A 144,179-nucleotide genomic window follows, 5' to 3' on the forward strand; every position below is an offset into this window, starting at 1 on the left:
ACTGGAAGCCGGAAGGTTCCTCATCCCTGACATAGAGGCTCATGACGGATTTTGGATTCTACCCACATTGATGACGTTAACGAGGCTTCTCCATGTCCGTCCACTTTCCATTTTGATTGTGACTTATATGATACTTAGAGAGAAGCTCCTGACCCTGATTCCCCGGGTTCCTGTCTGGATGGTTCTGCGGCCTCGGCCACCAGCCCGGAGGAGACATTACATGACAGATTGTGTTCTCACACTGATATACTTAGCCCTGTTAGATGTGGACAGGCAGCGTTTCAAAGGAAGCCTTTGTGGGTTTTCTCCAGAATGAAGAATGTTTTCTGATATTTATCTGTTTTCCTGTTTTCCTCTATTTTTTTTTGTAGGTTAATACAACTGAAGTTATTTTTGAAGTTGTAGATGACCAGCAGCTAAATTCCTGGACTTCAGAAATCAAAGAGTGCATGAACTGCGGGTAGGCCATCCACTTTCTTCTATGGTGGGAGCTTTTTCTTTTTTTATTTTTAAATAAACACACACAAAAAAAAACCCCTCAGAATAACCAGACGAGGGATATAGCCGAATAACGGGACTGCGGGGATGTTATTAGAATGAGGAGGTCTCTGGGTTCTTCCCCTCTTCTTTCTGTGGAGACCACCAGAACATGCCAATGTTTTCTTCTGTCGTTGCTGTAGATGAATTCTTTGCTATAAACGGTCCTGCGGCCATTAATCGGTCTGTGTAAAAGTGACGGCGATCATCCTATCCGAGGACAGGGAAAGTGCCCCATCCTCAGCTGATCAGGTCTTTAGAACAAACTACTAAATTTATTATTGTCAGTGTAAACAGGGTTATGTGCAGCCAATAATTAGGTAAGAGAAACTGACAGCACAGATATGTATATATTGGGGTCGGGGCAGGGGCGTAGCTAGGGGTTCAGCCTAGGGGGGGCGAGTGAGTCTCAGTGGGCCCCCAACCGATTATGTTACCCATAGGGAATTAGTAGATGACGACGCTTTCCGAATAATAAAGGGTATTTTCTACTACATTATTCATAGTGACCAGGGACTGAGAACAGTGGAAAAGACTTTCTGCATTTCACATATATAACCATGTAAAAATTAAAGGGGCTATCCAGCATTACAAAAACATAGCTGCCTTTTTCCAGAAACAGTGCCACTCTCCCCCAAAGCTTGGATGTGGTAGTGCAGTGGGTAATAACAATAAATAGTCCCATGCAGTTCAAGGCAACCATACTAAATAACCTATACACAAAAAGCCAGACTACTGCAACATAACTAAATGGCATAATTACTTTATTAATCCATAGAAACAATACATGACAATACATGGAAAATGTAGGACAAATAAAAAAAAAAAAAAAAAAGGTAGTATCCTCCATGTAGGCATCCCCTCCAGCACCATCTCATGTAGGTGATCCCCCCAGTATGTATTCCCCATGTAGCCACCCCATCCCCCCCGCAGTAATCTCCCTGGTAATCCTGGTGGTTAGACCCCCACCACCACCACTGTGAGTAGACTGTACCTCCAAATTAAGTACCCCCTTTTCAGTTAGCCAGCACATCCCATACCCCAACCATCATAGATAACATCCTTCCCAGGAGTTAGCCCCACCCACATAGGTCTCCTTCTCTATAACTAAGGAAAAAAAGCCATACTTACCTGCTGTGTGGTTGCAGTACTGTAAACTTCTCATGTCAACTCTCTACCTGCATGAGTGACATCACTCATGTTCCACAGCTCTTAAGAGAGGGAACGGCCTCTTGTGGCCACAACAGTGATTGGCAAGGGGGGGAGGCAACGCTCTCCTCGCCTTGTCAATCATCCTGCTGCATTCAACTGTATGTTCTCCTTGCATACAATCGCATATGGCTAAATGGTCAGACACAACATTCAGTAGCCGTGTGGATCCCCCAGGAGCACTAGTTGCTGGCCAGGGGCCACCTACAGCCATTAGACATTTGTTAAGTCTGTGTGCAAAAGCAATAGCTTCTGCGGACAGCATTAACTGGCCAAATCTTCAGTGGGCCCAGGAGCGGCCGCCCCCTCTGCCCCCTCTAAATCACGCTGCTGGGTCTGAGATATGTATATATATTGGTAATATGAAAAAAAAAACAACAACTTAAGTTGCAGTCAGCACCTCCATCATATTTAAATTAGTCCCACCATTGTAGGGATAGCTCGAAGAGACTCCTTAGGACTCCAGGGGAATAAATATGATCAATGGATAAACTCCACAAATGCTCTTCAGCTTTTCATAAAATTCATAACTATTTTATTGTCCTCCTGTACTTTTCTCTTTGGAACAGATTAATCCACAGGGAAAAGAGCCATGATTAAGGACTTTGGGTCCGAAACGCTTCAGCTGTTTTAAAAAAAAGTTATGAATTTTATGAAAAGCTGAAGAGAATTTGTGGAGTTTATCCATTGATCATATATATATTAGTGTCTGGGATATGTATATATATGGGTGTCTGGGATATGTATATATATGGGTGTCTGGGATATGTATATATATGGGTGTCTGGGATATGTATATATATTGGGGTCTGGGATATGTATATATATTAGGGTCTGGGATATGTATATATATATATATTGAGGTCTGGGATATGTATATATTGGGGTCTGGGATATGTATATATATTGGGGTCTGGGATATGTGTGTGTGTGTGTGTATATATATATATATATATATATATATATATGTGTATATATATATATATATATATATATATATAAAATATATATTGTGTGTCTGGGATATTTATACATTACATTGGGGTCTAGGATATTTATACATTGGGGTCTAGGATATTTATATATTGGGGTCTGGGATATGTGTATATTGGGGTCTGGGATATGTGTATATTGGGGTCTGGGATATGTATATATTGGGGTCTGGGATATGTATATATTGGGGTCTGGAATATGTGTATATTGGGGTCTGGGATATGTGTATATTGGGGTCTGGGATATCTATATATTGGGGTCTGGGATAAGTATATATCTGTGCTGTCAGTTTCCAGATCACAAGCAGCAGTGTATACTTACCATCTGGGCTGCTTGTGATCCGGCATCTGGGTCTCCAGTCCTCTGGCTGCTTCTGTATCTTCAGGCTCATCCTCCTGAATGATTGACAGCCGAGTGGAAGCAAGGCCTGAAGATAAAGCTGGCAGCTTTAAGGACGAAGACCCAGATCACAAGCAGCATGGATGGTAAGTATACACTGTTGCTTGTGATCCAGAAACTGAGAGCACAGATATATACATATCCCAGAACCCAATATATACATAAATATCCCAGACCCCAATATATACATATCCCAGACCCCATAATATACATATCCCAGACCCCAATATATATACATATCCCAGACCCCAATATATACACATATCTCAGACCCCAATATATATATACATATCCCAGACCCCAATATATACACATATCTCAGACCCCAATATATATATACATATCCCAGACCCCAATATATATACATATCCCAGACCCCAATATATATATACATATCCCAGACCCCAATATATCTAAACATCCCAGACCCCATTATACATACATATCACAGACCGCAATATTTACATATTCCAGACCCCAATATATATATGTATATACATATCCCAGACCCCAATATATTCATATCCCAGACCCCAATATATATATGTATATACATATCCCAGACCCCAATATATTCATATCCCAGACCCCAATATATACACATATCCCAGACCCCAATATATACATATCCCAGACCCCAATATATACACATATCCCAGACCCCAATATATATACATATCCCAGACCCCAATATATACACATATCCCAGACCCCAATATATATATATATATACATATCCCAGACCTCAATATATACACATATCCCAGACCCCAATATAAATACATAGTGATTCTAGCACCTCGTCAGTAAGCTACTTTGTTATTGGGACCATTGTCTAGTTTAGTTGCACTATTCTTCTCCACTGAGCAGGTGTTAACCTTGAGTGTTGGAAGTCTACTGTTTGTCCGTTCTACAACATACATCTGTGCTGTCAGATTTCCGGGCTGCACAAACAATACAAAGATCATTCGGACAGCTCGGATGCCCGATTTGTTGTGCTGTGTAAAGGCTCTGCCAATGAGTGCCGACCATACTGACCAGCACTTGTCTGCAGCCTCCAGGCTGTTTTAGGAACAAGGCGAGCTGGCAGAGAGAGTGGTTCTGGGGAAGATGTCCTACAGGGAAGCCTTGGGCATTTATGTGGCTCTTTTAAAGCGAACCAATCACTAAGCCATTGGCCGTAATTGCAGCACAGATAATTGCATAGAAGTCAATGGGGGCGTCCGGAACTTTTACAGATGAAATATCCATAACGTCCACAAAAATACGAATGACTAATCAATTTAAACCATTCCCACTTGTTTAACTCTCACCTTCCTCTTCTTTGCTGGTCTGCAAAAAATACGGATTACGGACAGATTTTTTGCGGTTTACCATTCTACAAGATTAGTACTGCAATGTACTATACCCTCATGCTGTATTTTACGTAGATTTAGCCTATGGTCACACAATGTACGGACAATGGCCATTGTTTGGCATACAAAAACAACGGCCGTTGTATTGCGTGTAAAACAACGGCCGTTGTTGCATTGAAAATTGCATTGGAATTAATGCACAACGGTCGAAAATAATTGACATCTCTAATGTTTTTCAGTACATTGTGTGAACAATGGCCGTTGTTTGCATTGGCTTCAATGCAACACATATCACCATGAAAGGAAAGGACGTTGTTTCCATAAAATGTACGTTGTGTGAACATAGCTTAAATCTGAATATAAAGCTGGAAGCTTTCATGTGTTATTAAATCTTTGTAATTTCCCTGTTCTTTTTGAATACAGATTAGTTCTGAATGTTTGTATAGAATTCTTAGATGAAATCGCGCATAGACATCAGAAATAGGGTCAAGTTCACGTCCCAGCTGTCGTGCTTGGAGCTCAGTATTTGCCAGTGGCAGCTCAGACAAGCAGGGGTTAAAGCTGCTGTCGGTCAGTTGTACTGCATGAGGGGGTCACCTGCCAGCGGGGGGCGCTGCATGTGTGATGATGTGTGATGGTGATAATCGCCGTTTCTGAAGCAGGAAGCAGAGGAAGTGCATGTTGACCTGTAGGCTTTGCATATGGTTCGGCCTCCAGCGCTATGCTGAAAGGCTTTTCCTGTTATTGAAATACCAAGAACTCTGTTAGCAATTAATCATTGTGTGATTTCCAGAGCTCGTCCTCCTCCAGCTCTTGTTCTCCCTTCCTTGAATTTCCATGAATTAAAAAGTGGGTTTCCGGCACTTTTAGCGACTCGTATTCTTAGTCTGTCTGTCTTACAGGTGACTTCTTCAGACGCACAGGTGGAAAAGCAAATAGTTTAAAGGGGTACTCTTTTTCTTTCAAATCAGCTGGTTTCAGAAAGTTGAATAGATTTGTAATTTACTTCTATTTAAAAATCTCCAGTCTATCAGTACTTATCAGCTGATGTATGTCCTGCAGGAAGTGGTGTATTCTCTCCAGTCTGACACAGTGCTCTCTGCTGCCACCTCTGTCCATGTCAGGAACTGTCCAGAGCAGGAGAGGTTTTCTATGGGGATTTGCTGCTGCTCTGGACAGTTCCTGACATGGACAGAGGTGGCAGCAGAGAGCGCTGTGTCAGACTTGAAAGAATACACCACTTCCTGCAGGACAAACAGCAGCTGATATTGGAAGCATGATAAAGGTTCAAAGCGGCATTCCGTGTAAAGTCCTGCGGTGCAAGTGGAAAGGAGTAAAATCCCAGCAAATAGTTCAGTACAAAATCCCGGCACTCACCAATTTCATTATCTATAATCTTTATTTGGTATCCATAACCATACAAGTGTGAACATTCTGCTCAATGTATGCTTATGAGTGCCGGGATTTTGTACTGATAAGTATTGGAAGACTGGAGATTCTTAAATTACAAATCTAAATAACTTTCTGATTCTAGTTGATTTAAAAGAAAAACATTTTCGCTGGAGTACCCCTTTAAGGAAGCACACATCTATAGGTTTGATGCTTCTATGGTTAGTGCACATGTGGTTACACATAGAAGCAATTCTAAGAAATAAAACTTCCCCAATATATCTGCTTACATTCACAGCAGAATCCAGATGTCATGCATTGCAGTCAGACGTAAGTGTAGAGCCAAGTGCACAGGGGATGGGAACTTCTCTGAGCTGTAAGCTGGAGCCATGTTCACACACAGTAAAATAAAAGCTAAATACCACCGTAATTATGAGTGAAAATAAAACAATGCATGAACAGATGAAAAAAAATAAGATTTTCTATAGATGCTAAAATCCAATTTCTTTATTTTAGGGCAGAGGAGGTTGATGGAGAGATGCAGGTGTCTTCTCCTACAGATCCAGCATCACAGAATCCCAGTAGTGGCAGCACAGACTCCATCAACCAAGGTTTGTACTATGTGTCAGGACTATGTGTTGTTCAGCTTTGAAAGAGGGTTTTTTTATACTTACTGTGTCCCTGTCATTATAACTTTCAAAATCTAAATCAACACGCTGTAACACAAGCAGAAATCCAAGTCCAGTCTCCTGAAGGCAGCTATAGAACAGCTATACTTACTGTATCCAGGTCCAGTCTCCTGAAGGCTGCTATATAACAGCTATACTTACTGTATCCAGGTCCAGTCTCCTGAAGGCAGCTATATAACAGCTATACTTACTGTATCCAGGTCCAGTCTTCTGAAGGCTGCTATATAACAGCTATACTTACTGTATCCAGGTCCAGTCTCCTGAAGGCAGCTATAGAACAGCTATACTTACTGTATCCAGGTCCAGTCTCCTGAAGGCAGCTATAGAACAGCTATACTTACTGTATCCAGTTCCAGTCTCCTGAAGGCTGCTATATAACAGCTATACTTACTGTATCCAGGTCCAGTCTCCTGAAGGCAGCTATATAACAGCTATACTTACTGTATCCAGGTCCAGTCTCCTGAAGGCAGCTATAGAACAGCTATACTTACTGTATCCAGTTCCAGTCTCCTGAAGGCTGCTATATAACAGCTATACTTACTGTATCCAGGTCCAGTCTCCTGAAGGCAGCTATATAACAGCTATACTTACTGTATCCAGGTCCAGTCTCCTGAAGGCTGCTATATAACAGCTATACTTACTGTATCCAGGTCCAGTCTCCTGAAGGCAGCTATAGAACAGCTATACTTACTGTATCCAGGTCCAGTCTCCTGAAGGCTGCTATATAACAGCTATACTTACTGTATCCAGGTCCAGTCTCCTGAAGGCAGCTATATAACAGCTATACTTACTGTATCCAGGTCCAGTCTCCTGAAGGCTGCTTTATAACAGCTATACTTACTGTATACAGGTCCAGTCTCCTGAAGGCAGCTATATAACAGCTATACTTACTGTATCCAGGTCCAGTCTCCTGAAGGCTGCTATATAACAGCTATACTTACTGTATACAGGTCCAGTCTCCTGAAGGCAGCTATATAACAGCTATACTTACTGTATCCAGGTCCAGTCTCCTGAAGGCTGCTATATAACAGCTATACTTACTGTATACAGGTCCAGTCTCCTGAAGGCAGCTATATAACAGCTATACTTACTGTATCCTGGTCCAGTCTCCTGAAGGCAGCTATAGAACAGCTATACTTACTGTATCCTGGTCCAGTCTCCTGAAGGCAGCTATATAACAGCTATACTTACTGTATCCAGGACTAGTCTCCTGAAGGCAGATTTACTGGGGAAAAAGAAAAACAGACTAAACACAGGAATTCCGGCCAGTACAAAGAGTCATAGCTCAATATGTCCATCAATCATGCCTTCTCTCTGTGAGCGCTCAGATGGCCTGGGATACACAGGACTTCCTGTTTTCTCACTGTTTCCTGTTTTGTTTTTTGTTGTTTTTTTAGAAAACAACTGTCATAAAACAGAAACTGCTGTGTTTTCCATGATAACTAAAAAAATAAATAAATAAATGTAAATTGCAAACTTGCTTAATATCAAATTTACTGTTGATTTAGACTTTGAAAGTTATAACCACAGGGACACTTTATTCATCATTTGCAATCCTCCTAACATCTAAATAAGTCTTAATACAATTTCAACATCATTTCCCTTAAAGTGTCACTGTCGTGAAATTTTTTTTTGCAGAAATCAATAGTCCAGGCGATTTTAAGAAACTTTGTAATTGGGTTTATTATCCGAAAAATGCATTTTTATCATGAAAAAGCAGTTTGAAGCTCTCCCCCCTGTCTTCATTGTTCTCCTATGGAGAGAGCTAAAGAAAAGACCAAAACAGGACAACAAAGAGTTAATCTACAAATCCCTCACCCGTTATCTGTTCTGACCATCACCAGTGACCTGTCTGAGCTCAGATTACAGCTGTCACCCAGCTCCGTGCCTGTAATCCTCTGTTATCTGCTTTCTGCTGCCGGCTAACTCCCTCCTTCCTCCTCCCCCCTCCCCTCTCCATAGAGCAGACAGGGGACGTCTCCTGCAACAAGTCACAATTTTCAGATTTTTCAGAGTGGATGAAAAAGAGGAGGGAGGGGGGGACCTGGGAAAAGGCTTTTTACATGCAGATAATGGCAGATTTGGCTAATAAACCCAATTACAAAGTTTCTTAAAATCGCCTGGACTATTGATTTCTGCAAAAAAAAAAAAATACGACAGTGACTCTTTAACCTCTTAAGGACATAGGACGTACCGGTACGTCCTATGTCCTCATTAGCACTTCAAAGCGGGGCCGCGCGGCGGCCCCGCTTTGAAGTGCCGCGATCCCGGGTGCCGCGTGTAGCCCGGGACCGCCGCTATTAGCGGGCACGGTCCGATCGCCGTGCCCGCTAATTAGCTAATCGGAGGCAGCTGTCAAAGTTGACAGCTGCCTCCGATTACCGGAGGCAACGTTTCCCTGGTGTCTAGTGGGGGAGATCGCTCCTCCGGGACCTTGTCCCGGAGGAGCGATCTCCGTTACTGATGCCGGCCGGGGACGCGTCCAAAATGGCGCCGTCCTCGGCTCGGCACTCGTTTGTTTCCGGCTGCAGCAGCCGAAAGCAAACGAGTGCCGATCTCATGGATCTCTGCAGCATATCTATGCTGCAGAGATCTCTATGAGAGATCAAAGTGTATATACTAGAAGTCCCCCATGGGGGCTTCTAGTATATGTGTAAAAAAAAAAAAAAAAACGTGTTGTTAATAGTAAAAAGCCCCCTCCCCTAATAAAAGTCTGAATCACCCCCCTTTCCCCAGGTTTTAAATAAAAGTAAACAAATAAATAAATAAATAAACATGTTTGGTATCGCCGCGTGCGTAATCGCCCGAACTATTAATTAATCACATTCCTGATCTCGTACGGTAAACGGCGTCAGCGCAAAAAAATCCCAAAGTGCAAAATTGCGCATTTTTGGTCGCATCAAATCCAGAAAAAATGTAATAAAAAGCGATCAAAAAGTCGTATATGCGCAATCAAGGTACCGATAGAAAGATCACATCATGGCGCAAAAAATGACACCTCGCACAGCCCCATAGACCAAAGGATAAAAGCGCTATAAGCCTGGGAATGGAGCGATTTTAAGGAATGTATATTGGTTAACAACGGTTTGAATTTTTTACAGGCCATCAGATACAATATAAGTTATACATGTTACATATCGTTTTAATCGTAACGACTTGAGGAACATGCATAACAAGTCAGTTTTACCCCAGGGCGAATGGCGTAAAAACACATTTCCCCCAAATAAAAGAAATGCGTTTTTTTTTTCAATTTCACCACACTTTGAATTTTTTTCTGGTTTCGCAGTGTACTTTATGCAAAAATTCAGCCTGTAATTGCAAAGTACAATTAGTGACGCAAGAAATAAGGGGTCATGTGGGTTTCTAGGTGGAAAAATGCAAGTGCTATGACCTTTTAAACACAAGGAGGAAAAACCGAAAACGTAAAAACGAAAATGGGCCATGTCCTTAAAGGGTTAAACCTTCAATTTAAATGGAAAGCGTCATCAGAAAATTACCTATTTTTTTTAATAATTTTTATATTAAAGAAGTTGTCCAAGGAAAATTTTTATTAAAGTATTGTATTGCCCCCCAACAGTTATACAAATCACCAATAAACACTTATTACGGGAAATGAAGATAAAGTGCTTTTTTCCCTGCACTTACTGCATCAAGGCTTCACTTCCTGGATAACATGGTGATGTCACTTCCTGGATAACATGGTAATGTCACTTCCTGGATAACGTGGCGATGTCACTTCCTGGATAACGTGGCGATGTCACTTCCTGGATAACATGGTGATGTCACTTCCTGGATAACATGGTGATGTCACTTCTTAGATAAACATGGTGATGTCACTTCCTGGATAAACATGGTGATGTCACTTCCTGGATAACATGGTGATGTCACTTCCTGGATAACATGTTGATGTCACTTCCTGGATAAACATGGTGATGTCACTTCCTGGATAACGTGGTGATGTCACTTCCTGGATAACGTGGCGATGTCACTTCCTGGATAACATGGTGATGTCACTTCCTGGATAACATGGTGATGTCACTTCCTGGATAACATGGTGATGTCACTTCCTGGATAACATGTTGATGTCACTCCCCGACTCCCAGAGCTGTGCGGGCTGTGGCTGTTGGAGAGGATGATGGCAGGGGGATGCTCAGTGTCCCCCCAGTGCCCTGTGTCCCCCCTGCCATTATCCTCTCCAGCAGCCACAGCCCACACAGCTCTGGAAGTCGGGGAGTGACCTCACCATGTTATCCAGGGAGTGACATCACCATGTTATCCAGGAAGTGACATCACCATGTTTATCCAGGAAGTGACATCACCATGTTATCCAGGAAGTGACATCACCATGTTATCCAGGAAGTGGCATCACCATGTTATCCAGGAAGTGGCATCACCATGCATTTCCCGTAATAAGTGTATATTGGTGATTTGTATAACTTTTGGGGGGCAATACAATACTTTTCGCCAGACTTCTCCTTTAATCATATTTTAGGCATTTTTGGTGATGTTTACTTTATACTTTAAAATAATCCTTAAAACTTGCATTGTTTAGTCTAGCCACTAGGCCTAAAACTAAACTGAGACTGCTGGAAACTAAACTTTCAGGCAGTGTCATCACAGACAGTTCAGTGAAAGGTGACACCAGTACATAGATAAGACAGTAGATGAAGCTTGTCTCACCTTCTTTGTGGAATAACCACTGGTTAGGTCACAGAGCATGCCCAGAAACATTTCCCTTTTGTGTTGATAAGAAAGCTAAAATAGTTTGGGCAAAATAACTGTCGCCATAATGTGAAAAAAAAAATAAAACTATTACAATGAGATAGTAATAGAAACAGAAAAAAAGAACATGTCACAGTATCAGGCTGTAATTGGTATAAAAAAACAACAAACCTAAGCTACACATCTACATATACATATAACAGAACAACTAATCGCATACCTTAATCCATTGTTTGTGCTTCTCCTGGTTATTTCCATAGTTCTCTCTTAGGCATCATTCACATACAGTAAAATAAAAACTAAATATGACAGAAAAGTAGGTATAAAATGTTTAAAATACACACAGTGTATGACATTTTTCCATGCAGCTCATTATTAGGTCCACAATCTGCCCACATTTTATACCTATTTTACTGTTGTATTTTGCTTTCATTTTGCTGTGTGTGAACAATGCCTAAGAGAGAACTATGGAAATAACCAGGAGAAGTGATAAGAATGGTTAAAGGTATGCGACCAGTTATTCTGTATGTATCTGTATAGCCTAGCCTGTGGTTCGGGGGGTTTTTGTTTGTTTTTTTACAAATTACAGCCAGACATGCTCTTTTTTTTCCTGTTACTATTTTTTTCTCGTTGTAATAGTTTTATAATTTTTTCACACAAGATTATGGGGACAGTCCACACGTTACGTGAAAGCGGTCCGTGCACAGAACATGTGCAGCGCAACTTTTCAAATCATGTTGACAATGTACTGACACATCTGCGCGGCCGTGTCAGTATGGTACCTTAAACATTTAGGCTATATTCAAACAATTCTTTATTTTGCATAATAACGGCCAATAATTATTTTTTTTTCAAACAACAGCCGTTGTTTTTATTTACCAATGGTTCCCATTGAAGTTTATGCAAACAAAGGCCGTCTGTTCACACAATGGATAGAAAAACATCTGTCAAATTAGTGTTTATAACATTAATTTGTGGCTGTTATTTTGGGAACAACGGCTGCTATTTTTAGTTGTTCACACATAGTTTTATTCTCTGGCCGTCATTCCACCGTTTTTAATATAAAGTCGAGTTAAATTCTTAATAACCAAAAAGGGTGTTAAAAGGGACCGCCTTTAAACCTGAATAATGAACCAACGTCCGTTCTTGCTTTGACGTCTGCCAAAGTATGCTAAACAACGACCGTTACTGCTATGACGTTCACTAAAGTATGCTAAACAATGGCCGTTACTGCTATATGGGTCACCAAAGTATGCTAAACAACGGGCGTTACTGCTATGACGGTCACCAAAGTATGTCAAACAACGGCCGTTGCAAAACCTTGGGGGACATTTGTCAAGGACTTTGCGTCTATTTTAAGGTAAATAATTAGATTTTTTTTTTTGGTCTAAGTTCTATGTGTGAACCAGTATTCAATAAGCGAATATTTTTTTCGATGCAACTTTTTTTATTCTGCCTGTTTTGAGTATTTACCCAAAAATTCACATTATCTGAGATTTGCACAAAATTTATCATTTGTGTCTTTTTTTTTCTTTTAAGTTGCACAAACCTGGTGCAGGCCTACGTCTAGTCAGTACTGGGGGAATTTGTTCGTGAAATTTCTTGCAAATATTCTGAGAATATTTAATTCATTAAATTGATGAAACGTTTGTTACAGTAGTCCCATCCGGCTGGGTAAAAAAATAATAATTATACAATGTAGAAAAATTGCACAATTTAGACTCAATAGTAAATGTTCCCCATTGTGTGAACATAGCCTCAAACTGTTTTTGAGCTCCTACCACTCTCCATGTCACACAATTTTCCATCTATATTATAAAATAATCCTGAGATTATTTTAGACTTACCATTGTGTCTGTGGTGATAAGAGGAGGCTGCTGTAAAGTGATCTGTACAGCATTGCAGCGTCATGTGACACCAGTAGATAGAGGAGATAATAGTAGCTTCCTGTGGAATGACCTCTTCACAGGTCACAGAGCGTGCTCAGTAATGTCTCACATTCATCACAAGGGGACAGAGTCTGTCTATTGCCGTCTATGTCCATGAGTCTTGCTGTAAAGCAAGTCACCAATGATGTTAAGAATGGCTCAGGCAATAAGGGGTTTTCAAATTAAAACATACTTGTCTCCTATCTACAGGATAGAGGATGAGTAACAGAATGCGAGGAGTCCAAGTTGTGCCCCCCGGTGATCTCCATATCCCCCCCCCCCCTTGTTTTAGAAGCCGGAGGTCATTCTCTGTGGAGCCGATAGGGAGAGCCGAGTACTTTTTATCCAATGTTTCTGTGTAATTTATGACTTTTTAAGGTGCACTCACTGAGAATATTCTTCCCCCCCAGGTGCGGCCGTCTTTGTGCCTCCGGAGCCGTGCTGCCACAAAACCGACCATTTTTTGTCACCTTACCCGTGGTTTCATGGACCTATCTCTCGCGTCAAAGCAGCGCAGCTTGTCCAATCCCAGGGATTCGAGGGACATGGAGTCTTCCTTGTGAGACAAAGTGAAACCCGCAGAGGAGAGTACGTCCTCACATTTAATTTTCAAGGCAGAGCCAAGGTAAAGACACGTGCAAGACTTTATCCCGTGCGGACGTGGTTTATGTGTGCCAGATAAAAGTAACGCATGACTACAGATCCAAAGACGGAGAAATAGGAGTGCCTTTATTATAGCTTTAAAAACTTGTTTCCATGAAGCTACATAAAGAAAATCCATACATATTTAATGCTCATCAATTTGATTACTATTAAAGGAAAACTCTGGTAATATATATATTTCTTTTTTTTTTTTTTATATATATATATATATATATATATATATATATATATATATATATATATATAATAATTTTTTATATATAATTTTTTTTTCTAATTCAACTGCTGCTCTGAACAGTTCCTGACATGGACAGAGGTGGCAGCAGAGAGCACTGTGTCAGACTGAAGAAAATACACCACTTCCTGCAGGACATACAGCAGCTGATAAGTACTGGAAGACTTGACATTTTTTAATAGAACTCATTTACAAATATGTATAACTTTCTGGCAACAGTTGGTCTGAAAGAAAAAATTTTTGCCGGAGTACCCCTTTAATGAATTTAGAGAACCCTTTTAATACACAGATTTTAGTTTAGCAGGAATCACTTTAGGATAAAGTAACATACCTTAAGGCTGGGTTCACACTGCGTTTTTGCTATCCGTTTTTTGCAAAAAACGAATGCATTAGTGTGCATCCGTTTTGATCCATTTTTCCATTGACTTCCATTGTAAAAAAAAACGGATCAAAAAGGATGCACACTAATGCATCCGTTTTTTCCATCCGTTTTTCATCCGTTTTTTTTTGCAAAAAAGCAGTGTGAACCTAGCCTAAGTTAAACTAAAATAATGTGTTGTTTATCTATTTTCCAGCATCTGCGTCTCACGTTGACAGAACGAGGACAGTGCCGGGTCCAGCACCTCCGCTTCCTATCTGTAGTAGAAATGCTTCACTACTTCCGTTTGCATCCGATACCACTAGAGTGCGGAGCGGCCGGAGATGTGAAGTTGTCTAGTTACATCGTATCAGCTGTTCATTCACAAGGTAAAGGGGCACTCCAATTGCTCACTCATTAACATACTGTAGTAGATTAAATGGGAAGTAGGTGAGACAAATCCATCCTGCTGATATGTCCCGTTCCAGTGCAGTTAGTAGATTGCTTCACAGTTCGGTGAGACAGAAGCACTCTCTGCCCCCATAGCGCTGATCCAGCCCGCCCCCATAGCGCTGATCCAGCCCGCCCCCCATAGCGCTGATCCAGCCCTCCCCCATAGCGCTGATCCAGCCCTCCCCCATAGCGCTGATCCAATTATGTTTCTTAAAGTCATGTTTATAAAATAAAAGCAGCGCTGAGAGGTTGCGGGGGGCCACAAAGCTTTAATAAACCCTAACTGTACAGGACACATGGCTTCTATAATATTCAACATCATGCTGATGCTGATACTGTACTGATGCTAACGCTGTACTAATGCTGATGCTGGTACTCTACTGATGCTGCTACTGATACTGATGCTGTCGCTGTACTGATGCTGACACTGTGCTGATGCTGGTACTCTACTGATGCTGACACTGTACTGATGCTGAAAATGTACTGATGCTGACGCTGTACTGATGCTGACGCTGTACTGATGCTGAAAATGTACTGATGCTGAAAATGTACTGATGCTGAAAATGTACTGATGCTGAAAATGTACTGATGCTGAAAATGTACTGATGCTGCTACTGTTGCTGATACGGTTCTGATGCTGATGCTGATGCTGTACTGATGCTGATGCTGTACTGATGCTGATGCTGTACTGATGCTGATACTGTACTAATGCTGACAATGTGCTGATGCTGGTACTGTACTGTTGCTGCTACTGTACTGATGCTGATACGGTGCTGATACTGTACTAATGCTGACAATGTACTAATGCTGATGCTGGTACTCTACTGTTGCTGCTACTGTACTGATGCTGACGCTGTACTGATGCTGACGCTGTACTGATGCTGACGCTGTACTGATGCTGATACTGTACTGATGCTGATACTGTACTGATGCTGATACTGTACTGATGCTGACAATGTACTAATGCTGATGCTGGTACTCTACTGATGCTGCTACTGTTGCTGATACTGTACTGATGCTGACGCTGTACTGATGCTGACGCTGTACTGATGCTGACGCTGTACTGATGCTGACAATGTACTAATGCTGACAATGTACTAATGCTGATGCTGGTACTGTACTGATGCTGACGCTGTACTGATGCTGAGGCTGTACTGATGCTGATGCTGAGGCTGTACTGATGCTGATACTGTACTGATGCTGACAATGTACTGATGCTGACAATGTACTAATGCTGATGCTGGTACTCTACTGATGCTGATACTGTACTGATGCTGATACTGTACAGATGCTGACACTGTACTGATACTGACGCTGGTACTGATACTGACGCTGATTCTCTACTGGTGCTGATAGTGATTATGGTGATACTGTATTGATGCTGACAATGTACTAATGCTGATGCTGGTACTCTACTGATGCTGCTACTGTACTGATACTGTACTGATGCTGATACTGTACTGATGCTGATACTGTACAGATGCTGACACTGTACTGATACTGACGCTGGTACTGTACTGGTGCTGATTCTCTACTGGTGCTGATACTGATTATGGTGATACTGTACTGATGCTAATGCTGTACTGATGCTGATAGAGATAGTGATACTGTACTGATACTGTGGTTGATACTGTACTGATACTGATGCTGACACTGATGGTGATACTGTACTGATGCTGATACTGGTGCTGATACTGTACTGATACTGTGGTTGATACTGTACTGATGCTGACACTGATACTGATGCTGACACTGATGGTGATACTGTACGGATACTGATACTGTACTGATGCTGATGCTAATACTGTACTGATGCTGATACTGTACAGATGCTGACACTGTACTGATACTGACGCTGGTACTGTACTGGTGCTGATACTGTACTGGTGCTGATACTGTACTGGTGCTGATACTGTACTGGTGCTGATACTGTACTGGTGCTGATTCTCTACTGGTGCTGATACTGATTATGGTGATACTGTACTGATGCTAATGCTGTTCTGATACTGTACTGATGCTAATGCTGTACTGATGGTGATACTGTACTGATGCTGATACTGTACTGATGCTGATGCTGATACTGTACTGATACTGATACTGTACTGATACTGATACTGTACTGATGCTGTACTGATACTGATGCTAATACTGTACTGATGCTGATACTGTACAGATGCTGACTCTGTACTGATACTGACGCTGGTACTGTACAGATGCTGATACTGTACTGGTGCTGATACTCTACTGGTGCTGATACTGATTATGGTGATACTGTACTGATGCTAATGCTGTTCTGATACTGTACTGATGCTGATACTGTACTGATGGTGATACTGTACTGATGCTGACACTGATGGTGATACTGTACTGATACTGATGCTTATACTGTACTGATACTGATGCTGATTTTGATACTGATACTGATACTATACTGATACTGTACTGATACTGATGCTGACACTGATGGTGATACTGTACTGATGCTGATGCTGACACTGATGGTGATACTGTACTGATGCTGATGCTGACACTGATGGTGATACTGTACTGATGCTGATGCTGACACTGATGGTGATACTGTACTGATGCTGATACTATACTGATGCTAAAACTGTACTGATGCTGATACTGTACTGATACTGATTTTGATACTGATACTGACACTGATGGTGATACTGTACTGATGCTGTACTGATACTGATACTGACACTGATGGTGATACTGTACTGATGCTGTACTGATACTGATGCTGACACTGTACTGATACTGATGCTGATACTGTACTGATGCTGACACTGTACTGATACTGACGCTGGTACTGTACTGGTGCTGATTCTCTACTGGTGCTGATACTGATTATGGTGATACTGTACTGATGCTAATGCTTTACTGATGCTGATACTGTACTAATACTGTGGTTGATACTGTACTAATACCGATGCTGATACTGTACTGATACTGTGGTTGATACTGTACTGATACTGATGCTGATACTGTACTGATACTGACACTGTACTGATACTGATGCTGATACTGTACTGATGCTGACACTGTACTGATACTGATGCTGATACTGTACTGATGCTGTGTTGCTTTGAAAACAGATGAATTTATGTTTATTTGGAACGGTCAGTGTCTGAGAAATGGAAAAGTAGCCCAAAATGAAAGATCTCCTCTGTGTTATCTTAGTGGTAGTAGTGGTTGTGAGTGCTGCCCCTCATGTCCATGTGGTCACCTTGTAATCCCACAGGAGCAAGTGATGGAACCTGCAGCCCTCCAGCTGTTGCAAAACTACAATTCCCATCATGCCTGGACAGCTAAAGCTTTGGCTCACATCATCCAGGCATGACAGGAATTGTAGTTTTGCAACAGCTGGATGGTTCCCCATCCCTGTTATACTCCATGTAATTGGTGCGGCTCTTAGACTGCAGCAGTCATGTGTCTGTATCGCACCTCATTTCTGGCGGCATTGAGGAAGCGACCGCTGTTTTATGTTTTTATTATTGAACATTTGCCGCTCCTCTTTTTTCTTTTGGGACGTTCTTGTTTTTTTTTCCACCACACGTTCCGTCTGCGTCACAAAGTAGAAGGTTTTACAAAAAATTCCAAAGTATCCAGTATTTCTAATATTGTCTGCAGCGACCTAGAAAGCCGAGCGAGTCCTGGAGGTTTCCCCCACAATAAGAGTTTGTATGCGGCGTGCAGCTGGCGCTCGCTCAGGACTCCCTGTTCAAGTTTTCATTTCAGCACTGAATTGCTGCATTGATGGCCGCCTCAGATGTTTCTCAGGCAAACAAAGTTATCCATTGGGTTAAAGTGAAGGCCGAGCTCTCATTTCCATACACTGTGCACAATATATAGTGACCGGCAGTAAATGTAGGATCTGTCACATGGAAATGGATGGTAGGTTTGGCTGCGATCACTTCATTCTGAGGTCATTTATTACTCTATATTGCTGCTTGCAGTCTCGCTGCCACCAAGGGCAATATATAAGGGTATTATTAGGGTAATATGTTATTAGGGTATTATGTTATTATCTTTATTCTGAGATCCCATCACTGCCTGTTGCTGCTTTAGGGTATGTGCACACTGAGTAATTCAGACGGAAAGTCTGTCGCCTAATCCGTCGCTCACGGACAGCAGCGGGCGCTCGTCTCCACCTGTGTCATAGACTCCATTCTATGCACGGGCAGATTCCTTCCTCAGTCCAAAGAATGATCAAGTTCATGACACGGACGGAGACGCGCGCGCCTGCCTCTGTCTACAAGCGGGCGAGAGCGGCGGATTACGCAATGGACTTTCCATCTAAATTACTCAGTGTGCACATACCCTCACACCAGACCATTCAAATAGTTTGATCAGTATTTACCATTGTGCACTTACAGTGTTAAAAGATTTGAGGCCTTATCCACACCTCAGTATGTAAAATAAATAAATCTATTTTGTAAACTCATTATTTCTTATTTAGCTGGTAGTCTCAGAAATCTTTATTACTTTATAGTTGTTAAAAAATTGTTGTGCTCTCTGCTGAGGAGTATTCTTTCCAGTCTGACACAGCGCTCCCTGCTGCCACCTCTGTCCATGTCAGGAACTGTCCAGAGCAGGAGAGGTTTTCTATGGGGATTTGCTGCTGCTCTGGACAGTTCCTGACATGGACAGAGGTGGCAGCAGAGAGCACTGTGTCAGACTGGAGAGAATACACTACTTCCTGCAGGACATACAGCAGCTGATAAGTACTGGAAGACTGGAGATTTTGTAATAGAAGCAAATTTCTGGTACTTTCTGGCACCAGTTGATTTAGAAGAAAAAAATTGATGGGAAGGGGGCGGGGAAGGGGCGTGTAGGGGGCGGAACGGGGGCGCGGACTCATAGTCCGCGCGATTCATTATCTTTTTCTGTTAAAGTTACACCGAAAACCTACTCCAGTCATCAGGTGGCGTAGGCTTTCGGCTGTGCGCACCGGCGCGCACGGGGTTTATGTAGAGGCAGTCCGCTTCTACATAAATCTCCGTAGCGCCGAAGCTGCGGGGGCAGAAAACGCCGGACTTAATAAATGTCCCCCATACACTTTACACTTGTTGACCATCATGCTTTGCACGTCGTCCTCCATATATAGTTTTTAGTAAATTCAGTTTTTAACAATTAATGAGAAGACCTCTAACTCCTAATAACTTTTTGTCTCTACCCCACAGACCACGGCCCCACCGTCTGCCCGTTACTGTTCCCGCTGCCCATCCAGAGATCAAGTTTTGAGCGCAGCGTTTCCCACTTCCACCAACCAAACCTGCAGAGAAATCCCTATGCGGATGACATGCTTCCCGGCTCCTACTCCGAGCAGATCTTCCACTTAGTTCCCCCACCAGAAGAACTGGAACGGAACTTCCTACGGAGCGAGTCCGGGAGGGCACAGACAAGCGGTCAGAGGGAATCGGACTACGAGATGGACTCTGCCTCCAGGGGCCGTATACGAGCAATAGACAATCCTTACACGCCTCTATGACAGTGAGGTAGTGTGCTGTACATACTGAACTGACATGTTTACCGTCCTACAATCACAAAAGCCTTAACACATGCTGATCAAGCCAAGAATGTAATCTGTCTCTTTTTTTTATTGTGGATTATCTCTTTATATTGCAGGGATGAGTAACATTGTACATCCCCTTTGGGTGTTATTGTATTAGGCCTGTTAAAGGGCCCCCGCTTTCTCCTGCCTGGTATATCTGTGCCCCTGTAGGGTGCAGTGTAGGGTCAGGCCATGACCAACAACCTCTGTTTTGGCCAATTAACAGCTGTTATTTAAAGCAACGGCCTTGTGGAACTACGGCCGTTGTTTTCAAATACCAGTCGTTATTTGTCCGCCAAAAACAGACGTTGTGTGGTCTTGGCCTTAAAGTTGTAAGCAACTTATCAGTTAGTTTTGTGTTCCTGTTTACAAAAGGCAGCCATATAAAAGTGAACTCCAAGAGACGTGTGAAGTAGTTGTCCTTTCACCGAGTTGTTATTGACTAGGACTGTCCCACAGTATCCCTTTGCAGAGATTGACAAGCTAGTTTAAGGCAGCACTTAAAGGGGTATTCTAGATATTTTAGATTTTTTTTTAAATGGTGCATTTGCTGCTATTTAAAAAAAAAACTTACTTACCTACCTGGGTCCCCCACATCATCTGCTTTAATGTCCTGTGCTTCTCTGCTCACTGCTATGTCCAAGATGGACTTGTCTCAGCAGTGACAGCCCACCCACCCAATCAGTGGCCGCAATGGTGTCCACCCTCATTGATTAGCTGGGTGGGCCATCATCCCTCTCAGCTGATGAGTGAGGAACCATTGCAGGGGGAGGTGAGTATGTTGTTTTTTATTGTAGCCCCAGCATCATACCCCTTTGCCTGTGTTCACACTACGTAAAAATAATGGCCGTCTTTCATAAATATAAAAGACAATAACGGCCGTGATCATGAAAGACGGCCGTCCTTTTTACATAGAGTGCACATGGCCTGTAATGTTCAACCTGCAGTATTATGTAGAAGAGTTGGATGTATGCCAGCGTCCACTCTATTACTATTTAGGTGATAGAGCGACTAAATAGTCAATACTAAAGCCGTCCCATGTGCTAAGAAAATGGACAACAAAGTAGTTCCGTCTGTTCAGGACATAGAAGCCATGTTTTAGTGCCAGCACAGGGGTATGGCCGTCCAATCGGGGGGGGGGGGGGGGGGGGGGGGCGGTAAGAAGAGGAAATATTATATGTGACATATATACAATAAAGCGTAATCTTATACTCAGTGTAAGATAGAATAGTATATAGCCTATGTGCCTTAGGACGTCCCTGACATTAGTACAATGGTCAGACTAATGTAGGAGGACAATGAGAAGGCCTGCACTCTTATAGAAGTAAGGATGGTGTGACGTGTGCAAGATGCAGCTTGGATCATGAGATATTTACTTAAACAACGTCCACCCACACTTGAACAAACAACGTCCCTCCTACAAACATTGATTGCAACTGTTGTCATATAGTGGAATACTAAGTTAGGTCATCGCTTTCATGGTACCTGAACCACGGCCTATCGGGGCGATACCCGGTGGCTATTTCCCGCCCCGTCAGCCTTCATTGATAACTCTCATCCTGTCTGTGTCTGGAGGGAGAGAGAAGTCAAGGCTGTCTGGGCAGGAAAAAGCCACTTAGGACCAATCAGATGACTCCGTTTAGAGAGTATAAGGCCACGACCACACAAGGTCTTTTTTGGTCATTTTTTTTTTAGCCGGCCATCATTTTGAGCCCAAATAACAGCAGTTATTTCAAAACAAACGGACGTTATTTCTGGAATACGGGCCGTTGTTTTAAACCAGGGATGGGAAACCTTCAGCCCTCCAGCTGTTGCAAAATGATGGTTGGCCAAAAAAAACAACAATGTTGCACGTTCGTGCCCTAAAACTGATGACCAGTTCCCTTTTAAAGGGGTTGTTCACCAAAAATATTTTTTCTTCTAAATCAACTGGTGCCAGAAAGTACCAGAAATTTGCTTCTATCAAAAAAATCTCCCGTCTTCCAGTACTTATCAGCTGCTGTATGTCCTACAGGAAGTATTGTATTCTTCCCAGTCTGACACAGTGCTCTCTGCTGCCACCTCTGTCCATGTCAGGAACTGTCCAGAGCAGCAGCAAATCCACATAAAAAACCTCTCCTGCTCTGGACAGTTCCTGACATGGACAGAGGTGGCAGCAGAAAGCACTGTGTCAGACTGGAGAGAATGCACCACTTCCTGCAGGACATACAGCAGCTGATACAGCAGCTGATACGTAAGGGAAGACTGGAGATTTTTTTACTAAAGTAAATTACAAATCTCTGGCACTTTCTGACACCAGTTGATTAAAAAAAAAAAAAAAAATGAAATCTACATCAGCGCCTGCCTCCCCGATAGCAATCAGTATGGGTGACGTTTCCACAAGTGCCTTTTTAACCACAAAAGATGTAATATTATATATTATATATTATTTAATAATGGCGGCTTTATACTGCAGTCTGTCAGCATGGGGCGTCCACCTTCACCTATGAGACGATGATCTGGTCCTTTTCTTATGTTATTTATATCGCTCTCTTTCCTTGAACGTTACGTTGATCTGTGCGTCGTGGTCTTCTCCACTATGGGCTTCACACACACGTATTGTATTGCGAGCTGCATGTCTTCCCTGCGACCAGCACTTAATACCATCCAGCACTTTTACTTTAACAGTATCCCTGAATGCCTGGTGTTATATGGGGGGGGGGGGGGGGGGGGGGGCAGGGGGCTCCGCTGTATATTAGTGACAGGGGCATAATGTCTGTCTGCATTGTTCTAAATGCAGTATGGCAGAATACTATAGCACGCGGTTACTGACAGAGATCTCTGTAACAAGGGGTCTGATTGGAGCGTTTCCTGGGAGGGGCAGCCAGATGTCAGGGTATATAGGTGGGGCACCCAAACCATAGACTATAGCAATGCTTAAAGATTCCAACATCTAATGCCAATCGTACAAATCACTTCTGGAAGAAGACAACCTGTGTCTGTGCATGATCAGCTGTATACATCTCCGAGATAACCGATATATATGGAGCCGTTCCAGTTGCATCACGGATGTGAGGTGGTCGGCTCATAGACAAGTTGTGTATAAATGTATTTCTGCAGACATGTACGGCTATGCTCCCACAATGTCTGTTTTTGGTTGTTTTTTCAATGTTCGTTATTTTGGCAGCAAAACACGGCCAGTTTATTTAAAGTACGGCCGTAATATGCATAAAATGACAGCATTTTAGCGCAAAAATGACGGACGTCTGGAAAAAATGGCCAAAAGAAGATGTTATGGGAACATAGCCTAAGAGATAAAACCTCGCTAACCTTTCCTGCTCTTAGTTCAATGACAATTCTGCTTTGAGTTGCTAACACTGGTGATGTGAGACGGGTTAGTATAAATCCAGAGGCCGCCACCAAGACAGCTGTTTCTTCCAGACCTTCCATGCACGTGAATAGCGGGGTCACCTAACTGTTCATGTGTTCTGAATAGACAGAAGGGGGAGAGGAGGTGTAAACCGCCACCAGACACCCCTTCTGGCAGCTTATCCCCCTGAAGTAACAGGATATTGCAGATGAGATTCAACATTATCGTTTGCTGACAAGAAATCCTTCTGGTCTTTCAAAATCCGTCTGGTTCCGGGTGAGACCAGAAGTGTCTGTGCCCTAGGCCTGCGCTGCCTCTCTTCCTTTTTTCCTCCTCTCCTCCTTGGCTTTAGATACACCCCAAGCTGTAATTCTCCTATTTAGCTCTAGTTGAAATACGCCGTATGCGCTGAAGCGGCACAGGTGCACTGACGCGAAAAAACCTTTTGTTCTAGCACACCATGTCAGTGCGTCTGCGCCATCTTCACCAGGGTTCGGGATCTGTGATTTGTGCACCGTAAGTGATGTGAGATGTATGGGCTCCACTTTGCTGTCACTCTCACAGTGTTTATACCTCACAAATTGACAGATCCAAAACACTGGTGAAGATTAGAGATGATCAAACATCGTGAAAATCGTAGCTTTGATCGAACTCGAACCTGCCGCATTTGATTGCTGATGCCTTCCCGGTCCGTGCGGAAGGAGGAGCGTATCCGGGGACCGCCTAAAATTCCGGGATTCAACCTAGGTAATAGGCTGAATCCCGGAATTCCAGGCGATCCCCGGGCACGCTCCTCCTTCCCCACAGACCGGGAAGGCATCAGCAATCAAATGCGGCAGGTCCGAGAATGTTCGAGTTCAATCAAAACTACGATTTTCTGATGTTCGATCATCTCTAGTGAAGATGGTGCAGATGCATTGACATGGTCGCCCAGAGCAAGAAGCTTCAACGCGTCAGTGCGCCCACATTGCTTCCGGCCACCCCGGCACATGCGCAGTATTTCATCCAGAGATTAAATAGGAGAAATACAGCCTAGGGTGTGGGAGGAAGGAGGAGCAGGAGGAGAGGAACATTGTGAAACACCCGATCGGGAAGGATTTCTTACCACTACCAGAGGTTTTTGGGTATGAGGGTATTTAGAAATCACATATACGCTCAGCTCAAAGCTACATTGTCATTTTACTAACAGCCAAGAAGGGAAAAAATCAGCTTGACAGCCTGTTCAGCCATACTATTCCCTCTTTTAGCCTGCACATAGTAGGTGGAGAGCTTTTTTTTTTTTTTTTTTTCCTTAACCAAAGCTGACCATACACTAGAGATTTCCAAAGGCTGAAAAGACCAATCTTGACTATTTGCGGCCGACCACTGGCAGATGCCAAACAATGGCAGAAATCTGTTAAAAATCTGTTTTTTTGGGTCGTCATCAGACGCTTTTGTTCAGCTCTAAGGCCACATTCACACATCAGTATATCTTTAGAGATGAAATTCGTGATTTGCAAATGTTTATCCGCAATCCGCAAAAAAAATCATCTGAATTGCATCTGTAGTGTGCTTTGCAAATTAAAGGTGTAGTTCTAAAAAAAATGTAAAAATAAAAAATAGGAAGGCAAAAATGAGCTCTGTGATGTCACAAAAATGTGGATCCGCCATTGTGGATGGTTTTTTGCAGATTTGGCGATTTTGCAGATTACAATGTGCTCTTCGCTCCTTGTGTAATTTTGCACTTTTCCATAGACTTCTATCGGAGTGTCCATACTGCCATTGCGGACCGCATTACAACCTTTTTTTTGCATTGCGGTTTCGCAAATTTACAGGATGTTAGAATAGCACCATAGAGATTAATGGGTTGCAAAGGATTCAGTATTTTTCATCAGTATTTGTTGAGCATAAAATACTGCAGTGTGAATGAGGCCTAAATCCCATTACTGAAAGCCCAGACCGACCCACGGACGATGGCCGAGCCAGTCATTTAACATTTCCAGTGATGTCATCACCAACCTTCAAAGACCAAACTATGTACGAGTGATCAGCCGCATGAAATCCCTCGTGTAAGGCCGGCTATAGGCCTATACAGTGTAATATATTTATATACATGTAACATCTGTTCATGCTGAGATGCAGAAGCTACAGTCATGTCAATCACACCCAATGTTGTCTATGGCATTAAGTTTTATCATTCTGTAATTGTGACAGATCCAGAATAAATGCAAGCGTACCATGTGCCGCCGCCGTGTGGGCCGCAGCCCTGTTTCTTTTTTTTTTTTAAATAAGGAAAAAATGTATATTAAAGAAAATCTTACGGAAAAAGCTCATGTTCTGATGTCATGCATCATAGCCTGAATGTTTTGACATCATAGCCAGAATGTTCTGACATCATACATCATAGCCTGAATGTTCTGGGGACTTCCTGCAGAGGGGGAGGTATACAGTATGGGGGGGCAACTACAGAGGAGGAGGGATGTATACAGTATGGGGACTACCTGCAGAGGGGGAGGGAGGTATACAGTATGGGGGGGGCAACTACAGAGGGGATGTATACAGTATGGGGAACAACTACAGAGGGGAGAGGAATGTACAGTATAGGGGACTACCTGCAGAGGAGGAGGTATACAGTATGGGAGGTGACAACTACAGAGGGGGAGGTATACATTATGGGGGGAACAACTACAGAGGGGGAGGGGCGTATACAGCATGGGGGGAGGTATACAGTATGAGGGGGAACAACTACAGAGGGGGAGGGAGGTACACAGTATGGGGAACGACTACAGAGGTGGGGAAGGGAGGTATACAGTATGAGGGAACAACTACAGAGGGGGTGAGGGAGGTATACAGTATGGGGGGCCAACTACAGAGGGGGAGGGACGTATACAGTATGGGGGGCCAACTACAGAGGGGGAGGTATACAGTATGGGGGGCCAACTACAGAGGGGGGGAGGGAGGTATACAGTATGGGGGGCCAACTACAGAGGGGGGGAGGGAGGTATACAGTATGGGGGGGAAACAACTACAGAGGGGGAGGTATACAGTATGGGGGAACAACTACAGAGGAGGGAGGGAGGTACACAGTATGGGGGATCAACTACAGAGGAGGGGGGGGAGGTACACAGTATGGGGGATCAACTACAGAGGAGGGGGGGAGGTATACAGTATGGGGGAACAACTACAGAGGAGGGGGGGAGGTATACAGTATGGGGGATCAACTACAGAGGAGGGGGGGAGGTATACAGTATGGGGGAACAACTACAGAGGAGGGGGGGAGGTATACAGTATGGGGGAACAACTACAGAGGAGGGGGGGAGGTATACAGTATGGGGGAACAACTACAGAGGCGGGGGGAGGTATACAGTATGGGGGAACAACTACAGAGGGGGGAGGGAGGTATACAGTATGGGGGAACAACTACAGAGGAGGGAGGGAGGTATACAGTATGGGGGAACAACTACAGAGGAGGGGGGGGGGGGTATACAGTATGGGGGAACAACTACAGAGGAGGGGGGGAAGTATACAGTATGGGGGAACAACTACAGATGAGGGGGGGAGGTATACAGTATGGGGGAACAACTACCGAGGGGGGGGAGGTATACAGAATGGGGGAACAATTACAGAGGAGGGAGGGAGGTATACAGTATGGGGGGGGCAACTACAGAGGAGGGAGGTATACAGAATAGGGGTAACAACTACAGAGGAGGGAGGTATACATTATGGGGGGGGAACAACTACAGAGGGGGGAGGGAGATATACAGTATAGGGAACAACTACAGAGGGGGGAGGTATACAGAATAGGGGAACAACTACAGAGGGGGAGGGAGGTATACAGTATGGGGGGGACAACTACAGAGGGGGAGGGAGGTATACAGTATGGGGGAGGTATACAGTATGGGGGAACAACTACAGAGGAGGGAGGTATACAGTATGGGGGGGACAACTACAGAGGGGAGGAGGTATACAGTATGGGGGGAACAGCTACAGAGGGGGAGGGAGGTATACAGTATGAGGGGGAAAACTACACAGGAGGGAGGTATACAATATGTGGAAACAACTACAGAAGGGGGAGGGAGGTATATAGTATGGGGGAACAACTACAGAGGGGGAGGGAGGTATACAATATGTGGAAACAACTAAAGAAGGGGGGGAGGTATACAGTATGGGGGGAACAACTACAGAGGGGGGAGGTATACAGTATGGGGGGAACAACTACAGAGGGGGGAGGTATACAGTATGGGGGGAACAACTACAGAGGGGGAGGGAGGTATACAGTATGGGGGGAACAACTACAGAGGGGGAGGGAGGTATACAGTATGGGGGAACAACTACAGAGGGGGGAGGTATACAGTATAGAAGACTAACAGTAGGACATACAGTATGACGGCTAACCACCATATAGAGTGGCGCTACAGTGTATGGACATACTGTGTTTCTGCGGAAAATAAACCCTACCCCTTTTTTTCCAAGAAAAAAAAGTTATTGTTATTGTCGGAGATGCACGGTAGTAATAATAAAATCTGCATTTATACTGACCTGTAGGAATACAGTTAACTGAATGCACATTTTCCACAGTAAACAGTCGGATATTTTTTTATCGTTTTAGTTTTTTTTCATTCATTGATGCCCCCAACCCCCCCCCCCCCCCCCACACACACACACACACAAAAAAAAATATAACGTCTTATAAAAAAAACAAGCTCTCATATAGCTACTTTAATAGAAAAATGTGGCACAAATAGCGAATTATTACTGTTTGGATTTTTTCTTTTACATGAAAGCGGATCGTGGTGCGATTATTCATCCATGATCGCCGGCTTGGTCGGGCAGGAGGCAGCAGCAGCTATTGCTGATAGAATGTAAAAGTCATCAGTCTGCGCACATTTCACAAGACACCATGTCTTCTTGTCTTTAGTCACTTTTTTCATTTTGAATTCTTGTTGGTTTTGGCTGTAAAATTGTAATCGGAAGAGGAAGTAACCGCACACATTTCTGAGAGATTTTCTTGGCAGGCCGCAGTATAACATCCAGCTGTGCTAATGAAAATAGATCATTTCAAACACTAATAGTCAGTCATCTCACATACATGTTCAAGCAGCATTAAGTAGTCCAGGACGTTACCTCGAATTTCATTTTCTTAACCTTTTCAGCTCTGCAAATTCTCGGATCTTCTTACAATCCGGTGTTGTTTGAGTCAGTCGCTTTATAACTGCGGCATACTGACACTTTCCTGTATCAGAAATCTAGAACAGACTGTCTTCCCTACACAAATGACTGTGATAAACTAGTTATAAGCCAATAAATCCCTCTATCCTGCTAAAAGGGGAGAATCCCTCAGTAGCTTCAGCATGCCAGTTTTTCAGGAATTCAACAGGAGAAAAAAAAAAAAAAACCTCTGTAGGAATTTAGAGGCGTCCTTGAAGGGGTAATCTCATCTCAACTAACAAGCTTAAACTTGTGGAAAAGGTCAAGTTTAATATTTTTACAAAGATGCATAACTGGTATCCTATTCAGGTATAATCATCATAATAAGTATGCATCATGCTGCAGAGCAGGAGGAGCTACGCAGGTTGATATACTGTTCTGTGAGGAAAAAAATCTTTAAAATATTCTTTTAAAGTTTCCTTGTTCCCTAATTTCAAAATGTAATTCATCAAGAGATGTTACATTAATTATTATTTAGTTCCATGCTATATAACAGTTATACTTACTGTATCCAGGTCCAGTCTCCTGAAGGCAGCTATATAACAGTTATACTTACTGTATCCAGGTCCAGTCACCTGAAGGCAGCTATATAACAGCTATACTTACTGTATCCAGGTCCAGTCACCTGAAGGCTGCTATATAACAGTTATACTTACTGTATCCAGGTCCAGTCTCCTGAAGGCAGCTATATAACAGTTATACTTACTGTATCCAGGTCCAGTCTCCTGAAGGCAGCTATATAACAGTTATACTTACTGTATCCAGGTCCAGTCTCCTGAAGGCAGCTATATAACAGCTATACTTACTGTATCCAGGTCCAGTCTCCTGAAGGCAGCTATATAACAGCTATACTTACTGTATCCAGGTCCAGTCTCCTGAAGGCTGCTATATAACAGCTATACTTACTGTATCCAGGTCCAGTCTCCTGAAGGCAGCTATATAATAGCTATACTTACTGTATCCAGGTCTAGTCTCCTGAAGGCAGCTATATAACAGCTATACTTACTGTATCCAGGTCCAGTCTCCTGAAGGCTGCTATATAACAGCTATACTTACTGTATCCAGGTTGTCTCCTCAAGGCTGCTATATAACAGCTATACTTACTGTATCCAGGTCCAGTCTCCCGAAGGCTGCTATATAACAGCTATACTTACTGCATCCAGGTCCAGTCTCCTGAAGGCTGCTATATAACAGCTATACTTACTGTATCCAGGTCCAGTCTCCTGAAGGCAGCTATATAACAGCTATACTTACTGTATCCAGGTCCAGTCTCCTGAAGCTTTTTAGTCTTATGATGATCATTTGCACTCACAGAGAAGGCAGTCATGTGATTGATGGACACATTGAGCTGTGACTCCCTGTACTGGCCAGAATTCCTGCATTTAGTCGTTTTTTTTTCAACCAGCACAAGACTAAAAAGCTTCAGGAGACTGGACCTGGATACAGTAAGTATAGCTGTTATATAGCTGCCTTCAGGAGACTGGACCTGGATATGGTAAATATAGCTGTTATTTAGCCGCTTCAGGAGACTGGACCTGGATACAGTAAGTATAGCTGTTATATAGCTACTTTCAGGAGACTGAACCTGGATACAGTAAGTATAGCTGTTATATAGCTACTTTCAGGAGACTGGACCTGGATACAGTAAGTATAGCTGTTATATAGCAGCCTTCAGGAGACTGGACCTGGATACAGTAAGTATAGCTGTTATATAGCAAACATAAAGAGAACCCGTCACCCCAAGCAGCCCCACCGAACCCACCCCACCCCTGGACAGGGCCCATGTGAATGTCCCCTTAAGGCCCTATTCCACGGAACGATTATCGTTCGTATTCGGCCGATATCGGCTACTACGGACGATAATCGTCCGGTGGAATAGAGTGCAACGATCAGCCGACATTGTTCATGTCGGCTGATCGTTGCAGTCGCTTGTTTTTCAACATGTTGAAAAACAAGCGACTGATATAGCAGCGATCTGCTGCCGTCGCTCCGTTGAATAGGAGCATCGGCAGCAGACGCTGCTATATCCTATGGGCTGCCCGGACGATCAGCGATCCCCCGGGCAGCCCCCCCGCAGCTCCCCGCCGCCCCCTCCCGCACTCACCCGCTCGCTGCAGCTGCGTTGAATAGCGGCGGCAGCGAGGGGGAACGAGGAGCAAACGAGCGCTGAGAGCGCTCGTTTGCTCCTCTAAACTACCTGTGGAATAGGGGCATTAGACTATTACTATACTGTCTTTACTAACATGCTCTGCGTTACATGTGAAGTCTGTGCAGTTTAATTGCTCCTAAAGTTAGATATGCAAATTAAAAGGGACAGATATTTTGTGTAGATTCCTGCAGCATGCAAATGCCCAACCACCCAGTGAAATACCGTCCGTTACAATTGTTCATTCACTATTAACAAATACTATTGACTCCTATGAGAATTTCAATGTCAGATGATTTGCATGCTTAAAGCAAATATTTCCCTGTATTTGCTTACAAATATATCACATTCAGTGTTTGCGTGTCACGTTAATGTGAGGAACCCATAGTGAATGCAGCCGTGCCCAAAGAATTATACGCGACATTTTCACAAATAATAACGGCAAGCGGTCTTAAAGGGGTAGTTCAGAAAAAAAAAATCAAATCAACTGGTGCAAGAAAGTGCCGAAGATTTGTAATTTACTTCTATTAAAAAGGACTCAGTCTTCCAGTACTTATCAGATGCTGTATGTTCTGCAGGAAGTGGTCTATTCTCTACAGTCTGACACAGTGCTCCCTGCTGCCACCTCTGTCCATGTCAGGAACTGTCCAAAGTAGGAAAGGTTTTCTATGGGGATTTGCTGCTGCTCTGGACAGTTCCTGACATGGACAGAGGTGGCAGCAGAGAGCAATGTGTCATAGTGGAGAGAATACACTACTTCCTGCAGGACCTACAGCACCTGATGAGTACTGGAAGACTGGAGATTTTTTTTAACAGAAGTAAGTTACAAATCTCTGGCACCATTGAATTTGATTTTTTTTTTTTTTTTTTTACTTAATTACTTTAAAGGCTCAGAAAACATGAATTCCATAATAGAGATACAGTGGTAGGGTTAGTACAAATACACCAAGCACCAGTGTACCATAAATTATGGTCATACATCTTTATTATACAGTATTAGTCTATGTTCTCACTACGAACTGAGAAGCGCTGACAAAGGCCGCTCCTAGCGCTTCTAATCACGAAGTGGGAACATAGCCTTTAAAGTGGTTATCCAGCATTAGAAAAACATGGCCACTTTCTTACAGAGACAGCACCGCTCTTGTCTCCACTTTGAGTGCAGGTTTTGCAACTCTGTTCTATTGAAGTGAATGGAGCTTAATTGAAATGCACACCTTACCTGGAGACAGGTGCTGTCTCTGGGAGAAAGTGACCATGTTTTTCTAATGCTGGATAACCCCTTTAAAAGCTATGTTACCACTACGTGATTAGAAGCACTAGGAGTGGCCGTTGTCAGCGCTTCTCAGTTCGTAGTGGGAACATAGCCCACATAGTGGGCTGGCGGGTTTTGCTTCCTTAGTACCATCACAGTGGTAAATAATCTAACATTTAGTTTATTGCTTTGGGTAAAATAAGATGGAACCTTATGATTTGTTTTAGTAGGATAATAAAGTTCACGGCTGATTTGAAACATTTGTGGATATTCAGTGTTTCTAAACATCAACAGTGCCCCCTGCAGGCCATGACAGGCGGATCCTAAAATCTATGACAGCAAAAACAAAATTGACCTTAGCTGAGAAAACTGTCAGGTGCAAAAACTTTGGAATATCTGTGCTCATGCTGGACCACTGGCCTGGTGATCGTCTAATGGTGCGTTTACACAGGCAGATTTATCTCACAGATTTTTGAAGCCAATGCCAGGAACAGACCATAAACGGGCAACGGGTCATAAAGGAAAGACTGAGATTTCGCCTTTTTTCAAATCCATTCCTGGTTTTGGCTTCCAAAATCTGTCAGATAAATCTGCCTGTGTAAACGCACCATAAGGCAGGGATGGGAACCAAGAGTCATTTACCCAAAGAGAAAGAGAGACACAGGGGCGCTTCCTGGTGTAATAAGTCCAATAATGATCCCCCAAGTAGAAGTGCGATTGGAATGGACTCACCTGGGAGAGTTGTGCAATATCATAGGCACAACTCTAATGACGGCGTGAAGTAGTTAACACCATAGCTATTCCTATTCCTGTGGGCACCACCAAAGTGGTCAACAATGCAGAAAGATGATCCTTGCAGGACCAATGGATCTAGAGACCCAACTCTTCGGATCAGCGCAGGTGTATAGGTAACTCAAAACAGAATCTCATGTGCACTGTTCACATTAAGCGATATAGAGCACACATATGGGATTCCAATACAGTGTTTATGCTTGATAAGGGCCGAAACACGTTGCACTAAATAAACAACTATTGTCTGACATTCGGGGACCTCCAGCGCAGGCAGTGTGACAGGGTTAAAGGGGTACTCCGGCCCGTGGGAATCTTTCAGTTATGGCCGGGGATGGGGTGGTTATGGACAGCGGAAGTAACTTACCTAACCCGCTCCAGCACCACGTCTCATGCCGCAGCTCACACCAGGAAGTGGCAGTGGGACAGGTGTATCAGGCAGCGCAATCCGGCTGGAACGGGGTAGGTAAGTGACCTCCGCCATCCATAACCACCCCATCCCTGGCCATAACTGCAAAATACCCCCGTGCCGGAGTACCCCTTTCACTGTTTTTTATATATTGGTCGCCGCATATGGCCCCACCGTATGCAGTGACCATACCCCGCGTATAAGACAACCCCTGACTTCTGAGAAGATTTTTCAGGGTTTAAAAAGTAGTCTTATACGCCAGAAAATAAGGTAATTATTTGTCATTAAATGGCGGCCATCCGCTAAATTTCATCAGTGTGTAAACATACCCTTTCTGTGGTTTCAGCCCACTCCTGGTTTTGGTTGCAAAATACTAAGCAAAAATACTGTGTGAGAACATGGCCCACAAGCAAAAGTTGGCATCTCTGCCTGTGTACTGTATGCCTGACATGCTCTTTCCCTTTGAACTGATTAAAGGAAAGAACAACTGTGTCCTACGACCGGAATCCTTTTTTACTAGAATGATGGTTGTAAAACAAAATGCAATAACCGACCCGTAAGAAACCGCACATTACCATAAATAGAGCAAGAAAAAGACGAGTCCACAGTGTATCAAAACAGATGCTGCCGTTCCGAGGATCACGTCTGGAGATGATTAATGAAGATGTTCAAGAAATGGAAGCCTCCTTCCTTACATTGAGTCACGAGTTATACGGCGGGTGGTCACACATTTGTGGTGAATTGGACAGCTAAAGCCGAAGCATATATTCCCCAAGTAGGTAATGTCCCTGCAGTAGTTCGCCCCTTATAGGTAGCCCCCATAGTAAATAATATCCCCAATGTAGATAGTCCCCCTGTATGTAGCTCCTCTAGTATTTGCCCCTGCAGTAAATAATATCTCCAATGTGAAGGTGGTGTCCTCTATCTCAGCCATTCATATGAAGAGTTCGCTGACCCTCCAGGCATATCGGCAACTACCTTCTTAGGGCCGGTGCACACTGAGTAAAAGAGGCGAAATTTACAAGCAGAGTCTGCGCAGCAAATTCCACTTAAAATTCTCCCTGTCCCATTGCTTCAATGAGATTCCTGGTGCACCTACGCTCAAAGAATGAACAGGGCCATTACAGAAGAGTGAGAGTTGAACTTAAAATTTTCAAGATCATCAGCAAATGATCTCCAACAATGGATAAGATGGCCTCCTAATCAAATGCCAAACTTCATCAGTTCTGCTCCCTATCCCATAGACAACCTGTCAATGAGCTGAAAAGGAATTTTCATATGTCTTCCCTCCATTTCCGATGATTCCACTGATTCCGAGGAAGATCTGGTAAGAAAAGTTAGAAGCCATCACCATTCTCCCCCATTGGCTCAGGAGAGCCTAGTTTCCAATCACATTAAAAAAATCAAAAGGAGAATTTTGGAAGCTGCCTCAATAGGATGATCTCCTGACCCAGTCATTCATGAAGAATTATCACGGGAGCCATCTCCAATTGACAACATGGAGGATGAGAGAACAACATTGAAGAAAAGAGGTATCTCGGAGGAAGTAGTGAATACCAGCCTAGCTTCTAGGAAACCCGGCACGGTCAAGATATACTCCAGAATTTGGAGACCATTTCCCTTATGGTGCGCTGAAACCTCCAGATCTTCAAGAGAATCCAGTTCTCTCCTCCAGTACATACAGAATAGCTGAGATTAGGGCCTCAAGTTTAATATGCTGAAGGTTCATCTCTCGGCAATAACTTCTAACTTGGAGAGCCTCCGCTCAGGAACACCTCTGATGTCAAAATTTTTCAGGGCCATTACGAAGCTCAGACCCTTCCTTCATAATCCAGTTTCATCCTCAGATTTGTCTATCATTTTGAGACATCTGTGTAATATTCCCTTCGAGGCTTTAGAGTCAGCTGACATGAAGATGCTATCATGGAGAAATGTTTCTTGTTACTTAGGGCCCTATTCCACGAGACGACTATCGTTCACATAATCGTTAACAATAAACAATCTCAAACGACCGCTATTGCGAAAGACCTGAAATCGTTCACCCATTTACATGGAACAGTAATCGTTACTTGTGATCGTTCCTGCGGTCGTCTTGTCGATCGCTATTGCGTTTGTCACTACTGAGAAGGACGTCTTATTCAATGCGAGCGATTTGCGAACCAGCAATGATAAAAATAGGTCCAGGTCTTATTAAGCGATCAACGATTTCTCGTTCAGTAGTTAATTGTTAACTGCTATTCAACTGAACGATTATCGCTTAGATTCAAACTACTTAACGATAATCTGAACTATAATTGTCCCGTGGAATAGGGCCCTTACCCTGAAGGGATCCTTACTTATACATACTTCCTTATGCTGGTATCCTTAGGTATATGCCAGGATTCCTGCCCAAGGTTTCATCTTACCTGGTGCTTACAGATACTCCAGATCATGATCTTCACCTTCTTGATGCCAAAAGGGCCATTTCCTGCTACTTAGAATGAGCAGCAGAAGCCAGAAGCTCTTTTCATTCTCAGATATAGGGGGCAAAATCTAACAAAGCATCATTATCCAGAAGGATCAAGGTTCTTATCAAGTTCTCTTATGCCATGTTTACACGGAGCGATAATTCGCCCAATCGAGCGATTAATGATTTCGAAGTAACAATGTGTTTTAGAACAATCAGCGAAACGATATATCGAAAAATCGTTATTGCGATCGTTTTAAGATCGCTGAAGCCTCTCACACACATAGGGTGAATCAGCGAAAGACTGTTTAGACAAAGTGATCTGCGAATTTTCAGTGAACGACCAACGACGATTTGAGAACTTGTTAAAAGATCAAAAACAATGATTTATCGCTCATCGCTTGATAATCTGACAGATTATTTGCCAAAGATTTGAAGCCAAAGCCAGAAGCAGACAACAGACAGAGATCAGGTCATAAAGGAAAGCCTGAGATTTCTCCTCTTTTCAAATCCATTCTTGGCGTTGGCTTCAAATCTTTGGCAGATAATCTTTCTGTGTAAATGGACCCTTATCCTCTTATATTGAGGTAGAAAAAGTCATGTTAACCCACTGTGTTCTACCTACGGACTCCAGGAAATTAAAATTACAGGTAAGAAAATATTCAATGTTCTTGTTAGTAGTGTCGGTTGGGAAGGATTTAAGAGGTGAACTGCAAATAAGGTGGAGGATCATGGACTAAGGAGTTAGGCGCTGTGATGTCGGCTGTTGTGATATTAGGAACAAACACTCCCCCCCCCCCTCTTTGGTTTGCTGTTTGATGTTGTCAATGTGCCTTTTTATTAAGTTATGAAATGTTTGTATTGTGTTTTTTCGTCACATATGACACTTTATATTAGTAGCAAAATTTGGTCACTACTTTGTGTGTTTTTTGTGAAAAACATCAAAATATCATGAAAAATTTGAACATTTTGCATTCTATGAACTTCTAAAATTCTCTGCTTCTAAAAAAGAACGTCGTAGCACATAAATTAGTTACTAAGTCACATTACCAATATGTCCTCTTTATTCTGGCATAATTTGGGAAACATATTTTACTTTTTTAGGGTGTTATGGGGCTTAGAAATTTATTAGCAAATTATCACATTTTGTGAAAATTTACAAAACTGATTTTTTTTTTTAGGGACCAGTTCTTTTTTTAAATGGATTTAGAAGTCTGGTATCCTGAAAACCCCCATAAGTGACCCCATTTTGGAAACTAGACACCTTAAAGAATTAATCTAGGGGTATAATGAGCATTTTAACCCTATAGGGGCTGGAGGAAAGTATTCACAATTAGGCCGTAAAAATCGAAAATTTTAATTTTCAAATAATATATATGTTTAGATTAAAGTTTCTCATTTTCAAAAGGAACATGAGAAAAAAAGTACCCCAAAATTTGTAAAGAAGGTTCTCCTGAATACAATGGTACCCCATATGTGGGCGTAAACCACTGTATGGGCACACAGCGGGGCTCAGAAGAAAGGGAGCGCCAATTAGCTTTTTCAATGCAGATTTTGCTGAAGAAGTTTCCGAGCGCCAGGTGCGTTTGCAGTGCCCCTGTAGTGTCCGCAGAAGAGAAACCCCCCCAAAAGTCACCCCATTTTGGAAAGTACACCCCTCAAAGAATTCATCTTGGGGTGTGGTGACCATTTTGACCCAACAGGTATTAGAGGAAAGTATTTAAAATAAGACAGTAAAAATGAAAAACTTGAATTTTTCCAATAATATGTTCGTTTAGTTTGAAATTTATCAATTTCACAAGGAACATGAGAGAATCCGCACCCCAAAATCTGTAACGCAGGTTCTCCTGAGTACAACGGTACCCCATATGTGGGCATAAACCACTGTATGGCCACACAGGAGGGCTCAGAAGGAAAGGAGCGCCAATTAGCTTTTTCAATGCAGATTTTGCTGAAGTAGTTTCTGAGCGCCAGGTGCGTTTGCAGTGCCCCTGTAGTGTCCGCAGAAGAGAAGCCCCCCCAAAAGTCACCCCATTTTGGAAAGTACACCCCTCAAAGAACTCATCTTGGTGTGTGGTGACCATTTTGACCCCACAGGTATTAGAGGAAAGTATTCAAAATAAGTAAAAATGAAAAACTGAAATTTTTCCAATAATATGTTTGTTTAGTTAAAAATTTCTTAATTTCACGAGGAACAAGAGAAAAAACGTACCCCAAAATCTGTATTGCAGGTTCTTCTGAGTAAAACAGTACCCCATATGTGGGCACACAGCAGGGCTCAGAAGGAAGGGAGCGCCAATTTGCTGGAGCAAAACTGCAGCTAGTAATAGTTATTAGAATAGCACAGTTACTAAAATACAATAAAAAATTAGATTACAGGTAATGTGGGGCGGTCACGGGCAACCTGCGGTGGTTACGGACAATCTGGGGTGGTTACGGGTAAACTGAAGTGCTTATAGGTAATCTGGGATGGGTACCTGTAATTTAGAGTCGTTACAGGCAATCTGGCGTGGTTACGGGCAATCTGGCGTGGTTACGGGCAATCTGGAGAGGGTCACTGGCAATTTGTGGTGGTCAGGGGCAACGTGCGGTGGTCAGGGGCAACGTGCGGTGGTTATGTGCAATCTGGGGGGTTACGGGCAATCAGGGCTGATTACGCACCATCTGGAGGGGGTCACTGGCAATTCGGGGTGGTTACGGACAACGTGCGGTGGTTAGGGGCAACGTGTGGTGATTACAGGCAACCCGGGGCGGATACAAGGTGTGTTTTATTTTTTTGTATGTTTGTCACTTTTTGTACTTTGCACATTCATTTTCACTGTATTACTATGATTACTGTGATATTTTCTATCACAGTAATCATAGTTCAGTGACAGAGACCAAATTGGTCTCTGTCACTTTAAATTTTCAGAGTTGGCTGGTTGTGGAGCGCATGCGCACTTCATAACCATCCAGGACGCCGAAGAGGAAGGAGCTCCAGGATCAGGTAATGTATATGGGGAAGGGGGGGGTGACTGGGGGACGGGGGTGACAGGGGATAAAAAGTGCTTCTTTGCACTGGGAACAGGCGATCAGCAGTATATAGTATATACCGCCGATTGTCTGTTCCGGGACCCCACAGGGGGGTCCCCGATCACTGCCCCGGTGGCGGAGAGCATGGGGCTTTGATCATTTATTCATTTCCATCCCTGCGAACAAAAGTCGTTTGTTCGCAGGGATGGGGGCGGCCATCTTGGATCTGATGGCCGCCCGGGGAGGGGAGCGGGTTAGTGATCAGCCACTAGGGGGGCTGATCTGGGGTCTGAATTATACATTTTCATCTCCCCCCCCTCCGTGTGTGACATAGCCTCCTCCCGCTGCCCGATCACCGTTAGGGACAGCGAGAGGAGGCAGGGAAAGCATGACGTTTGGGGAACGTTATGTTGCGGGAACTACTTGTTTTACATGACGTTCCCCAAACGTCATTTTGCGGCAAGGGATTAACAGTCTAAGGGTCCATTTACACACACAGATTATCTGCCAAAGATTTGAAGCAAAAGCCAGGAATGGATCTGAAAAGGGGAGAAATTTCAGTCTTTCCTTTAGGACCTGATTTCTGTTTATAGTCTGTTCCTGGCTTTGACTTCAAATCTTTGGAAGATAATCTTTCTGTGTAAATGGACCCTAATAAGTTGTAATACATCCAGATCTAATTGAAGCCAGTCTATACAATTACTAGAGCATTAGTTTAAACCTTTAGATAATACTCATTTAATTAGTAATTAGCGTATAAGAAGAAATATTAACTTTTTTTTCCCCTCATGTTCGCCACGGTGTGCTGGTCTTCCTTCCCTCACCGGTTTGCTTTTTGCGAGATCTGGGCCTTTTTCTTCCTCTTCGTCTCGTCTTCAATTTTCCCCAAGGTTGTTTTTGACCTAAAATAATTTCTTTCGTAGTAGAAATTGACCATTATATAGAGTCTCTCTTTTTATTTTTCTTGTTATTTGTTCCAGTGTCTTGTTTGTTCGACTAGTTATAATCCCTCTTGAAGATCAGCTTTAAAGGAGACCTGTCACCCCCTGTGCCGGAGTGAAGGCCACCCGACCCCGCTAGAGACCCTTATACTTACCCCTTCTCTCCAAGTCCCGCTCCTGGAGCCGGTCCCAGGACGGAAATATGAGATGAGTCCGACACCTATAAAGAATGAATGAAGCAGTCATTCTCTATGGGTGTCGGACTCATCTCAGGAGTGCGCGCCGGGCTTCCGACGGGGATATCTCCGTCCCAGGACCGGCTCCAGACGCATGACTTGGAAAGAAGGGGTAAGTATAAGGGTCTCCAGCGGGGGGTGACCGGTCTCCTTTAAATTTTTCCTAACAACCGATCCTGTTCAGCCTTATATTGTGAGAATTGTTCCGTTGTAAGAGCATCTTTTCAGCTTCCAACATCTTATGGGTTATATCGGTCGGTTGTCTCTGCATACTGTCAATGTGAAGCAGTATTTGCTCTAAAGCCTATTGGTTAGTTCTGTTTATAGTACTTGCCCAATGTAGAAATGTGACGTCTCAAGGTAATTTTCTTTTTAGAAACAAATTCAGAATGACGTTGCAAATCAATAGAAGGTATGTCCAGATAATCTGCATCAACCTCGATTCTCTCCACTTCCCCTGTATTGTAGGAATATTCATGTGCTGCTACAGTGTCCACCATAATAGCAGCACAAAAGCACTCTGCGTGCCAGCTTATTGCAGGATATCAGAAATACAACAGTCAGGGTATAAAGTGTACAGGTGCCAGCGAACAGGGTTTTGACCACGGCCCAAGGAATATATCAAAAGGATGGCTTCCACTTTAATGTGGAAACAAGTGAAGAACCTCTGCTTCTTGGGTGAGTAATCTCCATGTAACAATGTCAATATACGCATCACATTTATAACTCATAAGATGTTGGAAGCTGAAAACCTGCTCAAAGATGCTCTTACTACGGAACAATTCTCACCGTTTAAAGCTAAACAGGATCTGTTCTTGGAAAAATTTAAAGCTGATCTCCAAGAAGAAAAATGTCAAAAGAAAAGTAAAAAAAGACACAAATGTCAATTTCTACAATGGAACAAGTCGTCTTTTTAGGTCAACAACCAACTCAAGAAAACAAGACGAGACTAGGAGGAAGAAAAAAAAGCAAACCAGTGAGGGAAAGCGAGACACCATGGACAAACACAAGGAAAAAAAAAAAAAAAAAAAAAAAAAAAAAGCGGTAAATAAGTCTTCTTATTCAATAAATACTAATGAAATGAGTATCATCTAAAGGTTTAAAGGACAACTCCAGCCAAAACTATTTAATATGTTATTACTTATGGAAAGTTAGACAAATTTCTAATGTACATTAATTATGGAAAATGCACATATAGGGCTATTGCCTTTAATTTAGTAGATCAGGGAGACGTCAGATTCTCTTAAAAAAAAAAAAGTGACATCACGAACCGGGGGTGTAATTACAATGGAGTGTCCAGTAGGGGCGCACTATATATAGAAGTCAATGAGTACCATTGACTTCTATATATAGTGCACCCCTGCTGGACACTCCATTGTAATTACACCCCCGGTTCGTGACATTGCGGTATTTCAGAGAATCTGAAATCTCCCTAAACTACTAAATTAAGGGAAATAGCCCTATATGTGCATTTCCCATAATTAATGTACATTAGAAATTTGTCTAACTTTCCATAAGTAATAACATATTAAAAAATAGTTTTGGCCGGACTTCTCCTTTAAACTACTGTCTTAGTAATTGTATAGACTGGTTCGAATTAGATCTGGATAGATTACAACTTGTTAGACGGTTAAACCTATGGTATGGTTTAGTACAATGCCGCAAACTGCTACAAATGTGCAAAGGAGTGTTAGAAATCGTGATGTCAATAAACTTAGTCTTACTAGAGAAATTGAGTTTCTGCCACCCACGCTGTCTCCACAATACAAACATTTCATAGCATAATAAAAAGGGACATTGACAACATCAAGCAGCAAACCAAAGAAAGGAAAGTGTTACCTCCTAATATCACAACAGCCGACATCACGGCGCTTAACTCCTTGGCCCATGATCACAGGTTTGTAATCAATACAGCAGATAAAGGAGGGGCCGTAGTGATCATGGACAGGAGTAAGTACCTTGAAGAGGCCTAGCGGCAGCTTAAAGGGGTGATCCAGCACTACAAAAACATGGCCACTTTCTTTCAGAGACAACACGACTCGTCTCCAGTTCTGGTGTTGTTTGTAATAAAGCTCCATTCACTTCAATGGAACTGAGCAGCTAAAAGCCACCCAAGCTGGAGACAAGAGCGGTGCTGTCTCTGGAAGAAAGTGGCCATGTTTTTGTAGCACTGGATAGTCCCTTTAAAGGCCACTTTTCCCCCCCTCGTCTCCAGTTCAGGTGTGGTTTGCAATTAACCTCCATTTACTTAAATGGAACAGAGTTTGAAACCTTACCCATTCTGGAGACGAGAGGGGAAAAAGCGGCTATGTTTTTGTAGCACTGGATAACCCCTTTAATGATACTGCAGTCTATGCTGAATTATATAGTGATCCAAAATGTAGCATTATGGAACAAAAACAGAGGTGACTTTACAAGAAGCATTGTAACATAAAATCATTGCTGAGAAACTAAGAGAATTTTTGGTAATAAAAGTTCACAAGATTATAATTACTATATTTCCTGCCTAAAATTCATAAGGATGGGATTAACCCACCAGGGAGAGGATCAGTGTTAAATAATAGATCAATCTTCCTAAAGAAAAAAACTTAGACCCCTGGCAATGGAAGCGAGATCGTATATACATCAGTCTGCTGAATTTCTCAAAGTGGAACTCCAAGTAGAGGTAAAAAAAGATTAACCTTCTGCAGAAGCTAATAGCATTACTTACCCATCTATCCCAGTTTTGAAACCAAAAATCCATTTGTTTAGGGGAAAGATTGTTCTGTACTTCCTGGTTGAGCAATTCCCACAATGCAGTACTGGTTCCAGAATGCAATGCTTTCCCTCAGCTGTTCATCACAGTCCTGCCCATTCCCTGCCCAAAAATGTTAAAGAACATCTAGTGTTCACACATTGCAGTTTCATTGTGTTACTGATTTGCAGAACTTTATCATTTTATCGTGGTTCCACCCACAGAGCACCGTTACTACCTGTAACACCACACAGCACGCTGTATTCTCTACCTGTAACACCACACAGCATTGTATTCTCTACCTGTAACACCACACAGCACGCTGTATTCTCTACCTGTAACACCACACAGCACACTGTATTCTCTACCTGTAACACCACACAGCATGCTGTATTCTCTACCTGTAACACCACACAGCACACTGTATTCTCTACCTGTAACACCGCACAGCAAGCTGTATTCTCTACCTGTAACACCACACAGCGCTGTATTCTCTACCTGTAACACCACACAGCACCCTGTATTCTCTACCTGTAACACCACACAGCACACTGTATTCTCTACCTGTAACACCACACAGCGCTGTATTCTCTACCTGTAACACCACACAGCACGCTGTATTCTCTACCTGTAACACCGCACAGCAAGCTGTATTCTCTACCTGTAACACCACACAGCGCTGTATTCTCTACCTGTAACACCACACAGCGCTGTATTCTCTACCTGTAACACCACACAGCGCTGTATTCTCTACCTGTAACACCACACAGCACGCTGTATTCTCTACCTGTAACACCACACAGCACTGTATTCTCTACCTGTAACACCACACAGCACTGTATTCTCTACCTGTAACACCACACAGCGCTGTATTCTCTACCTGTAACATCTCACAGCACTGTATTCTCTACCTGTAACACCACACAGCACACTGTATTCTCTACCTGTAACACCACACAGCGCTGTATTCTCTACCTGTAACACCACACAGCACGCTGTATTCTCTACCTGTAACACCACACAGCACGCTGTATTCTCTACCTGTAACACCACACAGCACGCTGTATTCTCTACCTGTAACACCACACAGCACGCTGTATTCTCTACCTGTAACACCACACAGCACTGTATTCTCTACCTGTAACACCACACAGCACACTGTATTCTCTACCTGTAACACCACATAGCACGCTGTATTCTCTACCTGTAACACCACACAGCACACTGTATTCTCTACCTGTAACACCAAACAGCACAATGTATTCTCTACCTGTGCTGTATTCTCGACCAGGGGGCAATGTTCTAGAATACACATTGAGACACGTGATTGTGTCTCTGCGGTGTTTTGGTTGATTTCACTGAGGTCAACCAGCGTCCTTTTGCATGCACTTACTAGTCATTGCTCCCACTAGCCAGAAACCTACTCCACACTGATGAAGGGCAAAAACCCCGAAACAGCTGTCTGTGGATGGATACCTTGCTTGAGTAATTTCCTTAATTGGAGACATTCTTTGGCTTGGTTGTTTCTTCCCGGAGGAAGGTCTGGCTAGTTCACGGACGTCGAGACACGTGATGGTGACTCTGCAGTGTTCTTTTGCGTATTCTCTACCTGTAACACCACACAGCGCTGTATTCTCTACCTGTAACACCACACAGCGCTGTATTCCCTACCTGTAATGCCAATATTAGAAGTAAAGCTTTTTTAATTTAATTTTTTTTTTTTTTCATTTCCACGCACATATTATGATTCATTTTTGTGAATACGCTGCAGTACTGCAATGAAACTCCAACATGTGTAAACACAGCCCTAATTTCACTGCAGAGATTTGCACAATCAGTGAAGTTGCAAGCACCTGTTTCTGGCTGGTCAGAGAATGTGGATCACTCAGGAATTGGGGGATCCAGCCGCCCCTCCTGTGACATCACGCCCTGCCCCCGTCTGCATCATCAGCCTGTGCTCAGCAAACGCACACAATGTGAGACAGAGGCATGGAAGATTTGTGTCCTAAGGTGGGAGAGCAGTGGGAGCAGGAGACAATGTGGATTGGCACAGAGGCCATTTTTTTTTTCCACTTCCTGGATTTCTATCAGCTACCAGTGTGGCAGAACCGCACAGATATGGTAATACATTGTATAGACACATCTATTTAACTTTTAACAGAACACAAGTTTTCCTTATGTGGAGGTACGTATGTGGAAATCCTCCTGCACACTGGGTGGTGAACAGATACTTTATGTGTACCGCCAATTTTTCACCTTTGGACACTTGTGCATGTCTGAATGGGACTTGAACGGACATGAACACGCTCTGGATATTTGATGGACACTCCGCAGTTATGTGAATAGATTATTTGCATATGTACTGCTACACTCTTGCCTGACAACTGATTCTGCCTCTTAGAGAAGACGCTTAATTATCTCACCTGTGTTTTTAAAGATACGGTGGTTTGTTAAATCACGCCGAAACATCACATTGTCACGTTGCTGTGCTGCACGCTTTTGTAACACCACTTTGATTTCGGAATAAATAGTTTTCCTTCACTGGAGACGCAGTGCTATGAAGTATTCTTTTGCTAGAAAGAAAGATAGATGTATAGATAGGAGATAGAAAGAGGTATAGATATAGACATCTATCATACCTGGAAGCTATCTTACACCTCATTTTTTCTGCTGACAATGCTTTTCTCTAAGTCAATAGATGACTTTCACAAGTCTTATTCACTTTTTCCTGGTTACTCCTGCCAGTTGCAGATGCTTGTCCCTAATATTAGGTCATGCCTGTGGAAATACACATACCAAGACAATGAAACTATAAATGTAAATGTTACTTTTTTTTTTTATTTTGTTCACCCCATATAATGCTCCTTCAAAGCAATGGCTCTACTTAAACAGAAGTGCTACTTCTGTGGCCCTGTCCCTCAAATAGTATTGTTCTATTTGTTTCTGCTTTTTTTTTTTTTTTTTTTTTGTATATTGCTTCACTTATATACAACATAAGACACATGCTACTCCTACCTCACCACACTTCCCCGGGGTCCTGCCACAGCATCTCAAGGTCCCCCGCCACTTTTCAGACAAACCTGTCTCAGCAGTGACAGCCCAATCAGCCAATCACTGGGAGAGCGACATCAACCAGTGACTGGCTAAGTGGGCTGTCACTGAAGAGTATGTCTCCCGAAAGTGGTGGCGAGAGCATTCAGCGGACGGGACCTGAGGACACCAGTGAGAGCGTCATGAGGTAAGAATAAGCTGGTTATAAAAAATATAAAGGGCTGGAGTAGCCCTTTAACTATTGAGTGACTACAGTATCTACAATCTACAAGATTTAGTACAACTCATTGAATTCCTTGGCCCTACCTGCTAGAAAAAGTAATTTATAACTGTTCTCTTCCCAGAAATGATCACCAAGGACACAGACACTAGTCATTTGCACAGAAGTGAATCCAAAGGCTTCAATGTACCTAATGAGGCCTAATAAGTACATTCAGTTCACCCACATTCCCCTAGATATAAAAAACAAAACAATAAATTGCCAACAGGTTTTCAGACATTAGGTTTTCCCTAGTAGAAATATTGACTGCTGCAGGTTGAACCCAAATCAATCACAAGTCCAGGAGTCTTAGTGCCAGCGTTCCATGAAGAGAGCTGCCTGGGCAGAGGTGGAGTTGACCATGCAGAGCACACTCCACTCATGTTTAAGTACTCTTACTCTTTTGCATAGGCGACATTTGTCAAAAAAATATCAATACATTAAACACAAAGTACCTTTTCAGTTTTTAAAACTTTTTTAATTTTTATTTTTTTTTTTTAAGTTTTTATTTTATATTATCTACAAAGTAAAAGTTTTTTTTTCCTTAACTTAAAAGTTACTCCACTGATGTAGGACAGTGGCCACATCAAACCTGATTCATAAATAATAATCCATCAGTTTGATGAGAAGAATCTTACTGAATCGGTTTCAAGTTTAGACATAAAAAGGGGTTTTTAGAGTCTTGATTTTTGTTTTAAAGGTGAAGATAGCAGCAAGAATCACTCGTGTTATTTCCTTCGCTGGCTGATGAGTCCATAACTTAGAAGGGCCTTTAAAAATAAATAACTTCCAGTTATCAGCAAGCAAAAAGGTGGGGCTTTAGGAGGACCAAGGCAGTGTACTGACAGCCTGCACGCTCCTACATGCCTCTACTTAGTCCGAATCTTTCCCACTGCAGGATGATCAGTTAGCATTCCTATTGGAGGTTAGCAGAAATCAGGTTTATTTTTTTTATTTTTTTCCTTTAAAAACAAACAAAAAAAAAATATGAGAGATTCTAGATGTCACAACTTCCACTGGAGGGAAGAAAGTGATGGGAAAATTTTTGGCCTACAAAAGGGTTCCAGCCTTTTTCACAGAAACTCCAAGTTCACAGCTGTTGTTGGTGATGTGCTTGCACTGAAGGACAAACAAAGCAAATCATAGTTGAGTACAAAAGGGCAAAACTATAAGTTACATAGAAGTCTGTTCACATTCTGAACCAAAACTCACCTGGTGGATGTGTCATATAGGGGAAGTGTGCAGTTGTAGAAACAGGAATGGGCTGTAAAGCACTCTGTGCAAGCGCTGCTTGAGGGCCCCCTGGTGGCTGTGCAGTCATCAGCATCATGGGGTGAGCAGTTGGATGAGAAGGAACCATTCCCGACTGAACATGAGCCTTAACAGTAAATGAGACTTGGGTCAGCCATATTGAGATCATATTTACTAAGGACTATAGACCAAAGACAAGACTATAAACACTTGTGTCAAGGAGCAGAAGGAGGCAGCTCCTCATATCCATGTATGCCTTCTCAAAGGCTCCATACTTAATGCTCACAGGGCACTATGTATATAAAGGCTGTGGCAGTGATGTTTTCTGTATTGTGTCTCGTAGCGCCGCTCCCGATGACCCACTCAAGCGATGTCCCACCTCAGTCACTGATTGGCTGAACGGGTCATCTATCAGCTGGATACGTGGTGTTGCAGCTAGAACAGCTGCAGGGGGCCAGCAGCTGTCAGCTGGACCTAGGAGTCCCCCCCCCCCCTTCCCCACGGGACTTCACCTTTAAGGCCTCCTCACCTAACCCCATCTAAAGGATAAGCTCTGCTACAATGGATAACAGTAAAGGGAAAAGCTTATAAAAAAGGGGGAAAAAAACAACAATATAGGTCATTAAAAAAAAATTTCAGAACACAACTGCGGCACTCCAAAAATTTGTGAACGGTGAAGATTTATTGACTTGTAACAGCAAGCGATATTTCAGACCAGTCAATGGGGTCCTTTCTCAAGCGGTGCACTTGCTTGAGAAAGGACCCCATTAATGGGTCTGAAATGTCACTTGTTGTTATGAGTCAATAAATCTTACAGGTTATGTAGCAGAACGGAAAAAACAGAACTTACATCTGCTCTGCAGTAAGTATTCTTGCTTACCTGTTGCACATGAGTCATGTGAGGTGGATTGGTATAGGCAGGCTGGACATGTGATGGATGAATTGTGAAAACAGTCTGCTGTGTTGGGAAGCTGTTCTGTGGGGACTGAGCATTAGAGCCTGGGGTCATAGAAGGTGGTGTTGGAGCCAGCCCCGTGTGGTAAATTGCAGACTGTTGTTGCTGATTAGCAAGGTGCAAAGCTTGGGCTGCCTGGTGCTGATGATGCTATGAAGAATATGAAGAAACAATAACATTACTGAAATGTCATTCTTGGTAAAGGCTGCCTTGTGCAAGGATGTTCAGAGTTAAGAGATGCAAAAACATTTAAGTATAACTATCATTTAAAAAAAACTACTCATATGTCATGGCGACATGTCAGAAGTTTGCATCAGTCGGGGTCTGGGTGCTGAGACCCTGCCAAATCACTAGAACGAAGGGGCAGACGCTCTTGCCTCTTCATCTCCACTAATAAGAGCAGTCATGCGGAATTATAATGGAAGCCTATGGAACTTGTGGAAATTATGTATACAAGAAGCTTCATAGGCTGCTCGTATTACAAGTTAAAAGCAGAGAAGAGAGGGCAAAGCCCACGCTCCTGAGCACGTCTGCCCCTCCGTCCTAGTGATGTGTGGGGGTCTCAGCACCTGGACCCTGACCGATGCAAATATTTGACATGTAAGAAGTTTTTTTTACATGATAGTTACACTTTAAGGCTGGGTTCACACTACGTATATTTGAGGCTGTATGTTTGAGGCTGTATAGCAACCAAAACAAGGAGTGGATTGAAAACACAGAAAGGCTCTGTTCACATAATGTTGTAATTGAGTGGATGGCCGTCATTTAATGGAAAATATTTGCTGTTATTTTAAAACAACGGCTGTTATATTGAAATAATGGAAGTTATTTACCGTTATATGGCGGCCATCCACTCAATTTCACCATTGTGTGAACAGATCCTTTCTGTGTTTTCAATCCACTCCTGGTTTTGGTTGCTATGAGGACCTGACTTGAGGACCAAATACTGCCTGAAGTATACAGTGTGTGAACCCAGCCTAAAGCAGTTAGTACTGAGGCTCCATTCAGTTCTCCTATTGTGATAGATAGGGTTCCCAGCGAACATACAATCTATATACTTTTCTGGAAATTTTGCTTAAACTCAAGTACTAAAACGCTTCTTATACCTATACTTTAATTTTACCTGGACAGGGCTTGGTGCTGGATGACTACCTCCATGTTGAGACTGTTGTTGTCCAGTGGGGGTAGCTGAAGGCTGAGGATGAGGGGGGTGTGGGTGTAATGCAGCATTGGGGTGTGCATACTGCTGTGCTAGTGAGCTAGTAGAAACTGTAAGTGAAAAAGGAAAAATAAAATGAGATTGACTTATAACTAATCAACAACAAGCATAGTCATATAGTCAAGCAATACTCGGTAAAAGCCAGCAAAAATAAATATATTTATGAAGGAGAGGAGTGTGGATGTCTCCCACGTCAGCAGCAGCTCCCACAATGATGTGACAAACTAGTGAAATTACATCAGAGTGTCTGTCAAAACAGCTGTCACAATGTAACCAGGTTTTGTACTTTACGGATTGGGTTAAAATTTTAAGTAGGAACCAAGCAACAAATTTTAAAGGGGTTGTCCAGGATTAGAAAAACACAACTGCCTTCCAGAAACAGCACCTTTTTTGTCCTTCGTTTCCACTGACTGCGGCTCAGTTCTACTGAAGGGAATAGAGTCTAGCTGTAATACCACACACAACCTGAGGGCAGCCTACACGAATACACAGTGTGTGTATGGACATCCTATCATGTGACAACAAGTATATTTAACTTAGCAGAGGTCACTTGGGTGACAAACTATATATATATATATATATATATATACACACACACACACACACACACACACACACACCTTTCATGAGAAGTAACATCTACAATGAAAAACTGGGGAATGCAGGGGGAAAAAAAGCTTACTAAACCTATGAAGGAACTAAAAGACCTAGTTCACACGTTCTGTAAAGTTGTCCACTGCTTTCTACTGCGCTATTCACATGTGTCGTTTCTTCACAGATTCGCATTCTGTTCTGTGAGAAAATAGGACATGTCATAACTCGGACAAGATCACAGAGTTCTCTGATAACGCTCTAATTGACCCCCGGCAGTCTGGTTTCCGGTCCATTCATTCCACTGAAACCAATCTTACTAAGGTGTCAAGTAATCTCCTGAAAGCCAAGTCACAAGGAAACTACTCCTCGCGGATTTTCTTGGATCTCTCAGCAGTGTTTGACACCGTAGACCACCAACTCCTCCTCTCCATGCACTGCTCTCTTGGCCTTAAAGTGATACTATCACCCCTCTTAGGGTACTACTAGACGGGCCAATGGGGGCCCGATAATAAATATAAACGAGCGCCGATCTGCTCGTTTACTGGGCCTATTCCATGGCCTGATAATCGTTTAACAAGGGCTGCAGGGACATAGTTACCGATGTCCTTGCAGCCCTTGTTTAAACGTTATACATTACCTGTCCAGGTTGCAGGGCTCCCCTTCCTCTGTGCTTCTCCCCGGGTCCGCGCGCTCCAGCTTCAGAGTGGCCTGTCTCAGCTGACAGGCCATTCAGCCAATCACTGGCCGCGGTAGCGGTGCGCGGTTGGCACCCGACAATTATAGGTCAGAACCTATATCAACGATCAGCCGATGACAACGATCATCAGCTGATCGTTGTCTTTATTACACAGAACGATAGTCGCCGAATCGGTTCATTCGGCCGATTATCGTTCCGTGTAATAGTACCCTTACTCTCGCTTCATTTCCTCTTTGGAAAGTATAACCTAGGCTGGGCTTCATGGCAGTTGGGCCCCATCTCCCTACTAGGAAAAGGGCCCAACCACTGGGAAGCCCCGCCTAGGTGACCACCGATGAAATTTTACAGCAGAAAGAAGACACAGAAAAGTTACAGGTAAATATCAAATGTGCAGCATCTAAGCTTGTGAGAACGGCACAGAGTAAGGAGGAGACAGTATCACTTTAAGTGACTCTTGCTGGTTCTTAACTCCAGCTGATCGATTGCAAAAGTTGCAGTGGCAAAGCCCCCTGTGATCAGCTCTAGTCCGGTTCAGGTAAAACTGTAATGGCTTCGGCCCAAGAACAACTCGGGCAGAACAGTTAAAGTGTCACTGTCGTTTAAATTTCAGTTTCAGAAATCAATAGTACAGGCAATTTTAAGAAACTTTGTGCAAAAAAAAAAAAACAAAACAAAAAAAACCACAACGACAGTGACACTTTAAGGCTACATGTTTAGATCAAGGGAAAAACCATGTAGCCAACAGGGTTGTTAGCTTATCAACTGAACAGAGAAGCATACATACATGTGACCTGAATGCATACATGTGACCGGACACCCTGAAGAGCAGTCATACACAGCATGCAATCACTTATGCAGTTGGGATAATAAAAACAGATCCAGACATCTTGCTGCAAGACTTTTTGTCGTCTCTACATCACAATAAGAGGTAAAGTGCTAAAGAGGTAGTGCGGAACACAGGGTTCTTGTCCCCTCCCTTATTGACAGGGCTCAGAGCTGGAAGTCAGGCAGAGAGGGGTACACAGTGCCCTTCTGACACTTGATGTCTGAACGTGATGTAGAGCTGACCACTTCCCACTAATCCTCCCTGTGGCTATAACAGTAGTTGCCAATGAGAACGATTAGAAAAGGAAGTTGTCACAGTAAAAGTGAACCTCAAGGAACCAATCTGACTGGTTGCTAAGAAAAACTGCTTTGCTTTTCCTGTTTGTTTTATTTAGCGTACCCCATTGTATTTCAACGACATTTTACAGATAATGCACCATCTCCCCGGCTACTAGGACAGAACTTTTGCACTAATTGGCCATAAATGCAGAAGACAACCTAAAAAACTAAGATGGATCAGAGACTGAAAGGTGCATTTGACAGATCACGTAACATACATTTTATCTGTGGAAAGAATTGTGCAAAACCTTGTACTTCATTACTACATAAAGCCTAAGTGACAGGCTGGTGAATCACATTCAGAGCAATTTCCCATCATCAAATTCAATGTTAGAAACAGGAATGAGGAAAAGTATCTGCTACACCAGTGCTTCTCAAACTTTTTCTACTGGAGCCTCACCCAACAGACAAAATGATGTCCGGGCCTCACCAGAAGAGGATGCCGGGCCTCGCCATCTATGGTGAAAGTCCATGCAAATATAAAAGCTATTGCTCAGTGTACCCTTTATTTGTCTTCTAATCTCTGTATAACATTAAATAAGTAGAAAATGAGTCAATAACGTTGCTAAAGCAGAAATTGTTGCAGTCAGGGAAAGGACTGTGCAGGGAAAATCGGAATTTCACACAACTTCAAAAGATAGGTACTCTTTAAAGGGAAACTAAGAGCAGGTGAGAGGACTCAAAGCCACAGGGCCCGCGACACTAAAAACTAAGGTAATGGTCTTACCTTTACTCGATAGTCAAGCTTTATTTTAAAGTGCAGCTGTCATCATAGAAAACATTTGACACGTCATAGAGACATTTCATGACCCATTGGGAGAACAAGCAGGGAGAAGCCCATGCTGCACCATGTCCGCATGATCAGTCGGGCTCCATAGACATCATGAGCCTGACTGATCACATGACCCAGAGCCAGGAGAGGACCGCCATTTGCGATTCTCCCGATCGGTATGGGTCTGGACACTCAGACCTGGACAAATTAAAACTTTTGACATGTGTCTATGATTTGTCAAAAGTTTTCTATGAAGACAGTGACATCTTAATATATATATAGAGAGAGAATATTCATCCGGCACTCGGCAATGATGAACGCCACAATGATGTCACCACAGAGCGCCGCCTCAATATTCATGAAGAGGGAACCTTCATTTTCAGTGTTCTCGGCCCAATAAGAACATAAGAGCAGGTTAGAGTCTTCCACCATCATGTTAGTTCCCCTAAACTATATCATTTTATAAAAAAAACACATTTTATTCCCACTGGTTTTGCCTGAAATATTAAAGTGAATCAGTCATGTGGAAGAATTAAAACGGCTGCTAAAGAGTAGAAAAACTTGGCTTCTTGCTTCCTGGAAGGGCTCTACATCTCTTATTGTGTTGTGTCTGGTACTTCCATCTTTTTGCACGGGCCAATCAGCAGCGAGCAGAAAGTTTCATTGTCAATAATTGGCCTGTGATCAGCTGATGATTGAGAAGTCGTTCATTTGACGGCCAATTGCATCTTTTGTGCTAGCTGGCCACACCTCTTGTCACGTAAACATGAAAAATGGCCACCTTTTTCTAATCCTACACAACCCTGTTAAATGTGTCATGGTTCCATAATGGAGAAAGTCCTGGGTATTTTCAGGCATAGAGGGATTTGAGGTGTAAATTCAGCAGTAAATTACAGTACAATACAATACAAGTGGAGAGGGTTTTGAAGACTCCACCAACTTAGCAAAGATTGTCAGCACAGAAAAATGAGCATGTTGCAGTTTTTATAAATATATAGCACAATTATTTCTGCGCAGGCATGTCCCAGATTTTACCCATTCAACATATAGGGGTGAAATCCACAGAGCAAAAACAGCCGCAGATTTTCCACAAAAAGATTAGCATGTGTGGCTTCACAGACAGGCTGTAAATGTAATTAAACTCTCGTGTTTCTAGCTGAGCCTTATGTACAAGACTGGTTAAAGATGTCTGTCCTACGAGCCAAATAATGTAGGCACCACATCACAGTCTTACTTTACTTACAGATATATGTGAAGTTTAGAATGGGCAATAGTTAGATATACAACCCCAGGAAAAACAACACATTACCCATTTCCATAGGATTATGGGCCATTTTTGGGCAGTAAAGCGAGTAACACCGGCCTCCCCATGCGGCTGCCATTACTCCTGCTGATGGACTGTGTTATATATACACAAGTGCTCAAAGCACTTCCACAAAGACAATAAGCTGGCAATCAAGAAGTGTGGATGCTAAAACAATACATGTAAAAAGAACTGTACATTTTAAACAGATTTCAAAAGTTATTTTCAGGCTCATCATAACCATTTCCATGTGTACATATTTTATTTGTAGGAAAAATAAAAAATATATAGTTAGTATTCAATAAACATGTGGTACATTGTGGCCCTGAAACCGCTCAATGTCATTTCACGTTAACTGTACTAAAAATATAATAATTATTCTCTGGGAAATACCATACTGGCTGTAAACCAGGCCTACCCAAACGCTAAATAACATGTATTTTCTATATAATTATTTTCTTTAATAGTTGGTCTACTAGACATACCATTAGATTGTGGTTGCTAAACGCTAAGGGTCCTATTAGATGGGCCAATGGGGGCCCGATCGATAATGTAAACAAGCACTGATCTGCTAGATCAGCGCTCATTTACTGAGCCTATTACATGACTCGATTATCATTAATCAAGGACTGTGTGTATGTGTATATAGATAGATAGTTAGCGATGTCCGTGCAGCCCTGTTAATACATTACCTCTCCATGTTCCCAGTCTTCTCCTGCCCTCTGCTTGCTTCACGGCGCTGCAGCTTCAGAGCGGTCTCTGAGCCGACAGGCTGCTAGGCCAATCACTGTCTGAGACTGACGCGTCCAGCGATTGGCTGAGCAATCTGTCAGCCCAGAGACCGTTCTGAAGCCGCAGCGCCGGGAAGCAAGCAGAGGGCAGGAGAAAACTGAGTGTGGAGAGGTAACATATAACAGTTTATTCAATCATTAGCTGTCGACTGAACATCACTATGACACGTAGCATCGTTGTCATCAGCTTATCGTTGACTCTATTACACAAAACTATAATCAGACTATTATCGCTTTGCATAATAGGGCCCTATTCTTAATAGGGCCCTATTCTTGGCTGAGATCGCCTCACTTCTCCCTCTTTAACCGCTTGTGTCTCCAACTCATTTTAATGAAAAGGTACCGCACGCAGGCAGACCTCTCCTCTGAGACAAAGTCTTCGTAATACACATCTAAGTGTGGGGTGACATTCATATTGCTCATATGGAAAGGGGTTAGGATAAAACAACCTTTGTAAGGGCCTGCTCATGTCTGCATTTTCTGATGTTCTGCTCCATCATAGGAGTGCAACAGCTTATCTAGTTTATTGCATTACCTTATTACCTTTAACAGGACAAAGAAAAGGGGGGGGGGGGGGGGGGGGGGAATTGTGTCTTTAGTGCAGGGATGGGGAACCTTCGGCCCTCCAGCTGTTGCAAAAATACAATTCCCATTATGCTTGGACAGCCGAAGCAAAGCTTTGGCTGTCCAGGCATGATGGGAATAGTACTTATGCAACAGCTGGAGGGCCAAAGGTTCCCCATGCCTGGTTTAGTGGTTCTCTTACCTGAAACGTAGCCAAGTATATCATAACTATGATGCATCTATTCGAGAGCCTGTTTTCCTATTCCACATAAGAAAGCTTTTTCATCATTCACTATGTGTGTTTACAAGCACAGTCAAGTAAAAGCAAGGGAAACAAAAACAACAACTCACTGGCAAAGTAGAAAGAAGGGGCAGTCTCCTTGTTGTTTGGAATTTTAGGACATGCTGAATTTGGGGAAATAGAAACGCAAATTAGCCTTTGATGAAAGCATTGTAAGGCTGACATGATGGACAATGAGTATGAAATTTATTTCGCTACGGCTTCAAAGTGAAGCAGGAGAGATGTCAATGTAACAAAGTCGCCATGCACACTTAGAGGTTTCTTGGTAGTAATGAAATGACAAATAAGAACTTCATATTTATGTTCAGAAAATTGCTTGTTTATTCGCCAACCTACACAGCATTGAATGACATCGTAACTAGATGCTCAATGCAGAGTACACACAAGTATTAGTGTCATCACATAGGCGCACAGCTGGGAGGGCATCTACACCTTTTTGAGTCTCAAGCTTAGAGAGCTGACACAGAATTCAGTGGCATACTGCAAGGCAAAGCTACATGTGGCATTACAACTAAATCACATGTTTCACCTTTACAAAGAATGTGGCCACAAAATCAATTTTCAAAATGGCACCCAATAGCTTTGAAATGTGGAACCATATCTTACTGCTATATGCCAATGTCCTACAGATCACTACTGTTATCTGGCAGCTTCATACATCATCACTTTCATGTGGCCAGAGCCATCAGTCAGTGGTCACAGTCCCCGATATGTCTGGACGTGGGATCCCAATGTTCTTTTTAGGCATTGACTTACACACTCTTAGGGAAGGAAATTACTAAGAGCATCCAATATATTCATATTATAAAAAAAGTTCAGCTGAACCTGTCAATTTTGCCAGGACCATTTGACTCGTGTCCAAAACATGTTTAGGAAGAGAAGGATCGCCCAAAGTAGTTTGGTAAAAGCTGACCTCTTCTCCATTCTGAGCGGAGCATTCAGGCGTATGAGGGGGGAATAGAAAGATAGCTGCTGCTAGAACATTTAGCCAACAGCTATCAAATATCTACATTAAAGAGCTATTTCAAGTTAAATCACTTATCCCCTATCCAAAAAGTGTCACATTGGCACATCGCAGAGAACCTGACCACTGGGACCCCTCAACAATCTTAAGAATGGGGCCTAGAGTGTTTGTTTTAAACAGAGCAGCGAGTCATGCATGCGTCTCACCACTCCGGTCATTGTGTATAGGGCTGCAGGAGACATAGCTCTTGGCTATATTAAAGAATGAAAAAAATAACAGTGCAAACGCAACTGGTCTGTTTAAAACAATCAGGTCCCTATTGTCAGGATCACTGGGGATCCCAGCAGGTGTAATCCACAGTCATCTGACATTTATTTCCTATCCTGTGGGTAAACGATACGCGATCTAAGTAGTCTTACAGATTGCAGCTGCAGACTTTACTCTGTATTTTGGTGTTAAAGACTTAATGTAACTGATGGCTTCTCAAAAATGAACAGTCTGCACTTGAGCTAAGGGGAACCACAAGTTGCTAGAAGATGATCTGTTTATCACGCATACTACAAAGCTTAAAGTGTCACTGTCGTTATCAGCAGTTTACCTGTTTATAGTCTGTTTTTTTTTTTTTTTGTTTTTTTTTTCAACAAGCACAAGTCAGAAAATCTGTCTAGCTAGTATAAGTATAGCTGCCTTCAGGAGACTGGACCTGGATACAGTAAGTATAGCTGTTATATAGCTGCCTTTAGGAGAATGGACCTGGATACAGTAAGTACAGCTGTTATATAGCTGCCTTTAGGAGACTGGATCTGGATACAGTAAGTATAGCTGTTATATAGCTGCCTTCAGGAGACTGGACCTGGATACAGTAAGTATAGCTGTTATATAGCAGCCTTCAGGAGACTGGATCTGGATACAGTAAGTATAGCTGTTATATAGCTGCCTTCAGGAGACTGGACCTGGATACAGTAAGTATAGCTGTTATATAGCAGCCTTCAGGAGACTGGATCTGGATACAGTAAGTATAGCTGTTATATAGCAGCCTTCAGGAGACTGGACCTGGATACAGTAAGTATAGCTGTTATATAGCAGCCTTCAGGAGACTGGACCTGGATACAGTAAGTATAGCTGTTATATAGCTGCCTTCAGGAGAATGGACCTGGATACAGTAAGTATAGCTGTTATATAGCTGCCTTCAAGAGACTGGACCTGGATACAGTAAGTATAGCTGTTATATAGCTGCCTTCAGGAGACTGGACCTGGATACAGTAAGTATAGCTATTATATAGCAGTCTTCAGGAGACTGGACCTGGATACAGTAAGTATAGCTGTTATACAGCTGCCTTCAGGAGACTGGACCTGGATAAAGTAAGTATAGCTGTTATATAGCTGCCTTCAGGAGACTGGACCTGGATACAGTAAGTATAGCTGTTATATAGCTGCCTTCAGAAGACTGGACCTGGATACAGTAAGTATAGCTGTTATATAGCTGCCTTCAGGAGACTGGATCTGGATACAGTAAGTATAGCTGTTATATAGCTGCCTTCAGGAGAATGGAGCTGGATACAGTAAGTATAGCTGTTATATAGCTGCCTTCAGGAGACTGGACCTGGATACAGTAAGTATAGCTATTATATAGCAGTCTTCAGGAGACTGGACCTGGATACAGTAAGTATAGCTGTTATATAGCTGCCTTCAGGAGACTGGGCCTGGATACAGTAAGTATAGCTGTTATATAGCTGCCTTAAGGAGAATGGACCTGGATACAGTAAGTATAGCTGCCTTCAGGAGAGTGGACCTGGATGCAGTAAGTATAGCTGTTATATAGCTGCCTTCTGGAGACTGGGCCTGGATACAGTAAGTATAGCTGGGGGAAAAAAGGGGGGAGAATTGGCAGCACCTCTATGCCTCTGTTCACACTGCAGGTTGCACGCTGCTTGTGGCTTAAGTACAGACAAAAATACTAAGTGCAACAGCAACCCACAGGTTCAAGATCTTACTGTATATACTCCTCCCAGTGTACACATGATAAAAACCTGCTCTGGTTTTTATTGTGTGTACACTGGGAGGAGTATATACGGAATAATGAATGTATATTTCAAACTTGCTTTACATTAAATCTGCTGATTTAGATTTTGTAAGTTATAACAACAGAGACACTTTAAAATATTCATGTGTGCTTCTGATTTTTTGGGGGAAAAAATACTATAGGACTACAATCATGAGTTTCCAACTCTGAGTTTAAAAAACAAAAAAGTGTATGCTCAGGTAATCTGCGCATACACATCCATTGATGGAGACAGAACAAGGGAGCACACAGCTAGTCAACCAAATTCTGTCAGCCTAAAACACCTATAAAACAAGAGCACAGACTGCTGGAGACTACAGAATGTCTATGGCCAAGTTGAGGCTGAAAAACAGACTGGCTTCCATGTTCGTGTTAATACTTATATCTTGGGGGGGTTTGACACACACAATCGCATACCATCTTTTGAAAAACAAGGCAACTCTGGGCTGAAAATATATCAAGTACAAGTACTAGTCCAAATCAGATGACAAGGCAGCCATTGTCCATATCCTGTACAGTGTAGACTCATAATTTATGAGATATGACTACCATTGCCTCTTATGAATAGGCCATGAAAAACCTCAAACTCTACAGACACAGATGCTCTGTTTGGTAAAGCAGCAGCTGATCTTACAGGAGGGAATTCCCATGACTACTAAAAGTCCTTTTATAATAACTGGGAATGCAAACAATACGAAAACAAAAACATGGTAACATGCAAACCCACCGACCTAGAACTAAATTACTTATATACTTAAACTATCCAGCTACTTACACTATAATGTGTTCAGAGCACTGCATAGCTCTACAAGAGCAACATTCACTACACAAAAAATAAATGTAACTATGGGCCCCCTACAACACAGAATTTATAAAGGAGTTGGCCAGGCATAATATATCACCCAAGTATCACACATAGGTCCTATTAATACACTATGCATGCTGGACATCTGATATTTAACATTAAAATAAAAATCACTATAGTGACAAGTGTCAATGGAATGGACAAAACCTGGTCTGTAATACATCATACGAATTATATTGGAGACACGATCAAATAATAACCAGGTCGGGTATTCAGAAAATAATGCGTATGCCTCTAAACTTTACAACAGATATCAGAGCATTAACACATTACTACTAGATTGACACCCAAAGTCAAAAGCAGGTGAACCAAATGGTGATCGTGTGGTAAAGTAATGCATATCAACATATGTAATTGCTTTAGTGTTTAAAAGAGGTCTCCTCTCCCTTCAATTCCCTGGTTTCAAAATAAAGTTCGACATTTACCAAAAAAGTGATATACAAAAGGGTAGTTCAGCAAGAAAAAAACCTTCAAATGAACTGGTGCAAAAAAAAAAAAAAATTAAATAAAAATTAATCTATAAATTTCCAGAATAATAAAATTAACTCATATACTATATATTAATTTGCCACCATTTCCCACTCAATTACTGCAAGTAGATATCTGTCTATTTACAGTAGATGGTTTAATAAACTCTCATTGTGAATGTTTTATTACTTCTATAAGCTGGAAAGCTATAGTATTCATTCAGCATGCCAAGAGCAAGGATGATGAAGCAAGCTGACAAATACTGACTTAAATCCTTTTGTCTAGTTTATAGGAAAAGTTGACTGACACAGTTAAAAGAGCACCATGAAGGATGCCGCCTACAATGTTGTTACCCGACAATAGCTTTAATACTTTTATATCTTAATTGTCGTAATAATATTAAAACATGCTAAACGTTGCAGATGGATCTCTAGAGAAACACATGAAAGAAATGCAGGTGCACAAATTCTGCTGGGGTCTTACCATACATGGCGTGTGTTTGTTCTGGAGCACCATACTGTGTAGCAGATGAAGACACTAAACCAGCCTGTGCATGTGCTGGTGGGGCCATCATTCTAGAGTTTCCTTGAATTACAGGGCTATATACATGGGGATGCTGGAAAACAAAGATATCAAGAAAATAAGCATTTCAATACAAAACTTAACTTACAAATTAACTTTTATTTTAATTAAGACAATAGTACCCCTCTTTTAAAGGAGTAAATATATAGCCCTTAAAGGGGACCTGTCACCACGGCTGCCGGGGTGAAGCCCCTTATACCTACCCCTTCCTCGAAGTCCCGGACCCCGTCCTGCCGCGAGAAATCCCAGTCGGAAGCCGTGCGCGCGCGCTCACCAGAGAGGAGTCCGACACACATGGAAAATGACTGCTCAGTCATTCTCTATGGGCGATGGACTCATCTCTGAGAGGTCCGGGACCGGGGATAAGTTTAAGAGGCTCCACCGGGGGGGTCAGGCGGGCTTTACCTTGGCAGCCAGGGTAACAGGTCCCCTTTAATGGGGTATTGTAGCCCACTGTGTTAAAAAAATAAAATAAAATTAAGGCAATGTTGGAGTGAAGGAAAAAGAATAAAAGGTTATGTTCAAACAATGTAATAAGTGCAAATAACAGCTGTTCTTGCAAAACAAAAAAAAAAAAAAAGGGGTATTAATGGTCGAGTTCAATGGCCGTTGTATGCACTTATTTTTACTTAGTTTGAGCATAGCCAAAAATTCACCTAATCCCAGCCACTAACAGATAAGAGCTCAAAGCAGGACCTGCCAAACTCAGCCAATCACTGGCCAAGATGGCAGATTGCTACCTCTAGCGATTGTTTTCTTTCTTGCTTCTCAGATGAAACCAAACAAAAAAAATCAATGGGGTAAAGGAGAAGGAAAGAAATAGAAAGGGAGCTGTGGGGAAATGGAACTAGGTGTGCATACAATTTTATTTTTTCCTGCCCCAGTAGCATTTTTTGCTGAAAAATCCCTTTGAAAATTAACAAAGTACAAATTCACAAGCAACAGATTTCGATAGATGCAAGAATTACAATCCTTCAGATCCGAAAGATACATACAGAGACAAGGCATCTCAACAAGCATAAAGAAAATTAAATAATATTCTTCTGAATGCGATGACCTTAGTGACATAATAAAAAAAAAAACTTGCTTACTTGTGACTGATAGTGCTGCACGTGCTGCATTAGAGGCTGGCTGGGGAACTGCTGTGGGCTATAAGCAACGTACTGCGCAGAATAGGCAGGTGAAGTAGCTACTATAGGTGGTCCGGCTGCAGAAACAGGGTGCATCATTGTATTCTGGTGATGCTGATCCTGTCGCTGCTGAGGCATATTTGGTACTGCAAAACAAAGAAAAACTGGTTACTAATACAACATAAGGAAAATTCCAGCACCATGCAAGTCCATGACGAATTCTTTATTGTGGCACCGTAAAAAATATAAAAACTTGACAATAGCTTGACAATAGCTGACGCGTTTCGATCTGTGCAGATCTTAATCGTAGCATGGGTGTACATAATGTTATCCAACTTATATAGGTAATACAGATACATGGTAACACCTTCTTTCTTAGTCACACCCATCCACAAAGGGGGAGGGGACTGTTTAACCCTAGCAGTATATGTTGCACGCATAAATATTTACAAACAATGCAAAATAATGCAAAACATATCATAAATGCATATATAGGTTCAAAGGAAAAAATGAAACAGAGAAAAAGAAAAAGAAAGAAAAAAACAAGGAATAATGCATCATAGGACTATACAAAGGAGATAATAATAATGTGTGTATAAATGTACTGATACATTAAATCATAACGATGATTCAGACCCGCGGGATATCTAGTTTTCAAAGTAAAAATCCAAAAAGCTTCTCGGCTTAGAAGCATCTTCCGTCTGTCTCCACCACGTGAGGGCTGAAAGACGTGTTCAATACCCATGCAAGAAAAGCTCTGTAAATCGCCCTGGTGGACAGAGGAAAAATGCTTAGAAACCGCAGAGACACTGACTGCATTCACATTGTTGCTATCTGACATATGTCTGCGCATGCGTATTTTTAATGCACCTGTTGTACATCCCACATATTGCAACTGGCATGTTTTACAAGTGATCAGGTACACTACAAAAGTGGTGTTACAATTAATAAAACTCCTGATTGGAAAGGTAGCTCCAGTTACCGTGGATGTAAACGTTTTTTCAATTTGCATGTGGTGGCAGGTTATACAGATGTTGTGTCCACATCTGAAATTGCCAGTGGTATGCAGCCAAGTTCTGGTATTTTGTTTTTGGCTGGAAAACATACTTGGTGACAAGCGTTGTCCCAGAGTCCTACCTTTACTGGGCACAATAGATACACCAGAATTCAAGATGTCATGAAGCATCTCGTCATGATAAAGGATTTGTAAATTTTTATGGAAGATGCGCTTGACATCATTGAAGTCTGTACTATAAGGGGTGACTAGTGCCACAGTTGGGGTGCCGGAGGGGTTATGTACTTTAGGCATTAACAGTGTCTCCCGAGAACGGGCAGACACTTTTTTGTCAGCCCGATCCAACATCCATCCACTGTAGCCCCGTTCACAGAGGCGATTTAAAACCTGGTTTTTCTGTTGTGACCATTTATCCGGGTCTGAGCAATTCCGTTTTGCTCTTGTGAGCTCTCCCACGGGTACTGATTTTATTGTATGTAATGGATGACAAGATTTTGCATATAAGATGGTATTACCCGATGTGGGTTACGGTAGGTGACTGTCTCTACCCTTTGGTCGGTGACGTTACCTGTTAGAGTAAGGTCTAAAAAGGAAATGCTGATTTTATCCCACTGTAACGTAAACCTTAAATTAAAAGTGTTGGTGTTGAAATAATCTCCTAAGGTAGGTATGGCCGCCACATCGCCAGACCAAATGAGTATGACGTCATCGATGTAGCGGCCATACCACACCACCGACTGTAAAATGGGGGAGTCTGTTTGAAAAAGATAAATGTTTTCCCACCAAGCCATAAAAATAATAGCATATGACGGAGAGAATTTCGCGCCCATACTGGCACCGGACGTCTGTAAATAATAAGTGTTGTCAAAGGAAAAGAAATTATGTGTCAAAAGGTATTCCACAACCAAAATAATATATTCACGTAACTCTATGGTATATGAGCTGTGTTCCTGTAGAAACCAATGCAAGGCCTTCAGACCCAGATCATGAGGTATACATGTATAGAGCGAAGATACATCGCATGTCACCCAGCAAATAAAAAAAAAAAAAAATTTACAAATCCTTTATCATGACGAGATGCTTCATGACATCTTGAATTCTGGTGTATCTATTGTGCCCAGTAAAGGTAGGACTCTGGGACAACGCTTGTCACCAAGTAGGTTTTCCAGCCAAAAACAAAATACCAGAACTTGGCTGCATACCACTGGCAATTTCAGATGTGGACACAACATCTGTATAACCTGCCACCACATGCAAATTGAAAAAACGTTTACATCCACGGTAACTGGAGCTACCTTTCCAATCAGGAGTTTTATTAATTGTAACACCACTTTTGTAGTGTACCTGATCACTTGTAAAACATGCCAGTTGCAATATGTGGGATGTACTACAGGTGCATTAAAAATACGCATGCGCAGACATATGTCAGATAGCAACAATGTGAATGCAGTCAGTGTCTCTGCGGTTTCTAAGCATTTTTCCTCTGTCCACCAGGGCGATTTACAGAGCTTTTCTTGCATGGGTATTGAACACGTCTTTCAGCCCTCACGTGGTGGAGACAGACGGAAGATGCTTCTAAGCCGAGAAGCTTTTTGGATTTTTACTTTGAAAACTAGATATCCCGCGGGTCTGAATCATCGTTATGATTTAATGTATCAGTACTAATTTATACACACATTATTATTATCTCCTTTGTATAGTCCTATGATGCATTATTTCTTGTTTTTTTCTTTCTTTTTCTTTTTCTCTGTTTCATTTTTTCCTTTGAACCTATATATGCATTTATGATATGTTTTGCATTATTTTGCATTGTTTGTAAATATTTATGCGTGCAACATATACTGCTAGGGTTAAACAGTCCCCTCCCCCTTTGTGGATGGGTGTGACTAAGAAAGAAGGTGTTACCATGTATCTGTATTACCTATATAAGTTGGATAACATTATGTACACCCATGCTACGATTAAGATCTGCACAGATCGAAACGTGTCAGCTATTGTCAAGCTATTGTCAAGTTTTTATATTTTTTACGGTGCCACAATAAAGAATTCGTCATGGACTTGCATGGTGCTGGAATTTTCCTTATGTTGTTCTAAGCCGGTGAAGCCCACACCTCCGTGCACCTGATGAGGAGAGATTACATGCAGGTGCGGTGAGCTGGATTGTCTATACCTATTCTGCTGGTTACTAATACAGTTCATATCTTACAACATAACTAAGCATAACTGTTTATTGCAACTACAATGTGATTTGTAATCATTTCGTATAGAAATACTAGACATGGCAAAAACAAGGCTTAATGACTTCATTCTATTTTTTTGTATGTTTTTAACAAAATGATACTCTAATAGACTATCACTCTATACCCTATCTCCTCACTCTTATTTCAATTATTGCTGCAGACCATGAGGATACAAGTGTATAAGCAGATGGATTTGGTGTGTGTGGACGGGAGGTATATAGACATTTTTATCATTATGATTTTCCTACGGGAAGTTAAATAGGTTTTCTACCCTGTGTGTCAGTTTAAAAGGTAGACTAGGTAAGTGGGAAAGCCAAACTTACCAACCTTGCTTTTTCTGGTTAGTGGTTAGCACGAGAAATGCCCATATGGCGGGACAAAGCTGCAGTCAATGATTAACATGTCTACATCGACCACAAATCAGAAAGTGCAGCGGGGAGCGGTGCCCCATTACAGTTTAGTGGAAAGGAGCCAGGGAGCTACACATTACTTTCCCACCTCCTCAGCAACACTTGGTGAAAAAACTCTTTAAATTGGGCAGTTTTTAATTGGTCGACCCCAAGTATATTAGAGAATGCCTAAACAACTAACATCGCGGTTGGTTCAGCACCATTGGTCCAAACCTTTAGGCCCCCTTCACATGTCCATGGCTGTTTTCATGGCCAAGAAACACTGATCCTGAAGCCTTTTAGGAGACTTCAGCCGCCTTCTCCTTCACTCTGCGTGTGAACGAGTGACATCATGCGTGCGTTACAGCGCTGAGGGAAGGTAGAGGCCTCTTGTAGTATAATGCCGCCTGCAGCCACAGGGTGCTTAACAGGGCCCTGTCAATCACAGCGCAGCCACTTGCCCTGGTGCTGTTCCGGGGCTGCAAAGCAAAACATCCAGAACTCTGGATGTACCTATATTTCAATAGGGAATCTGTCCTGGAATTCTGTCTGAGAATAGGAAATGATGAAAAAAAAAAAAAATTCTAAATTTTCTGGAACGGACACCCTTCAGGAAAAAAACTGAAGGGTGTCCGTGCCCGGTACTATTCTATAGGTCAGGAAATCTTTTCAGACTTTCTAAAACGAAATCTGGACAGATTTTCCAGACGTGTGAAGGGGGCCTAGTTGTTTAATGAAATCTCCATTATGTAAGCTGTCCACAAATACGACACAGTAAAATAAAAGCATGCAGTGCGTGTCAGTCTCACCTTTACCTGCTCTGTATGTCTTGGCCTGATTGACTGGCACTGTTGTCATAGAAATCGGATATAATGGCTAAAGATAAAAGGAAAAACACAAACATATTGCTTAAAAGAAACAATGCTGAATATGTGAACTTTTAAAACAAAATGGCATCTATCATATTTTATATGAAAAACATATTGTTCAAACAAATAGGTTGAGACATAATCTTAAGACAGCTCACTAACTGTTGGTATAGAGTGATAACTAAGGGTTACCGGCAGAATTTTAGAATTTAATTATTACTGTGAAGTTGATAAATTACACATATACAATAAAAATTACTAATATATACTAGATTTACATGCATTACCTGTACACCAGGACTCACAGGAACTGGATACATCATATTTGGTGCAAAACAAACTGGCTGCGTGTACACAGGAGTCGGCTGCTGATGTCCCACCATTGAAGGGCTTGGCTGAGCTTGTGGTCGAGGTGAGGTTGGCGTTGTAGAAGGCTTAGGCTGCATTTTATGGAGGAAAAGGGAGAAATTGATTAAAGTCTGCGTCTTTGGACAGTCATTTGAATTGTTCTTGGAAGAAAGGATGTAAAAAGCAGCTCTCACACCGCCATTTCAGGCAGCTTTCCCCTCATGGTACTAAAGAGGATGATTTCCAGCTCCAAGTTTATTTAGTCCATGTTAAAAGGATACAAAAGGACATCAACCTCCGCGCGCGCTGAGAGAGGAGTCCGCGCGCCGGGCTGCAGCGGCTGATATCTCCGTGACCCGACCGGATCCAGAAGCGGGATCAGGTGAGTATAGGGGGCTGTAGTGAGGGGTCGGGAGCCTGTGACCCCGGCACGGGGGGGGGGCACTGGTTCCCTTTAAAGCTTTCCTTTCAAGAAAATGCTTCACTTTAACTAGATGCCTTAGAACATGACTGGGTATTTTAGGATTAGCATATATCCCTAGTTATATTCTAGTTAACTCCTAGCTGAAGTGAAAAGTAAAAAGGTAGTGTGAGCTACTTTGCATATTTCTTCCAGAATTCCCAGTGGAGTATGAATGGCCTCTAAGTCTCCATCCATCTTTAGGACGCTCTACTAAATCGGAAACTTTTGGTCCCTTGGTTGATTAGTATGATTTATTTTAAATAGGAAAAATGTTTTCATGGTAAACATAAAGCTTATGCTGAAAAGATTTGGAATTCAGATACCCAATCTTAAGGCCTGCATGTATATGGCTGGAGATCTGTAGCCAATTTTAATGGCAACACAAGCCGAGTCCATTGCATGTTACAATCTACCTGGAGGCCGCACAAACTGAAATGGGGAAAGGCGCTGGAGCTATGTATCATCAAGCAATGTTTCCCGTCAGCTAGGTTATGATGAATCAAAAAACAAACCCCAAACATCCGAACCCAGCCCTAATAAGCTAAAAGTGGTCATCTCCTTTTCAAATGAAGCAAAGAGAATACATAAAAGAAATCGGTATAATTACTTGAGCATATGATCGCGGATTGAACTCCTTTGCATTGGGATTTAATGTAGATTTCCTTACTTGCCTGGAAGAGAAAATTAAATGGTAATTCATCTATGGTAATGTGAAAAGGGCATTTGAGGCTGCACGAGATTCTGACTACAGCAGGTGCTTTTCTTTTAGGTGCAATATTGGCATTTAGATCTTACATGTAATGACTTAAAAGCCTTGCTTTCATTTGTACCAGCTGTTCACATAATGTAAAAGACAAAGATTCTAAATTTGTCTGCGAGGCAAAAAAATTTGATGTACGCTGGCCAAAGAGCGGAGCACACGCCCGCGCGCTACCCCTGGTTGTATCTCGAGGTCGCACTGCAATGCTGCAACCTTGAGACACAACCAGGGGTAGTGCGCGGCAGTGAGCTCCATTCTTCGGCCTGCATACATCAGACTTATTTGCTTCATAGACAGATTTCATTGTCTTTTATGTTATTAACCAATGCCTTTAAGATTGTCTGTAAAAAAGTCCGAAATATGAGGAACTCTTTGCCATGTTACTCAATCCATTACTGAACATTTTATGCAGTTTGACCTACCCAATAATAACCCGGAAGGCAGCAAAAGAAACCCCATAAGACTTCTATCACAAAGGGTGGTTACACACAAACACAAAAAGTCACAATTGGATCCAGCAACAAGAAGTTTTCATTTGTTTTTATTTCCTAATACCTTGGAAAGTTTTTTTTTTGTTTGTTGTTTTGCGCATAGGTCATTTATATACTTCTATACTACATTATATATATATATATATATATATATATATATATATATAATTATCAGGCACCCACCCCCTTATAAGTCTATTCTCAAATCTAGTTTCTTTAATGTACAGTACTTCATTACTTTGTTCAAGAAGGGTAGTAATTCACTCACTCTGAGGCATTTTCCTTTTTATCATCCTTGTCTTCATGATCCTGTTTGCCTGGTCCAGAGGTCTGTACACCTTGTGATGTAACCTCTGGTCCTCTTTTGTGTTCAGAACCACTACTGCTAATTGACGGGGAGATGCTGGGGCTGCTTGGTTTGCTACTGCTGTTGCTTGTAGGTGCATTACTGCCACTTTCACTGGCAGACTCCTTGGAATTAGAGTCAGACTTGTCCTTCAAAAGATCTCTAGGCTTCTCCAAGTTGTCACGGTTTTTGCCAAGGAGCTGATCAATGGCATCAGGACTAGAACTAGACTGTAACTATAGAGAAACATAAAATAATCAAACAGTTCTGAATATCTTATTCCTTAAATCCATATCACATCCATATAGCATACATACCCTGAAATCATTTTTAAACTTCTTTAAGTCATCCAGTTGCTTTCTTTGCTCTGAAGCCATTGATGATACTACTGGATATAAAACCATAAACATTGTTTCATGCTTAAGAGACTTGGATTGGACATAGATGTTACATACATTCAGTTCAATAATCAAGCATTTCTCATACATACATACATTTAATTAAAAGGGGTTGTTTACCTATTTTTTTCTTTCAAATCAACTGGGGCCAGAGATTTGAAATTTACTGCTGTTTAAAAAAAAAATCACCAGTCTTCCAGTACTGCTGTATATCCTACAGGAAGTGGTGTATTCTTTCCAGGCTGAAAAGCAGGAGAGGTTTTCTCTGGGGATTTGCTGCCGTTCTGAACATTTCCTGACATGGACAGAGGTGGCAGAGAGCAATGTGTCAAGACTGAAAAGAATACCCCACTTCCTGCAGTACATACAGCAGCTGATAAGTACTGCAAGAGTAACGATTTTTTTTAAATAGAAGTAAATTACAAATCTATATAACTTTCTGGCACAAGTTGATTTGGGAGAAAAAAAAATTGTGAATTACCCCTTTAAACAGAGAAGAAAATGTTTGATTGAATCAATAGGCAAGTCAGCAGATCTATACTGCTCAGAACAGCTCCTAAGTGCCCATTTACACAGAAAGATTATCTGACAGATTATCTGCCAAAGATTTGAAGCCAAAGCCAGAAACAGACTATAGAAAGAGATCAGGTCCTAAAGGAAAAACTAAGATTTTTCCCCTTTTCAAATCCATTCCTAGTGTTGGCTTCAACTCTTTGGCAGATAATCTATCAGATAATCTTTCTGTGTAAATGGACCCATAATAAAAGCATAAAGTGGAGCAAGTGGAGTTTTCCCATCAGGTCAATTAACAAAAAACTTCAATGTTATATTTGTGCACATACCTTTGTTGTCAGGTTTGCTAAAGGAAGAAGAATCACTTTGTTTCATAGACTCCCTTCCAGCTGGAGAAATTTGCCTCTGATCTTGTAATCGAGAATCCTTAGCTAGATACAAAACACATACACATTAAATACTAATTCAGAGTGTAGTCTTATATCCCAACCTAATTTTTGACCTATCCCCATACATCCCGATCTCATGCAGATGTCTTTCATTGTGTTTACTCCCAATACGTGCTGGGTAAATGGCATGGTGTCTGGTTATGTTATGGGAATTAAACCCCCTGCCAAAGCCAGAGGTCTGAGAAAACGTTGAGGGAGTAATGCATTAGGTTTTAGCGATAATTGTTTATGGTTGGTAACCATAGAAAAAATTGCAGCCGTGCTGGGAATCAAAACCAGCTATTGGCCTTGTTAAGATATGCCAAAAGCTAATACAGCGCTGGTATACCTGATGACAGTGACTACTTGGCCAACAGATAATGCCCAGATGACTTGATGGCCCACATTTACATACAGTGCTGGAATTTTTTAAAAGTAAATTGGCAGGTTAAACTGGGCAGATGTATCAGCACAACATCTCTAAAAAAAAAAGCTCATATGACATCTGAAAACTGGAAGCACAGATTTATTCATATCTGTGCTGTCAGTCTCCCTTTAAGAAGTCAGGCTGCCATAAAGCTCTGCACTTGGGGACACAATGTGTTATAAAGTCAGAGCACTAAACATCCTGTTATTTTAACTTTTTTTTTTTTTTTTTTTTTCAAAGTACAAAACCAGGAAATGAGCTTAAAGGGGTACTCTGGGCTGGGGTCATTTTCAGTGTATGGCAGGAGAGAGGGTGGATATAGAAGCCGCTGGTCACTTACCTCCCCGGTTCAAGCGTCGGGTCCCGGATCGCGCTGCTTCCTGGTCTGAGCTGCGGCTTTAGACCGGACGTCTCAAGACAGCTCAGTTATTCAGCGGTAGTAGCGGAGTCCCCCCTCGGCCTCTAAATGGCTGACCTGCCTTGAGACGTCACGTCTCAAGCTGCAGCTCAGACCAGGATCCAGGATGCAATCCAGGATCCAGTGCTGGAACCAGGGAGGTAAGTGACCGGCGGCTTCTATATCCACCCCCTCCCCATACATAACCATACAAACCATCACACACATACCTTCATTAGAAGGAGTAACTGCTCTGTTGGAAGCTGGGCTTGCAGGTGTTGGAGATCCAGTGGGTACAGGCATAGTAACAGAATCTGGAGCAACAGAACCAGCCTGAGGAGAGCTTACAGCTGGTCCGGCGGCACCACTCATAGCACTTTGTCTTGGAGATCTAGGCCTGTGGGTTTTGGGTGACAATCTTTGTACTACAAACAAGCATAAACCAAAAAAAAAAAAAAAAAAAAGTGAAACCTTACTCTTCCACAAAAAATGCACAGTATTTTGTTTAAAAGGGTACTCCAGTGAAAATATCTAAAAATGAACTGGTTTCAGAAAGTTATATAGATTTGTAATTTATTTATGTTTAAAAGACTCCACTCTTCCCATACTTATGAGCTGCTTTATGGAGTATTCTTTCCAGTCTGACACAGTGCTCTCTGCTGCCACCTCTGTCCATGTCAGGAACTGTCAAGAGCAGGAGAGGCTTTCTATGGGGATTTGCTACTACTCTGGACAGTTCCTGACATGGACAGAGGTGGGAGCAGAGAGCACAGTGTCACACTGAAAAGAATACACCACTTCCTGCAGGACATACAGCAGCTGATAAGTACTGGGAGGCTGGGGATTTTTAAATGGAAGTAATTTACAAATCAATATAACCATTTCAAACCAGTTAGTTTGAAAGAAAGAAAAAAAAAATCAATCGCTGGAGTACCCCTTTAAGTAAATTGCTTAGATGTTACAAAAAAATTTTTTTTAAAAACTATTTAAATGCCGTAAAATAGACTTTCTACTGACCTCCACTCACAACAGATGACCAAGTGCCACCTGAGGAGCTGTTTCTGGACACCGGTGGAGCGGACACATCTCCTGGTTCATTGCGAGAAACAAATTCAAGACCACCACACATGCTCCTACCATTAGAAACTCTATGGGTACGAGGATGCCGCTGTGCCTTGGGAGACATCCTTGGAGGTCCTGAAATTATAACAGTTTCTTTGTAAACTTTACTAAACAAAAAACAAAACAAAAAAGGCATAAAAACAGACAGACACCAGGTAAATTCTAGACTTGGGGAGTTATGAGTTTATTTTTCTGAAAAACAGATACAGCATCACAATATTGCCACCACAGCAGCACATAGTCATGATAAGCAGAATATTGGAGACTACCATAGACCTGTAAGCACAAAAACAAGCCTCGATACGTCACTGCAGAAATGACATTAAAATCTGCATGCAGCCACCAACAAATGCCATGGAAGGGTATTTAAACAAATATAAAAAGCATGCATGTAAGGAAAAAACACAATGTATTATTAGAGAACCCGAGAAGAACTTCTAGAAGGAATTGTACAATCTTCCTAACATGAAACTATTCTTTAAAGTGTCACTGTCGTTTAAATTTTCTTTGCAGAAATCAATAGTACAGGCGATTTTGAGAAACTTTGTAGTTGGGTTTATTAGCTAGAGAAAGCAGTTTGAAGCTCTCCCCCCTGTATTCATTGTTCTCTATGGAGAGGGGAGGGGTGGAGGGAGATGAGGCACCAAAACAGGACAACAAAGTTAATATACAGGTACATCACCGGGCTATCTCCTCTGAAGTCAGCACTGACCTGTCTGACCTCTGAATACTGGCTTTCACACAGGTCCCACTGTGTAATCCTTTGTTCTCTGCTGCCGACTAATCTTCCTCCTCCCCACTCCCCTCTCCATAGATTACAAAGGGCTTGACTGATGTAAAAGTCGAGATTTCCTGATAATGAGCAGTGAATGAGAAAGATGAGGGTAGGGGGGGGGGGGGGGGGGGGACCTGGAAAAAGTCTTTTTTGAATTCAGATAATTTCATATTTGCCTAATAAACCCAATTACAAGGTTTCTTAAAATAGCCTGTACTATTGATTTTTGCAAAAAAAAAATAAAAATTAATAAAAAAATACTACAGTGACACTAACTGAGCACCATCTGCTATGGAGTCACAAACTGTAGATAACATACTGTAACTATATGTCAAGTACACATAAGAGCAGGGCACAAAGACAGCGCCTCACAAATAGTCCCATCATTCAGATAAACTGGAGAACCTTGCAGCAGTGCTGACCAAGATGCTGGCAGGTTTTCTTTGTCTATGAAGCGACCCAAAACAGCAATTTTCCATCTCAAAAAAAAAAAAGTTGTATTTTTTTTTTTTTTTTTCTAACTCAAAAAGAAAAAAACATTCCCTAGTGTCTATTCATATTAAAAAGTAATCTGTCTGCTGCGATGTACATTCAAAACTGCTGACAATGTTAAGTCAAGGAGACACCTGATACTTTTCATATACGCAGCTGTGCTTTCAAAATGTAAAAAAAATGGTTTTAATCTCTGGAGTGTCAAAGCGGCTTTCCTGAGCTCCTGAAGGGCTGAGCACTATATTGTCTTTTGACTCCCCCTACCAGGTCTATTCCTGCTTGAGTGGCAGCGGGAAGACAGGCTGGGGTGAAGGACACATAAAAACCACCAACCATCAAGCACTTCCAGAGCTAGGGAAAGCCTCTGATAATTTTCACAGGAGAATGATAGCATTTTCTACGTTATGGAAGCACCTATGAAAGGTTCCACGTGTCTCCTTGACCTAACAGCTATTTATTATAACAGCGTCAGCAGTTTGGAATGGGAATTGCAGCTGACAGATTCCCTTTACATGCCCCTAAGGGCCGTATTCCACAGCCCTATGAGCAGTGTAGCATAGCACCTATCTGCTAGATTGGCGCTCACTTACACAGCTTGACAATCATATAGCAAGGGCTGTGTGTAATATTATATATATATATATATATATATATATATATATATATATATATATATATATATATAGCAATGTCCGTACAGCCCTTGCTTTCACATAGAAAATAAAAGTTTATACTTACCCATGCTCCCCCAGTGTCCTGGTGTCTTTTCCCTGCGTTTCCTGCAACATGCAACCATCTCTGACACTTCTGGCTCCATCGCTTCAAGGACAGACCACCCAGCCAATCACTGGCAGAATAAGGACAGCCCCGTGGCCAGTCACTGACCGAGCAGTCTCAGTGTCTGAGGCGGATGAGGGGAGCAGGAAATGGGGGGTAATGGCAGCAGAACACCAGGAGAGCCTGGACACCCAAGTATAATCTTTATTCTTTTTCTCACATCAGTCATCGACCACGCACCACTTTTACACACAGTGATGCACAGCATGATTTTTCAACATGTTGAAAGCCAACAATCCGCTGATGATCAGCTCTTCGACTGATCGTTGTCTTACATAGAGAGATAATTTGCCCTGTGTTCACACTGCGTTTTTGGAGTCCGTTTAACATATGTGATTGGCTGCAGCAGTTGTCTATCAGAAGTAGTCCAGGAAAGTAAAGACTGGGAGGGAGCACTGGAGCATCAAACTCATGAGTCGGTGTATATATGTTATATGCAGTTTATTTACAGTTAAATGTTTTAGATATTTCTATTCATATTGGATATTAAAAATTTTTCCCTTTAAACAAGTGAGGCTGGGTTCACACTACGTTTTTGCAATCCGTTTAACGGATCAGTTGTTTGTTTTTTTTTGACGAACACAAAAATTAGGTTGACCATGTTTTGTGTCAGTCAAAAAAAAAATCTTTTTTTAACCTCTTAAGGACATATGACGTACCCCTACGTCATATGTCCTCACTTGCACTTCAAAGCGGGGCCGCGCGGCGGCCCCGCTTTGAAGTGCCGCAATCCCGGGTGCCGCGAGTAGCCCGGGACCGCTGCTATTAGCAGGCACGGTCTGATCGCCGTGCCCGCTAATTAGCTAATCGGAGGCAGCTGTCAAAGTTGACAGCTGCCTCCGATTACCGGAGGCAACGTTTCCGTGGTGTCTAGTGGGGGAGATCGCTCCTCCGGGACCTTGTCCCGGAGGAGCGATCTCCGTTACTGATGCCGGCCGGGGATGCGTCCAAGATGGCGCCGTCCTCGGCTCGGCACTGGTTCGTTTTCGGCTGCAGCAGCCGAAAGCAAACCCGAGTGCCGATCTCATGGATCTCTGCAGCATATCTATGCTGCAGAGATCTCAATGAGAGATCACAGTGTATATACTAGAAGTCCCCCAGGGGGGCTTCTAGTATATGTGTAAAAAAAAAAAGTGTTGTTAGGGTGCGTTCACACCTACAGGATCTGCAGCAGATCTGCAGCAGATTTGATGCTGTTTTCAGTTATTTAAATGAAATCTGCTGCAGAAAATCAGCTGCAGATCCTGTAGGTGTGAACGCACCATTAATAGTAAAAAGCCCCCTCCCCTAATAAAAGTCTGAATCACCCCCCTTTTCCCAGGTTTTAAATAAAAGTAAACAAATAAATAAATAAACATGTTTGCTATCGCCGCGTGCGTAATCGCCCGAACTATTAATTAATCACATTCCTGATCTCGTACGGTAAACGGCGTCAGCGCAAAAAAATCCCAAAGTGCAAAATTGCGCATTTTTGGTCGCATCAAATCCAGAAAAAATGTAATATAAAGCGATCAAAAAGTCGTATATGCGCACTCAAGGTACCGATAGAAAGATCACATCATGGCGCAAAAAATGACACCTCGCACAGCCCCATAGACCAAAGGATAAAAGTGCTATAAGCCGAGAATGGAGCGATTTGAAGGAACGTATATTGGTTAACAACGGTTTGAATTTTTTACAGGCCATCAGATACAATATAAGTTATACATGTTATATATCGTTTTAATCGTAACGACTTGAGGAACATGCATAACAAGTCAGTTTTACCCCAGGGCGAATGGCGTAAAAACACATTTCCCCCAAATAAAAGAAATGGTTTTTTTTTACAATTTCACCACACATTGAATTTTTTCCTGGTTTCACAGTGTACTTTATGCAAAAATTCAGCCTGTAATTGCAAAGTACAATTAGTGACGCAAAAAATAAGGGGTCATGTGGGTTTCTAGGTGGAAAAATGCAAGTGCTATGACCTTTTAAACACAAGGAGGAAAAACCGAAAACGTAAAAACGAAAATGGGCCATGTCCTTAAAGGGTTAAATAAAGGAAGTCAATGGAAAAACGGATCATAACGGATGCACACAGTTGCATCCGTTTCTTGCAATCCCTTTTTCATAAGTTTTTATTTTTCAACGGATTGCAAAAACGTAGTGTGAACACAGCCTGACCGGTATCGGCAAACTTAGGGCCCTATTGCACCGGACGATTATCAATCAGATTATCGTTAAATCGTTCGAATCTAAACGATAATCGTTCGGTTGAAATGCAGTTAACGATTAACGACCGAACGAGAAATCGTTGATCGCTTTTATATCAGTCGCTTGTTTTTCAACATTTTGAAAAACAAGCGACTGCAACGATCAGCCGACATGAACGATGTCGGCTGATCGTTGCACTCTATTCCACGGAACGATTATCGTCCGTAGCGGTCGATATCGTCCGAAAACGAACGATAATCGTTCCGTGGAATAGGGCCTTAAGACCTGGACCTATTTTTATCGTTGCTCGTTCGCAAAACGTTCGCATTGAATAAGACATCGTTCGGTCGATTGCAGTAGATACGAACGCAATAGCGAAGAAATAGCGAAGAAGAAAAGATCGCAAATATGATCATAAGTAACGATTATCGTTCCATGGAAATGAGTGAACGTTTTCAGGTCTTTCGCAATAGCGGTCGTTTGAGATTGTTAACGATTATGCAAACGATAATCGTCCGGTGGAATAGGGCCCTTAGGCTGGGTTCACACTACGTTTTTCCAAAAAAAAATAAAAATGGATGAACTGCTGAAAAAAAACAGATACAATTGTGTGCATCCGTTTTTCCGTTGACTTCCATTATAAAAAACAGATCAAAACGGACACAAAAACTAGGTAGACTACATTTTTTTGTATTAAAAAAAAAAAAAAAAAAAGATCCGTCTTTTATTTTTATAATAGAAGTCAATGGAAAAACAGATGCACACAATTACATAAGTTTTTTTTTTTACCAGTTTTTTATCCGTTTTTTTTTTTTTTTCTTTTTTTTTTGCAAAAAACAGATTGCAAAAACGTAGCGTGAACCAAGCCTTACATCTATATGCTGGGTTCACACTACGTATATTTCAGTCAGTATTGTGGTCCTCATATTGCAATCAAAACCAGGAGTGGATTAAAAACACAGAAAGGCTCTGTTCACACAATGTTGAAATTGAGCGGATGGCCGTCATATAACAGTAAAAAACGGCCATTATTTCAATACAACAGCCGTTGTTTTAAAATAACAGCAAATATTTGCCATTAAATGGCGGCCATCCACTCAATTTCAACATTGTGTGAACAGATCCTTTGTGTTTTTAATCCACTCCTGGTTTTGGTTGCAATATGAGGACCACAATACTGACTGAAATATACGTAGTGTGAACCCAGCCCCCAGTGGTGAATGAACAGTTCTGTTCTCAGGATATGATGTGTATGGAGGCCTTTTTAAACTCTTTTTTTTTTTACTGCCCTACCCCCTTATTTCTCCTCGAGATAAGCTGCCACCAGAGCTATCTGGCGGCAGCTTAACCCTCCTCTTCCCATAAGGTGACACAGAAATGTTTGGCAGTGATGAACATTATTGTGTATGGAGAGGATCTGGTCATGCAATTTTATGCCTTTAAACCTGCACCATTATGTTATACTATAGAAGATCAAGGCTCTAACAGGTCCCAATATCTACTTTTACTGTTGTCCCAATCTGTGCAATAATAATAAATCAGTGTTTATAGACTACCTAGCTAGACTTTTCAGGCAAGCAGGCCCGATGGCAATGTGCATGTGCTGTGTGCTATGCTCCAATGTTAACTTTTTATATTCTATAAAGGCAGAAAATGAGGGGCTCATGTTTAGGAACCTAATCCTGAAAAGCAAAAGGCTGTCGTGGTAGTTTATGGGAAAAAAATTCTGTAAGACTCTATGTAATGTAACATTTTGAGATACACATTATACAAATCAAGTTTACAATTTTGTAATAAGCCACATATACCACAGGGTCACATACACATTATATAACCAGCATTAAAAATAATAAAGCATGGTGTAGGAGTGCAGAGCGGCCATGCATTTGGGTGAGGAAAGTAAAAGAAAAAGTTTACGTCAAGCAGCATGTGATAGGACAGATAGGTAGCATCATGTACAACAGATGATTAGAGCTGCATCAATGTTGTTGTGAGCACAAGCAACAATTATCAAAAGACAATAAAATTCACATACCAGAACAACAAAAAATAGTAGTAAATTTAGGTTCCCCATGTCAAGCAGTCTGGCCAACTCTACAAACATACACACATACAAGTACAACAGGGACTAATGATTTAGTCAATGCAGCCTGGATTCTGACAAAAAAGACATGTAGATACACTACAAAATGGTTTTTTTTTGTTGTCAAAGCACTGCGGACAGATATCTACATAAACTGCGTTTGTTTGTGGTTTTTCTATGCCAAAAACGCAGTGTGCTCTGGGTACAGAGTTATAGGCTTCTCTATGGATTGCAAAATAAAAACACACAAAACAAAACATGTAATGAAGCCATTGTCTTGATTATATATAATCTCTATCCACCTGTCTATACACAGTATAGGAAGACAGCTGCCTATGGGTGGCTGATGGGCAGGTCTTTATTCATATCAGGACTACTTATAGTGTGTGAACATAAAGGGGAAGACTACGCCGTCCTCAATATTAACCTCTTAATGACGTCATACCAGTCATGGCATCGCTGAGGAGGTACAGAGGGATCCCGACTAGAGTCCCCTCTATACTGGACCGCTGATAGCCGTTAGAGCAGGGATGGGGAACCTTCGGCCCTCCAGCTGTTGCAAAACTACAATTCCCATCATGCCTGGATAAGTAAAGCTTTAGCTTCGGCTGCCCAGGCATAATGGGAATTGTAGTTTTGCAACAGCTGGAGGGCCGGAGGTTCCCCACCCCTGCGTTAGAGTGATCTCTCTGGCCGACCATTTTTACTGTTTAAATGCTGCTGTCAATTCTGAAAGCCGCATTTAAACATTAGAAATGCCAGTCTATGGTGGTTCAGTGGAGGGATCCAATCCACTAAACTCACAGCCAGGGGCCTCTTCTAGGTCTCTGTGCTGTTCAGGCTTGGCAATTGCTACAGCCTGCCTTCAGCAGTGTCAAGAACCTGGATCAAGGCAGTATATATGTATTGCATTGATTCCTATGAGCAATCATGATGATATGGCTCATAAAAGTACCCCAGTGGGAATTACAAAAGTGTAATTAAATTTTTAATTTTTATATATATATATATATAATATATACACACACATACACTCACCGGCCACTTTATTAGATACACCTGTCCAACTGCAAGTTACCACTTAATTTCTAATCAGCCAATCACATGGCGGCAGCTCAGTGCATTTAGGCATGTAGACATGGTCAAGACAATCTCCTGCAGTTCAAACCGAGCATCAGTACGGGGAAGAAAGGTGATTTGAGGCCTTTGAACGTGGCATGGTTGTTGGTGCCAGAAGGGCTGGTCTGAGTATTTCAGAAACTGCTGATCTACTGGGATTTTCACGCACAACCATCTCTAGAGTTTACAGAGATTGGTCCGAAAAAGAAAAAACATCCAGTGAGCGGTAGTTCTGTGGGCGGAAATGCCTTGTTGATGCCAGAGGTCAGAGGAGAATGGGCAGACTGGTTCGAGCTGATAAAAAGGCAACAGTGATTCAAATAGCCAACCGTTACAACCAAGTTAGGCAGAAGAGCATCTCTGAACGCACAGTACGTCGAACCTTGAGGCAGATGGGCTACAGCAGCAGAAGACCACCCGTTACTAGCATGGTGTACCTAATAAAGTGGACAGTGAGTGTTATATATATATATATATAACCAAATCCATTCCATTAAATCACCCTCCCCTTCCTAGTTTTTAAATAAAAGAATGTTAAAAAAATAAATAACAAACATGTTTGCTATCGCTCTGTGGGGAAATTGCCTGAACTAATAAATTATCATATTCCTGATCACAGAGGGCAAACACTTAAATCACACCAAAAGTGCAAAAATTCTGTTTTTTTTATCACATCCCAGAAAAAAAATTGTACAAAAAGTGAAGAAAAAGTCACACATATGCAGGTGTGGTACTGATAAAAAAGTACAGGTTATCGCGCAAAAAATGACCCGTGAAATAGCCCCATAGACCAAAAAAACTAAGCAGTTTTAAGCCCTTCTTTTTTAAGTTTTACATTTTTTAAAAGTAGTAAAATAAAAATTAAATGAAAGCTTAGGGCACTCACCGGTAAGGGCCCTCAGCTTTTATTTTCTACCTGTTACTAATTCATTGTGTCTAGTATGAGAGGTGCACCAGGGTGTGATTCACTTGCTAGTCCCGAGTGAAGCCAAAGTCTGATTGATTGACGTGTGGAAGCAGTGACTGTGAAAATCTCCAGACTCCAGAAATTGTGTATCGAGAACATATCCGTTTTACCACACAATGAGTGCCATAAGCATGAAACCTGCCCAAAATTTGAATAGCAGCTTTTTTTCCCCCCCCCAACTACACCACACAAATATTTTTTTGGTCTTGCAGCATATTCTATGGAAAAATGAGTTGTCGTTACAAAGTACAACTAATGTTGGCTCATTGGTTAATGAAGATATCGCATATTAGAATAATTCAAGTGACAAGACATTGTAATCCGCATCTACCCCTCAGGGAAGCAGTAAGCTAGAGACAGTCTCTTTAAAGCAAATTTACCATCTCACAATGCTATTTATCTTTTTCCACACCCTATGAGCGGCCAACTGCGCCCAAAACACTGCCTAGTTCCCACGCTCCGTGTTCTCTTCTTGTGCACTGATCCACTGTATGCGCTGGAGGCAGGCCTAGTGCCCCCCCACCCCCACTGAATTATTTTCCCCTTCCCTCGGGAACGCACCTCTATTAGAATCAAGCAGGGCCGCATGACCAAGGGGTGGGGATATAGTTACAATGGGGGCACAGGCCCGCCTTCAGTGCACAATCAGAAAACGGGACCGCACCACCAGGATCCCCGCGCCGGCACCATTATGAGATGGTACATTCGCTCTAAAAAGTTTTTATATACACAGGTATCATATTGGGAGTTTACCACACTTGAATAAAACACATTACACAATATAAATGGAAGTAGAATTTAAAAAAAATAAAAAAGACAAAAATGTGTTAGTAACTGAGGGCTCCCAGCAGCAAGTGGATAAAGCAAAATGGAGTAAAGTTGAAAATGACATTCCATTATTCTACTCTAAAGAGTTTGTGAGGTTAACCATTACTGTATTAAAAGCAATAATCAGATTAGTATTCAATGCACAGAAGTTATTTTACAGTAATTACTTGGGAAAACCTCTGTAGTAACGCCAACATTTTAGGTATTTAAGAATGAGCAACTCCTCAAATCCTCGGTGATGCTGTCTGAGCAATGAATGCAAGCAACACAATGACAAGCTGATCATGCTTTGCAGAATTCACTATGCGCTAGTGCACGGGATTACTGCAGTCCAACTAAGCAGTCTTAAGCCAATTATATAGATTACATTAGGAAGCCTGACCAGGGTTGCAAAACACTGAAGCTATAGATGTGATTATTAAAGTCTTATGAAATCCATAAGCAGAGTTGCAGGATGTGGAAGGGGTTTTACAAAACAAACAAAAAACAGAGGTGTTGTACCTTCTGAAGACATGCGTTTAGGCATAGTAGAGACAGGAGCTGGAGAACCATGAGCAGAGGGGTGAGACGGGGGCCTGGATGGCCGCGAAGGGGGCCTGGAGGGCGGCCTTGTAGGGGTGGCTGCCCGAGGTGGAAGAGAGTTGGGACCTGACTGGTAGCGAGAAGGTGGGCGGGAGGAAGGAGATGGACAAGGCGATGGCCAGGGAACACCTGACAGAACAAATGAGATGAAGGAAAGTATAAAAAATAAAAATATGGGATGAAAAGGAGGGAAAAAAACAGGTCAACAGAAAAAGTAAAACAGAGGGGAAATGGTTTCTCGCAATAAACCTGTAGTTTTGGCAAATGAATTAAATATGGGAGTAATGCTGTGAATTTTAAAATTACCAGCTAAGTAAATTTACCTTTAGTAATGACACACCTAAAAGGTCTCTATGGGAAATTACAGACTGATACTATTGTTATCACTAACGGTATCAAGCAATTATGGGAGGAGATTAAAGGCAATGCAGATGTGCATCTACCACTCTGGCTCTATAACAGGTAAAGTAGGAGAATTAATACAAACACATAAATCATCAGAAACTTGCCTCCATTCACTACTCTCTGATCAGCTCCAGAATTTGGGCTGTAGTCTGAAGAATGGGATCCAGTTCGTGAAGGAATTGGACCAGATCCAGACTGGCCCATTCTTGGTGAATTTTGTCTTACACCATGGCTACTCCATGACATGCCATCTTTACTCCGCTGTCCAGGTGGAACATACTTATTTTCCCTTTAAAGAAAATAAAAAAAAAAAAAAAAAAAAAAAACAAAGTTTATCAGCATTCTCTTAAGAACAAGTCCTACAATCCTAATTTTTTTTTCTTCTTAAATAATCCTACCTAGTAGCCACAGAGTGTCCTTCTCGCTCACACACATTGCGTTGTACTGCAGTGTATTTTTCTTCTTCAGACCTTTCATCATTTTCCAAGGCAACACGTGCTTTATACTGGGAGCTTGACTCAATCTCTTCAGCTATTTGTGCAGCTCTTGCTTCTCTCTTTAGATACTCTTCAGAATTGTCCCTTTCCAAAGGAACACTTTAGGAGGGGGGAAGAAAATAAAATGTAATCTTTTAAACACAAGTAATGACACTATTGATATGGCACATTCCCTTAAACAATCAATAAGCTTTATGTGCTACAAAACAGAAAACCTATTTACCCACTGCCAATGGATTTTCTGTTCTGTATCATGTAAAATCAATCTTGGTCATGTATTTATCACACAGGTGATTAGATTGTTACAGATCTGAAAACTACCTGTGTTTTTGCGCCGTGTGAACAGTATTCCAAGTCTCTGAACTTTAATGGTTTAGTTTTAAACAATTATAGCAAACAACAATCTTGAAAATTAGGAATGCGTATGCACAACTAGAAAACGTAAGTAAGCTTGTTTTTGTTTTTTTTAATAGAATGTGTAGACTACTTGTAGTAACCGGGAAACATTATGCAATGCGTCTATTTTTGTTTTTGTTTATTTAAATGATGACTTGTAGAATTGAAACCTGGTAACCAAACCTCTAGTCTAGTTTTCTACTTACGTATAAGAGGAAAGGCTGCTGTCATAGGTTGATACCACGCCATAATTTTCTTCATTGTATCGAAACATTTCATTGGGATCCCAACCATTAGACTAAAAAGAACAAAAATAGTGGATACAAACTTTAAAACCTAATAAGGTTCAAGGATAGGGATAAATTTGAAGAAAAAAAAGCATATTTTTATTTGTCTCAGGGTGGCATAAAAAAAAAAAAAAAAAAAAAGTATATTCACTTCCCCAATCCCTCCAACAGCTGCTGCAGCGACGCTCCTGGTCTCCACACATCATTGCTGCTTCAGTTTCTGGTGAGGCATCAACCTTACAGGACCTGCATAGCCAAGTTAGCCACACTGCAGCAGCAGAGGACCAGGTGAGGTGAATTTTTTTAAGCACTTTGAGTCACTTTTTATGCCAAGATAACCCCCTACTAAAAAGAAATATTCTGGCAAAAAAATAAAAATAAAATAATCAATTGCTAAAATTATTTAATTTTGTATCTAGATGCCGAGGTATTTGCTCAGCTCGAGGCTTCAGTGTACATGGTGTTAGTGACACCGAACCTCCCCCAGTGTACTGTACATTCTGAAATGAAAACACTACACATTAAGGGAGGCTCTCTGTCACTGGTGCTGTAAAGCAAATATTCAGGAAGTGGGCAGGGACTCTGACATGAGCAACCCTGCAGTTTCCAACACAGACATTGTTGGCAGGAAAGAACACCGTGTTGGCTCTCACTGCTGCCAGGAAACATCTAAAAGTAGATTACAATGAATTGGTAAAGTAGAAGACCAATGGACTAAAAAGTCCTGCAGCCGGCAGGGTGGGAAACTGATTACAAGTAGGCACTTACCACTTCCCGAGCTTGCGGTGAGTGGCGGGGCCAGCCATACGCCGGAAGGCATTTTCCCCCAAGTTGTGATGACGGAGAAAAGGCCTGTCCCGGCTGATTGACCAGCCGCTCAGCCAATCAGCGACTGGAACAATGTCTCGTCCCAGTCACTCACTTGCTGAGCAGCCTTGTCCATCATCTGGGTCGTGATGTGTCAGCTCCGGAGATGTCAAAGCCCAGCAGGGGTCCTGCCACAGGCCCCACCACTTACCAAGGGGAAAGTAAAGTTAGTACTTCTAATCAATTTTGTCCCCTGCAGGATTTTATAATCCGCCAGACTTCTCTGGATATATTTGCTTTTCTCATGGTAACTTCAGGCTGTTGCTTAAAAGAAATGTGTCATCATAAAATGACCTATTTCTTAAACCATATGTTTGATGTTAAACAGTGTGTCTGCTCCAGTCATTTTCTATGGACGTCGGACTCATCTCTATTGATTTGCATATAGCGCGCACACAGATTCGGACAACGATTTTTCAGCCCAGGGACTGGGTCCAGGAGCGGTACTTCCTGAAAGGATTAAGTATGCAGGGCTCCCAGCAGGTGGTCGGGCAGGCTCTGCCCTGGCAGCCGGGGTGACAGGTCCTCTTTAATCCATACAATAATCATAAAAGTCTTTACTTACTACATCTGTATCTAAAGATTCCAGCTCCTCGCTATTAGTAGACAAACTGCTACTAATGAGGCCATCGCCCCCATCCCATGGTTCCAGGTCCTTCTCCTTGTGCTCACCATTCACTTTAGAAGATATACCAGAGTCTGTGAAGCCATCTAAAAGACAAGATTTTCAGATAAAAAATAATAGTTACAGCTTTACACTTGCTCAAATGTAACAAGATACCAAGTTGCTATAGTAAAAATGTAAGTTTTGGTGTTTTTTTGCCAATCACTTAATTTTTAAGAAGCTTGCAAGTGTTTCTTCACAAATCCCAAAGGATGTTAAAATGTGTGCCCAACATATGCCACTTTATAAGAAAAAAAAAAAGAAAACACAAATTTTTGCACAACGTGACTTCAACACGGGGAACACTTACAGTCAACAGGGAAATTCATGCTCTTTTTACTTACAACCAATTCACTAAACATTGTGCTACTAATAAATTGGTTGCACAGAAGAACATTACTTACAGGCATAACAGCTGTACAAGAGGCATATGATAAGGGCCTCTAAGGGCCCTATTACACAGCCCGATAATAAGAAGCAAGCGATGGGCGACCTGTCAGGTCAGCGGTCGCAACCTCCTCACTACAGTGCTTTTACACACACACACACACACAGACATTGGGCCGGGGGTTGGAGGGGTTGCAGGGCGTAGTGGGACGGGCTGCCCAGATGATTCTTAGATCGTCTGGGTGGCCCATAGAAGATAGCGGCGGTCTACTGCCAGCGCTCCTGCTGCATGAACCGGTGGGCAGCAAACTGTCTCTATTCTTGTTGTTTTAACAGAACATGTTTTAAGACAACAATCAGCTGATATTGTGCATGTCGGCTGTTCATTGCCTTTTAACATGACCTATTACTCGAAACAATTATTACCCAGAACTGCCGGTAATCAGCCAAGAATGGCCAATAACCATTTGGTGTAATAGGACCCCAAGATCATGACAGCATACCATAAATGAATGGCAAAATAAACAGACAGCGGTTTCTTCTTTTAGGCATTTATCGCATTTATACAGCAGGCCTAGAATAAGGCACTGCAGTTCTCCTTTGTGGGGATTGTGGGTGTGAGACTATCTACCAGGAACAAAGAAAACCTTTGTTCTGAATATATTACCATTTTACATGCATGCAAACATGCAAAAAAAAAATATCCCTGATGTAGATGGGTCTGCATGGCAGTAGGGGGCCCCTAGGCCTGCCAAAGATGCCCATGGGGGTAGTCTTCGCCCCCAGTGCTCCAAACCACTGTATTGTCTTAAGGATATAACTACTAATTACACTGAAATCGTGCAAAGGAAATAAAGATACCTTAATAGTCAGTGCCCCGTGCTCAAAAAGGACTTTTTTTAAAAAAATTTGTCTAACCTGCTGAGTTTCCCTTTAAGGCCCAAAGTATATGCCAGGGGACAGGGGTTTTACAGGCAAAATCCATTCTATAGCCCAGTCACTGATTGTCGGGGAGCCGTGATTAGCATGTGTTCCTTAAGTCCACATGATAGCTCATCATGACATTTTGCCTGGAAAACCTCTTTAAATAGAAAGGGAAGATCCACATGTCAATGTACAGTTTTGCATATACAAGATGTCATGTCCATTACTGGAAAAATTTTACTAAAACAAATTTATATGTTCAAAACTTTTGACGTCTCTGGACGTATTAATCGGTAGGATCAAGAGAATGAGGTGGAAGCAGCACACGCTAACCCACGTAAACAGTGCTACGGCACACTTCTTCCACCTTGTTCTCTTGATCTGACCAATAAAATTTCAATTTAAATTTCAATTTGATTCGCAGCAGATTGTTTACATACCTCTTTTTGCATAATTCATATCCATGTCTTTGAACTGCACCATAACAAAATCGGAAGCCTTGAATAAGATACTATCCACAATATCTTCACGCTTTGGCCCCCCGGTAAAGTCTTTACTCTTCTTGTGAGCTGCATCAAGCACTAAGTCGCACTGAAAAACAGAAGACAAATCCAGTAAAAATCTAGGATTGCTTTTTCTCACCCAACTATAAAACAAATATTACCTATTCAGCTTGATGAAGAGATTTACATACCATATTATGTTTAAAAAAAAGTTGTAAACAATTATAGTAATTCCCACCAAAAAAAAAAACACAATAGAAGATAAATCACTTCAAAAATTACAAGCACAGAACTGGGCAGCGTTCAGCCTGGCACAAACTTTCAATAAAGTTATGTTTTGGGTTAGAAATCTTTATGCATAAGTCAATGGGCCCAATTAAGTCTTATTTAAATCATATTAATGTCTTATAATAATCATGACAAATCCTGAGAATAAAACTATTTTTCTTTTTCACTTAAGTCCATGAAAGTTGGATTAAAAACAGAACATTTTTGCTGTCTCATTTTCTCGTTTTTAAAAAAAACGCTTTTATATTATTATTTCACCTACTGACCCACATGAGCCCTTATTTTTTTTTTGTGACACTAATTAAATTTACTTATGCTGGGTTTACACGGAACGATTATCGTGCAAATTTGCACGATAACGATCGAATTCGAACGATAATCGTACGTGTAAACGCGGCGAACGATCGAACGTCGAGCGAGAAATCGTTAATTTTGATCTTTTAACAGGTTCTTAAATCGTCACCACCCCCGCTCCGATCGCCACCCGGAGCGATCGGAGCGGCAGCAGCGGGGGTGGCGATCGGATCGGCGGGGGTGGTGATCGGGGCGGCGCAGGGGGCTGCAGTTGAGGGGGGGGGGGGGGGGGGCAGGCTGCGGGCACGCGATCGCAAAACGATTTTTCCGTACGATATATCGTACCGTCTAAACGCTGATCGTTATAAAAAAAACGTTACTTGGAAATCGTTAATCGTGCAATCGGGCGAATAATCGCGTCGTGCAAACTTAGCATTATACTTATGCATTGACTAACTTAATTTTTCTATAAAATATGCTGCACAACCAGAAAAAAATATTTGTGCAGTGAAATTAAAAAAAAAAAAAAAAAAGGGCAATTTTCTTTTTACTTTGGGGGGTGGGGGGTTGTGTTGACACCGTTCGCCCCATGGTAAAACTAACATGTTATTTATGTTCCTTAAATCGGTACGATTACAACGATATGTAACTTGTACAACTTTTATTTTATTTGGTGGCTTCCAAAAAATTAAAAATCAGTTTTTAATCTGGGATGGCATCTCTTTAAGAGTATACTCATGATGCCAAGACCCAGATTACCATAAATTCTTAAAATAAACGGACCAGGGGAATGCTGTGTGCATAGGTAAACAAATATCAGTCTGTCCACTGTTATTAGAGCAGAGAGGTGGTTGATAATTTAGACAAGAAGCTGTCAACAATGGGAGGGAACAAGTGGCATATCAGGAGAAGGAAACTAGTTTGCTGTATGTATTTGTAGAAGTGTTCAACTTTACATGTCCTAGAAGTTTAACTATGCTATTTAGATGGGAATACCCTAGTCAGCAGTGTTAAGCTGACTAACGTAAAGGCAGTGTGTACTAGAGATTCTTGTCCTAAATCAGGAGATCTATCTTATTTCAATCTGTTGCTCCAGCGGTGAGATTTAAAGTGTTAAAAATTTTATGCAAACTAGGGGTAAAAGCTCACAGGGAGCTCCCCTAGGCTGCAATTGCTCAGCAGTTTACAAAGTAGGTATGTCAAATTTGTAAAGCTTGTATTGCTGGACTGGAACGACAGATTGTTACATTAGAGAATTATGTCTCCTGATTTGGGGGTAAGAAGCCCCTCATGTTCCTGACATGAATAATGCCTTAGATGTTTGCATGTCCAAAATGTTGTCCCTGCAATAACATTACTATGGCATAAATAGAAAAACCCTTTCTGTGGATCACCCACTGCAAGGGCAAGGCGCTTCATTACTATAAAGGTTTTATGGTTATGGTATTTTTGACAGGACCTCAACATTACTTACCTTAGGACTATAGGTTTTAAAAACACCTTCGTACACAATACCATCTTTCACATGTACTTCACACTTTGAACCCTAAGAGGAAGAGAAAGCAAAGAAAATAAAACAATTACATAACTTAACTTATTATTATTTATTTATAAAGCGCCCTTAGTTCCAGAGCGCTATACAATAGATAGGCAACAGGCAGGAACAATACAAGATCAGAAAACATTACATGAAGGCAAAAGACAGGCTGGTACATGGGGGAAGAGGACCCTGCCCGCGAGGCTCACAATCTATAGGGTATAGGGAGAGAAACAGGAGGTAAAGTGCAGCCATTCAAGTGTGATGCAGAGTTATTGTAGGTTGTAGCCTTGTTTGAAGAGATGGGTTTTCAGGTTACTTTTTTGTAAACAGCATTGAGTGTGGAAAAGCAACAAGACAATGGCAAGAGATAGATGTTTACATAAGGGAGTAACCTAAGAAGGGATTTTAAGGGAGTAATGGGAATAGGGATAAAAAGAGGAGCATTCTGATGCCCCTTTTGGAGCTTTTTTTCCCTTCAAGTCAGTGTCTGACTGCAATAAGTCGTCTTAAAACAGCGAGGAGTGTCAACTTTCCAGACGTAGAGTTTTGTCCATCTGTAGAGAGCTATTTCAGGGTTATTGCCCCTTGTCAGAAAAGAGTAGGCCGCCTGAGATGATGCCTTTTGTTGTAGGACCAAAAAGGAACAAAGTCATAAAAAGATATGGAGACTTTATAGGTCGTCAAGTAATCTGTCTATTGCCCCATTCGTTAAAACATGCATGGTATGGCATGGGAAGAACAAATCCCATCAGTAAGCCCTTAGCACTGAGCAGGCATGCCCTTGTGTTGAGACAGACTAAAAAATGCTGCATAGCGGGACAGAGCAACTATAAAAAGGATTTATCAGACAATCACCCCTCATTCTACCCTTAAAGGAAAGGTCCAGTATTGCCCCCCAAAAGTTACACAATTCACCAATATACACTTATTTTGGGAAATGCTTTTAAAGTGCTTTTTCCCCTGCACTTACTACTGCATCAAGGCTTCACTTCCTGGATAACATGGCGATGTCACTTCCTGGATAACATGGCGATGTCACTTCCTGGATAACATGGCGATGTCACTTCCTGGATAACATGGTCACGACCCGACTGCCAGAGCTGTGTGGGCTGTGGCTGCTGGAGAGGATGATGGCAGAGGGATGCTCAGTGTCCCTCCAGTGCCCTGTGTACCTCAATGTCCCCCTGCCATCATCTCCAGCAGCCACATATCTGGGAGTCCGGTTGTGACAGCACCACGTTATCCGGGAAGTGACATCACCACGTTATCCGGGAAGTGACAGCACCACGTTATCTAGGAAGTGACGCCTTGATGCAGTAGTAAGTGCAGAGAAAAAAAGCACTTTATAAGCATTTCCTGTAATAAGTGTATATTGGGGATTTGTATAACTTTTGGAGGGGCAATACAATACGTTAATGAAAAAAAATTGCCAGACTTCTCCTTTAAGTGGCAGACCGAGAGACCAGACCTATCAGATGTGCAAACTTTTCCTAGATGTCAAAGACTGGAAAACCCCTTTGTCTATAAGTATGGCATTTGAAAACAACAATGGGTGAAAACATAAGATTAATCATTTGGTAGTATTTTGCCAACGGACAACAGAGACAACATACAACCCAATGAAGAGAGTGCTTACCACAACTGAAGTAAGAATGTGGACCATTCTCATGTTTGCATAGATTCCATCAAAAGAAATCTGAAATTAAGAAAAAAAATACAATGTACTGGAAGAAAGTTATACAATAATGTATCATAGGTGTTCCTGAGAGCAAGCATTGTAGTTTCTATATATTAAGAGTTATGCAGGCTTAGAAAAACAGCCGTTTTCTTCCAGAAACAGCACCACTCGTTTCCATTTTGGAAGTGTTTTTTAAGCTCCACTGAAGCTGATTTGTAATACCACACACAACCTGGGGACAGGGGTGGTGCTGATTTTGCTAGAAAGTAGATGTTTTTTGTATTTGTAGATAACCCTTTAAGTTGTAATCTAGACAGTCAGATATTCTGTTCTATAAGCTCTCTTTACCTGGCAGTTTTATTGACGGGAATGTGTCACCTATATTTTCTTTTAAAGGGAACCAATCACTTAAAAAACGCATGTAAAGCTATGGGAATGTGGCGTAGCAGCACCCAGCACACTTCCCAAACATACTTTTATACCCCCCGTCCCTGCAATGTACAAGCCAAAAACATACTTTATAAACTCGGCGCCCTGTATGTAAATTACCCCCAAGTAGTCCTCTGGGCGGGGAGCTGCGGGCAAGTAGTCACGGTCCCTGGGCGTTCTGCAGTGCTAATCACGCCCCTCTGGGCGTGATTAGCCTGCATAATTGTGGCGGCGTCATCGGAGGCGCGCTGTCTCTAACGTCAGCAAGCCTACGTTCTTGCTGTGCCACTCATGCGCAGTACAGCGGGTCCGGTCTGCGCCATACTGCGCAGGTGCAGAAAGCCTCAAACTCATTGCTGCAGATCCGGCAATGATGTACAGATCACTTTACAGCAGCCTCCTCTTATCACCACAGACACAACAGGAAGTCTCAGATACAATAATACTAAAGTGCTGTGGATTGGCAGTGCTGTGCATTCCCTTTCAGTAGGCACAATCACAAAGATGCAGTGAAGAAGGTGGCACTCACCATCCGATGAATTTCATGGCTTTTATTTCATCATATAAAATAGGACATACAAGATACGAACATCAGCGTGGCAGACGCCAGCAGGTAGGAATGCCACCTTCTTCACTGCATCTTTGTGATACGTGGTTGGCACACCAACCTCTGCACGGGGCCTGACACATTGGAAAGGGGTAGTGCCGTTCAATTTCTTCATATATAATTTACATTCCCTTTAAGTACTTGCATTACCCATGAAATAACTATGCTGAAGCATCTTTCCCTACACATCTGTGGAGCAATTCCTGTGATTTCTCCTGGAAAAACATGAATTGAAAACTGGTTATGGTTCTAATTTGTCCCTACACCATGAAACTGTCGGAAAGCACACCTCTTCACAATTCTGCAAATGTAAGGCTGAGTTCACACTACGTTTTTGCTATCAGCTTTTTGCAAAAAAAACTGATAAAAACGGATGCAACTGTGTGCATCCGTTTTGATCTTTTTTTCCATTGACTTCCATTATAAAAAAACGGATTAAAATGGATCCGTTTTTTTTTTTTTATAGACACAAAAATGAGGTCGATTATGTTGTTGTGTCAGTCTCAAAAAAACGGATGCGTTTTGATCCTTTTTTTTATAAACGGATCAAAACGCATCCATTTTTTGAGACTGACACAAAAACGTGGTCGACCTCATTTTTGTGTCCGTCAAAAAAAAAAATGGATCCATTTTGATACGGGTTTTTTTGCAAAAAACGAATTGCAAAAATGTAGTGTGAACCCAGCAAATTTTGGGGGGTTTCCGTGTTAACGTAATGCACTTTAGAGTAAAACTGACATTTTATCTTTATTCTATAGGTCAGTCTGAACACAGCAATATGAAGGTTACATTGCTTTTCTTATGATTAACTATTTTATGAACAGTAAAGCATTTTTCTTTGCAAATAGGCAATATTTAAAATGGCCCTATTGTGACTCTTATAGCGCTTTTAATTGTTTCACCTACATGGCTGTATGGGGTGTCATTTTTTGCGCCATGCTCCCTTTTTATTAGTACCATATTTGTCTCTATTGAATGTATTGATTGCATTTTGTAATTTTTTTTTTTTATATAAAAAGTAAAAAAAAAAAAAAAAAAAAATCAGCAATCCTGCCAGTTTTTACTGCTTTTTGTCAACGCCGTTCACCGTGCGGGAACAACATTGTTTTATTTTAATAGATCAGACAATTACACATGCTATGGTATATTATATGTTTATGTATATTATTTTATGTTTTATTTATAAACTAAGAAAGGGGGGGGGAGATGGGCTTTGGCACATTTTTAAAACCCTTTTTTTTTTTTTTTTTTTTTTTTACTTACACTTTTTAAGTCCCCCTAGGGGACTATAACATACATGCATTACATTCCATACACTGATCTTTGCTATGCCATAGCATAACATTGATCAGTGTTATCTGTGATCATTGCATAGAGCCTGCCTGTGCAGACTCTATACAATGATCGCCAATCTGACTGCCGGGAGGAAGGTAAGAGACCTCCGGCAGTCAGTTAAAACAATTGGGAGCCACCCATTACACTGCGGGGATCCTGATAGGAATTTACATTAGGGCTGTGGAGTCGGAGTCAGTGTCGTGGAGTTGGAGTTAGTTTTGGCTGGAGTCTGAGTCGGAGCTAGCTTTGGCTGCAGTCGGGAGTCGGAAAAAAATGTCCCGACTCAGACTCCAGCTTTAAAAAAAATCTTTAAACAATGTAGAATTTTGATATGAATTTTACAAGTTTTACTATTACATAAGGGGGGGGTCATGGAAAAGTTGTGGGTCACTATTTGGCAGTTTGTTTCTGAGCTGGAAGAGTCCATTGTGTGGGGGGAGATCTGTGCTGTTCTCTTCCTGGATGCTGTATGACTATATGAGCAGCAGTGTAATATGAAGATATCCTGTGTAATATAGAGGAGGAGGAGAAGACATAAGTAGTGTAGCAGTAACCTCTGTCCTCAGTGTGGTGTTTTCTCTCTGGGAGAAGATTGTGTGTTTTTCTTCAGTGTTCAATGGCTGCAGCTGTGTGTGTGCTACGAATACATCAGGCTGTGTGTGCTATGGCTGCAGCAGGGTGTGTGTGTGTGCGCTATGGCTGCAGCAGGCTGTGTGTGTGTGCCTGCCCCCACAGTGACCTTCTATATCACTGTGTGTGACCCCTCTATATAACACTATGTGTAACCCCCTGTATATCACTATGGCTGACCTCTATATTACAGGTATGTGGCATTGTTAGCAGTGTTTCTGTGGTGAATATTTAGTTAGAAACATAGAAGATTGTAAGCAGGAAAAGACCACCTGCTCCATCTAGTCTAGTTGTGAGTAGTTCAGGACATGGAGGCTGGAGACTGGCTGCATCCACTGCACACACAGGAGAAGCTGCTTTATATACAGTATATATTCCCTCAGAAGTCGCCCCAGGATCATGTAGGACATTAGGGAGAAGCTGCTGAGCCAGTGTGATAAATAACTCCCCTGGTATATGACCGGCCATTTATGAAGGAGCAGGAGTCAGAGTCAGGAGTCGGTCCTGATAAAATTCAGGAGTCGTAGTAGGGGTCGGTCCTGATAAAATTCAGGAGTCAGAGCTGCGGCTTACCAACTCCACAGCCCTGATTTACATTTAAATGCCGCGATCGCCGCAATGAAAAGGTTAATGACGGGCGGCCATGGGATCGCAGCAGCCTGTCATTAGCAGTGAGGACCAGTCCTTACTCTATTTGAAGGGAGCTCAGCTCCTGAGCTCACTTCAACGCGGCCCTGCAGATCACTATATAAATGTATGTCATGTGTCATCTAAGCCATGACCTTTATGGCATACATTTACATCAACTGTCGTTAAGGGGTAAAGCGGTGATTGAATTGTCTGCTACAGATAACTGCTTTTGTTTTGTTAAATACATAAAGAGCGCAATAATTTCAATATACAGTGGTACCTCGGTTCTCGAACTTAATTGGTTCCGGAAGGCAGTTTGAGAAACAAGCAGTTCGAAAAACCGAGCAGTGTCTTCCCATAGGAAATAATGTAAATGTGATTAATTGGTTCCAGCAGCCACCAATAATTACCTATAATACTCATTTATTACACTAAGTGCTTCGTATAATCACTACAGTACAGCACTATACTGTACAGGACATTAAACATAAGAAATGTTCATCAGAACCAGCAATTATAGTACAGTAGTCACCAACTCCTCACCCATGCTTTACTGTATAGCGTCCCCCCCATCCAAGCACTGTAATGTATGGGAGATGGTGGTGCACTGCCTGTACTACTACCACACTGTATATGCACTCCAGCAGTCTTATACAGCACTGTACTGTATGTGAAGCCTCACCACTGCTTAACTCGCCAGGTACAACCCACCATCCACGCTCGCAAAAACGTTAGAAAAACGTTCAAAAACCGAGCAAAGTTCGAATTCCAAACACTACTTCTGGGTAAATTTTCGTACGAATACCAAGCAGTTCGAGTTCCAAAGCATTCCAAAGCCGAGGTATTACTGTATAGTGTTTATAAAGATTTAAGACTGTAACAAAGTGGTTCCCAACCGGGGTGATGTGAAAACCCCAAAGTAGAGAGCCTCTAGTGGCTGCAAACGGAAGCTGCCTGCAGAAGCAGCAGAGGATTATCCCGAGCTCCTTCTGCCTCCTGGTCCCACACGCTGCAGCAGCAGCTTCGGTGCTGCCTGTCTGAGCTGACAGACCGCTCAGCCAATCACTGGCCGCGGCGGTCCCGGACAGTGATTGGCTGAGCGGTCTGTCAGCTCAGACAGGCCGCAATGAAGCTGCTTCTGCGAGCGGGACCAGGAGGAAGAAGGAGTGCAGGAGAAGACCTGCAACATGCTTAGGTAAAGCTTGTAAAATCATGGGTAGCCCGCCGCGCATCGCTATTCCACTCAGCGATGCGCGGTCGGTGCCCGATGATTTTGGGTTTTAACCTAAATAAACGATCAGCCGATGACAAAATCGGCTGATCGTTTTCTCTATTCCACGGAGTGATAATCGGCTGAATCGGGCGATTAACGCTCCGTGGAATAGGACCCTTAGTTTTAGACTTTCCTTATGTGGTTGCGTCCCCCCCAGTAATAAATGCTGGATGAGAGGTTCTGAGTTTAGGGGTGTGGGACATTTCCTTCCCCTTTAGATTCAGCCATGGGTTCTTTTCTTCACTTAGGGTCGTATTACACATTCTGACCCTGTAGTGAAGGTAAAGTGGTCTGTTACTGGCACCTCTCAACCAGCCCCACCAAGCGCTCTGACAGGGAGAGAGACTATACACGACTGGGGAGCCGCCCAGATGACTACCAGCCGAGCGCCGGGGGTTTAAACTTCATTTTCTCTAGTATAAAGCTGCTGCTGCAGCCACGGTCGATACGAGCCGCAAGCTGCACAGGAGCTCTATACAGTGCTGCAGAGAACCAAATCAGCCCAATGGGGCTGACTGGTTCCCTTTAAATGTCGGATTCTTTACCATCAAAAAGGAAAGCAGAAAAAAGTCCCCTGAAAAATCCTTCAGAATGGCTTCCCTATTTTTCCTGTTTGGGGCATTAATCACATGGAGATTTAACATGCCATGTCCATATACATTAAAGGAAATGTGTCACTAGCAAATGACACTGTTTATATCAAGTCTTAGTGTAAATTTATGAATTTTTGGTGATGTTTTGGGGAGTATGCTAGTCATTTAACTGTACCAGTTTATCCCTTCTGCTCAGAATGCATGCTTCACAGAGGGCTAGCTCTCTATAGCCCTCCAGGTGTTAAATATCCCAACTTCATAGTCCAACAGGCACCAAGACTCAGACCCAGCAATGAGTTTGAGGCTTTTTGCACCTGCGCAGTACGGCGTGGACCGGACCCGCTGTACTGCGCATGAGCAGCACAGAAAGAACGTAAGCGTGCTGACGTCAGGGACAGCACGCCTCTCGGTGACGCCGCCAATTATGCAGGCTAATCACACCCAGAGGGGCATGATTACTGCTCCGGAACGCCCAGGGACCGTGACTACTAGCCGCAGCTCAGCACCCACCGTGACTATATACATACAGGGCGCCAACCTTTATAAAGTAAGTTTTCGGGCTGTACACTCCAGGGACAGGGGGTGTAGAAGCAGGTTTAGGAAGTGTGCTGGGTGCTGCTACAGCACATTCCCATAGGGTTATAGCCTTTTTGTAAGTGACTGGTTCCCTTTAAGCCCCTAAGGACCGGGCCAATTGTCACTTTTGCGTTTTCGTTTTTTCCTCCTCGCTTTCTAAGACCCATAACTGTTTTATTTTTCCAAGGGCCATGTGAGGGCTTGCTGTTTTTTTCAGGAACAGGTGTACTGTATATATACATAAACAGTTTTAAACAAGCATTTACAAGTGCTGAAGAAATAGTGTGTGAAAAAGCCCTGATGAAAATAAGACAAAATGTCAAAAACACTAACAGAATCTTTGGGATCCATGCACATTCCTCACTTTTACCAGCTACAATATGGGCTTTGTGCTCAGACAAGAGATTCCTTCGCTGCTGCTTACTCAAATGACAAAGACTCTTCAGATATGACGTGAGGTTTAAGCGCTGTATAAATTATATTCTCTACAGTATTTGGTATTATTGGGTGTAAAAAACACATTTGAAAGAGATTCAGGAGATACTTTTAAGCATACCTTATCCCCATTTTTATTTATCAATTGTTCATCACAAATAGTCATCATTTGTTCATCATTAATAGTCACATGTATTTCACATCGATTTCTATGGCTCTCATTTAGTCCAGCATGGATATTAATTTTAAGTGAACGAAAACTCCCACTGACGAAACTCCCACTGACCCCGAGAACGGGCAATAGCCCAATAGACCCATGATCCATCCATTCGACACTGGCTTACCAAATGTTTGAGTTCAGAGCTCAGCACCATTCGGTGGCCCACCAAAAAGTACTTCACTCATTGTGGGGTGATTGCATCCCTGCTCTCGTGATCAATGGGGGTCCCTATAATGGGACCCGCAGTGATCAGCTTTTTATCTCATATCCTAAAGATAGCGGATAACAAACAGATTGGAATACCCCTTTAAGTTCGGTCGTTTGGGTAATTCCAAATATTAGTTTAGTTTATGAGACAGCTGGTTGACACAAGCTAAAGATCAAAGCATTTATCTAATTCAAATATGAATGGTTATAGTTGAAATATAACTTACAGATTGCGGAGGTCCTTTTCCACTGCTTCTCCCTCTGAAAAACAAAAACAAGTGTGTTAGTTTAACCCCTTCGTGCTGCAGCTAGTTTGGGCCTTAATGACCAGGCTAATTTTTCAAAATCTGACCGGTCTCACTTTATGCTCTTATAGCTCAGTGATGCTTTAACGTATGCTAGCGATTCTGAGATTGTTTTTTCGTCACATATGGCACTTTATGTTAGTGGCAAAATTTGGTCACTACTTTGTGTGTTTTTTGTGAAAAACATCAAAATATCATGAAAAATTTAAAAAATTAGCATTTTATGAACTTTGAAATTCTCTGCTTCTAAAAAAAGAAAGTCGTAGCACATAAATTAGTTACTAAGTCACATTACCAATATGTCTTCTTTATTCTGGCATAATTTGGTAAACATATTTTACTTTTTTAGGGTGTTATGGGGCTTAGAAATTTATCAGCAAATTATCACATTTTCGTGAAAGTTTCCAAAACTGATTTTTTTAGGGACCAGTTCTTTTTTTAAATGGATTTAGAAGTCTGGTATCCTGAAAACCCCCATTGACCCCATTTTGGAAACTACACACCTTAAAGAATTAATCTAGGGGGTATAATGACCATTTTAACCCTACAGGGGCTGGAGGAAAGTATTCACAATTAGGCAGTAAAAAAATGGAAAATTAAAATTTTCCAATAATATATACGTTTAGATTAAAGTTTCTCATTTTCAAAAGGAACATGAGAGGAAAAAGCACCCCAAAACTTGTAACGCAGGTTCTCTTGAGTACAACGGTACATGGTGACCATTTTGACCCCACTGTATTACAGGAAAGTATTCAAAAGAAGACAGTAAAAATGAAAAACTCGAATTCTTCCAATAATATGTTCGTTTAGTTAGAAATTTCTCAATTTCACGAGGAACAAGAGGAAAAAAGTACCCCAAAATTTGTAATGCAGGTTCTCCTGAGTACTACGGTACCCCATATGTGGGCATAAACCACTGTATGGGCACACAGGAGGGCTCAGAAGGGAAGGAGCGCCAATTAGCTTTTTCAATGCAGATTTTGCTGCAGAAGTTTCCGAGCGCCAGCTGCGTTTGCAGTGCCCCTATAGTGCCAGCGGAGTAAAATCTCGCCATAAGTCACCCCATTTTGGAAAGTGCACCCCTCAAAGAATTCATCTTGGTGTCTGGTGACCATTTTGACCCCACAGGTATTAGAGGAAAGTATTCAAAATTAGACAGTAAAAATGAAAAACTCAAAATTTTCCAATATTATGTTTTTAGTTTGAAATTTCTCAATTTTATGAGGAACAAGAGAAAAAAAAAAGTACCCCAAAATTTGTAACGCAGGTTCTCCTAAGTGAAAAGGTACCTCATATGTGGGCATAAACCACTGCATGGGCACACAGGAGGGCTCAGAAGGAAAGGAGCGCCAATTAGCTTTTTCAACGCAGATTTTGCTGAAGAAGTTTCCGAGCGCCAGGTGCGTTTGCAGCGCCCCTGTAGTGTCCGCAGAGTAAAATCTCCCAATAAGTCACTCCATTTTGGAAAGTGCACCCCTCAAAGCATTCATTTTGGGGTGTGGTGAGCATTTTGACCCCACAGGTATTAGAGGAAAGTATTCAAAAGTAGACAGTAAAAATGAAAAACTCGAATTTTTCCAATAATATGTTCCTTTAGTTTGAAATTTCTCAATTTCACGAGGAACAGGAGAGAAATGTCACCCCAATATATGTAACGCAGGTTCTCCTGAGTAGAACGGTACCCCATATGTGGGCATAAACCACTGCATGGGCACACAGCCGGGCTCAGAAGGGAAGGAGTGCAAATTAGCATTTTCAGTGCAGATTTTTCTGAAGAAGTTTCTGAGCGGCAGGTGCGTTTGCAGAGCCCCTGTAGTGTCAGCAGAATAGATTCCCCCCAAAAGTCACCCCATTTTGGAAAGTGCACCCCTCAAAGAATTCATCTTGGGGTGTGGTGACCATTTTTACCCCACAGGTATTAGAGGAAAGTATTCAAAATTGGCCAGTAAAAATGAAAAACTCTAATTTTTCCAATAATATGTTGGTTTAGTTTGAAATTTCTCAATTTGACAAGGAACAGGAGAGAAAACGTACCCAAAAATCTGTAACGCAGGTTCTTCTGAGTAAAACGGTACCTCATACGTGGGCATAAACCACTGTATAGGCACACAGCAGGGCTCAGAAGGAAAGGAGCGCCAATTTACTAGCGCAGTTACAAAAAAAAAAAAAAAAAAAAATGAGATTACAGGTAATGTGGGCTGGTTGCGGACAGCCTGGGGTGGTCACGGGCAACGTGGGGTGGTCACGGGCAACGTGGGGTGGTCACGGGCAACGTGGGGTGGTCACGGGCAACGTGGGGTGGTCACGGGCAACGTGGGATGGTCACGGGCAACGTGGGGTGGTCACGGGCAACGTGGGGTGGTCACGGGCAACGTGGGGTGGTCACGGGCAACGTGGGGTGGTCACGGGCAACGTGGGGTGGTCACGGGCAACGTGGGGTGGTCACGGGCAACGTGGGGTGGTCACGGGCAACCTGCATTGCTTACAGACAATCTGGGGTGGATACGGGCAACGTGGGGTGGTTACGGGCAACGTGGGGTGGTTACGGGCAACCTGCAGTGCTTACAGACAATCTGGGGTGGTTACGGATAAACTGAAGTTCTTATAGGCAATCTGGCATGGGCACAGCAATCTGGAGGAGGTCATTGGCAATTTGGGGTGGTCAGAGGCGACGTGCGGTCGTCAGAGGCGACGTGCAGGTGGTTACGTGCAATCTGGGGGGTTACATGTAATCTGGCGTGATGAAGGGGAACCTGGGGGGGTTATGTGCAACCTGGAAGGGTTACAGACAATCTGGGATTGTTACTGATAAACTGAAGTGCTTATAGGCAACGTGCGGTGGTTACGGGCAACGTGCGGTGGTTACGGGCAACGTGCGGTGGTTACGGGCAACGTGCGGTGGTTACGGGCAACGTGCGGTGGTTACGGGCAACGTGGGGTGGTTACGGGCAACGTGCGGTGGTTACGGGCAACGTGCGGTGGTTACGGGCAACGTGCGGTGGTTACGGGCAACGTGCGGTGGTTACGGGCAATTTGGGAGTAAACTGCAATTATTACTATAATAAAAAATGTGTGCTTTGTTTTTTGTATGTTTGTCACTTTTTGTACTTTACACATTAATTTTCACTGTATTACTATGATTACTGTGATATTTTCTATCTCAGTAATCATAGTTCAGTGACAGAGACCAAATTGGTCTCTGTCACTTGAAATTTTCAGAGTTGGCTGGTTGTGGAGCACATGCGCACTTCATAACCATCCAGGACGCCGAAGAGGAAGGAGCTCCAGGATCAGGTAACGTATAAGGGGAAGGGGGGGGGGGGGGGGTGACATCACTTTTTATCCCCTGTCACCAATCATTCATGGTGACAGGGGATAAAAAGTGCCGGGAGCACATGGTACAAGCGATCAGCGGTATATAGTATATACCGCTGATCGCTTGTACCGGGACCCCACAGGGGGGGTCCCGATGACCTCCGGTGGCGGACAGCATGGGGCTTTCATTCAATTTAACTTTTCCATCGCTGTGAACAGACATTAGTCGGGGGGGAGGGGGGGTTAGTGATCGCCCTACTAGGGGGGGCTGATCTGAGGTCTGGGGGACACTTATGAAAGGCGGCGGCACCGGTAATCCCCTTTACTGACGGCCGCTGCTATAACGTTAATAGCGGCGATAGTCAGCTAGGTGCCGCTCGGGGTGCCTCTCGGGGTGTTCAGAGAGGGGTCCCGCCGGGACCCCGCTCTGAACGGCGCTGATCCCGGCTGACACGTGCAGCCGGGCAGTGCCTCTATTAGCCGGCGCGGGTCCCGTTGCCGCGCCGGCTAATTAAGCCTCTAAGTGCAGCTGTCAAACCTGCTCTCCGTGTCCCTGGTGTCTAGTGGGACGGATCTCCCCCCCGCGATGCGATCGCGGGGGGGAGATCCGTTCTTCTGCCCGTGCCGGGCCTCAGCGTCGGAATGACGCTGATCCCGGCTCGGCAATAGATTGCTATGGCCTGCAGCAGGCCATAGCAATCTATGACCGATCTGATCGATCTTTGCTGTGTATATACACAGCATTGATCTCTATGAGAGATCAATGCTGTTTATATACAAGTCCCCCAGGGGGGCTTCTAGTTAAAGTAAAAAAAAAAAAGTAAAAAAGTGTTTTTATTAATAAAAAATCCCTTCCCCTAATAAAAGTCCAAATCACCCCCCTTTTCCCATTTTATAAATATAAATTAATAAATAAATAAACATATTTAGTATCGCCGCGCACGTAATCGGCCGAACTATTAATCACATTCCTGATCTCGCACGGTAAACGGCGTCAGCGCAAAAAAATTCCAAAGTGCAAAATTGCGCATTTTTGGTTGCATCAAATCCAGAAAAAATGTAATAGAAAACGATCAAAAAGTCGTATATGCGCAATCAAGGTACCGATGGAAAGAACGCATCATGGCGCAAAAACTGACACTTCACACAGCCCCATAGACCAAAGGATAAAAGCGCTATAAGCCTGGGAATGGAGCGATTTTAAGGAACGTATATTTGTTAACAACGGTTTGAATTTTTTACAGGCCATCAGATACAATAAAAGTTATACATGTTATATATCATAGTAATCGTAACGACTTGAGGAAAATGCATAACAAGTCAGTTTTACCATAGGACGGACGGCGTAAATGCAAAACTCCCCGAAATCAAAACAAATTCTTTTTTTTTCAATTTGACAGCGCAAATGATTTTTTTCCGGTTTCGCAGCATATGTTATGGAAAAATAATGCCTGTCATTGCAAAGTACAATTGGTTTCGCAAAAAATAAGCGCTCATATACGTCTCTAGGTGAAAAAATGCAAGTGCTGTTGACTTTTAAACTTAAAATTGGAATAAGCAAAAGCGCAAAAACGAAAATTGGCTTTGACCTTAAGGGGTTAAATGGAAAAATAAAGTTTTAGGTATCAGAAAGGAGCAATAAAGTTTACTGGAAAAATGTTTTGCATTTTGCCATATATTTTATGGTAAAATTAAAGAAGTTGAAGAAGTTCAATTGTCCTGCAACAAAACAAGCCCTAATATGTCATTGTAGAAAAAAAGAAAACAGGAAAAAAAAGGAAATGCAAAAGTGAAAGTAAACCCAGTCTTAACGGGTTAGTATACCTCCAATAAAATTATGTTTTGAGGTGGCCTAAGACCCTGAACAACCCTAAGAACGTTGCTGTAAATCTGACTCAGAAAAATAGTACAGATGTAGAGGAGTACCGCCAATAAGCTGTTGCCGTTAGTTAGCTTACTTCTTAAAGTGCTTACCCTGTTAACTTCCAGAGTAGCTGACAGCCATAGGAAAGAGAAACAACTCAAGTGTCAGAGCACAGCATCATTCATGTGTACCCACACATCTTTGTATTATGGCCCTATTCCACGGGCCTGAACAACAGTGTAAACGAGCGTCGATCTGCTAGATCGGCGCTCGTTTACTGGGCCTATTCCAAGGCCCGATGATCGTTTAGCGAGGGCTGCAGGGACATTGTTACCGATGTCCTTGCAGCATACATTATCTAGCAGGGCTTCTCCTCCGCTCAGTCTTCCTCCCCGGGTCCCACGGTGCAGCATCAACTCCTAAGTGGCCTGACTGAGCTGTCAGACCGCTCCGGAGTTGATGCTGCGCCGCGGGACCTGGGGAGGAACACGGAGCGGAGGAGAAGACCCCCTAGGTAATGTATTAATGCTATTCCACAAAGCAATGCGTGGTGGGTGGCCGATGATTTTAGGTTTGGGTCTAAATAAACAATCGGCTGATCGTTTTCTCTATTCCGCCGAGCGATAATCGTCCGAATCAGCCTATTATCGCTTCACGGAATAGGCCCCTTAGAAAAGGCATAATCAAAGACGATCAAAGCATAGCTGTACCTGTGTCTCACATTACTGAGCTAGAGTCAATCACCCAAGGCCACTCTCACACAGCAGTATTATATCCATGTGCAGCCTTCCCCATGTGGCTGAGGCCACATCCCACTAAATGTATATCTGGCCGCAAACCAGATAGGGTTCTGTCTGCAACCCCACGTGTATGTAATAAGCCACGCAGTGCCCAAAAAAGTGACAAATGTATCAGGTCTAACACTCAAAATCACATGGCCACTAGTACATACAGGTCAGAAGGTATGCTTCTTTCTTATAAATATAAGAGAATATAGTTACGTATTTAATAAAACTGAAAAAAGACAAGAGTCCATCAAGTTCAACCTACAGTATAACACTACTGTGTTGATCCAGAGAAAGGAATAAAGCGTCATGAGGCAACTCTAAAATGATTAATCCCTGGATCAGCGTCCTATCACATGTAATCTAATGCCCATAACTTGTAATTAGAGATGAGCGAACCTCGAGAATGCTCGAGTCCATCCAAACACGATCGTTCGGCATTTGATTAGCGGTGGCTGCTGAAGTTGGATAAAGCCCTAAAGCTATGTGGAAATCATGGATATAGTCATTGGCTGTATCCATGTTTTCCAGACCTTAGGGCCCTTTTACACTGAAAGATTATCTGACAGATTATCTGCCAAAGATTTGAAGCCAAAACCAGGAATGGATTTGAAAAGAGGAGAAACCTCAGGCTTTCCTTTATTACCTGCTCTTTGTTTATAGTCCATTCCTGGCTTTGGCTTCAAATCTTTGGCAGATAATCTGTCAGATAATCTTTCCGTGTAAAAGGGCCCTTAGAGCTTTATCCAACTTCAGCAGCCCCCGCTAATCAAATGCAGAACAATCGGGTTCAGATGGACTCGAGCATGCTCTGGGTTCACTCATCTCTACTTGTAATGTATTTTTAAAGCAAAGCATCCAGGCCCAGCATCATATGTCAGATATCTCCATAGTCTCCCTGCTCTTACAAAATCTGTGTCTGTGCTGGTGGTGAAACCTTCTTTCCTCTAGACGTAGAAGATGCCCCCTTGTCATGGCTACAGACCTAGGTGTAAGGAGATTACTACAAAGATCTCTGTACTGTCCATTCATATATTTGTACATTGTGATCAGATCAGACATCTTTTTTCAAAACTTAATAGCCCCAAGCTTAATAACCTGTCTCCATCCTGTGTAACCCACCCATTCCCTTAACCCTTTAAGGACGGGCCCATTTTCGTTTTTGCATTTTCGTTTTTTCCATCTTGTGTTTTAAAGGCCATAGCACTTGCATTTTTCCACCTAGAAACCCATATGAGCCCTTATTTTTTGCGTCACTAATTGTACTTTGCAATGACAGGCTAAATTTTAGCATTTGGTACACTATGAAACCAGAAAAAAATTCAATGTGTGGTGAAATTGAAAAAAAAACAACGCATTTCTTTTGTTTGGGGGAACTGTGTTTTTACGCCATTTGCCCTGGGGTAAAACTGGCTTGTTATACATGTTCCTCAAGTTGTTACAATTACAACGATATGTAACATGTATAACTTATATTGTATCTGATGGCCTATAAAAAAATCAAACCATTGTTAACAAATATACGTTCCTTAAAACCGCTCCATTCCCAGGCTTATAACACTTTTATCCTTTGGTCTATGGGGCTGTTTCAGGTGTCATTTTTTGCGCCATGATGTGTTCTTTCTATCGGTAACTTGATTGCGCATATACGACTTTTCGATCGCTTTTTATTAAATTTTTTCTGGATTTGATGCGACCAAAAATGCGAAATTTTGCACTTTGGGATGTTTTTTCGCTGACGCCGTTTACCGTGCGAAATCAGGAATGTGATTAATAGTTCGGGCGATTACGCACGCGGCGATACAAAACATGTTTATTTATTTATTTGTTTACTTTTATTTATAACCTGGGAAAAGGGGGGTGATTCAGACTTTTATTAGGGGAGGGGGCTTTTTACTAATGACAACACTTTTTTTTTTTTTTTTTTTTACACATATACTAGAAGCCCCCCTAGGGGACTTCTAGTATATATATACTTTGATCTCTCATTTAGATCTTTGCTGTATAGATATACAGCAAAGATCAATGAAATAGGCACTCGTTTGCTTTCGGCTGCAGCCGGAAACAAACGAGTGCCGAGCCGGGGATGGCGTCATCTTGGATGAGTCCCCAGCCGGCATCAGACAACGTCGGACAACGTCCCGGAGGAGCGATCTCCCCCACTAGACCCCAGGGAAAGGTTGCCTCCGGTAATCGGAGGCAGCTGTCAACTTTGACAGCTGCCTCTGATTAGCTAATTAGCGGGCACGGCGATCAGACCATGCCCGCTAATAGCGGCGGTCCCGGGCTACACGCAGCACCCGGGACCGCGGTGCTAATGAGGACATATGACGTACGGGTACGTCATATGTCCTTAAGAGGTTAAAGGGTTTATTAGAGCTACAAAAACATGGCCACTTTCCCCCCTACTGTTGTCTCCAATTCAGGTACAGTTTGCAATTAAGCTCCATTTACTTCAATGGAACTGAATTTCAAAACCCCACCCAAACTGGAGACAACAGTAGGGGGAAAGTGGCCATGTTTTTGTAGCGCTGGATAACCCCTTGAATGACCCTGGTTGCCTCCTCTGCACCCGCCCTAGTTTAGGCTAGGTTCACATCACGATTTAGCAATCCGTCTCACTGTATCCGTTAAGCAAAACACACAGAAAAACGCGGTCAACCATGTTTTTGTTTATGTTTTAAAGTGTAAAAAAAAAAAGGATCTTTTTTTTTAATCATGCAAGTCAATAAAAAAACGGATCAAAATGTCAAAATGGATGTCATGCAACAGCATCCGTTTTTGCATCCGTTTTATTCCAAAAACGGATACATTAAACGGATAGCAAAATTGTGATGTGAACCTAGCCTTAGCTGTATCCTTACTGTATACAGGATTGCATGTGTGGTCTGACCAGTAATTTGTGCAGAGCCAAAACCATATATTTAAAATAGAATGTTTAAAGGGAATGTGTCACTAGAAAAAATGATTCAATGTTAAAACATTTTTGGAGGTTTTTTTTCGAATTTCTATTTTACTATGAATATTTTTAAATAATCCTGGATAATCGATGGGGCTTGATGTAAAGCATCTCTCAAAACGCTGTTAACTCAAGACAAGATGGCAGCTCCCATAATATACACAAAAGTAAAAAAAAAATTACAATAAAATAAAAACAGAAACATGAGAAAAAAACACAACATTTTTCCAAACCCGACTGATTAGTTAAAAAAAGAATCTAAGGGACACATTCCCTTTAAAGGGGTTATCCAGCGCTACAAAAACATGGCCACTTTTCCCCCTACTGTTGTCTCCAGGTCAGGTGTGGTTTGCAATTAAGCTCTATTTACTTCAATGGAACTGAGTTTCAAACCCCACCCAATCTGGAGTCAAGAGAGGGGGAAAAGTGGCCATGTTTTTGTAGCGCCAGATAACCCCTTTAACCCCTTAAGGACAGATCTAATTTCGATTTTTGCGTTTTCTTTTTTTCTTCCTTGTGCATCAAAGGCCATAGCACTTGCGTTTTTCCACCTAGAAACCCACATGAGCCCTTATTTTTTGCGTCACTAATTGTACTTTGCAATGACAGGCTGAATTTTTGCATAAAGTATACTGCGAAACCAGAAAAAGATTCAAAGTGTGGTGAAATTAAAAAAAAAACAACGCATTTTGTTTATTTGGGGGAAATGTGTTTTTACGCCATACGCCCTGGGGTAAAATTGACTGTTATGCACGTTCCTCAAGTCGTTACGATTAAAACGATATTTAACATGTATAACTTATATTGTATCGGATGGCCTGTAAAAAATTCAAACCATTGTCAACAAACATACGTTATACGTCACTTAAAATCGCTCCATTCCCAGGCTTATAGCGCTTTTATCCTTTGGTCTATGGGGCTGTGTGAGGTGTCATTTTTTGCGCCATGATGTGTTCTTTCTATCGGTACCTTGATTGCGCATATACGACTTTTTGATCGCTTTTTATTACAATTTTTCTGGATTTGATGCGACCAAAAATGCGCAATTTTGCACTTTGGGATTTTTTTGCGCTTACGCCGTTCACCGTACGAGATCAGGAATGTGATTAATTAATAGTTCGGGTGATTACGCACGCGGCGATAGCAAACATGTTTATTTATTTATTTATTTGTTTACTTTTATTTATAACCTGGGAAAAGGGGGGTGATTCAGACTTTTATTAGGGGAGGGGGCTTTTTATTGACAACAACACTATTTTTTTTTTTTTTTTTTACACATATACTAGAAGCCCCCCTAGGGGACTTCTAGTATATACACTTTGATCTCTCATTGAGATCTCTGCAGCATAGATATGCTGCAGAGATCCATGAGATAGGCACTCGGGATAGGTAAACGAGTGCCGAGCCGGGGACGGCGCCATCTTGGAGCGGTCCCCGGCCGGCTTCAGAAACGGAGATCGCTCCACCGGGATAACATCCCGGAGGAGCGATCTCCGCCACTAGACACCAGGGAGACGCTGGATCCGGTAATCGTATGCAGCTGTCATGTTTGACAGCTGCATCTGATTACTGTATTAGCGGGCACGGCGATCGGACCGTGCCCGCTAATACCTACGGTCCCGGGCTACAAGCGGCACCCAGGACCGCCGCGGTTCAGAGCGGGGTCGCCATGCGGCCCCGCTCTGAACACCCTTACCGGCAATAGGGCGTACCTATACGCCCTTTGTCGTTAAGGGGTTAAACTCATTGCCTAAATGGATTGGCATAGTAGAAGGTTTGGCTGGTAAAGTTTGGTAGTTTGCAGATGAGATAAAGTGTGTAATAAAGTTGATGTTCCAAGAGGTGCCTGCATCATGGAAAGTGTTTTCACATTACCAGTAAAGTGGTCAAGACAATGGAAACTGCAGTTCAATGTTAAAACATTGTACTTGCTGAGCGGGAATTCTCTATAACACACAATGTTGTTTTTAACCACAGCAACCAATCACAGCTTGAGTTTTATATCTTAAAGTGACACCGTCACCCCCTTTGTGCATTCTGACATCTCTACACAGGTGTAAAGGGTAAATTTTGTGGTTTTCATACCTTATTTTACATCATATGTCATGGTGCTTGTTCAAGTAAAAAGTCATCTTTTATCAACTGCAGATTGTGTTAAGTGGGCGGGGCCTCACGGTATTAGCGCCACTTATCCCCGCCGACAATGGCACAGTTGGTCCCGCCCCCTCGCTGGCCATTGGAACAGGCTGGCCGAAAGGTCTAGACCCAACCCCCTTTACTGTGGCCAACCAATGGGTGTCAAGGGGGTGGGGCCAACAGTGTCATTGTGGGCGGGGCGAAGTGGTGCTAATGTCAAGAGGCCACGCCCACTTAATACAATCTGCAGTTGATAAAAGGACACTTTTTACTTGAACAAGCACCATGACGTATGATATGAAATAAGGTATGAAAAACGCTACATTTACCCTTTACACCTGTGCAGAGATGTCAGAATGCACAAAAGGGGTGACAGTGTCATTAAGCGCTGGTAAAATGAAACCAGATCTGCAATTGGTTTCTGAAGGTTTTAGGCATTTAGATAAATACAGGCCATTATGTTGGTAGTTCTTCATAAGTGAAGACTTTTAACGGTCATTAAATGGCTTAGGGTGCGCCGATTACACACCTTTGGGAATACCAAGCTATTTCATCATAGTAACGTCTCATTTTTCGTAGACACCACAATTGGCACCGCTCCCCTTACTCTATTAATGCAGATAGAGTCCCATTCAAAATTAAGTCAGCTAAAGCGTCACAACGGTGGTGCACCCATTTCCATGTAGCAGGGGTTTATTATACAGTACTTCAAGAAGCAATAAGCTGAGGGCACTCACCGAATCCTTTATAGTGACGATATATTAAACAACGTTAAGCATAAAATCCAGTGTTACCACTGTGCAGGCGAGGACACTGAATCACGCAAACAAGTAGCAGCTGTTTCACGTGCACACGCGCTTCTTCAGACCTTCAGGTCATAGCTCTGATCTCCTCACACAAACGGTGGCAGTAGAGGGGCCCTTCTCACCCATGCCACTTAACAGAAGTGGCTATGTAAAGTAAAAACAATACACTTATTCCTGCCCATCTAATATCAGTTATAAATGGCACAGGAGTGATTCCCCAGCTCTTCTTGAGTTCAACTCAAAAAGTTGTAAGCATGGAGGTAGAGAATCTTAAGGCCCTATTCCACCAACAGATCTGACGAAAGATTATCTGCCAAAGATTTGAAGCCAAACCCAGGAACAGACTATAAACAGAGAACAGGTCATAAGGGGAAGACTGGATTTCTCCTCTTTTTAAATCCACTCCTGGGTTTGGCTTCAAATCTTTGGCAGATAATCTGTCGTCAGATCTGTTGGTGGAATTGGGCCTTTAGTCATAGCAGGGTCAGCCCTGTTCCCCCTGCTGTCACTAAAATGCCCCTATCATTTCCTGGTGATCAAAGCAGGCAACCAATCTCCCACTTCCTCAAATAGCTACAGATATTCTTTTCCCAGTAGTCATAGCATGCCCTGTCCTACACGGTCAGTTGGATGAATGGAACATCTGAGCAGCCTGATACAGGATGCTGCAATCAATCTTTAGGAACAGAATGCAGGAGCAGAACACAACATTGACATTATATGACCAATAACATGCTCTCCTGCCTGGTGGAGGAAAAGCCCAAACCGGGCACTGACAGCATGGCTGGGCATTTCCAACAATGCGTCAAAAGTGAATGCATAAGAAGCAATACAGAAATGTATATACTTACAGGTGTACACATACCAGTAATGCCTCATATGCACTATTTGATGCTCCAATCCGATTTATTTTAAGAATTATGAATACAGAGGCCGAGCGGAGGACAACACAAATGGTGCAAAATCTGCTTGGCAGAAGTCAGTAGAACAAGCGTTAAATAGAATATATATTTTAAAATATTCTATATTTTATAGTTATACACCTCTAAGAAAAAAAATTTCCAACAAAATTCTTATGGTGCGTTCACACCTACAGGATCTGCAGCTGATTTTCTGCAGCAGATTTCATTTAAATTACTGAACACAGCATCAAATCTGCTGCAGATCCTGTAGGTGTGAACGCACCCTTAGGGAACATTCACATGAAATCTGCCGCGTATCTACCAGACAGCGAATATATGAGCACATGTGCCGATATAAGCTTTTCATACTTAAATCGGTGCCATCCATTCTGTGGTCCACCACCCTGTTCTTCTGTTTTATAGTATAAGTAAATGACCAGCTCTGCGGAATAGGGTAGCAGGTCTCAGAGTTCATGGCACCGCTAGAATCAGCATGGCTGTGCCGAACCATAAGTATGAAAAGCTTACATCAGCATATGTGCTGACACATTCACTTTCTGAATGGTAGATTCACAAAGGATTTCAGTGCAAAACTCGCAGTGTGAAACCCGCTGTGATATGGTATAAGTGAATGTTACCTTAGGATTTTTTTTTTTTCTTGGCTGTAATTTCTATATTATATTGTTAAACTCTCAAAATATCAACTTAAGTTTAAAGAAGTCCAGGCTCGGACATTCTTTTCAAAAGAACCGTCCAGCCCCGGCGCTGGGGCCCGCTGTCCTCTGCGCCGGTCCCTTGGCCCCTTCCTGGTCTGAGTGGGGACCTGGGTCATGACCTGCCGGGCCTGTTCTGCCAGTCAGCAGCCATAGCAGCCTTCACATCCTAGGTCCCTACTCAAACACGGCAGCAGCTAGGCTGAGGGACCGGAGCCGCAGGATATCAGCACCAGCACTGGAATGGGGGAGGTGAGAGCATGTTACTTCTTTTATCCTCCCCAGCCAAAAACCATCCCTGCCCGTGGTTCTCATTTAATCTTTCATATATTTCTCACTGGGAATAAAATATCTTAACCCCCCTAAATCTTTTTTTTTTAGTTACTAGAGATGAGGGAATCGCTTCGTTAGCTCGGCAATCTGCTTATCAGTCTGCTGCTTCTGAAGTCCATGCTACTCCACCCTGGGTGGCTGGAAAAGCAGGATCCAGTCCTGGGAAACGTCTGCCAGGACTGGATCCAGCTTTTCCAGCCACTCGGGGCAGAGCAGCAAGGACTTCAAAGGCCGAAGGCTGATGAGCTGGATTGCTGTGCTAACAAAGCGATTCGCTTCATTTGTACTATAAAGTCGCTCATCTCTAATAGTTACCCATTCAAAAACTACACATTAAAAAAAAAATCCCTGTGATGTCTGAGAAGCCAAGAGCTGCAAGTGAGCACTGCCTATAAATGGGGGTTTCCTGGCATAGGTCATCATTCATTGACGCACCCTTGCACCCTCACTGTCAGCCACTTTGTGGCCCACACTACAAGGTGAATAAGGTCAGAAGCAGTTGACACTGTTCACTATAACTGCCGCTCAGCTCCTGATCAAGTGAATGGCAGTGCCACTACACACTGAATGGATCATTTCAATGTGCCCATAAACCTTGTACTAAAGGACACCCAATCCACCGAAGGTTTGCATGGGATACTCCCGACTAATAACAGATGTTTGAGGAGAGAATGATCGGGCATGTTGGATTTTCAAGGCCAGCCAGAGCTAGGCCAGCTACAAAGCAGTCCTGCAGCAGCTTACCCCTCCTCTCCCCATATAAAACACCTGAATGTTTTACCCTGTAGAACCTTCAAGTGCATAGAGAAGCCAAGAGAGAATTCTCAGCTTACTGAAAATGGGCACTTTTGTTTTTTTACATAGTGGGGAAAGGGGTGTCTTGTACACTGTATGGGTCTAGGAGAGGCCCAAGGATTCTTCAATATGTCTTGCCTTCCTCTGAATGGATCCACTTCAGACTCATCAAGAAATATGCAGGCTGTACAAATGCAGTATGCAGCTTGTAACAAATGTTTCACTGGAGCCTAAAAGGTTATTTTCATCTCAAAAACTAGGCTTACTAGAACTTTGTGATCAGTGAGGATCAGAGATTGCCACCAATGCTAAGAATGAAGGGGCTGATCAGTTCCTAAACAATTCAAAGGGTGCGTTGCTAAATCAGTGTTGTGGCCCAATTATTTCCAAAGCTAGTAGGGGTCCTGGAGGTCAGATAGGGTCAGGCAAGCTAAGTGAGGTAAAATGAACAAATCTTGTAGTATAAAAGATGGATATGTATACACTGCGCAGTGGGAATCACAACCTACTTATCACTGTAACTGTACCTTTAAGAGTCAACCACTAGAGCCGTCTCCAATAAGCTATTGGCAGGTAAGTGATACTGTAACATGTATCAGAGTGGTGAAATAATTACAGGTCAATACCCTAATGATTTCTCTTGTGATAATGCTTACATGCTACATCATGCATTCATAATGAACAACAGGTCCTAGTAAATGGGGCTTTAGACCTGCTTAGATTAACCAGGAAGAGTGAGGAGTCCTTCACACTCTCTGTAATCCACGGACCCTACGGAGCGTGGAATATCAGTACAGTTCTGCGAAGATTTAAACACATTTGGCTCCCCATAACACATGATGCTGGAAGGTCTGCTTGCCATGGGGTCTGTGGATTACGGAACGTGTGAATGACCCCTAAATAAGAGACTAAACAACAACGTTTTCCCTGCTAAAAGAAAAAAAAAAGTCACATGGTAACGTTGGTCCTTGAGTTGTCTGCGGCTCCAATAGCTTTATTGGTTGCTGGTGAAAGGACACAGCAAGTAATAGATGGGTGTCACACAGCTTTCCTAGATTCCTGCCAGGGCCTTCAACCGCCAGGGGATGGATGACAGCAGCCGTGTCACTCAGCTTTCCCTGTCAGGGGATGGATGACAGCAGCCGTGTCACTCAGCTTTCCCTGTCAGGGGATGGATGACAGCAGCCGTGTCACTCAGCTTTCCCTGTCAGGGGATGGATGACAGCAGCCGTGTCACTCAGCTTTCCCTGTCAGGGGATGGATGACAGCAGCCGTGTCACTCAGCTTTCCCTGTCAGGGGATGGATGACAGCAGCCATGTCACTCAGCTTTCCCTGTCAGGGGATGGATGACAGCAGCCGTGTCACTCAGCTTTCCAAGAAGCATAACTAAAGGGAACCTGTCACCCCCCCCCGTGCCAGGGTGAAGGCCGCCCGACCCCCCGATACTTACCCTATCTCGCCAAGTCCCGCTCCTGGAGCCGGTCCCGGGACGGAGATATCCTTGTCAGAAGTACGGCGAGTGGGCTGCAGAGATGAGTGCGATGCCCATAGAGAATGACGGCTCCATTCATTCTCTATGGGCATCAGACTCATCGGGACTTGGCAAGATAGGGTAAGTATCTGGGGCTCTAGCGGGGGGTCGGGCGGCCTTCACCCCGGCACGGACGGTGACAGGTTCCCTTTAGTTATGTTTCTCGGGACCGGCTCCAGGAGCGGGACTTGGCGAGATGGTGTAAGTATCCGGGGCTCTAGCGGGGGGGACGGGCGGCCTTCACCCCGGCATGGGGGGGGTCAGAGGTTCCCTCTAAGCAAAGGATGAAGAGGCTATACAGAGCAGCATCTCTAACCTGTGTAACAGCGGGGAGCCACAGGTTGGAAAACACTGCTTTACAGCAAACACATACTAACTGGAAGGACGCCAGGGCAAGATGGGCTTTGTAGTTTTGCCACAGCTGCGGAAAGGTGTCGACATCACCCTATGAGACAGCAGGAAAGTGCACCTGGTGAGGGCACAAGGAGATCACTGGGCCCAGCAGGGACACCCATCAGTGCACACATGGCTGCAGCAGGGACACCCCTCAGTGTAAGGTCAGTGCACACATGGCTGCAGCAGGGACACCCCTCAGTGTAAGGTCAGTGCACACATGGCTGCAGCAGGGACACCCCTCAGTGTAAGGTCAGTGCACACATGGCTGGAGCAGGGACACCTATCAGTGTGAGGTAAGTGCACACATGGCTGCAGCAGGGACACCAGTCAGAACACACATGGCTGCAGCAGGGACACCCATCAGTGTGAGGTCAGTGCACACATGGCTGCAGCAGGGACACCAGTCTCTGTAAGGGTCAGTGCACACATGGCTGCAGCAGGGACACCAGTCTCTGTAAGGGTCAGTGCACACATGGCTGCAGCAGGGACACCCCTCTGTGTAAGGGTCAGTGCACACATGGCTGCAGCAGGGACACCCCTCTCTAAGGGTCAGTGCACACATGGCTGCAGCAGGGACACCCCTCTCTGTAGTGGTCAGTGCACACATGGCTGCAGCAGGGACACCCCTCTCTGTAGTGGTCAGTGCACACATGGCTGCAGCAGGGACACCCCTCTCTGTAAGGGTCAGTGCACACATGGCTGCAGCAGGGACACCCCTCTGTGTAAGGGTCAGTGCACACATGGCTGCAGCAGGGACACCCCTCTGTGTAAGGGTCAGTGCACACATGGCTGCAGCAGGGACACCCCTCTGTGTAAGGGTCAGTGCACACATGGCTGCAGCAGGGACACCCCTCTCTGTAGTGGTCAGTGCCCACATGGCTGCAGCAGGGACACCCCTCTCTGTAAGGGTCAGTGCACACATGGTTGCAGCAGGGCACAGGGCGCTGCGGCAATGACATTCCCGGCAATGGCTTCTCTGAGGTCACAGCCGCCGGGCGGGCGGGCAGGCCCGGGTGTAATCCGCATACGGTGAGATCCGTGCGGCCGCTGATAGGACGGCGGAGGGGAGGATGTCGGGCGGTGAATGCGCAGCCGGTATAGACGCCCTGTCTGCCATAGGAGAGCACTGCGGATTAACCCTGTGCGCTCCGCCACCAGCAGCATCTCCCGCAGAGCACATGGGAGCAGCAGACAGGAGCCGGGATCCGCCGCTCTACCGGGGCCGCCCCGCCATCCATCCCCCCTCCCCGGCAATGTCACCATGAGGAGGCCGCCCGGTCACCTCCCGCCCTGCGTCACTCCGGCCATCAGTCCCCGGTCAGACGTGACCGCAGCGGCGCCTCCTCCTCCCGACCAGGCCCAGCACGGCCGGACACGGCAGCCCCTGAAGGTGAGGCCTGGGGAGCCCCGCGGCCTAGTCCCTCCGCCACCCCTCCTCCCACACCCGCAACGCCCTTTACATGGCTTCTTCCCCCGGAGCCATCACCCACCTGCCCATGTTCTGTCTGCCTCCTCCTCCGGGCGCCGGCACGTTGGCCCCGCCGCCGGGCTTCCTGTTATTACCGGTCTGCTTCATGGACATGACGGTCCCATAAACAACCGGCAGTCACAGCAGCTGACGAACCGGCTGAAAAAAAATAATAAAAAAAAAAAGACAGCGGCTTCTCTCTTTACGTTTAAAAAAAAAAATCAACCGCAGAAAGGGTTAAAAGAACGGAGCGGTAAGAGGGCGACGTGAGTCCGGGGGCTGGAGCTGGAGGCCGCACCGGGTGTGAGGGGACGGTCACGGCGGCTCAGGTCTCCACGGTTGCCACAGGCGAGCAAGACCAAAACAGTCTGAGGAAAACGGAGCCGCGGAGGGATACAGCACTGAGCCGTTACTACATCCGCCAGCACAGCGCCCGCCGGGATTCGCTCCGCCGACCGGTACCTGAACCGCCTGTATAATCTCAGCACGTCTCTGGTGACGTGATAACGGGTGAGGAACAGAGAAGAGGACACCTGCGGGGGAGAGCGGAGGCGGCACACAGGGAACTCTTTACGGGAAGTCGGAAGGATACGTGAGAGGGGGTGGGCAGTACGCTGTGGAACACGTGAGCCGGTTTTTGCTGCTACTGCTGCCGCCTGGCTGGGAGTTGTGCGGTCGTGTGTCAGTCAGGGAGGAGGCGGGAAGCGCTAGTGCCTGTGTGAGGGGGGATAGAGCAGCCTCCTGTATGGGGGTCTGTGTGAGGGGGGATAGAGCAGCCTCCTGTATGGGGGTCTGTGTGAGGGGGGATAGAGCAGCCTCCTGTATGGGGGTCTGTGTGAGGGGGGATAGAGCAGCCTCCTGTATGGGGGTCTGTGTGAGGGGTGATAGAGTAGCCGCCTGGATGGGGAGATATGGCAGCCACCTGGATGGGGGTCTGTGTGAGGGGGGATAGAGCAGCCGCCTGTATGGGGGCCTGTGTGAGGGGGGGATAGAGCAGCCGCCTGTATGGGGGTCTGTGTGAGGGGGGGATAGAGCAGCCGCCTGTATGGGGGTCTGTGTGAGGGGGGATATGGCAGCCGCCTGTATGGGGGGGGGGGGTGAGGGGGGATAGAGCAGCCGCCTGTATGGGGGTCTGTGTGAGAGGGGATAGAGCAGCCTCCTGTATGGGGGTCTGTGTGAGGGGGGAGAGAGCAGCCGCCTGTATGGGGGGGGGGGGGGGATAGAGCAGCCGCCTGTATGGGGGGGGGGGGGGGGGGGGGGATAGAGCAGCCGCCTGTATGGGGGGGGGGGGGGGATAGAGCAGCCGCCTGTATGGGGGGGGGGGGGGATAGAGCAGCCGCCTGTATGGGGGGGGGGGGGGGATAGAGCAGCCGCCTGTATGGGGGGGGGGGGGATAGAGCAGCCGCCTGTATGGGGGGGGGGGATAGAGCAGCCGCCTGTATGGGGGGGGGGGGGATAGAGCAGCCGCCTGTATGGGGGGGGGGGGGGATAGAGCAGCCGCCTGTATGGGGGGGGGATAGAGCAGCCGCCTGTATGGGGGGGGGATAGAGCAGCCGCCTGTATGGGGGGGGGATAGAGCAGCCGCCTGTATGGGGGTCTGTGTGAGGGGGGAGAGAGCAGCCGCCTGTATGGGGGTCTGTGTGAGGGGGGGATAGAGCAGCCTCCTGTATGGGGGTCTGTGTGAGGGGGGATAGAGCAGCCGCCTGTATGGGGGGGGGGATAGAGCAGCCGCCTGTATGGGGGTCTGTGTGAGGGGGGATAGAGCAGCTGCCTGTGTAGGGGTCTGTGTGAGGGGGGATAGAGCAGCCTCCTGTATGGGGGTCTGTGTGAGGGGGGGGGTAGAGCAGCCGCTTGTATGGGGGTCTGTGTGAGGGGGGGGGATAGAGCAGCCGCCTGTATGGGGGTCTGTGTGAGGGGATAGAGCAGCCGCCTGTATGGGGGTCTGTGTGAGGGGGGATAGAGAAGCTGCCTGTATGGGGGTCTGTGTGAGGGGGGATAGAGCAGCCGCCTGTATGGGGGTCTGTGTGAGGGGGGATAGAGCAGCCGCCTGTATGGGGGTCTGTGTGAGGGGGGGGATAGAGCAGCCGCCTGGATGGGGGTCTGTGTTAGGCGGGGGATAGAGCAGCCGTCTGTGTGAGGGGGGATAGAGCAGCCGCCTGGATGGGGGTCTGTGTGAGGCGGGGGATAGAGCAGCCGCCTGGATAGGGGTCTGTGTGAGGATGGGGCCCAGAAAGCTGCTGGAGAGAGTATCACTCCCATGATGCAGCCTCCATGGGGGTTGTAGTTTAGCAGAGAGCTGCAGTCTGTCAAGCGGCTCATGGGAGTTGTAGCTTTGTAAATGCTAGCTCAAGGCTGCCAGGGCATGATGAGAGTTGTAGTTTTGCAACATCTGATGAAACAGGTTGAGGAATCAAGGGTCAGGGGTGTAACTACCACCATAGCAGCTGCGAGGGGGGGGGGGGGGTTGGGCTGGCTATCGCTGCAATACATTGGGCCTCCTGAGCTGTCATACTATCTTGGGCGACACTATGTACGGGGTAGGATAGGAGAATAGATCCCTAAGATCGGGGATACTATGTACTGGGGGGATGCCTACCATGGGGGACCCTATGTACTGTGGGACGGGGTGGGGGAGATGCCTGTTTTGGGTGGGGTACCAGAAGGAGATGCCTACCATGGGGCACACTAGGGTATACTATTCGGGAGGTGGGGGGAATACCAGGGGAAATACCTCACATATGCTGTCTACAGGTTGAAGGGCTAACAAACGGGGGGATTACCTACAGTGGGATGGAGTTACGCCCCTATGAAGGGTATAAAACTCTGGCCCTCCGGCTGTTGCAAAACTACAATTCCCAAAGCTTTGGCTGTCCAGGCATGATGGAAATTGTAATTTTGCAACAGCTGTAGGGCCTACGTTTTACCCCCGTGGTGTTGAGCGAACCTGTCAAGATGTTCTAGTTTGCCCAAGTTATTTCACTGCCCGCTGACAGGCAGAGAGCCATGACTAGTCTAGACCAGCTCCCCACCCAGATGACTAGTTGCCGACCCTCTCCTGGCCTAGCGCCGCGTAATTTTTTATTTATTTTTTCCTTTTATAAAGCTAGTGTTGCAGACATGGCTGTTATATCTCTGTAAGCTGCAAAGTAGATCTATACTGTGCCGCTGGGAACCAATCACAGTTAAAACACTTAGCACTTCCTAATAGAGTAGCCATAACGTTTTTTTTTTTTACCATACTTGGTGTCTTGTTCTCCTAGGGAGTATATAGGAGGAAACTTTTTTCGTTCAGCTCCCTGCAGGGAGAGAGACAGGAACTTGTCACAGCTTTTTTTTTTCTTTCTTTATTAAACCTCTTAAGGACATATGCCGTACCGGTACGGAATATGTCCGCAAGAGGAGGTCAGAGGGGGGCCGCGCTGCAATCCCGACTGCTATCTGCAGCACGGGAATGCGGCTATTAGCGGGAGCGGGCCGATCTCATGGATCGGTGCTGTGTAATACCGCTATACTGATCTCTACGGGAGATCAGTGTAGTTGTATTAGAAGTCCCCCAGGGGGACTTGTAATTAATGTGTAAATGTTTAAAAATAGTGTTTTCATTAATAAAAAAAAAAACCTCCCCAAATAAAAGTTTGAATCACCCCCCTTTTCCCATTTTATAATTAAAAATAAACAAACAAACATGTTTGGTATCGCCGCATGCGTAATCACTTGAACTATTAATTTATCACATTCCTGATCTCACACGGTAGACGGCGTAAGTGCAAAAACCCGCCAAAGTGCAGAAATTGCGCATTTTTGGTTGCATCAAATCCAGAAAAATTGTAATAAAAACATACGTAATCAAGGTACCGATAGAACACATCATGGCGCCAAAAAATGACACCTCAAACAGCCCCATAGACCAAAGGATAAAAGCGGTATAAGCCTGGGAATAGAGCGATTTTAAGGAACTTTTTTTTGTAGAAGATGTTGTTTTTTTTTAAAGCCATCAAATAATATAAAAGTTATGAAAGTTGCATATTGTTTTAATCGTACCTACTTGAGGAACGCATATAACATGTCAGTTCTTCCAGTGAGGGGCTTGCATGGCTGACTGAGCAGACGTGGTCTAGGGAGCTCCTGCTAACCTGACCGTTTATCCTGGACACTATCCTGAACATAGGCACCCCCAAAGCTGTCTATTGTGGCTCCACTGCTCCCCTAGGCTGTTGAAGTGCGACAGGACCCCACAAACTCCCTCGGCTGACAGGCTGCTTCGTTACCTGGCCTCCCTGTATCTCCCGCCCGCCCGCCATCTTGCCTGGAGTGGTGTGGCGAGACATCCTGCACGCCCGGACCCGGTAACTTGCCTCCCGGACCCTGTAAACTGCCTCCTGGACCCTCGGACTTGCCGGAGTGCGCCCGGACCCCCCTCTGACTCCATCGGCCGGCTGCCGCGGACCTGCTGACTTGCCTCCGGGTCTCTCCTTCCTGCCCGCCATCTTGCCGCGGCCGTGTGTATTGGCGGCCTGCAAGTCCGGCTCCAGGGTCCAGCCTTCACTGACGTCTGCCCCCCGCGGTTGCGGCCGCAACACTGTCGGACTGCCGGCTGAGACTCCTGCTGTGTGCTGGTCCTGCTTGAGGCCCCAGTCCTCTCCCGGTCGCCATCTAGCTGCCGGTCCGGGTGTCGGGGCGCTCGGTCTTGCTGAGATTGGGCCTGCCAGAGCTGGTCTGTGAGGCTCCTGGGACCCTCTGGAGAGCGGCGGCCTGGTGCGCTGGTCCATGCGCTTGTCCCCCCTCCTGGACTGGGGAGCTGCCGCCATCTTGTGGAACCACGTGGAGGGGTGAGTGGCAGCATTGCCGCAGGCACATTCACCACAATACACCATACAAGGCTGCTGATATAGCTGCCACTGCCTTTTTCCGGCCGGCCTCTCTCCCACCTCAGGAGTTAAAGAGACAGTACCGAATTATTGCAGGGGCAGTCCCAGCTTCTTCCCCTTGTGTCCGCTGCTTTCATTCTACCACGTGATCGGAACTACATGTAACACCTTACAGCTAACTTGTTCCTGGCCGTCAGCCTACTAGATATATTGGCACCTGAGTCCATTTATGCCCTCCCGGATTCAATTGGCAGCTGGCCCAACCAATTGAAACCCTGATGAGAGGAAAAAGGGGTGGCAAGCGCAAAACCACAGTTGCGAATAGCCCTGAGCAACCTAATAAGGCCTCCCCGCACGCTGACAGTAGGCCACAGGCTGTCGCGGATGTGGGGACAGCTGCTGAATCTCCTGAGACTGTTTCACATATCGGAGCAAGGACGGCACAGAGACTGGGACATTTCTCAAGGCCGAACTCCCCTGAACACGTTCAGTCATCGCTGCTTTCACTGTTTGAGGGTTCCCCGAGCCATATTCCACCTATGTCTCCAGCTGCTTCTCTTCCTGAAGCTTCCCAGATAGATCTAAAGTTTGCAGAAATCCTGACGGCCATTAATGTGTGTCAAACTACTCTAACCTCCAAGTAGACGAGTCAAAGCAAGACTTCACCATTGTCAAGCATGATCTGCAAATACTACGGGACCGCATGTCTGAAGTGGAAAGGCGAACCTCGGACTTGGAGGACACCTTGCGGCCGATTCCGGCGCAGATTGCTGACCTGCAGCGCTTGGCCGCCCTCGCAGCTAACCGTTCTGATGATCTGGAAAATAGACTAAGGAGAAACAATATACGTCTAGTGGGCCTCCCCAAACAGTCGGAAGGGACTGATGCTGTCGCCTTCTTGGAGAAGTGGCTGAAAGACCTTCTGGAACCCGCTACTTTCTCTCCTTTCTTTGCCATAGAGCGAGCCCACAGGTTTCCGTCCAGGCCGGGCCCACCAGGAGGCCCTCCAAGACCGCTTCTTGCTAAATTGTTGCATTTCCGAGATAGAGATGCTATTCTTCGGGCGGTCAGACTGAAGGGGGAAATTCTCTACAATAATGCCAAGGTCTCCTTCTACCCTGATTTTTCTGTATCTGTGCGCAAACAGAGAGCAAGCTATACGGACGCCCGCAAGATCCTCCGAGAGAAGGGATACACTTATGCTATGTTAATCCCAGCCAGGCATCGAGTGGTGGATGGCCAAACTACTCGTTTCTTCAACTCTGCAGATGATGCCCTAGCTTGGGCACGAAATGCTAGACGTGCTGTGGCCAGAAGTCCAAGACCTCCTGATCTATGACTCAGCAGTCGCAAATAATATGATTTCCGTTTTGTGAGATAGTGAGTTGGGGGCTATGCCTAGTTTTCTCAGTCAGGTTTAGTAGACAGCTCTATGATTAGTTAGGGTTTGGTTTCCCTTTTTGTTTTTTCCTTTTTCTAGTTGTGCTAGTTATCCCTCCTTCCCTTTAGGTTGGGTATAGGTCTACACAAGTTGGGGTTAGTGCTAGACAGGGTCCTAGGAATCTCCTGGGTTGTTACTTAGCTAGGCAGGTTGTTTCTTGCCAAGGTTACTGTTTATCTGTGCATTGCTGATGTGTGTCTCTTGTTTTTTCTCACTATGTTGTAGGTTGTTGCTGTCATTTTCGAATGTATGGTGTGAGATTGGTCTGCGGCCTCCTGTCCTCCCTCTCTGGCTCAGGTATTTCTGTGCCCTGCTCACAGGTGTGGCCCCCCTCTTATCTGTTAGCCATGGCGTCCCTTAAAGTACTGGCCTGGAATGTTCGAGGCCTTAATTCTAAATTTAAGAGGGCCACAGTAATGGATTTTGTGAAAAAATACCAGCCTAATATGATTTGCCTCCAGGAGACTCACCTTACAGGGCAGAAGGTTATGGCTCTTAAGAAGGCTTGGATAGCGCGTGGTTACCACGCTTCCTACTCTAATTACTCCCGGGGGGTCTCTATTCTTATAGCCAAATCACTTCCGTTCAACACATATAAAGTAGAATGTGACCATTTTGGTCGCTATGTTATACTACATGGTGCTGTGGCAGGGAGCTTATATACAGTAGTTGCAGTGTATGTTCCTCCTCCTTTACAAATATCTCTCCTGGAATCGATCACTGCAATAATTTCTAATTTCCCTCCTGCCCCTACATTAATAATTGGAGACTTTAACGCTGTGCTTAACCCCTCCCCGGATCGCATGTCTGGTTGTGATCCTGCTAGTGGGTCCCTCACCTCCTGGTGAGATTCTTTCGGTCTCTGCGATCTATGGAGGCAGAAGTATCCCTCTGATGCAGCTTATTCCTGTTATTCCGCGGCCCATAGGTCTCTATCCAGAATTGACTTAGTGCTGGGGTCTCCGGATCTTCTTCCTCTGGTCCCGACGTCTCGTATACACCTAGGGGCATCTCTGACCACTCAGCCATAATCGTAACTATACAGACTCAGCCTGCACCACGCTCTAAGTTGTGGCGCCTGCATCCCTCCTGGCTTTTAACACCAGAAGTAACGAATGCTGTTCCGAAGGCCCATATTAGTTACTGGGAGTTTAACTCTTCCCATCTGAGCCCCCACGTTAGGTGGGATGCGTATAAAGCTGTGATCAGGGGGGCATTTACTCTGGGGATAGCATTCTTTCATAAGAGCCTGCGTTCTCGGGAGGAGAAGTTGGAGGGGCAGTTGAGAGAGGCGGAGGCCCGATTTTCGTCCAACCCTACTGTGACTCACAGACAGGCATGGCTCCAGCTACAAAGGGAGCATCTCCTTATACAAACCGATAAGACTAAACGAAACAACTTTCCACTCAGGCATCTGTGTTTGCCTTTGGGGATAAGAATGGAAAGCTCCTGGCCTATTTGGCACATGCTGAGAGGCCATGTGCGTCGATGTCATGCCTCTCAGGTGACTCGGGACCGCATATCACTCGTCCTAAAGACATCAACCAAGTTTTTAGAGACTACTATGCTGATCTCTATGACTCTCGCCTTCAACCGGATGGGGGTCTGATCCCCACCTTTTTAGACTCCCTCCCTCTGTGGAAACTTTCAGATGAACAGTCCACCTCACTAGACGCCCCCATCACATTGGAGGAGGTGGTCTCGGCCGTCGCATCCCTTCCCTCCGGGAAAACTCCTGGGTTGGATGGGCTTGTGAACAATTGGTATAAGGGTCAGGCCGAACAAGTGAGTCCGCTCCTGCTGTCGATTTTCACTGAGGCATTGGAATCGCGGGTCCTGCCTGCCAGTCTGAGGGAAGCCCTTATAGCTGTACTCCCTAAACCCGGAAAGGATCCCCTGCTTACAGACTCCTACCGTCCCATCTCCCTTCTTAACTCTGATATTAACCCCTTAGTGACCGCCGATACGGCTTTTTACGGCGGTCACTAAGGGTCCTTATTCTGCCATCAGCTTTTTACGCCCCCCCCCTTACCAACGATCGCCGCTATTAACGTTATAGTGGCGGCTGTCGGTAAAGGGGATTACCGGTGCCGCCGCCGCCTTTCATCTCCCCCCGCCGTGGATTCACGGCGGGGGGAGATGAAATAAGTGTATATCAGACCCCAGATCAGACCCCCCTAGTGCCCCGATAACTAACCCCCCTCCCCCGGCGCCCATCATTTCCAAGATGGCCGCCGCCATCCCTGCGAACAAACGATGTTTGTTTGCAGGGATGGAAAAGTTTAAATGAATGAAAGCCCCATGCTCTCCGCCACCGAAGGTAGCGGAGAGCATGGGGCAGTCATCGGGGACCCCCCTGTGGGGTCCTGATACAAGCGATCAGCGGTATATACTATATACCGCTGATCGCTTGTACCATGTGCCGCCGGCACTTTTTATCCCCTGTCACCATAAATGATTGGTGACGGGATAAAAAGTGATGTCCCCCCACCTCCCAAGTCGTCCCCCAGTCACCCCCCCTTCCCCTTATACGTTACCTGATCCTGGAGCTCCTTCCTCTTCGGCGTCCTGGCTGGTTATGAAGTGCGCATGCGATCCACAACCAGCCAACTCTGGAAAATTTAAAGTGACAGAGACCAATTTGGTCTCTGTCACTGAACTATGATTACTGTGATAGAAAATATCACAGTAATCATAGTAATACAGTGAAAATGAATGTATAGGTTACAAACACACTTGGCGGGTCTGCAGCGAGTCTCCATGCTGCGTTTTTGCAGCGAGACTCGCTGCAGATCCCGGCCCTATACTTTTAATGGCAGACAAACACGCAGCAGGGATGTACATCCCTGCTGCGAGTTTGTCTGCAGCCCACCCCATTAACCCCCCGGCCGCCGGAGCTGATACTTCACCTGATCCCGGCTCCGGCGGTTCCCGATGTCTTCAGCAAGCCGAAGCGGGGACCAGGTGAAGTATATTGAGAGGAATGAGTTAATCCATCCAAAGTGTGAAGGAAGATATAACAGGATGAAATAAGAAGAAAAATAATTTTTTTCTAATGAACTTTCCTACATGACTGAATCCTGTTCAAGGACATACAGCTGGTCCACCATCTGTTTCCAGCAGATAATAAATGTTATTTTATAATTCACATTTTTGTAAGCAGATAACAAATGTTTATGTATCAACATCCTTATGTAAACAATTTTAATTGAACATTTAATCTTATTGTATATCCATATCTGTCAAGACATATCCGTAGTTATTCGTTCTTTTGAAGTTGATGACTTGCATAGTGTATGACTTTGCATTTTACATTCATATCCATTGGTTTTTTTCCTGTATAAATAAAGGTGAGTTCTCAGAGATAGCAGAACACACCAGACTTGTTTGCAAGATACGTAGTCTGTGTCCTCATTCTAAGTTCATGGTGTGGGAGAGGGGATCCGGACCCATTCTCCAACTCAATTAGGAAACAGCCAACAACAGTAGGCCTTCTTTGGGAAGGCACCTCGACAATATGCTCCAGCCAGCCGGCCGCCCGATCGCCCCCCCCCCACAGCACCGATCGCACGGCCGCCCGATCGCCCCCCCCCCCCCCCCCCGCAGCACCGATCGCACGCCCCCCCGCAGCACCGATCGCACGCCCCCCTGCAGTTCCAGCCGCCCGATCGCCCCCCCCCCCCCCCCGATGGGGGCTGCAGGTGGGCGATCGGTGCTGCCGGGGGGCGATCGAGCGGCTGGGGCTGCGGGGGGGGGGCGATTGGGGAGGGGGGCGTGCGATCGGTGCTGCGGTGGGGGGGGCGGCCGGGGCTGCGGGCGGCTGGCTGGAGCATATACTTCACCTGGTCCCCGCTCCGGCTTGCTGAAGACATCGGGAACCGCCGGAGCCGGGATCAGGTGAAGTATCAGCTCCGGCGGCCGGGGGGTTAATGGGGTGGGCTGCAGACAAACTCGCAGCAGGGATGTACATCCCTGCTGCGTGTTTGTCTGCCATTAAAAGTATAGGGCCGGGATCTGCAGCGAGTCTCGCTGCAAAAACGCAGCATGGAGACTCGCTGCAGACCCGCCAAGTGTGTTTGTAACCATAAAGTACAAAAAAGTGACAAACATACAAAAAAATAAAACACACACTTTTTATTATAGTAATAATTGCAGTTTACTCCCAAATTACCCGTAACCACCGCACGTTGCCCGTAACCACCGCACGTTGCCCGTAACCACCCCAAATTGCCAGTGACCCCCTCCAGATTGCCCATAACCACCCCAAATTACATGTACCCACCCCAGATTACCTATAAGCACTTTAGTTTATCAGTAACAATCCCAGATTGTCTGTAACCCTTCCAGGTTGCACATAACCCCCCAGGTTTCCCGTAATCACGCCAGATTACATGTAACCCCCCAGATTGCACGTAACCACCGCACGTTGCCTACGCCACCATGCCTCTGACCACCGCACGTTGCCTCTGACCACCGCACGTTGCCTCTGACCACCGCACCTTGCCTCTGACCACCGCACGTTGCCTCTGACCACCGCACCTTGCCTCTGACCACGCCACGGCGCCTGTGACCACGCCACGGCGCTGTGACCACGCCACGTTGCCTCTGACCACCTGCAGATTGCAGTGCCCATGCCAGATCACAGGTATCCACCCCAGATTGCCTATAAGAACTTCAGTTTATCCGTAACCACCCCATGTTGCCCGTAACCACCCCAGATTGTCTGTAAGCACTGCAGGTTGCCCGTAACCACCCCACGTTGCCCCTAACCACCCCAGATTGTCTGTAAGCACAGCAGGTTGCCTGTAACCACTGCACGTCGCCTCTGACCACGCCACGTTGCCTCTGACCACCGCAGGTTGCCTCTGACCACCGCAGGTGTCCTCTGACCACTGCATGTTGCCTCTGACCACCCCAAATTGCCAATGACCCCCTCCAGATTGCGGTAACCATGCCAGATTACAGGTACCCACCCGAGATTACCTATAAGCACTTTAGTTTATCCGTAACCACCCCACATTGCCCGTAACCATCCCACATTGCCCGTAACCACCCCAGATTGTCTGTAAGCACTGCAGGTTGCCCGTAACCACCCCAGGTTGCCATAACCACAGCAGGTTGCCCGTGACCACCCCATGTTGTCCGTAACCACCCCAGATTACCTGTAACCACCTCAGGTTGCCCATAACCACCCCACATTACCTGTAATCTCATTTTTTTTTATTTTAGTAACTGCGCTATTCTAATAACCATTACTAGCTGCGGTTTTGCTCCAGTAAATTGGCGCTCCTTCCCTTCTGAGCCCTGCTGTGTGCCCATACAGTGGTTTATGCCCACATATGAGGTACCGTTTTACTCAGAAGAACCTGCGTTACAGATTTTTGGGTACGTTTTCTCTCCTGTTCCTCGTCAAATTGAGAAATTTCAAACTAAACCAACATATTATTGGAAAAATTAGAGTTTTTCATTTTAACTGGCCAATTTTGAATACTTTCCTCTAATACCTGTGGGGTAAAAATGGTCACCACACCCCAAGATGAATTCTTTGAGGGGTGCACTTTCCAAAATGGGGTGACTTTTGGGGGGAATCTATTCTGCTGACACTACAGGGGCTCTGCAAACGCACCTAGCGCTCAGAAACTTCTTTAGAAAAATCTGCACTGAAAATGCTAATTGGCGCTCCTTCCCTTCTGAGCCTGGCTGTGTTCCCATACAGTGGTTTATGCCCACATATGGGTTACCGTTCTACTCAGGAGAACCTGCGTTACATATATTGGGGTACTTTTTTTCTCTTGTTCCTCGTGAAATTGAGAAATTTCAAACTAAACGAACATATTATTGGAAGAATTCGAGTTTTTCATTTTTACTGTCTTCTTTTGAATACTTTCCTGTAATACCTGTGGGGTCAAAATGGTCACCACACACCAAGATGAATTCTTTGAGGGGTGCACTTTCCAAAATGGGGTGACTTATGGGGGGTTTTCTCTCTGCTGACACTACAGGAGCACTGCAAACGCACCTGGCGCTCAGAAACTTCTTCAGCAAAATCTGCATTGGAAAAGCTAATTGGCGCTTCCTTCTGAGCCCTGCTGTGTGCCCATACAGTGGTTTACGCCCACATATGGGGTACCTTTATACTCAAGAGAACCTGCGTTACAAATTTTGGGGTGCTTTTTCTCTCATGTTCCTTTTGAAAATGAGAAACTTTAATCTAAACGTATATATTATTGGAAAATTTTAATTTTCCATTTTTTTTACTGCCTAATTGTGAATATTTTCCTCCAGCCCCTGTACGGTTAAAATGCTCATTATACCCCTAGATTAATTCTTTAAGGTGTGTAGTTTCCAAAATGGGGTCACTTATGGGGGTTTTCAGGATACCAGACTTCTAAATCCATTTAAAAAAAAAACTGGTCCCTAAAAAAATCAGTTTTGGAAACTTTCACAAAAATCTGATAATTTGCTGATAAATTTCTAAGCCCCATAACACCCTAAAAAAATAAAATATGTTTACCAAATTATGCCAGAATAAAGAAGACATATTGGTAATGTGACTTAGTAACTAATTTATGTGCTACGACTTTCTTTTTTTAGAAGCAGAGAATTTCAAAGTTCATAAAATGCAATTTTTTTTAATTTTTCATGATATTTTGATGTTTTTCACAAAAAACACACAAAGTAATGACCAAATTTTGCCACTAACATAAAGTGCCATATGTGACGAAAAAACAATCTCAGAATCGCTAGCATACGTTAAAGCATCACTGAGCTATAAGAGCATAAAGTGAGACAGGTCAGATTTTGAAAAATTAGCCTGGTCATTAAGGCCCAAACTAGCTGCAGCACGAAGGGGTTAAGGTCTTAGCCAAAATACTAACCACCAGACTCTGCAGTGTCATTCCCTCTCTAATCCACCCAGACCAAACAGGCTTTATGCCTGGGAAGGCCACGGACATTAACGTCAAACGTCTTTTCCTAAACATAGATGCCAGTAGGTTGGGTCTCCAGACTGGGTTTGTCCTCTCTTTGGATACTCGCAAAGCATTTGACTCGGTGGAGTGGCCTTATCTTTGGGACGTCCTCCGTAGACATAATAAAGGCCCAAAATTCTTGTCCTATGTGCAATTGTTGTACTCGGACCCGACAGCACGGGTTAAAACGAACCTTGATGTATCCACTCCGTTCCCCCTTAGACGAGGTACCAGGCAGGGCTGCCCCTTATCCCCCTTCCTGTTCGCGCTCGCCATAGAACCCCTGGCTGTAGCGATCAGGCAACTGGATTCCATTAAAGGCATCCAACGCGGCTCTCTGGTCGAAAAGGTCTCCTTGTATGCGGATGACGTCCTTGTTTACCTGGCGGATGATGGTCCATCCCTTACCTCCCTACTAACCCTCCTAACTCAGTTCAGGTCCTGCTCTGGGTTGTGTGTGAACTGGGATAAATACCTTCTGTTTCCCCTCCCCAATGCTGTACCAAAGCCTCAACACCACCCAGTCCCCATTCTCGTTGTCCAACAATTTAAATACCTTGGAGTCCTTGTCTCCCCTGAAGTCTCCAACTATAAAACACTTAACTTAGATCCTCTGTTGTCCCGTACTGAAACTAAACTGAAGGCGTGGGGTTCCCTTCCCTTGTCGTTACTAGGGCGGATTAATATAGTTAAAATGATATACCTTCCAAAATTTATGTACCTCTTGCATAACTGTCCCACCCCCCTCCCCCGTTCTTACTTTAAACAATTAGATAGCATACTGAGGGCCTTCTACTGGCAGGGACAGTCTCCACGGTTTAGCCTCTCTACCTTACAGGCCCCCAAGGATTACGGAGGACTTGCTGCTCCCAACTTCTGGGCGTACTATCTAGCTTCACAACTGGTCTACGCCCACTGGTGGCTCGATATAGACTACAGCAATGCGGCCACTTCTTTATACGGGGCCCTTGCCGGTTCATATGAGGGGCTGGCGAATACTCTGTACAGATACAAAGCTCCACTGCTTCCGGTGAGGGCTGTGGCGGTTGCTTGGATTCAAGCGCAGAGTATATTACGTAGCTCCACTCCGTACTTGTCTCCTAGGACGCCTCTGTGGTTGAATCCTCACTTGCCGCGCTTTTTTAAACATCCAGCAATGGGCTACTGGACCTCTAGGGGACTTAAATATGCGGGTCAGCTCTTTCCTGGTTCTTCAGGCCTCGTCTCCTCTAGTGAATTGCAGAGCTCACTTAATTGCCCCCCAATTGATCCATTCCGCTTCCTTCAGTTGAGCCAGTTGGTGCTGGCTGAGTTTGGGTCGCGAGATGTTACCCTCACAACCTCGAGCCTTGAGACCCTGTTGCGCAATGAAGATCTGGAGAAACCCCTAACGAATATATATGCCCTTATTTAAACAACGAGTCACAAGCCTTATGAAACTGCATACACAAGTGGCTCGGAGACATCCCCGAGCTCTCAGAGGATGATTGGGAGGATGTTACTTTCTACTTTTTCTCTTCAGTGGTGAGTGCACAGGATATTCAATTCCGTTTTCTACACCGAGTCTACTTTACTCCAGCACGGTTAAAACTCCTAGGTATAGCGACTGATGATACATGTTTCCGTTGTCAGGGTGATGTAGGAACATTTCTACACTCAGTATTTTCATGTCCTAGAGTACTGCCTTTCTGGTCCTCAGTGCTGCTGTTTCTGCACCAACATTTTGAATTTCCACGGATTTTATCGCCCCAGGTGTGTTTACTGGGAGTCATAGATACTATTATCTTTGGCACGTACAAGAGACTATTTTTCCGTATTCTCCTTTTTTGCGCCAGGAAGGTAGTGATCATGGCATGGAAATCTCCAGACACCCCTTCTATAGGGCAATGGAAGACACTGGTTAACTCATACATCCCCCTATATAGAATACTCTACCAGAAGAGAAACTGCCCTAAAAATTTGATAAGATTTGGTTGCACTGGTTGGCCCTTCCTGAAACTGCCTCTCCGATACAGTCTTAGGAGCACAGGCGGCGCCTGGCTGGGGGTGGGGGGTGGGAGTGTCGCAGGGTGTGTAAGGTGTGTGAATGTTCGGTGTCTTTTATGTGTAGTATGTTCTTGAGAGGTTAGCCTGAAGCATTGGGTCTATATGGAGTGGGCTTTCTCCCATCTTGAGAGTGTTTACCTTAGTCAGGGGCTCAGCCCTGGATATTCAGTTCATATTTCGTAACCCCTGAATTCGAGACTCTACATGCTGTTACATGGTGCACGTAGGGCCTTGCTCCCTAACTTTGCTATACGGAACTCGATGCCATGAAGGCTGGTCATGTGTTAATAGTTCTTTGTTGTTTTTTTTTGTTTTTTTCTCTAACTATGCAGTAATTGTTGGTTATGAAGAAATGTATAAATAAAACCTTTAAAAAAAAAAAAAAAAAAAAAACATGTCAGTTCTTCCATAGGACGAACTGCGTAAAAACGAAAAAAAAAAAACAAAGAAAAAGAATTGCGTTTTTTTTTTTCAATTTCACCGCGCATATAATTTTTCTCTCCTCGCCCTATGACGGCACCCCTGGAGAGGACTACCTCCTTCCATTGGACAGGAAACAGAACCACTGGATCTTTAAAAGAAGCGCACCGCCCCAAACACGCCAGTATCTGTTTCCTGTCCCATGGGAGCAGGTCAGCAGGTGGTCTTTCCACCTGCATACTGGATTCTTTTTTTTTTTTTTTTTTTACTTGGCCGACATCCCAAACTGTGTAAGACTTCGCTGCTGGAGCCACGGCTAAGTCTGTGTCCTAGCCCCCACACCTCCAGAAGAGGGTCCCTGTGTTTCCCCGACGCCTCCAGGACCTGAGCTGTTGGTCTCCGGCTGCTTGCCTGCCAGAGTGCTTGTGCGCGTGCTCCGGCGGCCCATGGGACTTGCGGCCGCGTGCGTGGGCGTGCTGACGTCACACGCCGGGGCGGGGTCGCGGCCAGATGTCGGCCCGGGATCCCTGTGAGTAGGGATTACCCGTAGGCCTTGCCATCGGCATCCAGACTGTGGCCTGTCGGCGGCAGGATTAGTTCCGGGCACAGGAGGGTGAGCCGCATCAGCAGCGGGGGGCGGGGCCAGCCAGCTGACGTTTTGGCGCCAGAAGTTAAAATGGACGCAGGGCCTTTGCTCTGGGTATGTCCAGGATTTTCTGGTGTACTGAAGTGCTTCCCTTGTGGTGGTACTTTGCTGTGGCTCCTATCTACTCTTCCAAAGGTGTATCATGGAGTCCCAGGGGGCTGAGACATCTGGAGAACCTCAACCTATGGCTGCTGCGGTATGGTGTGGGTAAGAGGGGTCCCCCCCCTATCAGTCTTTTCATCTATACATTTTTTTCTAATGCATGATTGTTTGTAATATAGGAGGAAACTAAGAAACCTAGGAGTAAACCTAGAGATTGCCCTATTTGTAAAAAGCGACTCAGTAATGCTTATACTAAAACCTTATGTGGCGGATGTATGAACAGGGTTCTGGATGATCAGGGGCCAGCATTTTTGAGAAGTATGAAGGGGTTAATTAAGAGACAGATCCGGGTATGCGTACCTTTTTATGACTCTGTATATAGGTGTTAAGTTTCTTTTTCTATATACACTCACCGGCCACTTTATTAGGTACACCTGTCCAACTGCACGTTACCACTTAATTTCTAATCACATGGCGGCAAGTCAGTGCATTTAGGCATGTAGACATGGTCAAGACAATCTCCTGCAGTTCAAACCGAGCATCAGTGTGGGGAAGAAAGGTGATTTGAGTGCCTTTGAACGTGGCATGGTTGTTGGTGCCAGAAGGGCTGGTCTGAGTATTTCAGAAACTGCTGATCTACTGGGATTTTCACGCACAACCATCTCTAGGGTTTACAGAGAATGGTCTGAAAAAGAAAAAACCTCCAGTGAGCGGCAGTTCTGTAGGCAGAAATGCCTTGTTGATGCAAGAGGTCAGAGGAGAATGGGCAGACTGGTTCGAGCTGATAGAAAGGTAACAGTGACTCAAATAGCCAACCGTTACAACCAAGGTAGGCAGAAGAGCATCTCTGAACGCACAGTATGTCGAACTTTGAGGCAGATGGGCTACAGCAGCAGAAGGCCACACCGGGTGACACTCCTTTCAGCTAAGAACAAGAAACTGAGGCTACAATTTGCACAAGCTCATCGAAATTGGACAGTAGAAGATTGGAAAAATGTTGCTTGATCTGATGAGTCTCGATTTCTGCTGCGACATTCGGATGGTAGGGTCAGAATTTGGCGTCAACAACATGAAAGCATGGATCCATCCTGCCTTGTATCAACTGTTCAGGCTGGTGTTGGTGGTGTCATGGTGTGGGGAATATTTTCTTGGCACTCTTTGGGCCCCTTGGTACCAATTGAGCATCGTTTTAACGCCACAGCCTACCTGAGTATTGTTGCTGACCATGTCCATCCCTTTATGACCACAATGTACCCAACATCTGATGGCTACTTTCAGCAGGATAATGCGCCATGTCATAAAGCTAGAATCATCTCAGACTGGTGTCTTGAACATGACAATGAGTTCACTGTACTCAAATGGCCTCCACAGTCACCAGATCTCAATCCAATAGAGCATCTTTGGGATGTCGTGGAACGGGAGATTCGCATCATGGATGTGCAGCCGACAAATCTGCGGCAACTGTGTGATGTCATCATGTCAATATGGACCAAAATCTCTGAGGAATGCTTCCAGCACCTTGTTGAATTTATGCCACGAAGAATTGAGGCAGTTCTGAAGGCAAAAGGGGGTCCAACCCATTACTAGCATGGTGTACCTAATAAAGTGGCCGGTGAGTGTACATACTTAGGGGAGTTTTTTTGTTCCAGGCCTCCCTCCCTTCCACAGCTACTCCTGCCCCACCTGCGGTGGTTATTCCTGTTCAAGAAGCCCCAGCAGAGACTCCAGGGCCTAGAGGCTCCCCCCTCCCCGTATGAAGAGGTAGAGGGGGATGAACAACTGTCTGTCCTAGAGGATCCCGGAGAGCTTTCTAATATCATAGAAGCCCCAGGGGAAGATACGGCTAAGAAACTTATGCCGATTGAGTTGGTCGACAGTATTGTAAAGGCGGTTAGACAGACTATGGCCATTGAAGATAACCCTCAGCCTAGATCTATTCAAGACAGCATGTTCGAAAGCCTGGCTCCTAAACAGCGGTCTGTCTTTCCCATTCACCAAAGTATTAAGACTTTTATTTCCAATGAGTGGTCCCGCCCGGATAGAAAATTCTTTGTTCCTCGGGCTTACAAAAGAAAATATCCATTCAGTACGGAGGAATCGGCATCTTGGAACACAGCACCAAAGATTGATCCTCCAGTGGCTAAATTGACTCGGAAATATGCCCTGCCATTTGAGGACTCTGCATCTATGAAAGACCCTATGGATAAAAGAGCAGAGGTCTATTTAAGAAAAAACTGGGAAGCCACTACCGCCTCATTCAAACCTCTTATTGCAACGACGTCGGTTGCCAGGGCAACGGAGGTCTGGCTGACACAACTTAAGGAGGATATTAAATCTGGTGCCAGTAAAGAAGAACTGTTAGCTAAACTTCCTATCATTGAGGGTTCACTATCATTCATGGCTGAGGCCTCTGCGGACGCCTTAAAGTTGTCCGCCAGATCAGCAGCTCTTTTCAACTCAGCAAGGAGAACCTTATGGCTTAGGGATTGGAAGGGTGATGTAACCTCTAGAGCTAAGCTCTGTGCGGTTCCCTGTGAGGGTAATCTTTTATTTAGCTCAGCTCTGGAGAAAGTTCTAGAAAAGGCCTCAGACAAGAAGAAAGGCTTTCCACTTGTCTCTACCCAGACTGCCAGACCTAGGGGCAGAGGCAGAAGAGGTAGAGGTGGCGCCCAACCTGGAAGAAAGGATTGGAGACCCCCCAAGAGAGGTAGAGGTCTCATGTTTTCTGGGGGTGACACCTCTAAAAAGCCGTCACAATGACGCCAGATTCCTGTGGGAGGGCGACTTCGTTTTTTTCTGTTCTGAATGGTGTGCAATTTCAAACAGTAATTTTGTCTGCAATATAATAAAGCATGGCCTTACAATTTCTTTTTTGTCCTCCCCAGGAGAAAGATTTGTTATCACCAACCTTACCTCTAACCCTGATAAGCATGCGGCTATGGTTATAGAAGTTAATTCCCTATTAAACAAAAAGGTCTTAATACCAGTTCCGGAGGAACAGAAGGGCAGGGGGTTCTATTCTACCCTCTTTTTGGTAAAAAAAACAAAAAACCTATGGTTCCTTTCGAACCATTATTAACCTCAAGCCGCTTAACCAAGTCCTAACTTATGAGAGGTTTAGAATGAAGTCAATTTCCTCTGCTATTCTAAACCTGACTCATAATTGTTTCATGGCCACAATAGATCTTAGGGATGCATATTACCATATCCCTATTCATCCGGATCACCAGAAATTTCTTAGGGTGGCAGTGAACATAGCTGGTTCAGTTTGCCACTACCAATGCACGGCCATGCCCTTTGGCATTTGCCAGGCTCCCAGGATCTTTACCAAGGTCATGGCAGAGGTTATGGCACACGTCAGAGAAAAGGACATTGTCATAATCCCATACCTCGATGATTTTCTGGTTGTTGGTGATTCTGTCTCCTCAGTATCATCCAATATTGCTTTTGTCGAAGTCTTCCCTAAGCTGGGATGGGAAGTGAACAATGCGAAATCTAATAAGATCCCATCTCAGCATTGCAAATTTTTGGGGATCTGCCTAGATTCTGTGTCACAAAGGTCCTTTCTACCTGAAAATAAGATATCTCTTGTCATCCAGAAAGTTCAGAGTCTGATAGACAACTCACAAGTTTCTATTAGAGGAGCCATGTCAGTTTTGGGTCTACTTACCTCATGTATCCCGGCAGTTCAGTGGGCCCAATACCATTCAAGATTGTTACAGTCTCAGGTACTAGAAGTCTGGAGGGGGACTAATGAAAATCTGGACGATTTACTTGTTTTGTCTCCACAGACCCTCAGGTCTCTATCCTGGTGGACAAAGAGGGACAATTTAGACAAAGGACTGCCATGGAACATCCAGGATCTACTAATAATAACAGATGCAAGTCCTTACGGATGGGGAGCTCACTCGGACTCCCTGGTTCTGCAAGGGGTCTGGAGCCCAGAACACTCCAGAGACTCTCAGAATGTGAGAGAGCTGAGAGCCGTGTTCCTAGCATTAGCACAGTCCCTTCCGGTCATCCGGGGAAGAAATGTAAGGATCCTTACGGACAATGCCACCGCGGTAGCGTATCTAAACCACCAAGGAGGCACAAGGTCAGTAGAGCTAATGAGGATTACACATTTTATCTTCAAACTGGCAGAGCTTCACCTTCTCTCCCTGACTGCTCTACATCTCAGAGGGGTGGACAATTGCAGAGCGGACTTCCTAAGCAGACACCAGCTCCATCAGGGGGAGTGGGAATTAAATCAGGAAGCTGGATGCTCTAGCTCAATCGTGGCAGACAGGCCTGCTGTACGCCTTCCCTCCTATAAGACTCCTGCCCCGAGTCATCAGGAAGATCAGGCAGGACCAAGCCGAGGTGATTTTGATTGCCCTATTCTGGCCAAGCAGGGTGTGGTTCACCTGGCTACGCAAGATGTCAGTGGCGGATCCTTGGGTTCTACCAGAGCAAGTGGATCTCCTGAGCCAGGGCCCAGTATATCATCCAGGTGTAAAGAACCTCCATCTAACAGCCTGGCGTTTGAGAGGCAGCTTCTAAGAGATTGTGGTCTGTCAGATGAAGTGATATCCACAATGTTAGCCAGCAGAAAGAGAGTCACTTCAGACATCTATTTCAGAACCTGGAGAACTTTTCTCAAATTTGTTGGTCACCCTGTTAATGTCTTGGAACCACCCAACATTCCGCTAATACTGAATTTCCTCCAGGAAGGACTCAATAAACATCTAAGGCCCAGCACCATTAAAGTACAGGTTTCTGCCTTAAACGCTCTCTATGACTCCAGACTGGCAGAACACCCTTGGGTCAAGCGTTTCATTAAAGCAGCATCGAGACTTCACCCTTCCATAAAGAGCAAGCTTCCTCCTTGGGATCTAAATCTGGTCCTCTCAGGGTTAACATCAACCCCATTCAAACCTATATCAGGAATACAAATTAAGTTTCTCTCCTGGAAGATGGCATTTCTCCTAGCCATTACTTCCGCAAGGAGGGTTGGAGAAATGAGAGCCTTCTCCATAGCTCAACCATACATGGTCATTAGAGAAGATAGAGTCTCTCTCTCCCCTGATCCAGCATTCCTTCCTAATGTAGTTTCAGATTTCCCTAGATCCCAGGAAGTGGTCCTACTATCCTTTTGTGCACATCCATCTAATGACAGAGAGGCTTCCTTTCATTGTTTAGATGTTAGACGTGCATTAATTCACTACTTAGAAGTTACCAAGGAATGGAGAAAAGATAATAATATTCTGAATCCAGGGAAAGAATAAAGGTAGGGCAGCCACCTCTCAGACTATTTCTAGGTGGATTAAGCAAGCCATTAAGGAATGTTACAGGATCAGTGGTAAGGACCTTCCTATCTTGATCACTGCCCACTCTACTAGATCAGTGTCTACCTCATGGGCAGAGAGGGCTTCAGTATCGATAGAAGAAATCTGCAGAGCAGCTACCTGGAGTACCCCTTATACTTTCTTCAGGCATTACAGATTACAGCTCTCTCCGTCAGAAGACCTCAGATTTTGGCGCAAAGTGTTAGAAGCAGTGGTCCCCCCCCCCAGGCGATTATTACTAGTCTATTCTCCAGGGGTGCCATCATAGGGCGAGGAGAGAAAATATAAAATTACTAACCGGTAATTTCTTTTCTTTGAGCCTATGACGGCACCCCGCCTAAACCCACCCAGTAAGTAGTTAGATATATGATGTAAGGTTAGATTTCTCATATATATATGTGTATATTTTCATTTATACAGACTTATAAATTAGGTCCGGTAGTCACGTGTTACACTTTTGCTGTGTGTTTACTACATGTGTGTTTTGTTAAGCCTTCGCTCCTAGGTTCTTGCTGGCGTGTTTGGGGTGGTGCGCTTCTTTTCAAGATCCAGTGGTCCTGTTTCCTGTCCAATGGGAGGACGTAGTCCTCTCCAGGGGTGCCGTCATAGGCTCAAAGAAAAGAAATTACTGGTTAGTAATTTTATATTTTTTCTGGTTTCGCAGCAAATTTTATGCAATCTACCATTGCAAAGTACAATTAGTCACGCAAAAAAATAAGGGCTCATGTGAGTTCTAGGTGAAAAAATGCAAGTGCTATGGCCTTTTAAACACAAGGAGGAAAAAACGAAAACTGGCTCCGCCCTTAAGAGGATTGCCTTAAATGAGGACAGCACAAACTAGTGATAGAAATGCTGAACAGATCGGTGTAGCCATTCTCCTAATATGCAGGAGAATAGGATTCTTGCTGCACAAGCTCCCCACCTTCCTCCGCTGCTTATTGACAGTTGACTGCCTATACACAGCATGGATAGATAACTGCTAATCAGCAGCTGGTGGGCAGAGTTTTTTTTGCTTCTCATTATTATCCTGGACTACTGGGCTCATGCACATAATGGAGAGGACTACTTATTGTCCATGTTATTCAGGAGGAGATCTCTGGATCAGCTACATCTTTCTGTTCAGCTTTAGTTTGTGCCACCCTGAGATAGGACACTATAAACCTGCTGACAGATTCTCTTTAAAGAATCTGTTAGACAAATTCGGAAATAAAAGCCATCCCACCGATCATACAATCAACAGTTTGGCAGTAAAGGAGGAGCAGACAGAATAACAAAAGAGAGTGCTGACTACGCAGAGCCAGAGCAAGTGGAGATGGAAGAGGCCCCCCGACAATGGCCATGTTCTAAAATCGCCATTGGTCGTTTTCAGAAAATTAGTAGATCGCTTCATCTGAACAGTCTTTCAATGATTCACCCTATGTGTGAGATAGGCTTAAGCGATCTTAAAACGATCGTAATAACGAATTTTTCAAACACTGATCGTTATAAAAAACACATTGTTACTTAAAAATCGTTCGACTGTGCAAATTATCGCTCCAAGTAAAGGGACCATGACTGTTAGAAGCCTCTTTGCCTGTCAATCAGCCCTGCAGAGCGCACTGACCGGCAGAGAGCCGTGACTAGTTAGGGCCAGCTCCGCCCAGATGACTAGTCCCCGCCTCTCTCCCTGCAGTCTGCCAGAATAAATCGTTTTCTCCTGTATGCTCTAAGGAAGGCACACTAATATAGTAAGAGAACTGTTTAGCAGCTTTATTAGGAGCTGTAAGCATTATACTAGTGATTGGTTCCCTTGTAATATCCTGTGCCAGGAGCCTATCCTTCCCAGGAACAAGGGCCCAGGTCCAGTCCTGCTCTCACCTGACGTCTGCCTTGAAGGGAGTGATTCAGGACACCCACTCACACACATAAGTTGGCAAGTTCATCTCTATATTCCTCTAAGGCCCCTTTTCACACAGTGAACATTTACCATATATGACAAGTACGCGCCGTCTATCCTATTAAATAATACTCAGCAGGCTGGGTCCTCTCTTCCTCTGTACTAGTCTATAATGAAGAGAGGAAAAAACAAGGGCAGGAGGCGACGCCTCGTGTTATATCGGAATATAGATATATAGGTGAACAAATTCAGTGCTCCCCTTTTATATCGCTTAAAGTGTACCGACGCTCGGAAACATTCCCGCTCAAATTTAACATCATGCACAGTGTTGCACGATAATCCTTTAAAAATAAAAACTGACCCCGCAACTGGAGTTACTCCTAAAAGAAGTATTCCCAATCTCGTAAAGATGTCTTCCTGGCCCCCTTGGCCCATTTGAAGCCACTGAATGTGGTTGGGTAGCTGAAGGCAAGAAGTTTACTTTATCAACTGTTATTGTCCAGTGGTGTGTTTCTGGACTAGCCTGGCCTGAATCACTGGAGGTGGGCTGCCCGCAACCAATGTGACGAAACCCCCTCCCCTCTGTGCCATGACTCCCTGTGAGGATCAATCATTACAGCTAGTCTTCTGTACTGACTACCAGAACCACAGTAATCTCTAACCACGGTCAAATGTTAATCTCATCGTGTAACAGATCTGCAGGTCTTTCTTATTCCAAGAGTGGTCCGGGGACACGCATAATACAGTAAATACATAAACAGTAAAAGTGCAGCTCAACATAGAATAATTGATATCACCACATCGGTCATAAACTACACTATATCACTGTCCCGCATGATTGAACTCTAAAAAAAAAAAAAAATAGTTTCAAGCAATCGTCCGTGATAGATATTTGTCCATTTAGATGCCACTGTCCAAACTGACAGCAGCAGCATTTAAATGGCCCGACATTGGTTGTGCAGCAGTCCAAATTGACTCCCCATAGTGAGATCACAGGGAGACAATCCTTTGTCAGTGCAGCCCAAAGCCTATGCAATTGTTTCAGCCTCAACAAGGGGCGATGCAATGGATAAATGCAGTATATATGTACTGCATAGTTCTCTATGAGCAATCATGGTATTGCTCGTAGAAGTCCCCTAGGGGAACTACAGAAATAAAAAGAAAAAAAAAAGGTTTTTTTAAAATATTGATACATTCATTCCATAGTAAAAGTTTAAATTAACATATTTGGTATTTTCGCGTATGGAATTGCCCAAACTAATAAAATATCACATGGTATGTTACATCACATCCCAGAAAAATGGAATAAAGTGATCAAAAAGTCATATATACAAGTGTATATGTGTGGTTTATAAGAGTCAGAAAATTTTAACAAAGTTTTAATAAGTAAAAAAAAAGAGCTTAGTTTGGGACCTCAGTGCTGAGATCCCAGCTATCGGTAGACATAGCTGTGAAAATTACATGACTGAATGAAGACACCGCTGATGTGTCAGTGCGAAATGTCAAGTTCTTTTAAAGTGATATTTTTAAAAAATCCACACCTATGGTAAACACAGTGTAACGGACAGCGAGTGTGGATGTGCTGTGCTGCTCAACTGGTTTGGCTTTGAGCCACAGGGAGCAGAGGGCAATGCACCAGGATGCTGAAGCTGGACTTCTGTGGCTAGAGGGCACCAGGTCACTCCACAAGTGTGGTCCCATTGCAAGCAGCAGCTGGTTACCAAGAATCAGACAAAGTCAGTGCAAGGCACCAGAAAACAGGTCTAGTATACATAGTCAGCAGGCCATGTCGTCACTGTGAGAGTGAGGGCAGTACCAGGGACAAGACACGAAGAAGAGGTGAAGGATCCGGTCAGGTTGCTTCAAGACAGGTCAAGCAAGTCATCAACAGGAGAGGCACAAGCTACAGACAACGGTCAGGCAAAATGCAGAATCCAGAGATCAGGCCAGAATACGCAGGAAGAGCAGACAGACACCTTTAATACATGTGATGGAATGCAACAACGCTCAGGCAGGGAGGGGCAGGTGGTGCTACTTTAAATAAGTGTAGGTGGCTCTGGATTGACAGGTGGCAGAGGGAAACGAGCTGCCTCTATAAATCCAGACCAGTTGACCGTGTGTGCAACCTAGTGGCCAGAGGTGTCATTGTTGCAGAAGAAGACGTCTGAAGACACGAGCAGCCCCAGGATGAGCATGGAGCACAGAAGAGAACCACCACCGGCTTAGCTTACGCAAAGAACCCAATCATCACTTGATGGATTTCTGAAATTGTGCAGTCACCTACGGATATCTATTTTGTCTATTGGTACTTGAAGCTGATATCCCCAAAAGTACTATCCTAATTCCCTAATGCTTAAAGACATCTGCTTGGCACCCACATACTCGACGGGACCAATCCCTGAGTGACAGCTATGATGATTTACACTATTTTGTAAGATGAACATATAAACTCCCTTGGAGGGTGTGGGCCAATGGTTCTATGGACTCCGGCCAATACAATGAAGGATCCATCTGGATTGTTTAGGAGATTAGCAAACAAGCTCTGAAGGGTTGACTCTTCAGTAGCTATTGTGTCTAGGACGCTGCACACCACGCCTGTGGGGATTTTCTGTGTACTCTAAATGACAAGTGAGGTCACCTTCTTTACCTTTCTGAAAAGCCTGATGGTGTCTAGAGAGTATAGTCTATTAGAAAAGCTTAATAAAAGTGCCACCTCTGTCTGCATTTATTCTCCAGACATGCAAACCACTGTACGCTATTAGCGAGTGAATTCAGATTCTTCATTCAGCTCCATTGCCACAGGTGCGTAAAATCCCTACCCATGCAGTCTGCCATTACTGCTGCCGGGCATTGGTGGCAGCGTGGAGAGGTAATATATGAACTTTATTACATTCTTTACACATTCATCAGCTGTCGGACACGCATCACTATTACACGTAGTATTGCACACCCAGCAGCCGATGATTTTAGGTCAGGATCGTTGTCATCAGCTGATCATTGTCTTGGTTACATGGAGCCATAATCTGCCGGTGACAAAAGTTACCAATGTTCTGTTGACCAGGATTAGAAAAAATGCAGCTACTTTCTTGCAAAAATAGCGCCACCCCTGTCCGCAGGTTTTGTTTGGTATAACAATTCTGCTTTCTTAAAGTGTCACTGTCATTAGAACATACAAAATCTAAATCAACAGTAGATGTGATATAAAGCAATTTTGCAATTTACAGTCATCATTTTTTTTTAGTTATAGAAAACATAGCACTTACTGTTTTCTGACTGTATGCCAGGCCATCTGAGCGCTCACAGAGAGGAGTACTGGAAGATTTGAGATTTTTAAATAGAAGTAAATAAATCTCTGGCACTTTATGGCACCAGTTGATTTAGAATTTTTTGGGGATGAACCGCCCCCTTAATTATAGCCATTATGGGGCTGTGTACAGACGCAATGGAGGTCACGTGCATTATGGTCTTGGCGTGTTCATAGCCATGGATACAGCTGGGTTCACACTACGTTTTTGCAATTCGTTTTCATTTCCGTTTTTGCAAATAACAGATGAAAAACTGATGCATTTGTGTGTATGCGTTTTGATCTGTTTTTCCGTTGACTTCCATTATAAAAAAAGGATCAAAACGCTTCAGTTTTTTTAACGTACACAGAAACGTAGCTGACCTTACTTGTGTGTACGTTAAAAAAAACAAACAATGGATGCGTATTGATTCTTTTTTTTTTTTATAATTTAAGTCAATGGAAAAACAGATACACACAAATGCATCCATTTTTGAAAAAAAAAAAAAAACGGATTGCAAAAACGTGGTGTGAACCCAGCCCACCCAAATTTCTGGACGCAAAATGGTCAATTGGTTTGGCGGATGTGCTGTCAGGTATACTTTAAATAGTACCGGTACAGTGTGCAAAGAAGGCTAAATAGATGAGGTACATTAGTGATAGAGGTTGTATACATACAATAATATAATGAGAGAAGTTTTGTTGCAAAGTGTGACACATGGGCTGGGACTTTATCAGTACATATACCAGAAGACTGTCATAAGAAGGTGCACTTTTTGGAGCAATAATTGTTAAAAAAAAAAAAAAAATTATGTCTTGAAAATTGCAACTTCCTTACGCCAGAATACTGGCATGTAAGCCCTGATAAATTCTCCCCATGGTTGTTACTGTGCTGGGAAACGATGGGGAAAGATTGTTTGTTTGCTTATGAGGGGTCTAATTAGTAAAGGGAGATGAGGTTAATGTTTCAAGGTACAATACAGTGCAGAAGGGAATCATTTATTTGTGGTGCGGTGTAGGTGAAGGTCAGTATTTGATGATACTATGGGGGACGCTGGGAACATGGAAAAGGAGATCATACAGCATCCCAAGTGTCTACAGATCCATCCCAACACCTGCGATTGTCAGATATTGTGCACAGATTATCATGTTGT

At 43.8% G+C, this 144,179-nt stretch overlaps 2 protein-coding genes and 1 long non-coding RNA gene across 9 annotated transcripts in view; 1 reads left to right on the plus strand and 2 right to left on the minus strand.

Moving 5' to 3' along the window:
- SH2B3 (SH2B adaptor protein 3) overlaps positions 1-20,519 on the plus strand; it is a 115,727-nt gene extending 95,208 nt beyond the window's left edge. Inside the window, exons 5-9 of the mRNA XM_069960779.1 lie at positions 372-460; positions 6,399-6,493; positions 13,632-13,846; positions 14,695-14,866; positions 20,123-20,519. Coding sequence (XP_069816880.1) covers positions 372-460; positions 6,399-6,493; positions 13,632-13,846; positions 14,695-14,866; positions 20,123-20,430 — 879 coding nt within the window. The 3' untranslated portion in view covers positions 20,431-20,519. The remainder of the gene's footprint in view (positions 1-371; positions 461-6,398; positions 6,494-13,631; positions 13,847-14,694; positions 14,867-20,122) is intronic.
- A 7,989-nt stretch (positions 20,520-28,508) lies between these two features.
- On the minus strand, positions 28,509-29,126 carry LOC138786924 (uncharacterized). Its single transcript, XR_011362255.1, has 2 exons — positions 28,946-29,126; positions 28,509-28,855 (listed from the first exon to the last, which is right to left on the minus strand). It is a non-coding gene; the product is annotated as an uncharacterized lncRNA (long non-coding RNA).
- A 17,674-nt stretch (positions 29,127-46,800) lies between these two features.
- On the minus strand, positions 46,801-116,634 carry ATXN2 (ataxin 2). Of its 7 annotated transcripts, none has more exons than XM_069960781.1 (25): positions 116,068-116,633; positions 97,964-97,997; positions 90,760-90,819; positions 89,058-89,129; positions 86,939-87,089; positions 85,089-85,234; positions 83,576-83,667; positions 82,875-83,072; positions 82,581-82,765; positions 81,991-82,200; positions 72,088-72,267; positions 71,301-71,495; positions 70,148-70,249; positions 69,225-69,292; positions 68,830-69,143; positions 67,918-67,981; positions 66,787-66,939; positions 66,440-66,506; positions 61,948-62,132; positions 60,758-60,890; positions 55,966-56,019; positions 49,634-49,779; positions 48,436-48,660; positions 47,517-47,682; positions 46,801-47,423 (listed from the first exon to the last, which is right to left on the minus strand). In XM_069960781.1, the coding sequence occupies exons 1-25, from the start codon at positions 116,157-116,159 to the stop codon at positions 47,395-47,397; spliced, it is 3,321 nt and encodes a 1,106-aa protein (XP_069816882.1). In that variant the 5' UTR covers positions 116,160-116,633; the 3' UTR covers positions 46,801-47,394. The 7 variants fall into 7 exon arrangements, with proteins under 7 accessions (XP_069816882.1, XP_069816883.1, XP_069816881.1 ...); XM_069960782.1 differs by having other exon boundaries at positions 66,446-66,506; positions 69,225-69,295; XM_069960780.1 differs by having other exon boundaries at positions 69,225-69,295.
- Positions 116,635-144,179: the final 27,545 nt, after the last annotated feature.

This window comes from Dendropsophus ebraccatus, chromosome 3, assembly GCF_027789765.1.
Source record: "Dendropsophus ebraccatus isolate aDenEbr1 chromosome 3, aDenEbr1.pat, whole genome shotgun sequence".
Classification (NCBI taxonomy): domain Eukaryota; kingdom Metazoa; phylum Chordata; class Amphibia; order Anura; family Hylidae; genus Dendropsophus; species Dendropsophus ebraccatus.

What these genes read in the sequence shown, in the direction of transcription:
- ATXN2 (XM_069960780.1), bottom strand. Translation starts at nt 116,159, where the DNA reads ATGTCCATGAAGCAGACCGGTAATAACAGGAAGCCCGGCGGCGGGGCC. An exon ending in AGCAGCCTTTCCTCTTATAC is followed by an intron (nt 83,073 to 83,575) that starts GTAAGTAGAAAA and finishes CCCCTCCTAAAG; the next exon opens with TGTTCCTTTGGAAAGGGACA. An exon ending in AGTTTAAAAATGATTTCAGG is followed by an intron (nt 69,144 to 69,224) that starts GTATGTATGCTA and finishes GTTTCTCTATAG; the next exon opens with TTACAGTCTAGTTCTAGTCC.